This window comes from Peromyscus leucopus, chromosome 19 (assembly GCF_004664715.2).
Source record: "Peromyscus leucopus breed LL Stock chromosome 19, UCI_PerLeu_2.1, whole genome shotgun sequence".
NCBI lineage: Eukaryota > Metazoa > Chordata > Mammalia > Rodentia > Cricetidae > Peromyscus > Peromyscus leucopus.
This window is the reverse complement of record NC_051079.1, coordinates 81,837,196-81,981,374: the sequence shown is the minus strand read 5'-3', so window position 1 is coordinate 81,981,374 and position 144,179 is coordinate 81,837,196. Positions and strand designations below refer to the sequence as shown.

The following is a 144,179-nucleotide window of genomic DNA, read 5'->3' as shown; positions in this document are numbered from 1 at the left end:
AAGGTTGATATCTGCCTACACATAACACTGCTTCACCAACAATTACCAAAGCATCTAACTGGGTTGTTTTAACTCATTCTTGATGCTGTCACTGAAGCTGCATCCCACTTGTAAGAGTGGATTTTGATCCGTTTTTCAAAAGACACTTTTCTTAACAGTTTTTGTTACAAGATTATTTTCTTCATGATTCTCAGAACTCGTCATCAAAACCCGGAGAAGAATTTAATTGCTTTAAAACATAATTTCTCTCTTGTCAATAATAATTGTGACGCCTTGTCAACTACACAGTTTTGCTTGCAGCTTAGGAACATGGCAATCTTGGCAGAAATTCTACCAGAAAGCCAGGTCTCTGTGGTGTACGCACAGAGCTGTTTTCACTTTTCATGCAAGTCACAGAACACAGGCCCTGATCAAGGCAAAATGGCGGCAGAGAACTGGATGTCTCCGTAGGTGACCTGAGCTCTATCCCCTAGACCACATGGGGGATGGAGGGAGCAGACTCCACAAAGTTGTCCCCTGACCTCCACACATGTGTCACGGCTCACATGTGGCCACACATATACATATGTATGTGCATGCCCAAATAAGTAAGTAAAAATATGGGATGACTTTTAAAGGGATCACTTAGGCAGGTCCCTGCAGCCAGCTGCATGTGCCAGCTCAGCTCTGTTAAAGTCTTGCACTCATCTGAAACCTCTAACATCTGAAAGGCCAGGACCTGGTGTATGTGTCAGCCTCGGCCTTGTACAGTCTTGCCCTCATCTGAGACCACCAACAGACAACTGGAAGACCATGCCCAGATGTAGGGCTGAGATTCCAAGTTATAAAAGTTTGTGTAGGGCGTGTGCGCACGCTTTAATCCAGCACTCGGAGCAGAGCAGGCGGATCTCTGTGAGTTCGAGCCAGCCTGGCTACCAATGAGTTCCAGAAAGCGCAAGCTACACAGAGAAACCCTGTCTCGAAAAAAAAACCAAAAAAAAAAAAAAGTTTTGTGGGTCTGGAGAAAAACTCCAGACTTTTCCCCAAGTGTATCAGCTACTTTTGTGTTGCTGTGATAGAATACCGTGGCCAAAATCAACTTCTAGGAAGAAAGTCAGTTTCGGCTCAGGGTTCCAGAGTCCACCGTGGCAGGGAGAAGCATGGGATGCAGGCAGGGGCAGACAGCTGCTTGGCTACGTCTTCATCTCCACACTTCCTCCAGCAAGGCTGCACCCTCTAAAGGTTTCACAGCCTCCCCAAATAGTGCCACCAACTGGAGACTGAGAGTTCAAATGTATTTGGCGCTGGGGGTACATTTAGTATCCAAACCACCACACCGAGCTCATAAAGGTGGAGGAAGAGGACAAATTACATGAACTATATACATGTCCCATCCAAATTGCAGTCATTTCTACCCAAGCCAGCCATGTCGTGAGAATCCAGAGTTCATTACGGCGTTTCTCCTCCACCAAGGGCTGGGAGAAGGTGCAGCATGACATTGAGGCTTCTGATCAAAGTGTCTGCCAAGCACTTTTTGATGTATGTAGACCCCAAAGACACTAACCAACACCTGAAGACCATGTGATAGTTTCCAGAGAGCCTATCATATGGCTACAAAAAGAGGAAACTAGTTCCTGTATATTTGAACTATTTATATCCCTCGTGATACTATAAAAATTTTTCATATACAAAATATAAAAAAATGGGGAACTACAATTTATAAATTACCCTGTGATATGACATTGAAATATTGAAAGTTACCACAGTTATTAGGCCTTCAGAATTACAGTGTGTGTTATACTAGGTCTTATGGTAGCTCTCTGCCCATTTGCAAAAGTCACAGCTTCTCTGAAACGTATGTCTACCGTTCCGGCCATTTGGCTTGTCATACTTTATATGTTCTTGTATGTAAGTAATAGAGGATTTGTGAGGTGTTGGAGTTACCCTGTTGTAGATGTAAACGTTTATAAAAAAAAAATAAAAAAAAAAATCAAGTAGAGTAAAATCTACTTCTTGGTGTTTATTAGAGACTTTTTTTTTTTTTTTTTTTTTTTTTTTTGTTTGTATGTTTGTTTTTTTTTTTCTGCTGTTCTGCAAGAATTTGTTCTGTGCCCCCCCCCTCTCTATGCTTAATGCTCTAGCAACTTTATTTATTACATAAATCAAATACATTTGTAAATTAGATTACACATATGTATTTTCTTTGTATTTTTTTTTTTTTTCCATTCTAATACAAAAAAATATTTTTCATTGATAATATTACCTAAGTCCTTATATGGATGTGATTTGTCTGTTTCCACCATTCCATTAAATCTCCATCCCAGGGACAAATCTGGATTTCATTGACCACTCCCTTACTGATGGAAACTGGGGTTGTTCGGAGTCATAGAGTTTTCATGGTATAATTAACATTTTCTAGTACTTTTTATCCCACTGGTGTACACTAGTGAGGATAGTCCTCTGTGTGTCTTGTCTGTCTCTGCTTATTGTGTCAGTCTATGTCACATACACATGCTGTATATTGTTTGTCAAGTGATACACATATTGTGAATGTGCATATACAGGTCTTCTCACGTATTCATATCACTTTCATTCTTGATTGAGCTCACATATTAAAGGTCCTAAGTCCATGGTCTGTGAGAGGCTGACCGCATCTTCCCTACAAGTGCTGCCTTTACCTGCCTGATTCAGACTCACACAGTGTCTTCCTCTCCAGCAACACTGCTCCTTCAACTTCCTGGCTCTGAAGGGCAGGTTGCCCACCTCCCCTTCCAACTTGGGAACATTTGTTCATATCAGCGGTAAATCAGATTTATCTTCAGTATTTGATACCTTTTGTGGGCTTTGTTCAGAGTCAGTCATAGTGAGCAGAGTCCGTTTTCACCTCTATCAACATCGTTAATTTATTTTCAAAGACATCCACTCTTCATTTTTCTCTTGTTATTGGTTTACAGTTTAAGTCCCTTTCATCGTGGTGCCTTTGTTCTTCTTTACTTTTGACATGTCTGATTTTGATCCATGTTTCCTGAGATTAGTCAGTAGTCAAAGTGTTCTTCTACCAGGTATAGACTTCGTGGAGTTGTTCGTCTTTGGGGGGTATTTATTGCATGTTTCATTAAATTCTTGACTTGTTTTTATTTCTCGTGTTATTACTCTTTAACACTGCTTCACGGGTTTGTTTTCGGTCTTGTTTGAAGTCAATACTTGGCTCACTAACTTTTCTTCCAACTTTTCCTTGTGGTTTAGATGCTGAGTGTCTCCCCAGAGGCTCGTGTGTTGAAATCTGGTCCCAGATGGCAGCACGCCTGGGATGTCACTGGATGGGTGGAGCACTGACTAAAGCTCCCAATAGAGATGTCTTTAAAGGAGGCGGAAGGGCGTAGCACAAATTGTTAGAAGGTCTTATTAGTAAAAACAAACCTGGAGCCAGGTATTAGGGTGAACACTGAAAGATCAGAGAAGCAGAACAAGCCACAGCCACCTCACCTCGTCAGTTCCTCAGCTGATCTGTTTCCTCAGACTGGAAGCCTCTGAGTCCTCATTTGAATGGGTTTCAGCTGAACTGCTGTTCAAAAGCCTAAAAGCTTAACCAACTTTCATCACGCCTTATATACCTTTCTGCTTCCTGCGATCACTTCCTGGGATTAAAGGCATGGGTCACTATGCCTGGCTGTTTCCAGTGTGGCTTTGAACTCACAGAGATCCAGATGGATCTCTGCCTTAGAAATGCTAGGATTAAAGGTGTGTGTGTGCCACCATTTTCTGGCCTCGGTATCCAGTGGCTGCTCTGTTCTGTGACCCCAGATAAGTTTATTATGGTGCACAATATTTTGGGGAACACAATACCACCACAGAAGTGTTTCAGTATATAACATTCCTGTTGTGATTCAATTCCAAATCTCCTCAGTTTTATCATGATTTTTTTGGCCTATGAAGCATACCCAAACATTTGAAATAAGTCATCAATGCATGGCTAATTTTCCAAGTATTATTTACTCACAATGAGTTATTACATCAATGAGGACTGTAGAAGGTGCTTTGTACATATTTAGATGGCTTCCCAGTCTAGAAAATGACAATAAAAAATCACATCAATCTTCACAGACCTTGAAGTATGAAGACAACACTGGAGCTTTATAGCAGGTGAGTGGAGCTTTAACAGAAACAGTGATGTCAGAAGGCAGTCCAGACCAGCCACAGGCCCAAGGCCCTGGGACAGTCAGAAGAGGGGTGTCCTACAGATACTCAGTCTGCCACAGAGTTCTCCTGGACAAGGATTATCATGTTCAAATTGCCATTTTCAATAAGAAAGAACTAGAGAAAGCCTAGGAACATTTCCATTGTATGAAGCAGTATTGCTGCTACAGTTGCTATGCTATTACAGGTTGTTACTCTAGTCTCCATGCTGAGGTAGTGTGGTTACTGCAGCCACCATGCTGAGGTAGTGTGGTTACTGCAGCCACCATGCTGAGGTAGTGTGGTTACTACAGTCACCATGCTGAGGTAGTGTTACTACAGCCACCATGCTGAGGTAGTGTGGTTACTACAGTCACCATGCTGAGGTAGTGTGGTTACTACAGTCACCATGCTGAGGTAGTGTGGTTACTACAGTCACCATGCTGAGGTAGTGTGGTTACTACAGTCACCATGCTGAGGTAGAGTTACTACAGTCACCATGCTGAGGTAGTGTGGTTACTACAGCCACCATGCTGAGGTAGTGTTACTGCACCATGCTAGTAGTGTTACTACAGTCACCATGCTGAGGTAGTGTGGTTACTACAGTCACCATGCTGAGGTAGTGTTACTACAGCCACCATGCTGAGGTAGTGTTACTACAGTCACCATGCTGAGGTAGTGTGGTTACTACAGTCACCATGCTGAGGTAGTGTGTTACTACAGCCACCATGCTGAGGTAGTGTTACTACAGTCACCATGCTGAGGTAGTGTGGTTACTGCAGCCACCATGCTGAGGTAGTGTTTACACACCATGCTGAGGTAGTGTGGTTACTACAGTCACCATGCTGAGGTAGTGTGGTTACTACAGTCACCATGCTGAGGTAGTGTGGTTACTACAGTCACCATGCTGAGGTAGTGTGGTTACTACAGTCACCATGCTGAGGTAGTGTGGTTACTGCAGCCACCATGCAAATGCAAACCTCTATAACACATTCATCTCATTACTGCCACTTCATGCCTCAGACCACCGGCTCCCTCCTTCCTTCATCTCAGCTCTTGGTTACCAGTAATCCGCTCTTGGTAGCTGAATGACTTTATTTCTTCTTCCCTTTTTATGACCTGTCTGTCCACTTGATTATGTGCCCTTTATCACCCTGAGCCTGGCTTATTTTACACAGAACGTATCTTCAAGTCCTTTTTGCATGTCACTACAAGTGGACACATTTCCTTCTTTAAAGCTGAATAAATACTCCATTCTAATTTTTCCATTCATTCATTCATTTACCTGTTGGCAGTGATTACCAAATCCCAGCTCCATGACTAAGGCTAAAATGAGCACGGGGCAGAAGGACTTTTGTTTTCAGCTCTTTGGAATGAAAACAACCCCAGAAATGGAACTGTTGGTCATGGGCCTTTCCACTTCGTGTTTCAGGAGCCTCCACATAATGCCAGCATTACTTTACCTTCTTGTAACACTGGGTAATGATTCCTTTTCCTCCACACACTTACCAATGCTCATCTTTTATCTTTATGAGCAGCCATCTTTAATACTATAAAACACTCACAAAGCAGTTATAGATGACACATAGAAATGCAATGTTCTCATGCTCATGAGTTAGAAGAATTAGTACACGATTCAGTGTGATTCTTTTCAAACTCTGCTATCAAGTTCCTCTCTTATAAGATATGGAAATGTGGAAAATACAGAGAGGGAAATGTGTGATGATGGTGAAGGTAATAAATGTCAAAGCAAAAACAAAATCACCAACAGCTGAAGTCAAGGTAGGAAGTGGTGGGGAAAGATTCTCCCTCAGAGCTATCAGGACGAAATAACCCTCTGGTGCCCTGATATCACCCTTCTGACTCCAGAATTTTGAGAAAAATGTTATCTGAAGCCACTGTGTTCACTTGTTTGAGGGTCACTAGGAACCCGACTCACCTTCTTACTCATCCTGTACCGGGTACCACCTCATCATAGGCAGCATTCACACTGGGAGGACCTCACTTTCTCCACCATCCTCATCCTCCAGTATGATGCCACGTGTCTGACACATCCTGGGTTCTAGAGAACACACACGGATGGATGCTCCTATCACTGCCCTGGGCTCTGATGCAGCCTGCCTCCCCCTTACAGCTTCTGGACCACACAGTGGCCTCTGCTCTCTCTGCAAACTGACCTCTGCCTGGCACTTGAAGATAGTGAGCATTGCACAGAGTATGCTCATCAACTCTTCGAAGAAAAGAAGTCATGAGCTGGGTGCTCTGGCCAGAGTCCTTTAGTGACCTGGTGAGTCTGAATCACAACAACCCAACTCTGGAACATGTGGATTCCCTTACTCTAAATTAGAAGCGACAAAATTGGTGAGCTATGGCTGTCAACATGCTCAGTGGCACACTAATCTGCCACTTTGTTTTAGCTGAGCGGAAGGCAGCTAACTAGAACAAGGAGGCTCTGTGCTGTGTTAGCGGGACCCGGGGCGAGGGCCAGGGGGACTAGACTGGGGTTGGGGTTAATCCCTCTTGACAACTGAATGTGAGTGCTACCACATCTACAGCAATCTCTGACGTGTGACCCAAATGGCCATACATAAAAACTCACCCAATCATAGTTCACACCCCTGCATCCCAGAGCCCTGCTCGCCAGTCTTCTCATGGCCCTCCCGATGGAGCTACACACTCCTCTGCAGCCTTCCCCTGACTGTCAGAGGTCAGACTCTCCTCTCTGTGTACAAAGCTCAGACGACTAATGGAATCCATTGCCGCAGAATCAATACCTTCTTCAGTGTTTGCCCATCATTCGCAGGGAGGCAGGCACTAAGACAAAGCATTAGCCAATATTTTTTATTGGATGACAGCCAGAGTAGTAAGGAACCAGGTTTTAATTTCCCTTCTTTATGGGTTTCCAAGGAGACCAGTCTGATAATGAAGGACATGCTCTGTCAAGGATGTGCCCTCCCACACATCCGTCCTGTTTGCTCTTACATCCTCACTCACATGCGGTTTGTTGTCAGTATGGCCTGCAAGCACGCCTCCGTGGCGCAGCGTTAACTACCCACTCTCTGGATGCCCTGGGCTGCTTGCCTTGGCTTGGCAGCTACAACCACAGGACTCTGCAGGGACCAAGCAGAGCTGATGGGAAGGGTATCAGTCCTGTGCAGCTGTGAATTTCCAGGTCCTGCCAGGATGGTGGCCAACATCGACCACCTTTGATAAGTCTTTTGTGCAGAGTCCCCGAGGACAGCGATTACTCATCTCATGGAGAGAACCAGCACTGACCACGGACTGAAGGAACTGGATGTGTGGATGCACGATGGCTTCCTAGGCAGAGCTGGCACTGAGGAAATGGCAATGCCCACAGACTGTGCTGGCCCTGTGACTCTGATCATGCTCCACACCTGAACATCTAGGCTCTGTTCCAAACACCAGGGGCCTCTCGGGGCTGGCCCATTGGCCCTTCAAACACTTATTCCCAGGGCACATGGCCTCTAGGTTGGCTCAGAATTTCTCAGTGTCTCTTGAATGTAAATACCGGGCTACAACTCTCTTATCAGGAGAGGATGCTTTGAGCATTTCAACTTCCCACCCCCACCACCCAACCACACAGTGTCAGGCAACTGAGCCCTCCAAGCTTAGTTTTTCTGCCCATTATCAGCACTTGCTTTGCTTAAAGCAGCCTCTCCTTAACAAGGGTCCTTTGAGAACAGGGTACGGCAAAGGGAAGGCCTTACTGTTGCCTCCATGGAACCCGGTGCTTTTGTTCTGGTGACAATCGGCACAGCCTTTAACCCACCCTGACAAGGAAACAGAGTTAGACCCAAACACCGCTAATGAGGTTGCATTTCTCCACACTTCCTGCGAACCACAGCAGTCTCCAGCCCTCCTGATTCTTGTTTCTTACCTAACCGGTCTTCAGTCCAACAACTCAAATTCCAGGCTGTAAAAACGGCTCTGGGGCTAAGTGTGCTGATCTTCCAGGACAGGAGTTCAGTTCCAGCACTCACGTCAGGGGGTTCACAACTGTCCGCAACTACAGCTCCAGGGGACCCATCACCCTCTTCTGGTCCCTGTGACCACCTGCACCCAGGTAAAAAACAGCCACACCAATGCACATGTACACATGCACATGACTAAGACTAAAAATGACTTTTAAAAAGAGTCTCAGATTCTGGCTTAAAGAGGGGGGGGCATCTGTGGTGGTATGTAAAATGAATTAAAAAATTCTTAATAAAAAGAAGGGGTGCTGAGAGCACACTTCCTATGTCAGCTCCCGAATGTCTAATGTCACTTAAGGGAGTGGTCATCCCAGCACTCACTGCACCCACTGGTCAATGTGTGGCCTGTCTTCCCTTCACAGTGACTACTCGTTCCTCTAGGTCCACACACACATCCTTGAACAATGGCCTCAAAAGTCTCCGCCTTACTTGGGTAAATCACTCCTTGCAGCTCCTCTGCTGGCCATGGCCCTGTCGTCAGGGCCCCGTGTTGACACCATTACAAAGCTGCCACGCTACTTGGCCTGTCTGTCCTTTTCCCCACACTCATGGTCAGCCACTAGCATCCTCAAACAAGGTCTTCCGGAAACAGTTATTTCATTGGCCAAAGGAAGTGACCTGTGGTGGAAGGCCCTCAAAGACCAGACCCTGTTCAACCCTAGAGCATGGATTCTCTCCTGCCTCCCACCCCAACCTAAGCCGTAGCTGGGGGGGGGTCTCCCTCCCAGGGTCAATGGAAGCCTCGGCAACCTGACCTCCCCATGAGCAGTGAAGGAAACTTCCAGCGCCCTTTGTGTGTGGTGACTCCAGGATATGGAAGGTCATGGTGGTGGGGTCTTTTACTCTCTAATCAGATGCGGTTGGTATGAACAAAAGCCACAGATGCACATGAGAGCATGGATATTGGCAGTTATGAAATTCACCTCACCTCAGCTCTCAAAAGGAACCGTTTCTCCCTTCCTCCTGGATCTCTCTCTCTTCACCATTGTCTCATGGGTAACCCCCCTCCCCCCCCCCCAGGCATCTCAAAGCCCCCCCCCTCCACAGGCAGGCCCAGCTTATGAGAGGGCTGCCATGACTTAAGCTCAGCAAGCACCAGCCGCCATAGCAACAAGTGATTCATCCTTTCCTGGACCCTAAATCTTCAGATCCTTATACCACATCTAAAGCCACAGACATCAATTGTTGCAGCTCCATCTTTTCTTCATAACTTAAAATATCCGGTAATTCTGGACACAGATTTGCACTTGACGCTAATTGGCTGGAGTCAGGAGGGGAAGACCGAGGACTGAGTGGTTTCTGTGTCTCACTCTGAGTGGACTGGAGCCCTCTCCCTTCTATCTCTCCAGAGTGTATAGTTTACTACTATGGCCTAATTGTGTGTCTTGTATACAAGTGTCATGAGGAAATCTTTGTTCCAGTGTGGAGGCATTTGAAAGTAGGTCTGTGGAAAGCAGCCTATTCATTGGGTGGAGCCATCATGAATAGGACCAGTGTGTTTATAGAGAGAAGCCCAGTTTCCCTGTTCATCCTGAGGAAGACCTAATGAAAGTCAGCAGTCTGGAACTTTGAAGAGACTGATCGTGTGATCTTGTGTGTCCCATGCCCTGACCTCTATGACATGACTGCCTGCTGACTCTAAGGGTTCCTGTCCATGAGATTTTCTATCATGGCCCAAATAGATAGAGACAATGCCTGAACACCAGTTCACATGGGGCAGGGCATCCAGCAGCACAGGCCCTTAGGACTCTTACTTTACAGTTCTGAGGGACAGCATGGGCACAAGGTCCTAGGGGTCCTTGTGAGTCTAACTGCTACCAGAACGTAGCCCAGGAATGCGAGGTGTTCCTCCTTAACTTGTTAGGCATCTCCCTCTATTTCTCTGTCTCTCTGTCTCTGCTCCTCCCTCACCCCATGTGTAGCATGGAATGCTATCCTGAACGGTTTATTATATGTTGAGTTTTTACGTGCCTGGTGAGAAATGGTTGGAAAATGTACTCAATTTATAGCTAAGAGCTACAAATAGTAGCAGGGCCATTTACATCTCAATGATTGCACTAAAATGGTTAAAGTATGATGGTTAGGAGCTAAGCGTTTGAGGGGGAGAGGAATTCCTTGCACTCTGCTAACAGGACTGGAATTTAGCAAGGTGAAACACCAGAGAGCAGAGGTTCCCTTACAGGAACTAAAATAATCCAACCAGCCTACTTCCCACTGCATGACAGTGGCCAGACAGTGAGTGACAAGACAGAATACCGAAGTCATGGCAGGTCACAGCTGCATGGACTCTTCTACATGGCCAATCCCATTTACCCTGCATTGCCTAGAAGCCACTGATGCTAATTTTATCTCTTAGAAACATGCAAAGGAATAAAAATCTTGGAAGGTTAAATAATTTGCCTATGGTATCCCAAATAAGAAGGGACAGAGATGAAGCTGACTTTCCAAAGCCTGGGCTGAGGACACTGTACCTCCCCACAGCTCAGGAAGATGGGCAAAGCCTGTGCCCAAACTCTAGCCCAGCTGGCATCACTCTGTATGTCTACTAGCCAGGATCTCTCAACAAAGAAACAGACAGAAATCACAGGCCCAGCAGAGGGCAAACCGGTAGGGAGAAAAGCCAGCTCAGATAACAAGATAAGTCTTCCCCAATCTGTACCTAATGTCCAACTAATCAAATATCCATGCTTTGTTCTTAGCAGGTGAGGCCTCTGTGGAGGGCAGCTCATCCCTGTCACACTTGCTGCCACCGTCCTCGCAGGCTGCTGAAAGCAGGTGCCAAACAGATGGCTCGGATTGCTTGCTTTCAACACTATGGAGTTTTTCAGGCAACATCCAAGATGGGGCCCATGGCCATGGCATGCCACCTGCATGTGACTTGGCTGGTCCTAATGTTCCATCCACCACCTGCACACAGCCTTATGCCTCCGTCAAAAACCACTGTTCCATGTGGGGTGGCACATGGTGCCTCCCTCCGGTCTTGCCTTCAGTGAAGCAGTTATTCTACCTTTAGGGCTTCAAAAGATGTGTCAAGGAATGATGTCACTTGCAATAGAAGGTGTTACTTCAGCACATGGCTTAAAGCGCAGCACAGAGAAGTTTAGAGGACACAGTTCAGCTGCCCAAGACACCGTCTGGGTCTTTGCACAGCACTCACATCACGATATGCAAGAGAGTGTGATAGAGAGGAAATGAATGCAGACACAGCTTGGTGACCTATATATCCCTTGGTGACAATCCGGCAAAATAGACACTTGGAAATTTCCATCTTGCTAGTAGCAAGTGTGTCTTTGATTATTGGACTCAAGGTTGGCAGTGTTTGGCCCATGTCCAGGATCTTTCTGAGCAATGCACAATAGTGAAGGTGAGGGGATCCCAGATTGTGGAGCCCCAAGTGGGTGTGGGACTCCACCTGCTGGCCCTTGGTCTTCTCTCTCCATGTCTGAATATGTGCCTTCTGTAATGTCATGGATGCCATCTTCACAGAGAACCTTGACCTATCACTTGGCAAGGGAACAGGCTCCACAAGTTCATGTGAGATGTGGGTCCTTTGCAGCGTCTCTTCTGCTAATTTCAACAAGCAAGAATGCACTAATTCACAAAGGAGACCTGGTCTATAAGAAACTAGCACTTTGCCAGGCTGTGGTGGCACACACCTTTAATCCTAGCACTTGGGAGACAGAGGCAGGGGGATCTCTGTGATTTCGAAGCCAGCCTGGTCTGCAAAGTGAGTTTCAGGATAGGCTCCAAAGCTACACAAAGAAAACCTGTCTCAGAAAAACAGAGAGAGAGAGAGAGAGAGAGAGAGAGAGAGAGAGAGAGAGAGAGAGAGAAATAAAGAGAGAGAGGGAGAGAGAGAAAGAAAGAAAGAAAGAAAGAAAGAAAGAAAGAAAGAAAGAAAGAAAGAAAGAAAGAAAGAGAAGAAAGAAAAACTAGCACTTCATGAGAAACTTCACTCTCTCTCATGGCTCACTGCCCCCAGGTTTTCTCAACCTATGTCCATCATAGACCTCAACCACTATACTGTGTTTGATCACAGATCAACATATATAGGTTGGCCATAATTACTCTCCTACCAGGATTCAGCCACAGCCACGGTAATAGAAGAGTACCCATAATGCATCAGGAGAGGAGGGTTCTTCAGTGCTCTATAGCCTTCCTCCCCTCCATAGATCATATGAGGAGGAATGATACTTAGTCATTCTTCAGACACAGTTTGAAATGATCCACTAAATGCAACACCTGAAGAAACTGTGATGAGAGCCCTCCTTGCCATCAAATGTGAAGGTCTGTGGACCTAGTAAGGAGACTTGTTTATGATGATAGATGTGACCTGTCCTCTTGGGAAAAGGGGCCACCTGTACTAAATAAATCTTTGCTGAAGTTCAATCCTCAAATTGTATCTTAGGTGATGTAGGCTCAAATGATTCCATAAAAAAGACACATCTTATAATTTATACTTCTTAAAGTCCTATTTACTTCTACTGAAAAATCTGTGAACCATGTAGAAATATTGTGATCATCCTGCTTCTACCTGTCAAGGGTTGGGATCACCAGTATGTGCCACTATGGCCAGCTCTTGTTTTTATCCTAACTAAATTTGGGTTCTTTTCTAGTGTCCTATTTATTTCTTGTATCTGAACTTTGTGGTTAAATCCTGACTGTCTCCATCCTTTTGCTTCAGCCTGTGTTTATATACTCATGAAAGTACACACCCAGACACCCTGTTCTTCAGGGGTAGCTCCTGCTAGACAGTCACAATCGACATCTATCACAGTCTGGAAAGCATGCTATTTCCCAAGGTGATACACAATGAAACCAATTATTCTTAGTTATTTCTTTGCATTATTCCTTCCTTCAGTTCTCTAGTGTTTATTATGTGCTGAGCCATAGGTTCAGTGATGGCCATTTGCTACCTCATTATGTTGTGAACACCCCCAGCAACTTCAAAGTTTGATGCCAAGAGTCCATTTTCAAATGACAATGAAGTGTAAGTAGGAGATCTGCAGCAAGTCCCGTGCTCTGACTCCTTGCTGTGGTCCAAACTACAACGTGTATTGCCACATGCCCACGTGCATCAATGGCTCTACTCCCATGTGCCTAGACTGGGTTTCAGTGAGTTTAATGGACCCAAGTTAGCTGCACTCTACACCCCAGCTCAGACTGTCATCAGAATAGCAATTTCACTAAAGCCCATTAGATCACCAGGAGATTTTTGTCTTTTTTAATGCTAAGTCCCCTCAAGGTCCTAACATCTTATCATTAAAGGGACTGTCAGAAAACAGACGATGTGAGACCAGCAGCTTCATATCTGCCCTGTTAATCAGGTGTGCACTAAGGAAGAACCTCAGGCCATGGTCTCCATCGGTGCTGAGCATTGTTATATAATGTCAAGGGCAGAGATTAAGAATGGCCAAGAATACCAGAACAGGATACCAAGGCCGCTGGGAGGATGTTGACTTTTAAGCAAAAGACTTCAATACTGATTATAATGCTAGTGGGATTTTTTTTCTTTTTATTTTAGATACCCAAGAGGGAGTGGATAAAAGACATAAATGTTAGATCCCAGTCCTAATACACAAATCACATCTTAACAAAAAATCCCTCTCAGAAGTAAAATACATGTCATCAATGTATACATTAAGCTGTTGTTTTCTGTATGGTCCAGCATATGATCTCAGGAACCTAGCTGTGCTTCTTTCCAAGACTTGAGACCTGAATTCCACCTTGATCCAGTGTTTCTTTCTGCTGCTCATGGAGATTGGGTCAGTGATGCCTCACTCCAGGAGTGCCAACAGGAGTCAGCTTAGATTCTTTCTTGGAGTAACTTACTCCTGAATAGACGAGAGAATCCTAAAACCTAGTAGGTATCGACAGATAACATGAGTCTTCTGAGGCTTCTAAGGATTCAGTGTTCTGAATGACCAAAGGGACAAAAGATAGAAGAGCTGGAACATAAGTTAGCATCCAAGGTGTTGATGGAAGTTTCTCTCTTGCCTGCCTGTGCTGCAGAATAATGCTATTATACACTGTAAAGGTTTGTCACTCTAACTGGTTTAATAAGTCACTGATTGGTCAGTAACCAAGCAGGAAGTATTTATAGGCGAGGTGTCCAGACTAGGAGAGTACTGGGAAGAGGAAGGGTGGAGTCAGGAGTCACCAGCCAGAGGAAGCAAAATGAGAATGTTGTGCTGAGAAAAGGTACCATGCCACATGGCTAAGCACAGGTAAGAATTGTGGGTTAATTTAAGTGTAAGAGTTAGTTAGTAATAAGCCTGAGCTACCACCCAAACATTTATAAGTAATATAAGCCTCTGTATGGTAGTTTGGAAAGCAGCTTCTGGGTATTTGGGAACAGGCAAAAAGGAGAGAAACATCCACTTACATGTGGCACCCAAACATTTGGCAAGAATTTTCACATAAAACCTGAGAAAGCTTCAAAAAGGAATCTAAGCCCACAAAAACAGAGTCAAACTTGACTTTTTGGTAATTGCTTTTTCTCTGGTGGGCTCTATTTGCTGGTGGTGAGCAGAGGCAAGTCTCCTTTAAGAGACAGTTTCCTGACTCAGTGTTAGCAGTAAACACTGAATGGCTCTTTTAAGACTTATATGGTGTTTATGAGCAGCAGGCAGCAAGCTACTCAGTGGCCAGGCATGGATCTAAAACCTCCTCAGAGTTGGGGGCAATACAGATGGCTCCCATCAGTGCCCATACAGAGAGCTCACTGGAGAAAAAGCAGTTACCAAGAAACCAAGTTTGACTCTGTTTTTGTGGGCTTAGAATCCTTTTTTAAGTTTGCTCAGGTGGAAATTCTTGCTGGTCCCTCAGACTTATTACTAACTAGCTCTTACCCTTAAATTAACCCATAATTCTTTTCTGTGTTTAGCTATGTGGCTTGGTACCTTTTCTCAGTGCAATATTCTCATTTTGCTTCCTCTGTATCTGGCTGGTGACTCCTGACTCTGCCCTTCCTCTTCCCAGAATTATCCTAGTCTGGTCGCCTCACCTGTACTTCCTGCCTGGTTGGTTACTGGCCAATCAGTGTTTTATTAAACCAATTCGAGTGACAAATCTTTACAGTGTACAAGAGCGTTATCCTACAGCACCAAGGTTATGGTATCTGGGATTTATTTAGTAAACAGTGAAAAGTGTTTAAATCATGAAGTAACAAACATGAATCTGGTGATAGGGGAGGTTTATTAATAAGAAATTCTTACCATGTCATGTGTGAACACAAAATTTGAAAGCAATTAAGCCTCATCCTGAGCCTAGTGTCTGCACCATGGGAAGCATTTGGTAAAAGCACCATCATGACTCCTATGGTTAGTAATCTTCTGGAGGGCCAGAGGGTAGTGGCATTGACAAGAAGGCCTGCATTGTGGTGGGTGAACTTTAAATGTTGGCGGAATCTACATGAAGTCATTGAGAGATTAAGGTCATGATTTACAGAGCTTGGGGTGGGAAAGATACTGTGCCAGTGATGATTGTAGCCTTTAACTCGGAATTGCCTGGGAGACAGGCCTCTGGGCACACCTCTGGGAGATTATCTTGATTGAGTTAAATGGTATAGGAAGACCCATCCACGGTGGCGGGCACCATTCTCTGACTGGGATCCTGGGCAGTGTACGTGGAGACAGGGAGATGAGCCGCTGTGTATCCTTTCTCTTTGTATCCTGATGTGAAGGGGATAAGGCCGGTTGCTTCACACTCCTGCTGTGCTGGCTTCCCCATCATGATGGACGGTTTGCTTAAATTGTGAGCCCGAATAGGCCCCAGCTCCTTTAAGTTGATTTTAACAGAGTATTTTAGAACAGCGATAGGAAATGAAACTAAGATAGAAACTGCCTGGGAGGAGTTTGTGGTTGTGGCAACCTTGACCATTGGGGGTCTAAGGCTTTAGAGGCTCTTCCCAAATAGGACTACGAGGTGGAAGAATTTGAAGTTTGTTTGTTTGTTTTGCTTTTTTGTTTTGTTTTAGAAAAGCCCTTGAATGCTGTAAACAGAACTTAGTGGTATATTCTAATGGGAAACAGTAGTTCTCAGAGAAACACAGGAGAGACTCTCTCGGGAACTGGGCTACAGGCCATTTTGTGATATTTTGGCCAAGAAGCCGGCCTTCTTCTGCCCATGTCCTGAGAACCTGAGCTAAGTTTAATTAAAGAAAACTGGCTGATCTGTTCAGAAAAAGAAAGGTGAGTGTATGTGATTAAAGTGCATGCGACAAAGCAGCGAGGCGTCACTCTTAAGAGACTCGTGTCGCTGAAGAGAAATGTGTGTGGAAAAACTTAAAAATAATAAAAATGAAATAAAGAACATGACACAATAAAGAACACAGCCTAGGTGCTTTAGAAATGAAGAATAAAAAGAATGGTGGACTGTATCAAGAGAAGGACAATGGCTTCTCAAATGTCACAGGAAGGGCCAGCCCACAACAGCTGACGGGAAGCCACAGGTCTCCAGCTGAACTGGCCCAGGACCAAACCCAAAGGAGTATTTTGAAGTGCTTTCTTCTTCTATGAAGAGCAAAATTAAAACAAACATGTGTAACAATACAAAATGTTAACTAGATAATTGTCAGTCTCTGCACATTAGTCTAGGAAAAAGCTTGGATGCATTAGACATTCCTGAACCTGGCCAGAACGGGACCTTCACGAGGCTGAGGGAAGTTGTGCAATAGCACACGCTGGGTGCTCTGAGCCTTGGTGTCTGCAGATCTGTCCCTACAAAGTAAAAGTGGGGGTAGCATCTCTAAGATGGCCAGGCACAGAGAAGTCTTTATAAAATATTTCTCCCACAGACTCTGATTCTTTTCCCTGTGTAAGCATTTCTGTCTTGCTCATGGGACCACTAGTGAAGGACACAATAATTTAGCTCAAGTGAAAGAAAAGAAAAATCTATTCTTACTTCATGATCTCCTTTAAGGGCCATATTTAATGGGGATTAAACCAGAGGGGAAGATAACTTTGTGCAGTTCCTGTCTGTGCTCCTATTTATTCCCTGCTCTTCATTTAGCTCACAGCTGCTCTCGCATGTTTGATCACTCAATTGTGGAAGTAATAGAATATCAAGGTCGCCCTGTGCGATCGGCTTATAGAATACAAACCAGCATTTCCAAATTCTAGAATCCATCTACCCCACCTATCCATCACACACAGCCACTTCACTGGCTTTTCATCCCCACAAATGGTCCTTCCTTCTAGCTACATGTCATGTATCCATTCCAGGTTTTTGGGTAAAGTTCCAAGCTTGCATACCTCAGACACCTCAGACTGAATCCTAAGAAAAATGGTATTACTGGTTGAGGTCCCAACTCCCATAAATTTTATGAAAAATGCTACAAGTGTTGCTAAACATCTTGATTTCCTCATCCTGTCCTTCTGTGTTGTTTGAACAAGGAGCCATTGACAGAAACCAGCATCATCACAACCATGTGACCCAGGCAACCTCTGACCCTTCTCATCCAGGCTGACACTTCGCCTTTGACCTGCTCTCCTGACCTCTGGGCCTACAGGACAACCTGAAGGGTCTGAGCCCTCATTCTGAGATCCATTTGTAGCACAGAATCCAGCATGCTGGACATTTAAATGTTAGCAGTCTGAGACTGACTCTTACCCTGGTTCTTTGGGTGACTGATGCCTACTTTGGCTCTTACTTGGTCATTCTCCTGTCTCCACAACTACGATATCCTCAGATAGGGGTAAGATTAGCACATAGGCTGTATGGTTATCTGCATCTCACAAGGAAAATGTTCATATTTCAACCCCAAGCTCAGTCAGAATCTGGTACAGAGTCCAGCAGATATTATTTCTAAGAACTTTTTATAACTAAAAAATGAATGTATGTTTTTACAGAAGAAATTTAAGAGATCTGGTAAAATGCAAGAACTGCGTTCCAAACCCATGTTCTTCCTGAATCCAAAGAAAGTCCCTCACTAAGTCTGTTCAGTCTTCAGATGCCTGTATTTTATGTGCAGTTTGAAAGAACATGTCTGAACATCGGACACTGCGGGACTCACATTTCCACTCCCTATGAAGATCTTTTCCTTCAGCCAATAGCTAGCATCATTTAACAGCCAGCATAAGCTGCACTCGCCCTACCCTTGCCATGTCTATATTCAGTCTCCTCAGCAGCAGGATGGTGGCTGTGTGGCTCATGATGTCAGCACCACCGACAGCTCCTCCTCATTCAAACCTTTAACCAACCCAGTGTGGCTGCACATGGGGAAATGGAAGCCGAGTGGAAACTTGCCTGATGTGACACAGAAAAAAGACGTTAAACTGTCCTCCACTACCTTCTACTAAAAATGAGACACTGGACATCTTCTCGGCCAAATGTGTCTACACTTCTGTAATTCATTATCTAAATGGCAATTTGTGATTATGACTGCTGAGGTTTGAAGACTTCCAATGTACAATTTCCAAATCATTCTCCTTCCCAGTTTTTCATTTTACAGAGTTGTTAGGGATTTAAAAAAAAAAAAGATCCATTTATTCATTTATATTTATTCATCCCATTGTATTACAAATTCTATCACACATGGAAGTAAACCATTTTCAGATGAAATCCCACCCAGAGGCAGTGCCCAGCTCTTTCTCTCCTTGAGCCTCTCTGGGTGTGTCCAGATTGTTGCTAGCCATGCAGGATGCATTGTGAAACTCAGGTACTGTGCCCCCTGACACCAGAACCTGGAAATCTGGGCCTTTCCCCAAACTGTGTGCAACACACATTTGGAAGCTCTGCAGTCTTGCTCAAGGGCCTCACCTCAAGATTCAGTGGTGACTTTATTGGAGAGAGCTTCGTACCTCAGTTTCAGATACCCCAAAGGAAGATAGAAGCCAGGTCAATATGTAAACAGAGGCTAATTCTGTTTCTCTTCACAATGTACTGTAAAGGCATCTTTTCAACTGGCAGCCCCTGTCAGCTTTGGTCTGGAAGTTCCAACCCCCATTGAGGCTTCGGGGACTATCACATCTACAAGGTGGGGCCAAGAAAGGACCCTGAAGACCCGAGATCCGGATGTGCCGCCCTCTCTTGGTTCCCTGACCCTGGATGCTCGAGATAGACCAAACAGAGTTCTCCAGAGAACACTGCCAGACTGTGCTTCATCTTCCCCAGACCCTGTAAACTATCCCTTCATTTGTGAGTTACCCCACAAAATAAACCTCCCTTTTAACTACGTGGAGTGGCCTTAATAATTACACCAATAAGCCCCATCAGAAAATCCCAAGCACAATGCAGGCTGTGCTGAATGACATCAGTCTCCACATTAACATTCTCTCAAAGGCTGAGGCCGCCATCCAAAGTTCTCACTTCCAGGGGCGTTGCGCCAAGCTCAGGCATGGCATGCACTTGGTATCCACTTTGCTTTTTCTTCCCCGGGAAGGGGTGGGCACTACTGCACACAGATTATCTCCAGGTTAATTAACCTTTAGGTGAAAATGTGGGATCCCTGTGACACTTCCTTCTGGTTCATTATTCTCAGCCTGAAAAGCAGCGAGGGGCTGCAACAAATACATTAATTAGAAAGTGATTAAATGCACTTGCCTCCATTGCTTCGGTGGTTAATCATCTCTGCGAGATGCCTGAAAAGTCACCCTCACCAGGAGGCACAGGGCAGGATGAGGCAGCTGGAGAGTCCTACTCCCTCCCATCTCTCCAGAAGGCAAGAGGGAGCACTCACCAAGGAGTTGCCACAAATACACTGTGGAGTGCCCCGAAGGCAGCCCGCTCACCTGCTCCTTCTAGAAGATACTGGGCATCTATCGTTGCTGCCAGAGCAGAAAACACCAACTTTCTCATGCACAGGAAAGGCACTCAGTGTTTGTCAAGGGACTCATGATCCTGAGATAAAAGTGGCTGCCATAGAAACCAACATCCCTGTGAGGAGTCTGCATCCAGGAGACACGACCGAGCTACATACCATTCTACCACAGTGACTCTGACATCTTACTTCCACTCACCCTGGAACATTCTGGAAAACTGAGTTTGGCTTGGGCAGGGCATCAGCTGTGGGGAATGCTCCTTGCATGCTTTTCTGGTCTACCCCAGGGAACTTCCAGATGCTTTTCTTCTCCGGGTTTCTCTTCTAGGACGTGGACTGCTTCGGCCAGCCACACTTCCCAACACCCCCAGCCTCCCCTGGCAGCCTTGATCCTCTCTCCCATGTCCCAGAGAACCCACAGGGATACATTTGCCTGTGAACCAACATTTGCTCTTTGCATGCTGTTCACACCCACGTGCTCGGGAGTTGGGAAGGGCGTTCGGCACTCTGGGGGAAAACAGTGGGTTTTCACAGACAGCACCGTGGAAACATGGTGTACAGTGTCCTCTGAAAGACACGAGGGGAAAGATCAGCGTGCTACAGCTCTGACACAAGGGTCCAGGTGATTAAAAGACCCAGGGCCAGGGTTACCTGAGTCTAGGGTGTGTTACAGAAATAGGGAGACTCAAGGAAGCCAAGGTCACTCCGTAGAGAGGGTGAGGACGCTATAGGAGACAGCCCTGAGCACGGTGCCTCTCACCGACTTTTGCCCAGCTCTCTGCCAGGACCCATCTCTTCCTGAATGCTCCCTCTGACTTCCCACCAGTCCATAGGGGTTACTGAACAGTATAATTAAGTCTGACTACAGGCAAAGTGTATGCATCAAGGATTTTTGATGTTTTTTGGCTTTCTGTGGGGAAAACAATTACCCAAAATGGAAAAAAAAAATAATCCAAAGCAATTGAAAACCTCATTTTCCCAGTCTCCTTCAGTCCCTGCCATTGGCAAGATGGTTCTGTGCCCAAAGCCTTTCCTTCCAGCTGTCCCTCTGTCACCTGGGGCAGAGAAAGTCGAGAAAATAAACCGTGTTTCTCATGCGAGTCTGTGTGGAGAACCCCAGCTTCCCCGTTGCTGGCACTGAGACCCTCCTCCACTTCTCACGTGCTCTGTTGCCTGATTTGGAAACAACTAATGGTCCCAGCGTCCTTCCATGGCTCATTCAAAAATTGAGGTTCCTCCCCTCTCTGCTCCTCTACAGGACAGAATCCCTGCTGTCATAAAAGGGAAGTGAAGTCCTTTCTCTCTGCAGAGCCTAATGCAGCTGCATTATATTCTGGGCATCCTGCAACAGGACATGGTTGCCTGCTTATCTTGGGTGTTTTTATTCAGCAGATCCATATATGGAGGCCTTTCTTACCCTTGGTGCTTCAGACACAGCTCTGTGTGCGAAAGGGGTCCTTGCAGGTGTAATTGGACAGATTATGATGAGGTCATGCTGGAGCAGTATGAAGCAAATCGAGAAGGAGATGTGCAGACAGACACAGGGATACAGCAATGTCCAGGAAGTACTTTCGTTCACAAGCGATGCTGGTGAGGGACCATGTGCCATGCAAAGGTCAGAGAGAGGTCCAGAGCAGTCACGTTCTCGATCTCAGACAGAAGATTATTTCTTACAATTATTTTTATTGAAAATAGATTCTGATTACAGTTTCTCGTCCCCCATCTCCTTCCGGATCCTCCATATTCTTGAAGGCATCATGAGTCCAGAGATCATTATCTGTTCCTGGGAGACAGAATAACATTTTGTGTTTCATCACCATGACAGACACTCCAATACGCTGCTGTGGTCTCTCCTGAGAAGTTCTTACACTGGACTTTTCCTCTCAAACCTGTCGTAGGCAGGCTGTGTGGTGGAGAATTGCCCTTAGACACAGAGCCCCAGATAGAGCCCGGGTAACAAGGAAAGTCTTCAGATACAGTGGGAGTTCAGAAGCCTGATGTGGTGGTGTGAATCAGAATGGCCCCCATAAGCTCATATTTGAATTCTTGGTCCTCAGTTAGTGGAACTGTTTGGGAAAGATTAGGAGGCATGGCCTTGTTGGAGGAAATGTGTCACTGAGGGTAGGGTTTCAGGTTTCAAAAGCTCATACCAGGCCTAGTCTCTCTCTCTCTCTCTCTCTCTCTCTCTCTCTCTCTCTCTCTCTCTCTCTCTCTCCCCAGAACTCTGTCTGCTTGCCCATTACCATGCTCCCCAGCATGATGATCATGAACTAACCCTCTAAAACTGTATGCAAGCCCATAATTAAATGCTTTCTCTTATAAGCTGCCGTGATCATGGTGTCTCCTCACAGCAACAGAACAGTAATCTAGAGACCAGAGGAGCCTGGTTGGTCCTTGCCTCTCCCCATGCACACATCTAGTACAGAGTGCAGGGCACAGAGCTGGCTAAGAATGGTGAGTCCTGGGTCTCTGGCGTCAGTAATGAAGTGCAGTCTCATCCACCCTGACAGCTCAACTCTAGTGGTGGCCAGCTGGAGTTCGCATCTCTGCCCATCTCCGCTCAGCACAGACCTGCTAGCTCTAAGCTCTGACAGAGATCCAACACTGAGGCTAACAGGCATGCTGCAGGATCCTAGGACTCTTGCAGCCAGGGGCTCCAAAACCCAGCAGAAGCAACTCCCTTATAACAGCCGGAGGAGAGGAAGGTCACCTGGGCTACTGGCCTCAGCTGGACCATGTCATGGCACACCCAGCCCTAAAGAATAGGCTTCAGTAATATGCCTGTCTGGGGACTTGAGCAACAGTGGGGTGTCTCCCTAACTGTCAGGCTATCGGGCTGTCCTTACTCTCCACCGCAAGCTAGTTCTTTGTCCACCCACCACTTTGTCAACAGCACACTCTGCTCAGCCTCTCCCAGGATCTCTGGGACCGGATCATCATCAATGTGGGACTCTAGGACCATGTTGCCTAGGGATTAGGAGGTCCCAGTGTCGGGTTGAAACAGCAAGGGAGAGAGAGCCAAAATATGTGTGTGTGTGTGTGTGTGTGTGTGTGTGTGTGTGTGTGTGTGTGTGTGTGTGTGTGAGAGAGAGAGAGAGAGAGAGAGAGAGAGAGAGAGAGAGAGAGAGAGAGACTCTGCCTAGGCCTAACCTTAGTTTCCTGACTCAGAGTCAGAACCAAAATGAACCTCTGATACTGACCAACACTAAGACATCCTTGGGAGATATCCCCACCCTGGGACCCCTACCAACAGCACCCTTGCATGGCTAAGGAAGTAAAAATATTGCAGAGGAATGTACATAGGAATGAGCGCATAGGAGACCTGCAGCCTGGGAGTGGTCACGGGACACTCTAAGGAGCCTGCACTGAACCCCTGCAGCCTGCCCTGAGCCCCTATGCTGCTGATCAGGAACTCAGAAAAGCCAACAGACACCCTGAGCAGACTCCTCCTCCCCACTATGGATCCCTCTAGCTCCCTCTGCTGCCCCAGCCCAAGCAGGGCTTCCTGGAGCTGTGAGACATGGAAAGGATCTTCCTTTCCCCCATTTCATAGGGGACAGTGTCATTGAGGTGCTGTCCCAACATCCCCATCTTGAGGTGACCTTGACTCTGCACCACAGGCAGGAAAGTCGCTCTCCTTTCCGTCCCCCAGGAGGGAGCTGAGTGCCGCTGACTCACCCAGAGGAAGCATTTCTTCCTTCTCCCTGGTATTTACACCTATGAATTCTTAACATTCTAATGACTTCTAAATATGCAGAATCATTTCCGAGAGGCATTCCACACTTTATAATCGCTCCCATCAACCGACCCATTTAGGGAGCTCGCCCCTGGAAAGGGGCACAAGCGATCTGTAAATTTAATTTACTCTCACATCTGCTGTCATTACCTCTGGGCCTCCTGGGCTCCAGAACTGTCCGGGGCTCACATGTTCCAGCGCCTCGTTTTTGTTGTGGCTGTTTTTAATTATAAGCACTTCCACCAAAATGAATCACTGCTTAAAATTCCAGCCGGGAAGCGATATTTTTTTTTTCTACTCAGCTAAACTGAATTGAAGCCCATTTAGGCAAGAAATGCAAAGCGTCAGGAGGAATCTGCTGTTGGAGAGAGCTGTCTGCTCACAGCTGCTATCTCAGGTCTATCCTCAGGAGGGCAGGGGACTGGGATTTCACAGGCACAGCCACCTTGGTTCTTCCCAAATGGTCATGGACAGACTGCCACAGACTACAGCATGTGTGTGTCGGTTTCAGGGCAATAAGGGCAGAGTGCACGCGGCCTTTCATGCTTCTCTCTGAACTGCATGTGTTTTCTCAATGTGGCCCAATGCACACTGACCAGTACGTCTAACTGCCCACCCCTCTCGCCTGCTCCAGCTGCTGTCGGTGGATATGATACAGCAGTATCTCAGAAGCACACTCACGATGCTAGACTGTTGAGAAAAAATGTCACGGGTGAAGTCCCAAAACAGACACTGGAGGGGCAACCAAGATGAAAGAGAAGTATGAAGAAGGGGTGCAAATGGAGGCAGATGGTGGGGTGCTGAGGCAGAGTGCTCAGCAGAGAGTGAGAGGAAGGTCCATGCAAAGCCTCGCCTAAATTAGTATTGGGTGGCTATCTCTTTGAAGGAAGTTTCAGCTCAGGAAGTAATCAGCTCCAATAGCTGCAGGAAGCCCCTGAAACTGATGTAATTCCCTTGGCCCCTCACTCCCTGAGTGAACGGTGAGTGCTGCTGAGACACTCGCAGGTAAGCTGAACTGCTGAGAAGAAGCAGAAACTGCCAGCGCGCTACCTGGAAGACGCGCAGACAAACCGAGTCACCAGGAAAGGCAACTTTTCAACCCGCTGTGTTGTCTCTAGGCTGGGCAGTGCACTCCAGGTTTCTGACTGCTGTGGTCGGTTGTCGGCTTTGGTGATGCCCCTGGTTTCTGATCCCATAAGTTACCCCTCATCCACAGTCATTCATGTATGTAACCCCAACAGGGATCCAGGGAAACCTACCTGGATATTCATACCATTCCATGCCTCTATATCTACAATCTAACACCTTTGGGTTGAGAAAAGAGTGTTCCCAGGAGCTGTACAGAAAATGACAAGCTCCAAAGCCAGGAGGTCAGGATGACGTCAGCATGGGACAGCCAGAGGGACAAGGTCTCTGGCATAAAAGGGGGCTTAGGTGGACAAGGGACTTGAGATGTGGTAGGGTGGACATCAGTAGGGAAGGCCCTTCTGGAGGGGCAACAGGGAAGACAACTAAGAGAAAAGAGCAAAGGACCAGGAGAGGGGTGGGAGCAGCAGAGGAATATTTGATGGGGGTGTGTTATGGATGAGGGGAGACTGGGCAGACATGGGTCCTGGGTCCTAGTGTGAGGGATAGAGGCATGGCAGCTGTAGGTAAAGTCATGGGCAAGTCTGGTGGAGGTCAAAGAACTGCTGGGTTTCTGGGAGATGAGGGATGATAAACATTCTAGAAAAGAGACCCACAAGATCCAAAGCCTCAGAGACCCGTGTAATTTTAAACATACAGTCCTTAATTCGGTGATTTCTTTCTTGTAACCCAAGGAGAAGTAGGGCATGACTACCAATAAAGATTCATTAAAGGGATTTATGTACCTTAAGAAAACTATCACAGGGAAGTCAGCCTCCTATAGGGCCCAGGCAGGTGCTGACTCAGAGGTGTGGCTTCTCTTCCGCCATCACCTTAAATAAGGGCTGAACTCATTGACTCCATGCTAATGGCTAATGCATGGAAATCAGGCTTTGGAGGATGGGGCGTCTTCAGTGACCTCCTGCTCTGCCCTCTTTAGCAAAGTTTCTATTCCACAGATGAGTTTGGTGGTGGCTGAGGCCACATGGCCCTTTCACAGAACCCCATTGTAGCACTCCCATCGTTTCTTAGTGGTGCACACCTCTCGGATGTCTGTGTGAACCCACTGACATGCAGGGCCACACCCCTGGAGTTCACCTTCCTGAGCTAGGATTAAAAAATAAGTAAACACCAGTCAAAGCATAGAGGATCAGAAAGTCAGGCTTGGTCAGGCCCCCAGACATGGAACTCATCAAATAAGATGTCTTGGGCATGCAAAGAAATCCCGTCTCCTGGTGGATTGGCACAGTGTTATATCCTGTCACAGCCCACCACACAGATGTTACTACACTATAATAGAAGGCCTGGAACCATTGCTTGCTGCAGTCTATTACTGAAAACCATCACTCGCTTCTGTCTGTTTGCTGAGACTGGATTCAACTCTACAAATGCCAATGACCTTTTAATAGACAGCCTTAAAATGCCTCATCTATACTGAACTGAATCCCTTCCTTTCCCAGCCCACATCTCATCGGAGCATGTTAAATATCAACTCATGGAGGCAATGTTTCCCAGCTTGCTTTTCTCTGAGAAAAGAGATTCTGTCTCCCTGCCCGATAAAGAACACACTCAAAGACAGATTTAATTCGAGGTAATATACTGAAACTGTGGCCACGAGTGTTTGTCGGGGTAGAAGCTTGAGTGGGCACACTAACCCATGCCTGTTTTGAATGAAGTGACAACTAGCAAGTGAGACTTTCTAATACTATTTCTCCAACAAAGAGAGAACAAACCAATGATGTCTTGGGTTTGGTCATGTGCTCCCCTTTCCTAGGCTGTGATGGAGTCCACAAGAGGCATTGCCAGATGTCAGACCTTCAGGCCAAACAGCTCTAAGCATAGATGCAGCAGTCAAGGTTCTCTAGAGGAAAATAAGTATCCGTGTGCACGTGTGCATGTGCGTGCACGTGCGTGCGAGCGTGCGTGCGTGCATGTGTGTGTGTGTGTGTGTGTGTGTGTGTGTGTTTATGCACAAGTGTGTGTGTGTGATTAAAGAAAACTCACTATTCTGGCTTCCATCATAGGACAGGATAGTTAAAAAAAAAAAAAAAGCAAAGCAAAAAACACCCTGTCTGTACCCGAGAGAGGTATGAACCCAGTATCTGCTCAGTCAGTGAAGCCAGCTGCAGTCCCAGTCTTGTCCTGAAGGTCATTAAGATTCCTGGAGTCCATCTTCAGTCCATCTTTGAAAACCAGAGCAAGTGGAGTTAGATATCAGTGATGGAGAGCAGCTTCTTCAGAAGCAGGACAGATGCACGTCCAGCAAGAACAGCAGTAAAGCTAACAACACTGCTCTTTCTCCAACCTCTTTTGATTCGGGGGCCACCCTTGGAAGGTGCTGCCTGCTCTGAAAAGTCTCCCCCCACCCCGGCCCCAGTTAATTATTTTTGGGTGTGTCATCAACAGACCTGTCCATAAGGTGATCTCTGGGTTGAGTCCTGTCAAGACGACAGTCAAGACAATCAAGAGTAACCAATACCAGAGGAGAACGTGGGAGAGGTAAGTGATAGAATGGAAGGCAGCAACAGCTTCCATCCAGAACGGCTCAGCGGTGAAGAGCACCGGCTGCTCTTCCAGAGGATGCAGGTTTGACTCCCAGCACCCACACGGCAGCTCCCAACCATCTGCAACTCCGGGAAACCCTCTCCCTCTTCACACTTCTGTGGGTACCAGGCACACATGTAGTACACAGAAAAACACCCAGACACATAAAAGAAAAACATTTTTTTTTTGAAATTTAAGTGTTTGGCTACATTTTAAAGAGTCTGTTTTCTGTGCTTGCCTCTTCATAAAAGTCACCTCCGAGAGTTTGTAAATTGGGGAGTGTAGGCATCCCATGACAGACTCCGGTTCAATGTTTCAGCATCAAGCCGTCCCTTGTGAAATTGCAGCCACGGTTCCATATGTGGAGGGGCAGGGTCATGCTGGAGAGGCACCCTTGAGACCTTCATGCTATGGTGCCAATGCTTGTCCTCCTGAATGTCAGGCTGGAGGGAGGAAGAGTCTGCTGGGGGGGGGTGAGAGTCCTTGCTGCTTTGGCAGAGGATTGGCGTTCAATGACTGGCATTCATACGGTGGTTCCCAACCACCAGCAACTCCAGTTCCAGAGGATCTGATGTCCTTTCTGATCTCCATAGGCCCAGCACACACATGGTACACATACAAATACTCATACACATAAAATAAACAAATTTTAAGTCTGAGGCTGAGGTGGCTCCAACACTTCCTTCTGACCACCAGGCATGTATGTAGTGCACAGACATATATGCAGGCAAAACACTCATATACAAAAGATAAAATAAATAAATGTAAAACATAAAAAAGAGATACTGGGATCCTGTGACACTGCCCAGGCATCCTAGAAAATTGGGACAGAGGATGCAGTGATGAGCGAATGTTCCGGATGGAAAAGCAAACCAGAAAAGGAACTAGTTGTCCTCAAATGGCTGAAGTACCCTGTGCCGCCCCTTCGGCACTAGCAACAACCCATCCATCTTCATCCTCTTCTCCTAGGACTGTCCTCTGTGAAGCTGGCAGAATGGGATCCAGGAACCAGAGCCTGTTACCTGGGAACGGCTGATGAGTTCTAGCTATTTGGTCACCTTGGATTCATGCAAAAAATATTCAACACATTTTTCCTCTCCCCTAAGGGTTGAGGACACAGGATGCAAAACCCATCATCCCTGGGCTTCTCTATCTAGAGAGATGGTCACGGAACAGACCTCATACATGCATCTTCAGTATGGAAGGAAGAACTTCAGTAGCAGCCATGGTGGAGGAAAAGACAGCTTCTATTAACTGGTTCCGGGGGCCCTAAGTGAGGGAACCCCACAATTTCAGTATGAAGCTAAAGGTGTGGGGAATGAGGAACGGGGGGGGGGGTGGCAGACAAGAAGATCACACTGTTAAGTCTTCATTTATGTTTGTTACGTTTAGAGATGTAGCAGTGTAGTGCACATTATCATTCCAGATTTGTAGGGGGGTGGTGGTAAAAATTGTTTTTACAATTCTCTTCCCTTTGTCAACCAGGGCTTCAACATTTCTTGTCATCTCCATAGCCCAGCTCTGCAGCACTAAAGGTCTCACTCCAGAGGGGGCCTAGTCCAGCTCTCTCTTGTTTCACTCCTGACAGACATTATAATGAAGCTTTGTCCATTACGAAGGTTTCAGAAAACGAACAGAAAAATACAAATTACCTTTACACGAAATCAAAGCTGGTTACTGGTGTGCGCCAAGCCCTGCCTTAGCAACTTCAATCCTCACATCAGCTCTTTGAGACAGAGGGGTCAAGGACTTTGGTTCCAAACCTGGGCACTGCTCAGTCCAATGTGGGACAGGTTTCAGCATCTCACCAACAACATCCTACCAATAATACTTAAGAAGACATTTGCATAGCATAAATGTAATGTTTGAAGTAGAACCCAGTGATAGTAGTACATTCACAGTATTATGGAATCGTGTTTCATTATAATTCCAAATTACTACTATTGTTCCCAAGGAAAATCATCTAATCTTGCTGGTTCCTTCATCCTTGTCTCCGAGCCTTCCATGGTGTTTCTAAGGACTTCCATGGGCTGGGTCTTTCACAAAGAGAATCATTAACAGCATGAAAGCTTCTGCATTGTCTTTCTTCACCCTGCACTGTGCTTCCCAGGATCCCTTATGTTGTAGGACTGACCAGTCCATTGCAACGTTTTAAATCTGTAGATTATGCCATTAATGGACAGACCAATGTCCATCTGTCCCTTTGCTGGTGGATGTTTGGGATATGCCACCTCTTAGATATGGTACACATGCTTTGAGATATAAGCACATATTTGCTGAGTACATCCTTGCAATTATCTTGCAATTCCTAGGATGTATCTAGAAGCAGAACTATTGGCTTACATGTACTTCTATGTATAACTTTTTGAAGAACAACCACACTGATTCCCACAGAAACTGAGGAATTTGTATCTTCATGGCCAGTATAGAAGTGTTACAAATTTTCTACAATTGCACCAAAAGTAATTATTTACCTTTTAAAAATAAAATATAATCACCACTCCTGAGAATAGGAAGTGTTGTACCATTGAGAGTTTGTTTGCATTTCTATGGCAACTAGAAATGTTGACTATTTTTCACATGCCTGTCCAGGCACAGGCATATAGTTTTATATTCTGTGCAGGTTACATTCAGTACAGGTTATATTCTGTACAGGTTATATTCTGTGCAGGTTATATTCTGTATAGATTATATTCTGTGCAGGTTGTATTCAGTACAGGTTATATTCTGTACAGGTTATATTCTGTGCAGGTTATATTCTGTATAGATTATATTCTGTACAGGTTATATTCTGTACAGGTTATATTCTGTGCAGGTTATATTCTGTGCAGATTATATTCTGTGCAGGTTATGTTCTGTACAGGTTATGTTCTGTACAGGTTATATTCTGTACAGGTTATATTCTGTACACATTATGTTCTGTATAGGTTATATTCTGTATAAGTTATATTCTGTACAGGTTATGTTCTGTACAGGTTATATTCTGTACAGGTTATATTCTGTGCAGGTTATATTCTGTATAGATTATATTCTGTACAGGTTATATTCTGTGCAGGTTATATTCTGTGCAGTTTTCTGGCCAGTTTCTAAAGTGGGCTGTCTTTCTGTTGCTGAGCTTTTGGGTTTCTTCCTATATTTGGGGTCCTAGGCCATTAGCTGACTTTTGAAGTATGGCTTCCTGTTTTAAGGAAGTCTTAGCCATCTCATTTTCTATTGTTACTTATATTTTTTGTTTTATATAGAAGATTCTGGTGTCAAATCCTTGATCTTTAAGATTGACACTTATGTTTTCTTCTAAGACTTCTTTGTACTTTTGGATTTTTTTTTACTTAGATGATCAGTCCACTTTTATTTAGTCCTTATGCACAGTGTGGGTGAAGGTCCAATTTCATTCTTTTTCACTTAGTCCCAGCAACACTGCTGGAAAGACTCTTTCTTCTCTAGAGTATTCTTTAGCATTATCATGGGGCGGGGGGCGGCAATGTAGAAACCTAGTGGAGTGGAAACTCCCTGGAATCTATGAAGGTGACCCTAGTGAAGACTCATAGTAATAGAGGTTACAGAGCCTGAACCAGCCAGCTTCTGTAACCAGGCAAGACTCCCAGGGTGGGACCAGGACACCAGCCCTGTCACAAACCCTTCGACCTGTACCTTTCCTGCCTACAGATGTGCTGGGGTAATGGTGGTGCAGAACTTGTGGGAATGGCCAACCAATGACTGATCTGACTTGAGGCCCATGGCCTGAAAGGGAGCGCGTGCCCAACATTGCCTGGATAGCCAGTAACCAGAAGGCCAGAGACCTAGGATAGAACCAAACATACCTACAAAAAAGTGTCAGTGAAACGATTCCTGATGACATTCTGCTATACCCACAGATCTGTGCCTAGCCCAGTCATTATCAGAGAGACTTCACCCAGCAGCTGAAGGAAGTAGATGTAGAGACCCATAGCCAAACACTAGGGGGACCTCAGGGGAACCTCCAGGAAGACAGGATGAAGGATTGTAGGAGCCAGAGGGGCCAAAAACTCCAGGAGAACATGGCCCACAGAATCAACTAAGCAGGGCTCATGGGAACTCACAGAGACTGAAGCAACAATCACAGAGCCTACGTGGGTCTGAGCTAGGTCTTCTGCATGTATGTTCCGGATGTGTGGCTTGGTGTTCTTGTGGGATTCCTAACAGTGGGATTGGGGTATCTCTGACTCATCTGCCTGCTTTTAGGACCCTTTTCCTACTACTGGGTTGCCTTGTCCAGCCGTGATATAAAGGTTTGTGCCTGATCTTATTGTAAGTTGTTATGCCGTTCTTGGTTGATTTCCCTGGGAGGCCTGCTCTTTTCCGAAGGGAAACAGAGGAGGAGAGTAGATGTATGGGAGAGGGGAACTGGGAGGGGAGGGGAAACTGTGGTCAGGATGTATTGTATGAGAGAATAAATAAATAAATAGCATTTCACTGTAATGTGTGGCTTTGCCTCTAGACTGTCGAACTCTTCCTTTGATCCATATGCCTCCATGTGTGCCAACATCTCAGAGTTTTCAATGACTCTGTTAACTAATTTTTAAAAATTTACCTTGACACAATAAAAGGAATAATTTTTATGACTTAACCAATAAATCAAAATTTTGTGTTTATATTATCACTATTTCTTACCAGGCATATTGTCATAAGCACATTTATAGACCGATAAATGAGTTGATTTGTAAGTATTTGTCAAGAGAGCTTTCTAGAAATGGAGTCATTGGGTTTTAGAAAATGTAAAATCTCTTTGTGGTGCCATTGTCAAATATCCTTCCACACACAATCTAGTTTCCTCTCCTGACTAGAAAGCCTGTCTGATGACTGCACATTCTTTATGCCAAGTAGATCCCAAGGATATAAAAATTTGGATATCTAAGAATCACCTTTGTGGGACACCATCTGTTCTTCACAGTTTTAAAATTACTCACAAGTTGTGAAATGCAATACTCCTTTCTTCCTTAATTTATCTAAAGACTTAAAAGTCGGGTTCTTTGTAAAGACCAGAAGACACTGCCCCCACTGTCATCATCCACCGAAGACTGAGCTGCAGACTGTGTGTTCGCTCCACTGAGCATCCCTTACAGCGGTAAAATCTCTCAGTTATTACCTCAAGAACAAACACTGTGCACGAGTACAGAGTGGCGGATCTACTGTGAATAAAATTACCCATGCCCAAACCGAATGAGACTGCTAGGCCCTCCCTCTCAGGGCCACTGGCTAGGAACTATGCTGCCCTGAGGAACAGAGACTGAATTCTTTATTTGGCACGAGGGACAACCCTTCTCAGCATCCCAGAGCAGAAGTGGTGCGGGAAGCCCTTCACTGTGGGTACCACATCATCAAACTGCATGGTCTGTGGAGTTTCAATGGAGACAGCTCCTTTTGCCGAGGAACTCAGAGTGCTGAGCGCTGAACAGCACGCAGGGGAGAGAAAGGATGGCAGGGTTGCATGCAGCATAGGAAGACCGGCAATAAAATCCCCCAGCCTTGAGGGTCCCCGAGTCTGAGATGCGGGCTGCAGCTCGGGGCGCCAGCAGAGGCCCTCATCACGTTCTGTTCCCCGACAAGAGAACTTTAAATGTTTTGTTTGTTTGTTTGTTTGTTTTTAGCACCAAAGCAGAATTATAAAAAGTACCTGGAAACTAGCCAGGGAGTTGACTTCATGAATGATCCCAAAGAAGAAACCAGTAAGCGTCAGGCTGAGCACGGATTTCGGAACTCGGTGTGCTTCCCAACCTCCTCATCCAACCCCTGTGTAGACATCACCGAACTGCGGACATGTGCCTGTTTCTGGAACCAGTAGTTCAGTGGTTTCTGCTTTTCACACTGCGTTCCACGAAGCCCCGACTTTCTATGTGGTCTCCAGAGCAGTCCACTTGGTCCTGCCTCAGCCCACTACTGCCCTCTGCAGGTTAGGGAGGAACGGCTCTTTGCTTTCTCTGTTTCTCTCTTAGGCTTTCTCCAAGTAGAAATGTGGGGGTGGGCTGCCTGTGGGGGGTGGGCTGAGGTCGGGGGTAGGAGGGTCGGAGATAATAGACTAAGACACGGGCCATGCTGGTGTTTTTTTTTTTTTTTTTTCTTTTCAGCAGGATGACTCCTTTGGAGAAAGAAGTAGGAGAGAATTAATGGGACTTTTCTTTTTCTCTCTACAGAAGGACTGGATTCCCATCTTCTCATCAAACAGATACCTTTGCCCAAGAGGCATTGGATCTAGAAAAGTCATCGGCACTAGGGGCATTTAGTCGGAAGGATCAGGGTTTATTTGCATATACTCTATATTATGGGTCAACAGAACACAGGGAAAAAAATTTTTAAAAAAGGAAATGCAAAAGATTCTACAACTGGAGAGGATAAAGAAAGCATACAAGCCGGGCGGTGGTGGCGCACGCCTTTAATCCCAGCACTCGGGAGACAGAGCCAGGCGGATCTCTGTGAGTTCGAGGCCAGCCCCAGCTACCAAGTGAGTTCCAGGAGAGGCACAAAGCTACACAGAGAAACCCTGTCTCGAAAAAAACCAAAAAAAAAAAAAAAAAAAGAAAAGAAAAAAAGAAAAAAGAAAAGAAAGAAAGCATACAAGACTGACAGAGAAATTCTACGGTGAATAAATAAAAAGAGGCAGAGCCAAGCTTCGATTCACACTGTAAGACCACAAAGCTTGGAGAAGTGGGGCCAGCCCTGTAGTCTCCTGGAGGCCTTCCGCTGGCATCGGCTCCCTCTGATGAGGAAGACAGCAGCGAGTGTAGGGTAGCTGCTCCTCACCAGCGGATGAACGTGATCCAGATCCCCAAACTCCTGTTTGCTCACTGGCTGGGGCAGAAGATGCAAAAACAGAAGGAATAACATGCGGGGGAAAAACGTAGACAGAGAAGGCTGATAGAGTGTTTCAGAGTTGGTGTGAACTCTAAACATCTCTGAAGGAGGCATACTGTGTGGGAGAGTGAAGGGAAGCCTAGGTTGGGATGGGAGAACAGGGCATGTTTATCAAGTTAACAACACAGGCTCTGAGGAAGGGGTTGTCACTCGGAATGAGTTGGTTCAGAGTCCAGAAGTCAAAAGTCCAAAGGGAACAGAGAACTTAACAGGCAGTAGAGAAACGTTCAGACTAGCCACAGGAGGAACCCACACAGAGGGGAAGGGTATAGGCGTACCCTGGAAGATGAGCGTGAAAGACACAGCACAGAAAAAAAAAAAAAAACCTTGAGCAGGAGTGACTTCCACATCCAACATAGAGAGGGTGCAGCAGGTAAAGGATGGACAATGCTCTAGAAGAGAATGCAAGTTCGATTCCCATACTCCTCAGGGGTGGCTCCTGACCACCACCCTAGGGCCAGGAGGTCGGACACCCCTCTGCTGAAGTCTACAGACACCTGCAGGCACGTGTGCACATACCCACACATACACATGATTTAAAATTGTAAAGATAAATAAGACATGATACATTGGGTTAAAGCACTCTGTTCACACACCTCTATTTGCCTCTTTGACAGTGACTGCCCACAGGCGATTTGAAGGGGGACTTAACAGTTGGTAGATAGGTTTCCATGACTATCCAGTTAGAGATTAGCTGCTGCTTCTTGCATTGTTGTTTTAGGGCTCCTCATTCAGAAAGCATGGTGATTAGTTTTCCTTGGAGAGACGCTGGAACAGAATAGCTTTTAGTAGCCATTAATCCCCGTGACCTTATTCACTCCTCTCTTCAAAAAGGACACAAACCAGAAACAGATTCCAAATGAGAGCTTGTCTAATGAGCAGTGGCAGATGGGCAATTTTGAATGAGGAGCCCTGAGCCTGTAATCAGCCACTTACTGCTTAGAAAAGACAGTGTGGAGCCTAAACAAACATGTGTATTCCCTGGTAGATAACCCTTTCCTACCTGCAATGTCTTAGTGGTTTACATGTTCCCAGTCCCATAGAGCACCAGGCAGAGAGTTCTGGAAAATAATAAGCAGATCCCTTTCTGTCTGACTCAGGGCCCTCAGGCAGGGATGATTTTTGCCTCTCCAGAGGACATGGGCAATGTGTGCAGAGATTTTTTTTTCCTGCCTGGGAAGAACAGAGCGGTGTTATTAGTATGTAGCACATGAAGTCTGGACCTGTAGCTACCTTGCCATACACAGGAGAGCCTGAGGATAATTGCCTGGGCCAAAGTGTCAAATGAGTAGAAACTGAGGAGTCTTGATTAATGAGGGAATCGTGACTGCCCGGGCCACCCCTGAGGCAGGAATCAGTTACCACCTCAGGCCTGGGGTCCGTCTTCTTTCTCTGGTGTACAGGATTCCAACATTCAAAATGGTGCTGCTAAGTCAGCCAGCCATGATTACAGTGACGGGGTAGGAAGATGCTGGCAGAGAACGTCAGCAGAACGGACCCGCCAACTGTGGGGTGAGAATTCAGAAGGCGACATTGTGTCCTGTCTCACCTGCTGTGTGACTGGGTAGAAGCCGGTCACCTCTTGGCTAATTTCTGTGGAGACAGAATATGGTTAGAGAGAACACCCATAAAATTAAGGCTATTCTGCCATCTGGAAAGAGAATACACAGAAAGTGCATTTGGAAGAGTGAACTGTGTGTTTTTATTTTTATTATTATTTAAGAACTTCATACATGTAAACAAATCTTTATAATTATATCTGTCCCTCTTCCTCCGACCCCTCCCACATCCTTTTATTTATTGTTTGTTTTAGTTAGGTTTGTTATTTGACTGTGTTGTACCTGTATACACTGGATTCTGATTGCTTTTTGCCCATCCACTCTTATCTCTCTCCCATCCCTGGCAATATCTCCCCAGAGATCCCTTTCCAAGATTCTTGACTTTTTGCTTTGTTTGTAATACATTTAGTTTTAACCAGAGCCACCTGTGTGGTTACGACTGACCAGGGCCATCCGTGTGGTTACGATTGGATTAGGACTTTCCAGTGGAGCCTGATGGGGTCACCAGTGACCTGTGTATTTTTAAAAACATGTAGCAAAAAGCAAAAAGAAAAAGGTCTTTTAAAATAAACATACCGCAGTAACCAAGGAAACAACACAATATCCATCACGTGTGTGTGCATGTGTGTTTGTGGATGTACTTGTACCTGGGCATGTGTGCTTTAATATAATAAAGTGCTTGTGCATTCAACAGTATGGACAAACCTTGAAAACAGTATGCTGAGTGAGAGAAAACACACACACACACACACACACACACACACACACACACACACACCCCTCCAATTGGATTTGACTATATGGAATGTCCAGAAAAAGCTGATATACAGCAAAAAAATAAAATAAAAAAAAATAAAAAAATAGAAAAAAAAAGGTCATTACCAGGGGCTGCATGGCTGGCTTCTGCAACCAGAAAATGTTTGCATGACACTATGAATGTGTTAAAAAAATTCACTAACTGGTGTTCTTTAAAGTGGTTAAGATGGTTATGTTTTTACAACATGAATTTCATTTTAGACACAGAAATATTTTGGGAGCCTTCACCTGGGGAGACAATGGATGAGTTTTATTGAAGGAGTGGGAGAGAAGCTGCCTCCTCCTTACTCATAGTTAGCCTGCCGGGAGCTCATCTGTGCCCTTCACCCATCCTTAAGGAACCTTTATAAAGAGGTGTTAAAATTCCACTATGTCATCCTGTCCCTCTGTCCTTTTGCCCTTTCTAATGCCCCTTGCGCCCCTTTGCATTATGCCCCCTGAACCACTGTCAGGTCTAGGGGCACTTTCTGTAACTCCATTCCAGGCCTCTCCTTGCCTCCCTATACAGCTGCAGTGTTTGGCTTTAGCCTACATTTTCCTGCAGTATCCAGTAAGTGCACAGCATAGAGTTCCTCGGAATGTCAAAAGAGATTGCCTTGGAAACGAAGACACCGAGAACCTCCTGAGGTGAGCAGGCCTGAAAGGTGCCTCAAAGTAAATGAAAAATATTCCATTAAGTGTGAGGCTTAAGAGAGTGACAGCTACGCGTTCATACTCAGCTCTTAATGCAGGGTGTCTAGACACAGATAATACCCTGATCCACGTGCTGCGTTTATCCATGTGTGCAGCCTATATTTACGGCATCACATGATGAACACATCATAACTGAGGGTACCTATCCTCAGGGACAGGTGGTAAAGACCAGAAAACTTTAGGCAGTAGCCAAAACCATTCTGCCTTCTGACCTTGCAAACAAGAGGCTTGATATTATTATTGTCAATTTATTAATGGACCGATCACTGTAAGATGATGCGTTCATTTGTAATCTTTGTAAGGCCGCCTTCCTACTCCAACAGCAGTATCCGGGGGTTATGATGAAGCACCAGCACCCTGCATAGAGCAAGGCCCCACAAACCATGTGAGAGCAGAGATGGAGGAAGGGCCTTTCCCTCTTCTATGGGTCAAGGCACCTGAGCTTCAGGAAAATGCTAGGAGAACAACGAGAAAGTCTTCATAACATGTGATCTTCATCTTCTGATTTCTAACAAGCATCATGGCATTCTTTATATGGGCTTGGTTTGCTTTTGTGTCTGAAAGTGCTGTGTGACCATTGGCATATAGTATGCATGACAGACAAGGGACGCAGTGTGTGTTGATTACTTCCTGTTGCTGAGATAAAACACCATGACCAACGCAACTTATAGGAGGAAGAGTTTTGGAGGTTTACATTTCCATAGGTAGAGTCCCTATGGTGAGGGAGATTGGATAGTGCATGGCCAGAGCAGGAGTCTGAGAGACCACATCTTCATCCACACTCAGGAAGCAGGGATAGAACTGGAAGTGGGGTAAAGAGAGGCCATAGACTCTCACAGCCCATCCTCAGGGACATACGTCCTTTAGCAAAGCTCTACCTCTGTGGTAGTTTGAATGAGAATGGCTTCCATAGGCTCATATAGTTGGACGCCTGACCCTTAGTTGGTGGTGCTGTTTGGGAGAATTTAGGTGATATATGGCCTTACTGGAGGAAGCATGTCACCAGAGATAGGCTTTGAGCATTTAAAGACCATTATCCTTTGCAGTTTACTTTGCTTCATCCTTGAGGTTCAAGGTGTGACCCATCAGCTTCCTCCTCCTGCCCCCATAAGTGCCTGCTGCCATGTCTCCCCCTGTAATGGTGATGGACTCTTACCCCTCTGGAACATGAACCCAAATAAATCATCTTCCTATAAGTTGCTTAGGTAATGATGTTTAACCACAGTAACAGAAAAGCAATCAATACGATTTCCCAATGGTTCCACAATCTCTTCCCCCAAATAGCCCCCCTCGACCAGGAACCAAGTGTTCAATATGTAAGCCTATGAGGGACTTTTCTCACTCAAACCATGACATGATGTTGTTCATACAGAATCTGGAGCCTTCTTTTTCTGTAAGAGTTAGTCGGGTTCAGAATTTGAATAGAATTTTTGTTCATGGGGAATGAATCACACAGTAATAATTCAAGGCTATTTTCCTAAGAGTAGTTTTAATGTATCAAAATTATAGTTAAACATCATGGTGTCAATAGCACATTGTGCTTTTCTACTTTCTATGATTAAATATTTAGAACTAAGTGCTAAAACTTTAGCCTTTCAACCCCTGGCTACCACACGGCATGTGGCAGGGGCCAGCGATGTGGCATGCCAGTCTGGGCTCCAGAGAAGCTGTGTAGAACATTAGTGATCACCATCCCTGCATGGTGGCCGGGTCTACAGCTCTGACCAGCCCCCAGCAGACAGAATTCCTCTGAACACTGTGGCCATCAGCAATCTCCTCTCGAGGGTGACAGCTGGCTCCTTGCTTTCTTAGATGTAAATGGAAAGGAAGACTCAAACTTCTAAGGTTCCTCTCTACTTAAGATTTCATGACTCCAACACTGCACGAGCATCTTTCATACTACTTCAGAAACCATCGTGTTCTATAGCACACTTGAAATATCATCCATCGAGTACTTCTGATCACTTAGGAACACTATCAGGAGCAGGAGAGATGGCTCGGTGGTTTAGAGGTCTTGTTGAACAAGTGTAAGGACCTGGGTTCAAATCTCTATAACCCACAGAAGGGTCCTGCATGTTCCATGACCATCTATGACTCCAGCCTTGTAAAATACGGAGACAAGAGGGTCACTGGGTTTCACAAGCCACCAGCCTAGCTACAGCCTCAGTGAGAGTCCCCGTGTCCAGACAATAAGACAGAATGATAGACCAGGACACTTGGATCCTTCCTCCAGCCTCTGTGTATATCCATCCACACAGACAGGCATGCCTTCAATAACACGGCATAATAAATAAAGTATTAAAGTGATCGTGGACATTGGGATTTGAGAAACTCTTAGTCCTTGGAAGTAGGCTGTTGATGTTTCTAGACAAGAGCAAATCATTCTCTATATTAATTTTGTGGTTAGTTTTGTGTTGCTGTCACCAAACTGAATTGGAAGGAAGAAAGGTCTGCTTTGGCTTGTCGTTATGGGAAAGGCATGGTCATAGCAGCTTCTCTGGTGGTAGTGGAGTTTGATGAGGAGGCTTCTCACAGTTCGACGGTTCAGGAAGCAAAGACTATTCCAGAAGCAGGGCCTGGGTCACCTTCAGAGGTGCATCCCCAGTGAACCACTTCTTCCAGGTAACTCCATTTTCTAAAGATTCCCACACACACCCCTAAATAATTAAAACCAAGTTTCATCCTTCCAGCATAGCATAGCAAAGAGTGTGCATTCCCATTCAAAAGAGAGGAACCGGGGAGAGGATAGCAGGGGAAATCTGGGACAAAGAAAGTCCATAAACTCATATTGCATTCTGTAGTTCCATATCTCAGCTCCAGTGGATTTGAAGGGCACTGAGCAATGTATGGGCCTGATGTCTGCATAAAATTTGACCTGTTTCTGCATCTGCTTCCATCAGTTACTGGATGAAGGCTCTCTAATGACAATCTGGTTACAGAAGGAGGCCAGTCAGGCAGCCTCTCCACTATTGCTAGGAGTCTTAGCTGGGGATCATCCCTGTGGATTCCTGGGAGTTTCCCTGGCCCCGGGTTTCTGGACTGAGTTTTGGGGGTCCAGTTGAAGAGAGGGAGGAGGGATTGTATGAGCAAGAGGGGATCAAGATCGTAACAGAAGAACCCACAGAGACAGATGACCTGAGCTACTGGGAGCTCACAGACTCTGGACCAATAGCTAAGGAGCCTAATGGGACCTACCTAGGCACTCTGCATGTGGGTGACAGTTGTGTAGCTTGGTCTGTTTGTGGTGCCCGTAGCAGTGGGACCAGGACCTGTCTCTGGAGCATGAGCTGGCTTTTTAGAACCTATTCCCCATGGAGGGATGCCTTGGTCAGCCTTGATGCAGGAGGAGGAGCTTGGTCCTGCCTTAACTTGATATGTCATGCTTTACTGACTCCCATGGGAGGCCTTCCTCTTTCTGAGGAGTAGGTGGGGGCATAGACAGGAGGTAGGGGAATGGAACAGAAAGAGAGGAGGGAGGGGAAACTGTGTTTGGCATGTAAAATAAATGGAAAAACTAATTTAAAATATCCTGTTTTTGGGTCATATCCATAAAAGGTCTGCATCTTTCTATGGCAGGTGTCACACGCTTCTAGTACCTTCAACATCACTATAACTTAAGCTACACCCTGCCAACTTTGAGCACAGACATCCAGGGGTTCCAGGCATGGTACATGACCCTTCTGTCCATTGTCTCATCTCAGGGGCTTTTATCTGGAACCTTGGTGAAAGCCTTCATGATTTTACAACCGCTGCTTTCCTCAAATGCCCAAGATGTAGTTGCCTGCCCCAACTGGACCACACTGCAGTGGTCTCCGAGCGTCTGCTGTAGATAGGAAAGCTGTTTCCAGACAACCTTTTCCAGAGGGCATCTCTTTGGCTCTGCCTTTTTAAATGGAAGTCTTTCAAGTTTGTGTGCCTTTTGTCACTTCGGCATCTTCAGTGACAACAATTGTCTTAGTGCACACTGGCAGAGTGTCTTCACTAATGTGTCTCTTTAACAGTTATAGCGTATGTACTCGCTTTGTCCACATATTAAAATACATTCATGACCCCAAACTGCAGCCTTTTTGTGAGATTTTTTTTCTTTTAATAAAATAGATTTTTTTTTCTGACATAATATGTCCTGGTGACAGTTTCCTTTCCCTCTGCTCCACACAGGTTCACCCCATACTCCTCCTACCTGGATCCACTCCCTTTCTCTCTCTCACAGGAAACAAACGGGGTTCTAAGGGATAATGATGAAATATAACAAAATAAAATAAGATAAAAGAAAAAACTATCACATCAGAGTTGGACAAGACAACAGAAGGAAAAGAGCCCAAGAGAAGGCACAAGATCCACTCATTGCACACTCAGGGATCCGATAGAAACACTCAGCAGAGCCGCACACTCATTTGCACACTCAGGGATCCCATAGAAATACTCCGGCAGAGCCCGGCCCACTCATTGGCACACTCAGGGACCCCATAGAACACTCCGGCAGAGCCCGGCCCACTCATTGGCACACTCAGGGACCCCATGGAAACACTCAGCCAGAGCCCGACACACTCACTGGCACACTCAGGGACCCCATGGAAACACTCAGCCAGAGCCCGACACCTCACTGCACACTCAGGGATCCCATGGAAACACTCAGCCAGAGCCCGACCCACTCATTGGCACACTCAGGGATCCCATGGAAACACTAAGCCAGAGCCTGATCCACTCATTTTCACACTCAGGGACCCCATGGAAACACTCAGCCAGAGCCCGACCCACTCATTCGCACACTCAGGGATCCGATAAAAACACTCAGCCAGAGCCAGACACACTCATTGGCACACTCAGGGATCCCATGGAAACACTAAGCCAGAGCCTGATCCACTCATTTTCACACTCAGAGACCCCATGAAACACTCAGCTAGAGCCCGACCCACTCATTCGCACACTCAGGGATCCGATAGAAACACTCAGCCAGAGCCCGGCCCACTCACTGGCACACTCAGGGATCCCTTAGAAACACTCAGCCAGAGCCCGACCCACTCATTGGCACACTCAGGGATCCCTTAGAAACACTCAGCCAGAGCCCGACTACACATGCAGAGGACGAAGCACCTATTGTGCATGCCCAGTGCCCGCTGCTCCAGTCTCTGCAACCTGCACCCTTCTGCTGTTTGCTCTCGGTTTTCGCCGTAAGCACGGCTAAAAGCAGAACCTGTAACTAGGCCCCAGCCTAAATGTTATGGTTTCTTAAAATTTCCTCTGCCAAGGTAATCACTCCATTTCCTTTTAATTCAGTCTCACTTGAAATTTCAAAGCACAGGCAGCATATAGACATGTCTTCGCCAGAGTGGGCCTGTCGATCAATTTTCAACAGGAATGCTGTTCTCACATTCCGAAAGTTCACTGTCCCAGACTGTGCTCCACATTTTTAGCACCATTCTGCCTTTTAGGCTCCCATACTCTTTGACCATTAGTCCCTGTTTATAGCATTCTAGGGCTTTTCTAGTCCATTGTTCCACAAACCATTTCTAAAAGACCCACACGGTCAGCTTGAGCCTACATCTACACCCCCATTTGCGGTATTAATCTTCTGGATCAGCTACTTTCGCATCATTATAACAAAATACTTGATGTGAAAAAACGTAAGAGGGGAAGGATTCATTTTGGCTCATGGTTTTCGAGGGGCGTCAGTCCATAATGGAGGGACATGCAGTGGCAGGAGAAGATCCATCCATGGCCATGGAAGCATCAGGTGGAGGCGTCTGATGTTTTGACTGACCAGAAAGCAGAAAATGCACCAGAAAGAGGGGCTGGGTCACATCAAAGGCCCAACACTAGTGACCTGCATCTGCCAGCTGGGCCTTAATTCCTAAAGGTCTCACCAACTTATCAAGTAGTGCTACAGTATGGGAGCCAAACATTCCAAACATGATCCTTTAGGGAACATTTTAGGTTCAAACTAACAGACATTCTCCCCAGATCATAGTCTACAGTAAGTATAAGGTTTGGATGAAACCTTAATCTGCTTACAGATAAAATATTTATTCATGTATACTGAAGTGTGATGTATATGTTTATATAGAGGGGAGGGGGAGGAGAGGGAGGGAGAGGGGGGAGGGAGGGAGGGAGGGGGGGGGGGGGGGGGGGAGGGAGGGAGGGAGGGAGGGAGGAAGAGAGGATAACAAGGTATTGGTGGGGTGGCTTGGGGAGATCTGCAAAGTGGGTCAACAACATAGAGCTCAAACCAATATTGCTGTGTTGGGTCTGACCAGTATCTGGGTAGAATTCCTTGTTCCCAGCACTTCCCAGTCTTTCTCCTTAAATCCTTTGTTATATTTTCCTTATGAATCGTTCCCCATAGGCTCCTGTGTGTGAATGCTCGGTCCCCATGTGTGGCATCCCCATTTTAGGAGGTTGTGGATCCCGTAGAAATTGAGACCTAGCTGAAGGAAGTGGGTCACTGCAGGTGGGCTCAGCTCTGCTTCCATCCCAGTCCTCTGTACTTTATGACCATCAGTGTGCTACAGCCAGCCACTTAATGCTTCTGTTGCCATAGCTACAAGCTGCCCCTGCTCCCATGCCTTTCCCACCCTCAGACTGAATCTCCCAAACTCTGAACCAGAATAAAGGCTTCCCCCAGAAGGAGCCTCTGTCAGCCCTACTGTCACACAAAGGTCCCTAAGGTGACTTTCCCTTCACTGGATGAGTGTGGAGGGGAACCTGCTATGCTCGGCTTCATTTTGCTTGATTTTTGATAATGTCTTTTGACTTGGCAAACAAATTGCATGCAGTTATGCCCTAGGTACATAACAAGGAACGGCTGCATCATAGTAACCAGTGTCACTTGGGTAACTTCCCTTTCCATATGCGACTAACAATCGTCACTCGCGTGTGCAGTAGACTCCAAAACTGTGTTCTTACCTAATTGAACCTCTGGACTCTTTGACAGTATCTTCCCCTTTCCAGTCCCCGTGGTGCCCATTGGGCTTTACTTGTACCTGTTCAGCCTTTTCAGATCGCACATATAAGATTATGCAACATCTGTCTTTCTCTGGTTAGCATATTTCACTTAGTTTAATATCCTCCAAGTTCTTCTATGACCTTCTAAATAATGGAATTCTTTCTTTTTTAATGTCAAGTAGTTCTTCACTATATTCTATTCATTTTGCTTGTTTGTTTGTTTTTAGGAACCCACAACTCTTATGCATAATGAATCTACTTATTTACAGTTCCATCAACAGTATACAAGAAATCTCTTCATAGAGAGGTGTGGGTGAGCCAGCCCAGACATTGTGAGCATGGGAGAGCTGTCCCCATGAGTTGTCTGTCATGTGGTGACTTGGGGGAGGGAGAGATACCCCACCCCACCCCAGTCCAGCCCATCAACTCCTGAAGCAGATGAAAGAGCTGGCCCTGAGGTCATGAGAGCAGGAGAACTGTCTCTGTCCCTCATCAGCTGCAGCACTACAGAAAGCAGCCCCCGACACCTCCCATGGGCAGCACAGTAGAGCTGGCTTCACTGGGTGTGGAAGAGCCAAGCCTGAGGACATCAAAACAGGAGAAATGGCCCCACCCCCAACCCCTTGCTCATCACTGCCAGGGGTGAACTAGCCAAGGCAATGCTGGAGAGCTCACCCTGGTGACTAAGACAGGGAACAGCTGGAGGGTTGACCAGCCCTGCAATGATCCAGGCCCAGAACCAGCCTTAAGGGTTGGCCCACCCCAACATCCATCCCATCTGTTGCTGTGGATATCGCTCTATGTAAATAAACACTGATTGGACAGACAGGAAGTATAGGCGGACTAACAGGAGAATTGAGCAAGGAGAAAGGATATGGGAGACTGCCTCGAGAGGCCGCCAGGACAAGGAAGATGTAAAGTACTGGTAAGCCACGAGCCACATGGCAATGTAAAGATTAATAGAAATGGGCTAAATATAAGAGTAAGAACTAGACAATGATAGGCCTGAGCTAATGGCCAAGCAGTTTAGATAATGTAAGAGTCTGTGTGTTTATTTTATAAGTGGGCTCTGGGGCTGGCGGGACTTGGCGGCAGGAGCTGGAGAGAAATTCTCTAGCAACAATCTGTGATCCGCTAGAGCGTGGAGGGGATGGGGATGGAGGTTTAGTCCTGTGGACCCAGGGCTTCAGGATCTTCTTGACACAGGGCAGCAGGGGGATGTCCAGGAAGAGTCCCTGTGAGAGCCCAGGGTCAATGGTGCAGCAGAGAGCAGGGGCCTCCAACCAGACCAAACGATTCTTTGGGATGAAGGCCTGAATGTAGAAATCTGTGGCTAAAGGGGCTTACTGTGTGACTCACTGTATCATACCATGGCTTCCATGACAAGATCCTCCCTTTCTCACTTTTTCCCATGTTCTGCTCTTAAATTGTTTTTGGCGGGGGGGGGGTGGGGGGGGGGTGGGGGTGGGGATATATGGGTGAGATTGGGAATCATGAGAATAAATAAAAAGACAGTTTAAAAAAGAGAGAGATCTCTTTAATGTTTATCCTTACCAGCATGAGTCACCTTTCAAACTTTTGAGAATAGTTAATCTAATAGTTAATCTAATCTCTTATGAGCATACACTCAAACACACACACTGGGGCTACACTCTTAAAGAAAACTGACACACAGCAGCTATCAGTCATTGTTAGCTCTTCTGGTAGGGACGGGACTTTGTGACCATTTCCATTCTTGATGTTGGGCTTTTTGTCTGGCTTAAGCTTATGCAGGTCTTCTGCATGATGTCACAACTGTTGTGCATTCCTATGGCAGGTCTTCTGCATGATGTCACAACTATTGTGTATTCCTATGGGTATCTGCCCTGCTGTGTTCAGAAGACACTGTTGTAGTCATCCATGGCCTCTGGGTGTTACACTCTTTCTGCATCCTCTTCTGCAATGATCCCTGAGCCTTGGAAGGAGGGGATTCGGTATATACACTCCATTTAACGATGAGTATTATGGCTTATTCTCGACACCTTGGCCAGTTTTGTGTCTCTGTGTAGATCATCATCTACTGCAGACAGAAGCTTCTCTGATGAGGGATGAGAGATGCCTTAGTCTATGGGTTTAGCCATAGGTCACTGGGAGATGTTTTCAGACATATGAACTGATATTGGACAAAAAAAAACTAGATATGATAGCACAGCCAAGTTGATAGACTTATCCATTATGTGGAAAGAAAAGCAGAGGGAAATTTTATTCAGGTAGCTTACCTTAGCCCATCTTCAAGCAAAAGTGAATGAAAAAAATGAAAATAAAAGTGTATAAGATGTATTACTAGCTGACCTGCAAGTGAAAGTGTACTTGGTTTCTTCAGCTACTTGTCTCTCAGTAAAAATCAAAGCAGGGGGTGCTGGGCACTTTTTGACATGGGCACGGACACTCCGAACCTCAGCCGTGTCTTCCAGGAAAATCTTTCAAATGGCTCAGAACCGCAGGCTTCTAATCATCCACTCTGAGACCTCTCCTGGGCTCCCACACTGCCTTCCTGTATTATCTTCCGCAATCAAATTCATCTTCCTGCGCCATTTCCTAATCTATAAAGTAGGTGTGGAAACAGAAAAATGACAGAGTGGTGTGAGGGGGAGGAATCGGGCCTGTAAAGAAAAGTGCTTAATGGCCGAGTTGGGAATGGTGATCACTGTAAGGATGGCTTCAAGTCAGTGTCTGTCAGGTTTACTGTGACAAAGGGGCCTCTGTGGAGGACTCTGACAACCCTGTCACAATACAGGGCCACTTCCCAGGAGGCAAGACATGATGGCGATGGCCAGGTCTGTGGTAATTCTAAGGCAGGTGGGGACATGGGAAGAGCACCCAGGAAGAGCGTGGTGCTAGGGGACTGATGTCACAGGACTTCACGATAGAAAACACAAGTGAGGTGATGGGGAGATAGTGAAGAACAGCAGGGCAGTACTTGTGATGATAGCTGCCTCCCAGCATGACTGCAGCCTGAAGGGAGGGTGGTAACTGGAGATCTCAGCTGCTAGGCAAGGAAGCAGAGCACTCTTAGCCAGGGGTTTATCCAACTGATGTTAGGACAGTACTCCGCAGAGCACTCTCGTCAGACTAATTTCCCTCAGGGCCAATAGCCAGAAAACCACAAAAATGTTGATGTTGCTTAAATGTATTTAAAGCTGTCCAAAATAAAAACCCCAAGGTAGTAACTTTAAAAAAAGTTTTGAGAGAGCCAAGGTTTGAGAGAAAAATTAAATATAGACAGGAGAGTCTGCTACATGGCTTATTTTTCCTCTAGAACCCCTGTCTCCATCAGAAAGAAGCTACTGGGTAAGAATGAGCAAAGCCTTTGATGGAGTTCCAGAGGATCTGAGGGATAGGAGCTTCGAGTCAGTACAGAGTCCAGGTAGAGAGGGCAGCTGGGCAAGCACCCGGGCTTTGTATCGGAGCATCAAAGGGCTGTGCACTAGGAATCGGAGTAGTGTTGGGGTGGTAGACAGCTCAGCAGGTCAGAGCGTTTGCTGTGCACCCCTGAGGACCTGAGCTGGATTCTGGAGTCCAAAGGTCACCGTTACATATATTCTCCCTCCCTCCCTCCCTCCTTCTCTCTTTAAAGGCTTCCTAGACAGCTATTGCCCTGAGATAGCACCCTTCTCTTTCTGGCCTGGTCTTGTTACAAGCCCTGACCAAGACTGTGTCCATCCACCCTGCCACCCTACATGCTGTTCTCTGTGGTGTCAGTGTGTGCACCTCAGGGGACCACAAGACAGGAACGGTACCTTGCCTTCAGCAGTGTACATGTGAGACTATGCAGAAGTCCTTTCCATGAGGCCACATGATGTCTTTGTAAAAATTAACAAAAAAGAAAGAAAGGAAGGAAGGAAGAAAGAAAGAAGGAAGGAAGGAAGGAAGGAAGGAAGGAAGGAAGGAAGGAAGGAAGAAGGAGGAAGAAAGAAAGAAAGAAAGAAAGAAAGAAAGAAAGAAAGAAAGAAAGAAAGAAAGAAAGAAAGAAGAAAGAAAGAAAAACCAAACCCATCCCAAGCAAAACTAAGTCTCTCCAACCCGGCTGCAAATCGTTCCTCCATCCTAGAGCTCACAGCTTAAGTGAGAGAGGGGCACTGAAGACAGAATCAGCTTCATGAATGTCTGTCATGACCATCCGCATCTTCATCACCACAGTCTTGGCCACGGTTAGCGCCACGCCCTTGTCATATCACCACCAACGTGCCGACCATCGTTTCTTTATAATCACTGCAAGCATCAGCACCACCATCCCCCTCACTGTCCCCGTCACCATGGATCCCATCAACACCATTCTGGAAGTGGTAGATTGCTTCTACCTTTTTCTCTTTAAATTTCACTCCCCTCACCGGAAGGCTCCACCACAGACCTCTGGAACGGAAAGTACCTGAATCATACTCTCACTAATAACAAAGACACACACTGACAGCCAACTGTGTCCTCTACGAATCACACTCTCTCCAGACAAGGCTGGGCAAATGGTCATAAGCTCAGTGGACACAGAGCAGAAGGACAGAGGCCCAGGAGGAGGTCAGTCTAAATGGCTGAGTGTCAGGATGTTAAGAAACCTGATGCCTGTGATCTTAAAAGTGCCACTGGTTTGCAGCCGCAGGGAGCCTTTCTGAGACCCTTTGCCTTGATGTTCTGAATGAAGCTCATTGTGACCTGCTTGCCTGTTCCATTGATTGATGGCCATGAAGCCCAGGTGAGTTCTCTGGCAGCAGGGAACGCTGCTGTTTTTAATCAAAGCAAATGAAAATCCAATCTTTTATTGAAAAGATACACTCTCAAGGCCTTGGCAAATGCAGATGGACGCACCATCTCTCACACTCTTCTGAAAAGAGAAGAGCCTTGGGAAGAAGTCTGTATGCCCTAATTTCACAATAAAACACTTGAATGCTTCTGTCTTTTGAAGTCAGGAGGATTCGGGAGGGCAATGGCGATGCCTACTGTGATATATACAGCACCGGCACAAGCCTCCGGAAGAAGATGCTGGAACACTGACTCCCAGGACCCCCAAGCTCTGTGGCAGCTGTGATGGTTAGTGATGACTGTCACTTTGAAAGAAGTAGGAACCTGGGAGATGGGCTGCTGGTCCTATCTGGGGGATTATCTTGATTATGTTAACTGACATGGAAAGACACACCCATGGTTGATGGTGCCTTCCCTCGGCAGGGGATCCTGAGCTGCACAAGAGAAAGAAAACAAGCTGAGCACTAGCATGCTTGAATACACTGCTCTCTCCTGACTGCAGACCTGATGCGGCCATCTGCCTCAGGCTCCTTCTGCCTCGACTTCCCCATCGTGAAACCTTCCTTTCCTAAGTCACTTTTGTCGGGGTAATTTATCTCAGCAATGAAGAAACAGACAGACAGACAGACAGACAACAACTAAGATAGCAGCGAAGAGGTAAACCTGGCACGACAGCATGAGCAAGAGAAACCAAAACAACAGTGAAGAATGAGAACACAGAGGGGTGAAGAGAGCAGCAGTCCCAGGGGCTGAGGGTGTCAGAACAACAAGTTGACCTTCCTTCCGTCAGAGGATGTCTCCCCCACGTGCTAAGACTAAGTCACATGCCCCACAGTACATCCACACAAGAGCACTGAAAGCCAAGGGGAAAGGAGGATGCTTAAAACACAATAAGAGATACACGAACCCTAGCTGGAAAGACAAATACCCACAGAGAAACATCACTTCTCATACCACGCTGAGGAAAGAGATTATTCATTTGATTTTGCTAAAAACAAAAAACAAACAAACATTTTTGTATTCTTAGAATACCCAGGCATCACTTTATGATGTACAAAATATGTGTACTGTCACAGCATTTCCAGTAGGATTTCTGCACCTAGCTGCACTGAAAATAAATAAAAACTCCATATTTACCAGTTATGGATTGCTCCAATACAACTTTATTTTTATCCCTGTGTGAGTGCAGGTGTGGCTCTGTCATATTGCCGGGCATTTTCTTTATGGTTCTCAAGTCGTTCGTCGTATACAACCCACTCGCGGCTACGAAGAAGTCACTGGAGTTAGCAAAAAAGAGCCACGAGGGATGGCCAGCACAGCCAGCAGGTGGGCTGGACACAGTGAGCTCCAACAGTGTGGATCTTGGCCAAGAGTGCTCCCAATCTATCCTCAGCCTCAGGCTGGGACCTTGTGCCAGTGTAGGTAGGGGTTTGCAGACGCCATTAGTCATGATGTGGTTACCCTGGTTACCCCGGGTAGGGCTGAGTTCTAACCCCAAACAAACAAACCAATAAACACATGGAGAACTCATGGAGATGGAGGGAGCCTGGGGTGATGTGTCTATGAGTCAAGGAATGCCAAGAACAGCCATGAGCATCAAGAGCTGGGGAGACAACGTGGATTCTCCCTAGGAACTCCCAGGGAAGTGTGTTCCTGGTGACTTCTTGATTACAGACCTCTGAGCTCCAGAACTGGCAGAGTGTCTGTGTCTTCAAGTCATCTCTCTCGGCTCCATTATTGGATAAGTCCCAGAAACTACCACTGGCCCCTTCACTATCAAGGAATGGAGGCCAAGAGTCAGCCCCTTCAACAAGCCAAGTTGTGTCAGAGGCAGCCCGGGAGCTAGAAGGGGTAAGGCCTGGGCATATGGGCATCCGGCACCTGGGAGGGAAGAAATTAGTCCCTCAAGTGAAGCCCTCCACAGGCTCTGTCAGCCTTTTGTACTCAAGGAATTCTTAACTTTAGTCATGTGTTTCCTAAGGTCTGCATGGCTTTCAGGGATGGTGAATCTACAGTTGAGGTTCTGAGTCAGCTTTGACCAGCAGACCATCCTGCACATCCGGGGATCACTGTGCTGCGCCTCTCTCTCTTCCTTGGCCCTTTCATATAGCCATGAGTCTCCCGAAGCCACTTCATTTCACACGAAGCTTCCCTGACTCCGTGACCTCTATCATTCCCATCTTCTCCTTGCCATGTGTAGCCAAGTGTTCTCACCAGAGGCTGCTGGCACAAGGCTTCACAAGAGGAGCTACAGAATTCCCCGGGGTACATTCTCACTTCTCAACCAGAAAGTCTGAGCAAATGTCAGCAGGTCCCACAGACCCTGGGGAGCAGTCTTTTTACTCCCCCCTGAATCCTACGATTCCCTTGGATTGCCTTGATTGGCAGGGGCATTGTGCCAATACCTGTCTCCGTTTCCAAGTGGCTTTTCTGTGTCCCTCTCTTTGTGTCTCTCTCTTTCTAATGACACCAATCACTAAAAGAAGGTCACTCTAATGTAATAAGGCCCCATTATGACTGCAATAACCCATTTTCCAAACACAGTCACAGTCACAGCACTAGGAGCTAAGCTTTCAACATGCGTCACTGGTCAAAGTGCTGAGAAACAGAAACTGAGGGCTCAGCCCTCAAAGGGGCGTGGATCTCGGGCACTGCCCCCACCCCGACCTCACTGCCATCAAGACCTTGTGGAGGAGGGTGTGGGAAGAGTGTGAGCGCTGCAGGGTGGGGAGGAGTGCTGTGAAACACTGTCCTGTGGACTCGGCATGACCTCACAACAGCTGTGCTTCGTCTGCACACGAGGTCATCCCAGCCCTGATCAGGCACAGTCAGGCAGGTGCTTTCTGGGCCCCGTCCATTGCTGAGGCCATATTGGCAGCTGATGGCTTCTGGTGGAGGAACAACCATTGTTGTTTTACTGTGTGGCCACTAGTAGGTTTCCCAGGCTGCTGTGGATAGCCTTCCTACCACACACATGTGGACAGCACCAGCTGGACTAGGTAGGACATGTCAAAACACACAAAAAAAGTCCATGAACTTTGGAAGGGGCCTTGTTGGTGGGGATGGGGGGCAGGAAGTAGGAACAGGGTGCGTGTATGATCATGTTTTCATTGTATACATGTATGAAATTCTCAAGAGTGAATAAAAACTAATATTAGACAATTTTAATAACAAAATTGATATCAAGACCAATGACAGATTTGCTTCCAAAGAAGACAGATGGAGCAAGGGGTATCCATAGGTCAGTCAGCAGCAGTCATAGGTTCTCCAACAGGGCGGGGTGTTGGCCTGTGTCCTAACAAGATAACAGAAGTACCCATAGAGGGCTGAGGTGCCCACAGCCCACATCAGGGCTTCTGAAGTTTCTAGAGGGTAAACCCTCAACATGCCCTTCTGGGTCGTGAGTGAACATCAGCAGCAGGAGAATCAGGCACCTGTGTGCAGCAGTCTGGGGATGTGACTCAGTTCTCAATGACCAGCAAGTGAAGGTGGTGGGAGAAAATCCGAAAGTGTATTCCAATCCCCAGGACCTTTGCCATCACCTCGACTTATTCACAAAACATCTTTGAGCACCTGCTTTACCGGGGACCCTGGAACAGCGCTGCAGAACCAGTCTAGTTAACAGATGAGCAGTCTGCCCAAAGAAGGGAGAGGGGAGATAACAAAGGGCGGAACTAAAAACACAACACTGTGGTCTAAGACAGATGGAAGGATGTATGGCGGAGGGGAGAGGGAGCACAGGAGGACATCTCTGTGATGGAGAGGACCAGAGAAAGCTGAATTTGGGGCAATTCTGGTTGTGACCCTGGGAGAGGATTCTGGGTAATGTGGAGAACTGAGTCATGATCTTGACATCCAGATGGACGTTCAGGTTTGGGGCCAGTAGACTGGCCGGCTGGGAAAGTCCTGGGTTGGACGTCAGATAAGGCACAAGCTAGATGCTGAGGAGTGTGACAGCCCAACAGAAGACCCTCGGCTTTCGCCATAAGCAAGACAAGGAGCAGCAGGAGGTTGTACCAGAGGAAGGTGTGCTCTGGTGCGTTTGCAGCTCGCTGTGGCTGCTGGTCTGCAGCCCATTGAGTGGCAGGAATCCCCGAGGCTCCAGCTGCTAAGCTCAGATGAGAGGCGAGTTGGCTCAGCCCCAGTGTTAGCTTGGCTCTGGGGAGGACTAGCTGAGTTCAGGATGCATGGTAAGGGTACAGCTATAATGGCTGTCTGAGGAGCCAGGCTGAGGAAGAGAGAGAAAGCAGAGAGCAATCAGACCAGTCCTGAGCTGGGGCCTCCGGGTGGATGGCATCAACATGTACTCTAACCATGGCAAGTGGGGCAGGGGGGAAGGGGGTGCTGAGAGAGGCATAATATAACACAATAAATGAGAGACATTAGTTGTTCCAGATGCTGCTGTGACATGAGCAATAAAATCTGACTTCAGGAATTGATGTCCATGGCTGGAAACATGATGCTCAAACTAACAGTAAACACATGACGCTCAGAAGCAAGGGGCTGAGAGGCAGAGTTGGAGAATAGAAGCCAAAACATGTTGAAGTGTGGAGATGAGGATAAGATAGGAGGCTGCAGAGGTGAGAAGCGAATCCTTGAGGTGAGAGTATAACCAAACATGGTTCTAGAAGTGTCTGAAGGCACTTCAGGAAAGAGGTCAGAGAAGAGCAGCTGGTAGATGGAAGAGGAACGATCGCTCAGAAGCAAACCCTAGACTTGGCACTGGGGCCACCACCTGTGTCCGTCCCCAGAGACCACTGCAGTAGCAGAGACGAACTCCTGGTTCCAGCTGCTTCTAAAGCAAAACTAAGCCAAACAGATGCTAGAAGGGAGAGAAGAAAAAGAGGAAAATCCGGTTTCCTTTTCTTCTATTACTTCTTTGAGAATTCCGTACAATGCATTCTGATTATTCACTCTCCTCCCCCAGCGCCTCTGAGATGCATATGCCCCCTTCTGTTCTCACTGAACTTTATGTCCCTCATTTCTCAAATAAAGACCAATTTCTGCTACTCCATGTCCTTGGATATGTGGCCTTCCACTAAAATGTGGTCAACTTATTGGGGGGCTTCATTTTGAGAGAAAACTGACCCTTCCTGTCCCAGCAGTGAGGAATTGCCAAGAGCTTCTCAGGTAGGGGTAGAACTTGATGCCCAACTCCCCATCCATGCTGGGATTCGGTCTGGTTTAGACTTGCACAGGTTTCATCTATGGTGTCTCAACCATTCTGAGCTCATATGTACAGCTGTCCTCCTGTGTCCAGAAGACACTGCTTCCTTGTAGACATCCACCACCTCTGGCTGTTAGTCTTTCTGCCCCCAACCCACTCTTCTTTACTGATCCCTGAGCCTTGGGATGAGGGGGTATGGTATATATGTTCCCTTTAGGGATGGGTATTCTGTAGTCTCAGTCTCTTATTCTCTGTACCTTGAGCAGTTGTGGGCCTCTGTCTTGATCATCATCTATTGCAAAGAGAAGCTTCTCGGATGATGGGTGAGAGATGCCTTAATGGGTATAATGATGGGTTATTCTGAGTTGGTTTAATACTATTTACATTTAGCAGAATAATAGTAGTAGGCTCTCCCTTAGGGCCTATGACCTGTCTGGACATAGGTTCTTGATACAATATCAGTGCCAAGTATGGGATTTTATCTTGTAGAGTGGTCCTTAAGTTCAATCAGTAAGTGGTTGGTTACTCCCATGGCAGGTTTTAGATGTTAGAAACTAATTTGTTCTCTTCTTGATGAAAAGGACCCAGTAGGGAGTAAGAAACTCACCAAGATCAGGGAGCAGGTTGGAGAATCACCTGCACAATGCTCTTAACAGCCAGATGGGCTGGGAATCAGTAACAGGAGAGAGAACAGAGGGTGCAGGGTGGCTCAGTGAGCAGGGATGAAGGATGAGGCTAGGGTAATGTGATGAGCCTTTTCAAGTCATTCCATTTTCAAGTCATTCCATTTTCTCCATGAAACTAAAGCAAGAAATTCAAGTAAAACAGAAGATCAGGGGAGGGATTATAAGAGCCCCAGGGAATGGTATCAGGTGGTGGTCGTGGGTGTAGTGTAACAGCCAGGGGATGGCCAGGGCCTACTTCAGCCCAGCAGTCACAGATGCAGCAAGAGAAGAGTGGGGAGGCTGCATACCTTTCCAGCCTCACTCTACTGCACTTGCTGTAAGTAGGGAATGGTAGCAGTGGCCCAGAGCACTGGTCCTCCTGAGTAAGAGGAGCAAGGGGATGCGCCTCTGGTAGGAAGTACTAGTGTTTCTTCAAACAGAGAAAATGAGTTAATTTGCCTGATGTAACTGAACTGATGATGTAACTGAACTGATGATGTAACTGAACTGATGATGCAACTGAACTGATGATGCAACTGAACTGATGATGTAACTGAACTGATGATGTAACTGAACTGATGATGCAACTGAACTGATGATGTAACTGAACTGATGATGTAACTGAACTGATGATATAACTGAACTGATGAGCTGCTGACTTGAGCAGCAAACCAGCAGTGAAGTAGGAAGCCATCCATCTTTCCACGGCCTTGTCTTCTCCCTACCTGATGAAGGACTTGCATTGGATATATAGCCACTCCATCCATCTGCATTCAATTCCCTTTGCCAGTATGTCTTTCACATCACATTGACTTACGTTTCTGTTGTTCAATACCAGATCTTCACTTTCCTAAGTACTTCATGGAACCTTAACAAATAGTTTTAACCTGGCCAACATACAGGAAAACCAGAGCAGTCATGTCTAGTATGGGAGATATTGTGTACTGGTAGCAGTCTGCAGGCCCAGACTTGTGAATGGATGTCTTTGTTGATTTTGGAACATTCTCCATCATGGTAACCCTGGTCCAGTCCATACTTTTTCCTATCCTTGGAGTCACCAATTGTGTGAACGTTAGACCTTTACTTTTGCTAATGTCCCATTAATGCTTGCTCCGTTTCCCACCATTTATTCTTTCTAGACTTCATTTGGGATTTGTCTTCGCCTAGTTTCTCACCCTCCAGTGAGATTCTTGTTGACTTTTAGTTCTGGAACATGTCAACCACGGTTGTCTGATGTTCATGTCTGACACTGTCAACAGATTCTCTGTGCTTTTGTTTCTAGTTGGTCTCCAGGGTTTGGGCTTTCACACCTTTTTTATTAATTTTGAGACACAGTGTCACTATGTACCCTTCGTTAACCTGGAGTTCACTAAGTAGATAAGAGTGACCTAGAACGTGTGGCAATCATCCTGTTGCCTGTGAGTTCTGGGACTGTAGGCATGTCTGTAAGGACCTGGTGTGGTCAGAGGGACCACCTGAGGTCATGGCATCTGCTATCTTTCTTCAGGGAATTCTTGCTTTTTCTATGGCAGGGATGAGGAGCTGGGTAACCTGCATCCAGAAGATGACTATTGGTCTCTTGTTTTCCTGAAGTCTGACCTACTCATGATAGTCTCACCCTGCCTAGTTCCCAGAAGGGAGCCTGCTGAGATTTCTGTGTATTCTCAGACTTCAGTAACCTAATAAATCCCCTCAATGAAAATTCGAGGGGAAAATAGTACCTAACACCAAAGATGTGTGTAAGTGTGTGTGTGTGTGTGTGTGTGTGTGTGTGTGTGAGACATGTGTGCCTTGTGCCCCTGGGAGTCAGAAGAAGGCATCACATCCTATAGAACCAGTGTTATGGATAGTTTTGAGCTGCCATATGGATCTTGGAAACCAAACATAAATTTTCTTCAAAAGAAACAAATGATCTTCACCACTGAGGCATCTATTCAGGCCCATGTGGAGCACTTTTTGAAACTGCTGACTATAAGGGAAGGTTCAGGCCTCTGTGGGTCATATTCCTAGGTGGGTGGCCTGGGCCGTATAACGAAGCTTCCCCAGCAAGCTAGTGATGGTGTTTTCCATGGTTTCTGCATTTCTGCTCTGAGTTCCTGCCCTGACCTCGCTCAGTGATGGACTGTTACCTGGAATTTACTTTTGGTCATGGTGCTTATCACAACAATGAAAAGGAAACTAGACTATGAATTAACATAAATATAGAATTAAGTATGAATCAACACACATCTGGATTTCCTTCCTATTAGAAACTGAACATCAATAAAAGATGCCTCACAGCTGTTTTAGCCACCAACTAATCGGCATGTCCCAACCGCAGGCTGTGATCTATACACAGGTGTGCTAGCACACAGTGAGCTATAGTCTAAGCAGAGAAATGACACCCGAGGCTGATGTGACATGTGCCATTGCATAGCCACGGGGAAGAACATGATAGGGATTTGTAAATGATTGAATGAACACATGTTTAACTTTTAAATATTTAAAATTGAGAGGGGGCAGCATGAGTGCTCCACGGGGTCTACCTCTGTGGAGTGAGCCAAATACAGTTAAAGTCTCTGGGCTAAAATTCATCCGTATGGAACACGTACAGACTTTTCATACATGTCATTTCCATACATGTGATTTCCATTCTTCACACGCACATTCCACGGTGTTTGCATTGAGCTGTTCTATTACCCATGACCACGCAGGTCATTTCTCGTGTAATCCTCACACGGACGTAAACAAACCCTGCCTATACTACTTTTAAGATCCGCTTCCTGGAGCCTTTCTAGGACTTGGTCTAATGGGCCCTTGGTGGTAACTAATGCATTTCAAAAGTCATAGTTTTGACTTCAATTTCTGTTAATAAATCCCCAAAAACTAAACAAACAAAGGGAAGATGCTTCCTACAAATTAAACTCCAAAAGATGAGAATACAAGGCTGTTTCTTCTGCAATCATGGAAGAATTGATGGGGTCTGATGTTCAGACAAAAGCCTGAAACGATGCCTTTCCCACTGTGTTTTTCTGATGAAAAGGTCACATCCTCATGACACATTGGCTTTTGAGGGATTAGGTAAGCACCTTGGATTTATTTAGTCAGTAGTGATGGGAGTGACTCTCTGTGACCTCTAGAGTGAGGCCATAAGTGCCCTGCATTACTAACTGATCTCTAAGTGGAAGGTGGCTTCAGAATCCCCCTTCTCAGGGTATGGCTGTAGCTTAGTCTTAGTTGGTAAAGTCTTGCTATGCAAGTATAAGAATGTGCATTCCAATCCCCAGTGCATATGTGAGAACCTGGGCATGGCGGCACGTGCTTGTAATCCTGGTGCTGAGGAAACAGAGACAGGCAGATGGGCTTACTAGCCAGCCAGCCTAATCATGTCCTAGTGAGGGATCCTGTCTCAAAATTTCAGGCAGCTGGGTTGCCCGAGGAGGACTGAGAGCTGGGGATATGTTCTATTTCCACATGCTGGCATGTGTACATGCACCCTTGCACACACACACACACACACACACACACACACACACACACACACACACACACAATTACTCTTCTTAGATCCAAGTACCCTGTGGCCAGAAGCTCATATTGAATGGCCACGTACCAGTCAGCACATGTTCAACTGTCCTAACGCGTCCACCTTGAGGCCGGCCCAACCCCAAGGACCTGACGTCTAAGTGAAGCAACTTCTAGATGTTTCTATCTCCCTGTTTTTAGCTCTCAGCCCTGGTCACCTAGCTATTTCATTTTTCTCAGTGGGAGTCCACAGAACTTGTGAACAAAACACAAACCTGCTGTCTACAGCACTGAGGTCCTGGCCTGCAACTCTGTGGAACTTTAAGACCACGGGAGTTGAACATATCTAGGGTCTCCGTCTCAGCTCTTTTCAGCCCATAGTCCTTCAGCAAATGGCCCATCTCACTATTCCACCCCTTCGCGCTGATATCCACACACTGTCATGTACTTTCTCCCGTTCTTGAGGACGCTTGACTATTACAGGATCATTTGGGGATAATTATGAAGAATCCTATCCTGAATATCTCCGCGATTTTGTGCTTAGGTTTGGAATTCATTTCTCAGACAGGATTTTCAGGAGTTCAATTACCGGGCTAAGGAGGACTAATGACAGAAGACTCTCGAGGCATTCTGCCACATGCATTTCCAGAGAGTCAGAAGAACGCAAGTGACACCAGTAACAGATGAGTACGCCTGCTTCACTGCAGCCTCTCCAGCTAAATTTAGTTTGGTAATTAAGAAAACAATTAATTTGAAGCCTCAAATTCATAGTTCGAATTATCTCCCAAACATACATAGATGGGGGGTGACAGTGAGGGCAGCTAGAGCAATAGCCACATCACAGCCGGAACACAGGACCCAAAGGAGGAGTGATTTAACCGGAAAAGAAATCAGAGAGAATGACCGTCCAGCCTGGAGAGAGAGGAAGCGTGAGATGGGCAACAGGGAGATGGAACCATGGTTCAAAAGGAAAGCAGGGTCTGGCAGGATCCCCTTCAAGGTCAGGTGCATTCCTGGATCACCATGCTGAGGTGGGCGTTAGGCTGAGGCACTAAAGAGACCAGACAGGGTTACTGCATGCCAGGATGACGCTCTAACCAGGGTATCACCGCACCAGCGATGCCATCAGTTCACCACCCACGCTCCCCTCTGATGATGGCTGGAGACTGGAACACACACTTGAGATGAATAGCATCCAAAACCACAGAGAGACATGGACTGGATTGGCTCTTCGCTGAAAGAGCGACGCCATGTTTTCTAAAACACTCAGCATTCCCACGTACTTCTAAGGGACCGAGTCGTGGGTGGGGCACTGACACCAGCCCTTTCACATTTTCCTTGACATCTTTCCTCTGTACCACCTGCTACACTGTCCCGTTTCTCCAGATACTCAAGGCTTGCGGCACTCACGCCTCACTACATGCACTTTGGTGGGGCCGTGCCTGTTTGTGTAAATGCACACTTGCTTTAAAATGCAGCACGAGGCCTTCACAGATGCGATCCATGATCCTGGTTATATAAGGCAGGATAACCACCAACCTGGCTTTCAAAACAAGAGCCCAAAGCCAGCTCCCCGGGCTCCCTTCTGCATTGCCCCTAGTCACGTCCATGATTCAGGCTCTGGTAGCTGTGGGGCTCCTTGATGTGGGAGGAGCAGCCGAGAAGACTGGAGCCATAAAGTGAGTTCAGTGCTGGAGGCCCTGCTCGGAGCAGGTGGCCCTGAGAAGGTAGAGGGATTGGTCATGCTCAACATTGTGTCCCAGCTTGATGTGAGATTCCTGCGATGGGCAGACGTTCACCTTGGACATTACCTATGTGTAGAACTTGGCTTCTGTTCAAACACACACTCACCCATGAAGGTGGTCTGTCGTCACCCCATTTTCACAGGTGGGTAAAAGGACTTAAAAAGACTCGTGCTGGGTCTGTCTTGGATGGGGGTCAGGGGTGCACAGGTCTCTCAGGGGTCCAGCCCCAGCACATCCTGTTCCCAGTCCATAAAGTGAGCAAACAGGCAGGAGATCTGCAGAGGTTAATGGTGGCTCATTCTCTCAGATGGTTGAGTTAAAGGGAGTCCCAGTTTTCCTTCATTTCAGCGTTCATATGCAACACAGTAGTCCCTAAGTGTCAGCCGCTAGCCCTGCATTAATCTTCCTCTGTGGCATCTCCCATAAGTCTTATGTTCCATTTGAATCAAGAAAATGAGTGGACTGCACAATGCTTGCCGTTAAATTACCCCACAAGATTCCTAATAATGCAGAAGTGCCACCCTGATGAAGGTTTGTTGTTTTGGACGCTGGTGTATGTCTAACATTATGTGTAGTGCGCTGGCTTTATTGTCGTCCTGAGAAGTTACTCAATTTTATTGTTCTCTCTTCCGTTTGGCTGGCTGATGCTATAGGCCACTTCCCAATCTCAAGAAAACATAACTGTTGGTTGTAGGAACTGAGTCACACTTGAGTCCAACTGCCCTCACATCCCTCTACACTCCTCACCCACAGTACAAGGGTCACACATTTCAATCAGAGACGAAAGCAGCATTTCCCATAGAAAGTCAGTCGTCTGGGAGCACTTTAGAATTATTGGAGAAAGGGATGTTGGCTGCTGGTCTAGTTTGGACATGCTTTGTCTCCATCAGCTCATGTGCTGGAGGTTGATCCCAGCTGTGGTAATGTGGAGAGGGCGTGGAACTACGAAGAGACTGGACCAATGGGGATGTGGCTGGGTCCCTGGGGCACTTCTTTTGGGTGGGAATACTCACAGGTGCAAACTAGTTCCCCACAGTAGGACAGTAACTGTAAGGAGTGATCTTCTCCCCTGGGACTCCCGGGTCTTCTTTCTTGCCATAGTTATCCCATGGACACACAATCCCACCACGGTGAAGTCATCCACCATGAGACCTCACCAGAGACCAAACTGATTAGGCTGCCTGGTCTTGGACTCAAGGCTCTAAAACTGTGAAAAGTGCATGTCTTCTTTATAAAGTAACACAGCCTCAATTATTTTGTAACAGGAAAAACAAACAAACAAACAAAAAACCCTGAATCAATACAGCTCATGCTGTGAATGCTTGGTTCCCACTGTGCTTCCTGCTCTTCCATGGTGTGAACAGCCCCCGCCGAATGCTCCTGTTAGCATGAACTTAGCTCCTCTATAGGCCTGCTCTGCCGTGATGAACCAAAACCCCATGAGATCAGGAGTCAAAATAACTTTCAACAAGCCCTTCCATGTTTCAGTGAGGGGACGTCATAGCAACACAGAGGTGCGTGATTCAGAGAAGCGGAGCCTTGCTTAACCTACAGCAAACTGTAGTTCTTCTCTGGGGTGGTTTGTGGACTAGAGAAGCCAGTGATGTGCTGGGAGAAGAAAACATCAGCGATATGCCCGATGCCTGGCTTGGGGGTTCCAGACAGGAACAAGAACGCTATTGGGAACGGAACCAAGGCGATTTGGTTTAGGTTCTGGCCTGTGTCCTGAAAATTAGAGTGAGGCTGGGCAAGAAGTAAGTGAAAAAATCACAGTATTCATGCTGTGTCCTATGGTCAGCGGCTTTTAGTTGGGTTTACAAAGATGCAGAAAAAAAAAACTGCAGTTTGCCAGATGAGCCTGCTAAAAGCTGCAGGAAAAGGCCTGTGCTACAGACTAGTGTCTAATACAGAAAGCAAGCATGGAATTATTGTAGCACAGATAGATGGTATTTTACAGACTTGTGAGACTCCATATATCCCAGGTTCCAGGGAATAAAACCATAAACACATTTAAAACATTTTCCTCTGATGACAGTTTCTTCAGCCCCCCTGATTGCAGGAAGCCACTTAGGGACATGGTCTCCCATGTTTAGCCACCCAAATGCTCAGACGTTACTTCAGCCATGGTCCAAGCAGGGCAGCCTCTGCTCAAGCTAACCATGGTACTTCCCATGAAGTTCTAATTTTGCAAGCAAAGAGAATGCAAGAGTTAAAGCCTCATGAAGGTTTCTAGGGGAAAAAAAAAAACTTGAGGCCAGCGAATGTGTATCATGGTCAGATTCCCCAGAGCAATGCCTGAAAGGGGGGCTGGAGCAATGGCTCCGTGGTAAAGAGCACTTGCTGCTCTTGCAGAGGATCAGGCTCAGTTCTCAACATCCACAAGGCAGCTTAAGGTCTAAAGCTTTGTCTGGCTTCCATGGGCACTGCATGAACACAGACACACATGCAGGAAAACTCTCTCTCTGTGTGTCTCTGTCTCTGTCTCTGTCTCTCTCTCTGGAACTGTTTCTGTCTCTCTGTCTCTGTGTCTGTTTCTCTCTGTGTGTCTCTGTCTCTGTCTCAGAATTGTCTAAGAGGGCCATGCATAAAGCCGATAGGATGAGGCATAGATTTCAATGGAGACATCAGGATGTTGGAAAGGGCAGGAAAATGAGATACCTACAAAGGAAAGTTGCCTGTAATGAGTGAAGCCAAGACAAGGGAGCAGCTGTGTGGGTCCAAACGACAAGGCCATGGGTGTCAAGTGTCCTGCGTGCAGCCACCGGGCTACAGGGTGGAGGGTGTCCTCCCGGGCTGCAGTCCACCCGCTTCTCTGTTTCCACGCTTCCCTTTTGTATATAGTGTGTACTGTGTGACATCACACATTAGAAGTCTGTGACCTTCTGGTTCACAAGGCACAGCTGACAGACTGCTGGGAGTCTTAGTAGAGAGTCCAGATTTGGACTTTTGGATGATATTGAATGTTCTTGGAGTTGGACTAGATGCATTTTGTTGTAAAAAAAAAAAAAAATGATGAGTCTTTGGGGCTATAAGAATGTTGGAGCTTGAATCAGAAATGTTGGGGGACATTTTGAGTATTTGCTCCCCAGTAGCGTTTTGTGAGGGCATGGAAACCTTAGGAAGTGGACCTGGCTGGCGGATGTAGGCTACCGGAGGTGGCCAGAGCTCTCTGCTGCCTGTGTACACCGTGATGTGAGGAGGCTTTACCACACGCTCCTGCCACCACCTAAGGGACACCATTGCTGTCATGCCTTCCTTACCAGGATGGACACAAGACTCGGTGTGACTGTGAGTCAAAATAAATCCTTCCTTCCTTGTCTGTCAGGGACTATGGTCACGGTGACACAATCATAACTAATACAATAACTTGCTACCTCGTGTGGTTCTTGGGGAAAAGGCCTAGAGGAATAATTCACGGCACATCCTCGGGAGGGACCAAAGGAGATGGAGTTTGCGTGGGGATTCATGCATAATGAGGGCGCAGAAGCTGGGGTAGTGTCAGAACATGCAGAGCCTCCTAACTAAAGTCCAGGAAACAAGCTGAAGAGAAAGGTTGTCTTTTGGTTGCACTGGGGGCAGTGTGGTGTTTGTGCAAAAGATTGGGCAGAAGGAGTCTCCAACTATCCTAAAGACATCTGTTACTCAGTCAGTGCAAATCTGGACCTCTGGAGACGGCCCTCAGCCAACGTGGAGGGTCACCATACCAGGTGCGGGTGGGGCCCGGAAGAACGGAGCTTGGAGACCTGAGAAGCAAACGGTAGTGATCCACGCCACCAGCCCTGCCATCAAACCACAGCAATGAATATGCAAGAGACATATATGCCCAGCAGAACGCAGCCAAGGCTGAATGTGGCCAAAGGCTCCTCCTGGGTTGTTGTGTGAACGGATCATCCCGACCCCGCCCAGCACCTCTCACAGGAAGAACAGGAGTGGGGGCCAAGACGGGCACAAACATGGAGGGTGGGGGTTAATCTGCAGCTGGGGCCTGGGGCCTGACGTCCTTGGAGGGCACTGGGGAGGCCCCTGCCGCCTTCTCGCACTTGGCCCCCACCCTCAGCTTCTTACGGCACGGGTGGTACCGCCTCCCCGGCTGATGAGCAGTCCCGTCCACCCAGTTGTGCACGCAGAGCAGCTGCCCATCCACACGGCGCAGCGCGGGGGCTGCAGCTGGTACCAGGGGGAATTCTGTGCAGCACAGTGGTCCTGGGGAAGGAGGATGGGGGGCCTTCCAAGGGTTGGGTGGATTACCAAAGGGAACCTTTTGGCTACACATACAGAGTCAGGGGATTTTTGCAAAATCTGAGGGATGGGTCAGAGTGCGGAAGGGACCAGATGCCTCTGTGTGTCTACATGGCTTACACTTGGGATGTCAATGAATATATTTTTTTTTTTTTTAACTTGACGCAGGATAGAATCAACTGGGAAGTGAGAATTTCAATGGAGAAAATGTCTCCAGACTGACCTACAGGCATGCCTGTATGGGGCATTTTCTTGATTAATTGTTGATGTGGGAGGGCCCAGATCCCTATGGGCAGTGCCATCCCTGGCAAGGTGACTGTGGAATGTCTAAGAAAGCAGGCTCAACAAGCTATTGGGAGCAAGCCAGTAAGCAGCACTTCTCTGTGGTCTTTGCTTTAGCTCTTGTCTCCAGGTCCCTGCCTTGAGTTTCTTTCTTGACTTTCCTCAGGGATGCCTTGTGACTTAAGTTGCTGTTGGCCATGGTGTTTATCACAGCAATCAAGAGCAAACTAAGACAGCTGGGGTACAGTCATCCAGGGGTTGGATGAAGCCTTTGTATTCCAGGTCTGTCTAGGGCTTGTCATGGGTGAGGCATTAATCCGTAGCATGCCTGTGAGAGCCTGGCCTTCACCTGATTGCTGAGTTCACAGGAGAGCAATCAGCAATGTAATTGTCCTTGAGGACAAAGAGGCACCTTGTGATTAAAAAATCTCACAGACCCTGAGATGGAGTGGTTTCAGCTTAACAACCTTGTAGGCTTCCACTATTTTTCACTGAGGAAATAATGAACATACACATCATGAAGAATTATGTGGTGAAGACTGCAACACTCTGGTTTCAGAAGTCTAGATTCAGAAATATGAATGTCTTTGTCCTCAAATGTGCCAGCTGAGAGACATGCTCATCAATCACTTCAGGAATGTTTTTCTTCCATATAAATGACCTTTCACACTGGGCCACCTGTCTCCCTGAGCCTGGATGAGTAACTGGTGCAAAAGGGATCCAGCCACTGTGCTAGTTTAGGTCTTCCATAACTAGAGAGGGAGAGGTGGTCTGGATCTTGAGAACCATAACCCAAGACAGGTGATAGATCCAATCAGTAGATGGAGGGATGACAGACACACAGACAGACTGCAGTGTTCAGACTTCACATCTCTATGACTGAATATCTGGCAAAGGGGAAGGAAGGGTGGGTTTTTGAGGCACAGTTTCAGAGGGTTCAGCCCAGGCTCTGCTGGCTCCATGCACGGGGCCAGATCACCATGACAACAAAAGCACTCGGCAGGTGGTGTCCTCCCCTCACCCACTCTAAACCTCAGGTGGACAGGAGAGAGAGAGAGCAAGACAGGGGAGGGGAGGAAGTGGGAAACAGAGTTCTCAATTCCTAAACCCACATTCTTCTTATGGAGGCTGCTGGCGCACCTGAAATCTACAAGGATGGCTGTGTGGAAATTCAGGGGCAGTTGCTGGGGCCACACTTGGATCTGAGTACCCAGACTGCTGCATTCTATGGTGGAGGTGCTCTACAGAATGTAGAACATACACACACACACACACACACACACACACACACAGGCAGAGAGAGACAGATACAGAGAGACAGAGACAGACAGAGACAGAGACACACACACACACAATGGGGTGGGGGAACAGTGTCTCTTGCTTTACTCAGCTCTTGTACATTCACAAATGTCCACCATTCTGGGCTTCTCACTGCTTCCTGGAGAATCAGGTTTGGATTTATGTAACTGTGTCTTCAGCTGAAGGAAATTATTTTACTAATGCTTGGAGAGAAAGGACGAGGGGAAAATTGTCTTAACTTTTAATCTTTTGACCACATGCTCCCTTTGCCTTATTTAAATTAATCATTCTATTCCATGAGAACAGGATTCATATATAGTTGCCAGCCAGAGAGATCCCATGTCCCTCACGAGCACAGCTCACAAAACCCCAGCCAGGCATCGTAATCAGGACAGATGCAGGCAATGCAGGCAGAACCACCAGTGCCGGGGGCTCTCACGCGCTGTGTATCGCAAGACCTAGAGTCCCTTCCACTCATCTGTGACCACCTGCAAGCAATAGCACCTATGACCACTGGCAACCAATGATGCCTTTGCTTTTTATTTCTGAAGTCACATTTCACAGTAGAAAATACTAGAAGAATGGTTTGTCCTTACTCTTGAAGCCAATTTTTGCAGGATATGGAATTCCAGGTTGGTGGTTGTGTGTGTTTACAGGCACATGCCTTTTAAAGGTGACTATTCATAGTTTCTCGTGACTTCTATGTCTGCTGAGAACTCAGGGCTTCCCTGTGTTTGGTGTCTGCTCTTCTCTGGGTGCTCACTGTTTGCTGTTCGGTTCTGGTTTCCAGCAGGCACCCGTAGTGTGCCTGACAGCTTCGTCTGTGCTAGTTGGCATTCTCTGAGTGTTCTGAATCTGTGGATTGATGTCTTTCCCCAGTTTTATTCTCAGTGATATATCATCAAATATCTATCCATTCCCTTGTTCTTCTCCCCCGACATGTCAGACCCCATTGTACTGTATTCCATGATCTTCTCCATAAATCAAAGTGTTATTATTTACTATTGCCTTTTATTTTTCTTTATCATTTGTTTGTCTTTGTGTTTTGAGACTCTCTAGCTTAGATTAGCTTTGTTGTCTTGGCAATTCCTTGCCTCAGCCTCTCTAGAGCTGAGATTGCAGGTGGGAGTCACTATGCCTCCAAGTTTTGTTTCTTGCTTTCTACGATTTCTTTTTATTTCAGCTCTAACACTACCATGCTTAATTTTGACTGGTGACTTGATCAGGCTGATAAACGCCTAAGGCATTAATGAGACTCAACTTTGCATGTGTCTGTGAGGGTTTGTAAAGAGGGAATTAACCAAGGAGGGAAGACTTGCCTTGAAGGCGGTCCACATCATCCCATGGGTTGAGGGCCTGCAAGGGAAAAGGAGAAATACAGCTGAGAGCCAGCATCCCCCTTTCTCTGCTTTCTGATCCACACAGATGTGAGGAAGCAGCTTCATACTCCTGCCACGGCAGCCAAGGGCCACTCCCACCTCCAGGCTTCCCTGACACAATGGACTGTCTCCTTGAGCTGAGAGCCAAAATAAATCCTTCCTCCCTCAAGTTGCTCCTTGTCAGGTATTCACCAACAACATTGAGGAAGACAGCACAGATACTTATCAGCTGTCCCAGAGCACAGGGACTATTCTTCTGCACAGTCACTCTGTCCTCGAACCCATTAACTCCTCATTTCCAACAGTGTATGTCCCATTTCATGCAGGAACGACTAAGGCCTGACATATCCTCCACCATGCCGGAGGTTACTCACTAGGTCATTTCATCTAGCTCCGGTTACTGTAAGAGCCCTGCCATAGAACTCTAACCTGTGAGCCACAGCGGGTGTGCTTCTGTTAGCCATTTGCTGTCCTCTCCTTGAGACATTAGAAGGTGGTTATCGGAGGAAGTTTTACTTCGATTAAACTTGGTCTGTAGTCCAGCTGGCTCTGAGCTTTTGGACAAATATTTGCTTCTATTGAGAGTTACCTTCAGATACTTTGCAAGCTGGCTCAGAATCTCCCGCTTTGCAATGCTTGGATTATGAAGAATTACCAAATCTTCTTTGCATTATTGAAATCACCAGCTGCCAAGCCAGAACACATCTCACTTTGGTTTACAGCAGGACCGAGGAGCCGGAACTTTGGGCTTTCCTTCTGGGCCTTTGTGCAGATCTTGCTCTGTCTGTCCACCTGCAACTTTGTCAGCCAAGGCTTCTGCTCCTCAGAGAGAAGGCTCTCAGGTCTCCTGTTTGTGCTCAGAGTGCCAAGACTGTTTGACTGTTTGGAAGATCCCACAAAATTATAACCTGTGCTATAATTGCTTGCCAAAATTCACGACAACTCCCCCTTGCCCTTGCCCAGAGAAGACTCCTCCCTCTACCACACCTACAAGAGTGAGTGCAGCTCTGGGCCTCGGAAGAAGCTGCCCATTTTCTAGACTCGAGTTCACTTCCCTTTTTTTTTTTTTTTTTTTTTAAACCAAGCTCTAACATTCCTGTAAAAAGCATATGGTTGTGTGACCTATGTATCAAGTTTGCGTTATTGAAAGGAACAATCTCATTTTCTACAGTCTGCACACACACCAGACATCTTCCACTGTGTTTACCCCTCCTTTCTTTCACCGTGCATCCATGGACCGTGTCCTGGTTTGTTTGGGCTTTTCCCTCCCTCCCTCCCTCCCTCCCTCCCTCCCTCCCTCCTCCCCCCTCTTATGTGTGTGTATATATATGTGTGTGATTATTTTTTTACACTGCCTTTTGGCTTTATAATTTGAAGCATGTCTGTGTTTTTAGGAGGTTAATATGACCTTTGAAACTTCTTAAAAATTTCAGTCTCTCCTTCTGACATGCTCTCATCTCCAAGCACCTATTATCCTTTAAGCACACGGAGCTCCCTGCTTCTTTGTGTTCTAACCTGATGCATGAAGAACACACACTCACTCGACTGCGCACACAGCTGTTTCTGTTGGTGGTCTCACGGCCTTTTCTCTGGTTTCTTGTGTTTTAATATTTTGTAGGTGGGTGAAGCCATGTTCCTTGGAAGTTTGTCTATAAGAATCTTCCTTTTTCTTTTTCTTGTTGTGTGTGAATGGGGGGTGTCAAGGTCTCACATACCCCAGCCAGCCTTGAACTCCCAATATTTCCGCCCCCTCCAGTCTGAGCTTCAGGGTTACCAGCCTGTGCCACCACATGCAGCTCCTGCTGAGTCAAGGGTGCAGCTCAGTGAACAGCGCAGCACTTGTCCAGCCCCCCCAACCCCTTCCCAACCAGAGCGAACAGCTCCAGCACCCCATCTGCGCTGGGAGCTGTCCTGTCCTTTCTCACCTCTGAGAGCCTCGCTTCTGCCAGCTCACCTGAGCAGGGCACATTCACCATCTGCTACTCAGCATTGCGGGCAGAGTCCCTGTGGGAGTCCCTCCTCCCCTCCTCCCCTCCTCTGCCTCGCTCAGTCCTCTTGCCAACCACGATGCTCAGGCCGCTGCATGGCCACACATAGAACACTCATTCAGACTCTGGATAAGAGAAGAGGCCCATCCTGTCAGCTAAGGGACCTGGCCATCACCAAGTCTGCTATGCAGAGCACCAGAAGGGACAGGTTTGCACCATCGCCTAAGCGATTTCTCTGCAGCCTGTATTGCAGTATCTGTAAGGGATGGGTGGATGTAGATGATGGTTGATTTATGTACGTTTTTAGCAGTACTGAGATGGCCTTGTGAATGTCAGGGCAATCTCTATCAATGAGGCACATTTCTAGCAGAATAAGGCTGAATTTAAAAACGTATTATTTCTACAAAACAAAACAAAACAAAACAAAAAAAACTCTCTGCCCACATCTCACTTCAAATAATTTGAAAAATAAAAGTATCAACCTTCATTTCTAATTTGAAATTAATCACAGGGAAGAAATAATTATGTCCTAAAGTGACTAGACACCGTTAACTACTGTTTAGGAATCTTGTGAATAAATGTTTGATGGATTAAATCTGCGTAAGAATGAGTAATTTAAAAGCAAAGTGCTGGTCCGCCTCTGGAATTCTGCAAAGATGCCCTGAGATGTGGTGTGATCTATTTTAGGAAGAAGGCGTCCTCTGTCGGGGGGAAGGACACACCTCATGTTGGCACACACGACAGGGTCATGAGCAGGAGGCATGAGGAGAAGGCAGTTTCTATAAAGACAGAGAGGCCTTGTCTGTGTCCCCCTGCCTGTCACATGTCTAACTCATATGCTGCAGGGATGTTTCCATGGTGAAGTCACCTCGGCAGGCCTGTGTGAAGGACCATCGGGCATCGGGGGTTGCAGGCAAGCAAACTGGCAGCTCTTGCCTTTGTGGAACCAATCTGTCTCTCGAGGTTGGCCGAATCCTGCTTACCTGGTCGGGATCGACAGCATCTTTCTATTCCCAGGAGATGAGGCCGGACATGGCTACCAAGCGAGGCTGGCCTCCCCACACCCTTGTGTAGTTAACACGACATGCTTTGACGTTGACCCCAGAAACACATCTTACCGTTGGTGAACACCTTGGGGCTGTGAGTTCTCAAAGGCCGGCTCTGCAGCAAGTGCTTCTCGGGAGACTCTGCTGCCACCGGTGTCTGAGTCTAGTCAGCGCGTGCCTCGGGCTCTAGAAGCAGGTGTAGTACTGATGATAACAGTCTGCCCCGAGGAAGACAGAGGTGTAACATTCCCTGTTGAGAGGGTTTGTATTTTCTCTCCAGCAGAGAGGCTGTGGAGCTCACTGAACTGCAGCCCATAACCACTTTAACAGTAACCAAGAGTGTAAATCCTGGCTCACTTCCACTCACTGGTGCACAGACACAGAGGCAAAGTAAAACAAGGCAACAGACACCTCCCCCTTCCAGCAGCATGCTTGCCAGCTCTGGGAGTTAGCAGCCCTTGGACTGAAATGCCATGTCAGACTCTCCCTGTGCAACGGGACATCAGGACTATGCATTTTGTGTGGATGTTAAGACCCACACAGAGTCCTGAACAACACTTAGTAAGAGTCCTTGTGGCCGGGTGTGGTGGTTCATACCTACAGTCCACTCCAGAGGCTGAAGCGGGAGCAATGAGAGCAGGAGGCCAGTCTGGACTACACAGTGACTTCAAGGACAGCCTAGGCCATAGAGTAAGACTGCATCTCAAATTATCTGTGGTTCACACGACTGCTTCATCTTTGCTACACCATGGGTTGAGCTGAGCATCCGGAATGTCAGGGGTCAGCTGGAGTCAGAGGCCTTTCCCCACTCCTCCGCTACCTGGAGGCCTCCCCGTCGGTGAGAATTCCAGGCAAGCGGCACTGTAACCATTCTTAAGGGGGCACCTGGAGCCTCTGAGGTCCCTCCCTGGCTCTTTACAGGCCTGGCCATACTGGCTTTACCTCTGAGGAAATTCTTCACATCTGGGGCTGCAGCCATGGAGGAACCTTTCCTGATATGTGAGGGACCCTGGGTTTGATCCCTAACACAGCAAATGCGTACATAAAAATCAGGGTGGCATTTCTAAAGGAGGATGGAGTTGATTTCAAAGACCTTTTGTTTCTAAATGTGTCTGAGCTGCAGCCTCCCGACCAAGGTGCAGAGCACCCCCTGCTGGGAAGACAAGGTTGCCAAGGCCTTGTGGTTTCAGCAGATTTTCCACTAAAAAGGCTTGCATGGAACTAACAATAATTTAAAACGAAACAAAATAAAAGCCTTGGGCAGCCAGGTACAGGGATCTGTTTTGAGATTTCCATATTCATAACTCCTTTCTGTGTGCTAGCCTGGCCACAATGTAGAATTTGAATGAACATGGCATGATGTGCAACTTGTGAAAAGTGTGACCTGTCCCCAGAGGCACTGATTTTTTTCTTGAGTGCATTTAAATGGGGACGTGCATATGAAGAATGAGAGGAAACATGAAAGAGAGCTTGCCTTCTGGACTTACATCCTGCTTCATGTCCCATCCAATGCCCAGGTTCTTCTTTACGAGTGAGTTGCCCAATGAAGACTCGGTTTAGGGGTTGCATTGCAGACGCATCATTGGGGAACAGCTGTCTCGGTGGACTAAGACGCACTCAGCAGGAAGGACTCCATGCCTGACGTCGTAAAGCTAGCCAGCTGCCATGGCTGGAGAGACCATGAGCCTGGGAGTCACTGCTGCCACTTCCTAAGCCAACATGATGTCTGCTCTCTACCTGCACGAGTGCCTGATGTCCTCACCCTTCATTGGGGAAGTAACTGAGCCTATTAGAGGGGGACACACCAGTTCAGATACAGAGGATACGGCACTGTGTGTGTGTTGGGGGAGGGGTAAGGAGGGACAGGGAGGGGTGGAAGCGATGTATAAAATTCCCAGAAAATATCAGCTACACAAAATCGTATCAAAACTCAGAAAATTTATTTTCTCATTACCAAACAAGTTTCACAAACATCTCACATGCACTGGAAATACGACTCTGGATAATGGCCTGTGTGATAAGGGCTGAATTCCAGTCTCTGCCAATGCAAAGCAGAAAGGGCCAGGAAGGAGTGCTCTGGCCCTCTGTGCTCGGCGCAACTTCAGGTTTCCTTAGCAGGTTTCCCACATGCCTGGTACAGACATTCCGAACGCATACTGTTTGCTTAAGCCACACCTCACAGTGTCCATCGGGGGTGGATGCACAGTCATCACCACGTAGGCGGCCCTGCAGCAGGCAGCACACACTGGTTTCTTTGGCAAACTTGCCTCATAGCATCACCCAAGGAACACGTTTGCATTCTGAAGTCGTATTTGGTTTTCCTAAGGGATCCCTTGATGACCAGCCCACTGGGAGAGGTCCTGCTGCTCTCAACAGAACCAGCAGCTGCCACCACAGGACCCAATTCTGACTTCCCAGGAGGTGTTGGTTAATATTTTAAAAATTTAATTTGTAAGATAGTCACATGTATGAGAAACTGTGTGGTGTGAGTGTACACTGTACAATGTTTGGATAAGTCAGAGACACACCTTGCCACCCTCTGTTGTAAGCCACCTGCGGCCAGAACCTCTTCCTAGAATCCATCTGCTCACTAGAGGGCACTCTCCCTCCCTGCACTACCCCTAATCTCTGGTCACCATCGTTTTACTCTCAGCTTCTAGAAGAGCAACATTTCTACATCTCCAATACTTCATGGTGCTTTTTTTTTTTTTTTTCTGTGCCTAAGTTCACTTAACACAATATCCAGTTATCTCCAGTCACAGCAACACGATGCCTTCTTTGTGTGCATACATCATATTCTCTCACGTGCAGTTACAGTTTGATTGCACATCAGTCCATCAGCGGGAGGACACACGGGCTGTTTGTGGTCCTGGCTGTGGTGACTGGTGCTGCTGTGGACATGGGGGTGCAGATGTCTTTGCAACATGCTGACTCCATTGTCTTTGGCCATATGCCCCAGGAGTGCTTTGTGCTTCGGTTCAGGCCATCCTCACTGGAGCACTAGCTCTAAGTTCGTGTGGCAGGGTTCTCTCTTAGCCGCACTCGTTGGCCCCGTTACCCTGTTTCACTGGCAAAGGACACACTTATTGGGACCGAGAGACAGACAGCTTCCTATGACTTTCGACCTACATTTTTCTGGCGATTAGTAGTTAGCATTTTATCATGTATCTATCAGACATTCCCATGTCTTCTGAGAGACATTAGGCAGCTTGCCCATTTTTAATGGGTGTGATGATTAATCTTGATTGTCCATTTGATGGGATTCAGAATCACCATGGAAACAGATCTCTAGGCGTGTCTATGAGAGATCTAGATTAATGAGGTTAGCTGAGATGGAAAGACAGAGTCTAAATGCGGCTGGCACCGTTTCTACCAGCTGGGGGTTCACAAGTGTGAGCTGAGCTACGCACTGAGCACCCTTTGCTTCCTGTGGATGCAATATGACCAGCGACTTCACCCTCCTGACATCACGCCTCCCCCACCTCGATGGACTTGTCCCTTAGGACTGCTGCCAGCAGAAATACTCCCCTTCTCCCTTACGTTGCTTCTTGTCCAGCGTTTTTATCCTGGTGATGGGAAAAGAAACTAATCCCACTGTTCACTCATGTTCTACTCTTCACACTTCTTGTACGCACTCCACATTAGCCCGGGTTGATGTACACTCTGTAGGTGATGTCTTCCATTCTCTACGTTGCTTCTTCAGGCTGCTTCATCGCTAAGTAGCATTTCAGTTTGATGTGATTCCCATCACCCATTTTTCCTTCTTGTTTGCCTGTGCTTTTGAGATCTGGTAAAGAGAAAACAAAACACTAGCCCCCCAAGAGCCCCACCTCTTCCAGTACCCTGAAGCATTTGTTTCCTTGAATAGCTTGTCTTGTTTTATGGCTTCCAATTCTTTTTCTTTAAACTAGTGAAAGGTGGATATTCAATTCCCAGCACATTTTGCTGACTTTTTCCCATTGCATATTCTTTTATAACTGTGCTGATGTTCAGCTGATTTAGATGTGAGCTTATCTGGGGACTGTCTCATTGATCCGAGAGTCTGTTTTTACATCGGCACCATGATGTTTTAAGTAGCACAGCTTTGTAGTGTTCTAGGTTCAGCAGCACAATGCCTTCCTTGTACATTGTTCTTTATGCTCAGACTGCTTTCCTATTTGGAGGTCTCTATGGTTCTATGCAGAGTTCAGACTAGTGTTTGTACAGTTCTGTGAAGGCTGCCATTTGACCGAGATTGCAGTGGATTCCAGCGGTTTCTACAGTGGTGGTTCTTAGAGTCCATGAACAAGGGGCAACCTTCCAATCTGCATGTCCGTTTTGGTGGCTATTGTAAATAGCATTGCTGTCCTGATTTGTTTCAGAGATCTTGTAGTTGGCAAAGGCAACACTACTGAATTTTCAACGCTGTTTTCTTTGTTCTGAGATTTTGTGAATTCTTTAGTCCCAATACACTTTTGGAGGTCCTTACTTAAGGTCACATTATCTGCAGTGACAATGACCTTCCTCTTTTCCAGTCTCACTGCTTCTTCCTTCTTTTGTCAGTCTGATTCCTCTGCTAGGAATCCAGAACAACGCTGAATGGTGTTTCTGTCTTGTCCCAATGTGAGAGAGAAAACAGTCAGTCTTTTCTGATCCAGTTAACATCAGTCGCTGGCTCACGTTGACTGTCCTTCCTTCGTTGACACCGACATGTTCCTCTGCATTAGGTGGCTCAGTCTCCATCTGAAGTGAGGCTTCCACTGAACCTACTCAGACATCTTCACAGTCTTCGTCCCTCAGAGATCTAGGCTGCCGTGAGCTCCCAGCAAGAAATGGGGTGTGGCTGGGGCTCTCAGTACAGAGGTCGGCACCGGGATGAGACACCCAGGGGTGATCCTCGCTAAGCCTGCTGAAGACCTAACATCCTTCCACAGAACCCTCCTTGGCCAGTGACTCATATCTATCTTCATCTGCAATCTGAATTATTTACTAACAGTAAATAAACTGACCCCCAAGAGTGGTGGCCCAGCATACAAACATTAAGATGTCAATCTCTTGATATAAAAACATGTTAATATTTTGTTTGGCAGGCAGGACAGGGAGTGTCCAGGGTTCACAATCACACTCACCACAGTGTCAGACAGGTAGACGGAAGCAGAAAGGAAATGGCTTACACACTGGTTCCTCCCTGGCTCTAGAAAAATCAATCTCTAGAACCATCTCATTAAAATCGTTGCCTCTCTCTGCCTCGAGGAACCAAGTGGATAATTCACATTTATAGCCGCTATTCACATTCCAAATGCTTCCCACAGGAGTGCATGTCCAAGACTGATGAGAAGCCCTTGTCCTCTGGATGGCTCTGTGCTGCTCATGAGTCAGGCCAGAGTGCCACGTCTGCCCTGCCCACCCCGGTCACTGCCACAGCCGCTAACCCACCTGGACACGTTTGCTTTCACCCCAAAGCATTTTATTTTATGATTATTTTTAGAAATCACCAACGAGGATTTGACTGAACAGTTAAAATTATTTGTACCTGTTTCCTTGTCATCCACCCCCTTCACCTGCCACGTACTGTGGAAACAATGGCCCAGGCAGGCAAACTAGTCGCCTAGGAGTGGAAGGGGGCTTTCCTGATGGGCAGACTCCTAGTAACCCGCCTCTGCCTATGCGCTGGTCTGCGGCGCCCCCTGGTGGCCACAATTCAAAAACATTCCCCTGCCACAGTTGCATTTGATAAATTGCACAGCCACATTTTATTTTTATACAAATAATGAGGAAAAAACAAAACGACCACCTTCACTGGGCCAGTACAACAGCTTCAAGGACACATTGCACCATGACCTTGTTACTCCTGACAGGTCAGCTCCCGACCACAGAGGACCAGCAGTCATGCCCATGTGACTCGACCCAGCTCCACCTTTCAGTTCGGATGATAAAGCCTCAGCCTGCATTCTGCTGGGCACCAGCAATCAGTGTCAGCCTGAAGCTGCCTCACCCCAACAGAGCCATACAGCACGATGGGCGGCTTCTGTCCTTGTAGATGTGCCACGGATAGAAGAAGTACGGCAGCCCGAGCTGGAGCTGGTGCGACTAGACTGGAAAATGCCACTGTCCACAGAAACTTCCAGAGGTGCTCAACCACTGGACTCGCCCCCTTGGTCTTGCTCCCTGCTTGCTCTGTCTCAACAGGCCACCTCACCACTGACGCCTCACTTCCCATCTAGCACTTCCTTCTACTGTGCCTTCCTGGAGGACCTAGGGGAAGCTACCGTTCTCTCTAGAGGAGCAGAAAGAGATGGGACAAAGGGGAGGGGAAGGGAGATGGGGTGCTATGAATATAGATGAGTCAAGGAAGCACTTGCCTCCTTCAGCTACTGTTACCCCAAATCTCTGCCCTGACCTCTAATACAATTTTGCTTATAGAGGCTCCAGGCCACCAATGGTTGGACATCTTGTTCACCAGGCAAAGGGAAAGCATGCATCTGTGATCCCCCCCCCCCAACAAGCCTTTGCACTTATTCCTGGCCATTTAACCTAGTGGGGCTCAGTACCCTGGTCCTCACACACTTCCACAGCACGTTGTCCCTGCCTCTGGGTCAGGCTTGAGATCCATCTCCCTGACCACCTGCACGGCCACCCACAGTGCCTTGCACCTGTCCCCTGAGGCCCCGGGCTGTGAGGTCCTGGTCAGTCCGCTCTTGTCTGTACTTGCTGAGCCTCCTTTCCTAGAGCAGCCCCAGTCAACAGCCGCCATCACACCTTCGGAGCCCAGGATTCCACCAAGACCTGTAGTCCAGGCCTAGCTCTGGCGGCTGCTGTCAAGGAGGATCGCAGGGACAATCGCTTTCCGTTGGGACCAGGCACTTTCTGGCACTCAGCAGGGCTTCTCCGGCACCGGGAAGGATGCTACCTTTCCATCTTCTAGGCTGATGCCCTCCTTCTGGGTCCTCCACGTTCACCTCCTCAGCTGACCCACGTATCTCATGCTGACTTCTCTGCACTCACTTTACCCAGGCTGAGTGGGTGATGACTTAGATTTCTCTCAGTCACAGGTCAGAGAGCTGAGAATGTCTCCGCAGGCTTCTTGAGCACCCCACTCCAGCCCACAGCACAGTCAGGAGGCAGTAAAGAAGATCTTCCCAAGGAGCAACCGTTCATTCATGTTTGTGAAAGCTACTTAATGAACAGGGTGAGTCACCAGAGTCATTGTCAATGCGATTTTACAGGCATCAATTATAAAGGATCAGCGAAGCCTACAGAGAACCATTTGACTCCACAATCGGAGAGACATCTTCATCCCCACCAGACATGAGATACTGAGCATCGCACATAACTAATCAGAACAACAGTGTATATGGCTTGCTTTTATTTTTTATTATAAAAACACATACAAGAGTTTTAAGAAATGATGAATATAAGACAAATCGGAATCACAGTAAGTTATTAAACCCATATCTATATACACATACAAAAATTCCGGAAGTGGAATATCAGCCAATGTGAGACACATCATGGACAGTACTGTCTGGATGCACCCCCCGCCCCCCCCAGAGCTGCCCCTCTGTACACAGCCCACAGGGCTCCGCTGCCGCCTCAGCCTGGCCATCGCCTCAGCCTGGCCATCGGTGCACAGTCCACGTGAGAGCCTTGCACTGCCCTCTGCTGGATGCCTTTCTCCGCTGGACCTCAGATAGCTAAAGGCAGGTCAATCCTTCACAACGAGAGGTGTCAAGGCACTTCTCTGCACAGTGACCATGACCGTCAGGTGACCTTCTCATCTCGGGGGAGCTGAAGCCCAGCTCTTAGGGTGCAGAGTCTCCTGTGTTTGCGGAGCCAGCTGAGCGCTCAACACCCAGGGATTCAACTTCTTCCAGGCAGCTGACGATTGCAGATGGAATGGTGTTGGAAGTCTGTGTTCGCCAAGCTTCCAGGATCCTGGATATCTCTGCTGGATTGCTAGGACTCAAGTCACAAAGGGCATAAACAGCTGCAAGCTGTACACCCCATGGGATATCTGAAAAGAAATGTCAAATCAGGTATAACACAGCAACAAAGAAAACAGTTATTCAGAATCTCCATGTGGGACCTACAGGACTTACTAAGATAGGGATTATTTTCTGCCAGCAATGAAAATTCCAAAGAAAATGTCTCCCAATAAAAAAGTTCATTCAAGACCTGTCTCAAAGTGAAAAATAAAAGAGCTCCCTGTACATCTGAGCAATGGCTGATCTCAGGCCTTTGGAGCGCCTCTGCCCCATGAAGCTGTAAAAACACACGGATCCTGAAACAACCAACTAGCATAAAACTCAAACATCCTCCAGTGCTGTCTCTAAATGGACACAGACATGAAAACCATGACAAAATAGACTAAATAAAAGCCTATCCTGTGCCACGCTGACAGCAGATGAGACTGTGACTCGGCCAGTGTGGCTCCAGGCCAGTGTAACTCTAGGTTAGTGTGACTCCAGGGCCAGTGTGACTCCAAGTCAGTAGGAATCCAGACCACTATAACTCCAGGCCAGTAATGACTGTAAGGCCAATGTGACCCAAGGCCAGTGAGACTCTATGGTCAGTGTGCAGACCAGTAAAACTCCAGGCCAGGGTGATTCCAGGCCAGCGTGATCCTAAGGCCAATATGACTTCAATCTAATTTGATACTAGGCTAGTGTGACTCCATGCCAATGTGAATTCAAGTTCAGTGTGACTCTGAAGCCAGTGAAATGCCACAATGTAACTTCAAGCCAGTGTGACTCTACGGCCAGTGTGATTCTAAGGTCAGTGTGATTCTAAGGTCAGTGTGACTCTAAGGTCAGTGTGATTCTAAGGTCAGTGTGACTTAAGGCCAATGTGACTCCAAGACTGAAATTCCAAGGCCAATGTGACTACAAGCCAGTGTGACTCAAAGGCTAGTGTGACCCCAGGCCAGTATGACTCTTTTTTTTTTTTTCGAGACAAGGTTTCTTTGTGTAGCTTTGTGCCTTTCCTGGATTTCACTCTATAGTCCAGGCTGGCCTCGAACTCACAGAGATCCTCCTGCCTCTGCCTCTCGAGTGCTGGGATTAAAGGCATGCGCCACCGCCACCTGGCGTCAGTATGAGTCTTATGACAATCTGACTCCAGGCCAATGTGACTCCAATGCCACTGTGACTTCAGGCCTATGTGTCAGAGCTAGTTTAGTCATACAGCTATTATCCCTATCATGGCAAAAACTTAATTTTTAAAATATAGCTTATTAATTCATAATTTAGTTAATGTAATTCATTGAAATTTAAATCATTGAGGAGCAAAAGTTCATTATTAACCACACCCCTCTATCTTCTACGAGCAAGGCAGGGATAAAGAAGGTAAAGCACAATTTCAGGCTAAGCGTCCCTCATTCCAATGCACGTCCTCAGATCCAACCATGACTTTCATTTATGGCCCTGTATGCCTTCCATACACAGCAAAGGTAATTTAGCACAGCATTTTAATAATTTCATGTACTAAGCAGTTTCTTGGCATGGAATTTTATAGCTACAGTATTTTGTCAGTGCCCAGAAAATTTTAGATTTTGGAATAGGAGTGATGCTCACTCTCTTCCAAGGGCAGCTCTGGAAGGTTCCGCTCCTCAAGCAGGAGACAAACACCAGAGAAATCCATGTGTGTAAATGTTAGTTCAACTGTATAGGAGAACCGAAATTCTTTAAAAGGATTTCTCTCCTGATCTGAAGATTCAAGAAAAGCACAGACTACGGCTCCCTTTGGGGCCGGGGCTCAGGGAGATAGGAATGAAGTGTTCAGAACAGCCTTAACGATGCACCTGTGACCCTGTGCAGACTTCCCAGACCGCAGCACACAGGCCTGCAACAACAGACTCCTCTTCCCTCCGTGACTTAGAGTGAAACCAGGACAGTGCCGTTCGACCTCCACGGAGTCTAGGACACATGTAATGAGGTTGGGCAGTGTCCCGTGATACATGGCTTCTCGGTTACACCTGCAACCGCAACAGTCTAGGCTGCACGTGTTGGCAGACGACTCACCGGCTATGATTCTGACTACTCTCTGTATGTCAAGATGCACCAAAACTGTTGCCAAGAGCATTTTCTACGGAGCAGAGGACACTGCCTTAGGACCTGCAGTGTGTTTGCTCCGCCCATGACCTTGGGCTACAGGGCCTGAAGGAGGCGGTGCTCTTCTTGCCGGTGTACTTGACCTCTTAAAGGGAAGGGAGAGGGGTCATAGCCCCTTCTCCCTGCTGCCTGTTCCCGGTGTGGTTCAACTGCCAGGGGGATTGGCTCCCGGTCAGATCAGAGGACGACGTCAGCTGTCTACTCAGTTCTGTATTCCTGAGTGTGTTTCCTCAATTTGTCCTAGTAAATTTCCTTAGTGCTCCTCAAGCAGACTCCTGTGGATTTCTTGCTGTAGGTGCCTGGTCAGAGTGCCTCAGAGAAAGCATTTACAGGTTGTTGTTGTCCACAGGCCTGGCGCATCAGGCCTCTCACCAATGGCTGAAGACAAAGACCCGCCAGGCTAGGATCAGCCCAGTGCCAGGAGGCGTCTAAGCTGCCAGTCTGCATTATCTAGTGAGAAGCTGTTTAGCTACATTATCACGGACTGCTCAATATTCAAACAGAAACCAGACCCACTGTTCCAAGTGTTACTCTGAGTAAGCTTTTCCCACAAAAGAGTAAGACATTAACTCTCACACCATGAGATCCATGAATGGCCAGCACATGGGCCCACCCCACTGCAGGACACTCACCTCACGCTGTCCCGCTGCTTTCCCTGAGGACACAGCTGCAGCAGGCAGCCTCATGCGCATTTTCTCAATCGTGGTCCCCTCCTCTCAGATGACTTTAGCTTGTGCCAAGTTGACATAAAACTAACTAGCACGCTACCTACCTAAGAAAGCAGCAGGTGTTTTGTGCTTATGCATGGGTGAGAGGTGGTGAGCCATCCTCAAAATGCCTCCCGGATGGCAGGGTACCAGCCCCATGAGCAGAGCTCCCTCTTTCAAGGACGTACAGCTCAGTAGCGCAAACTGACCCTTGCAGAAACAATACACTATGAAAATCAAAACCACATGATCTTCAGTTTGGAGGGGCATTGGCTCATGTCCTCACGACATGCAGGAGAACAGCTTAAGAGACACGAAAGCCAGTCTTACCTTCGTCCTGAGCATGTTGTATGAACATACCAATAACCGAGCTGATATTCTTCACGGCAGTTGGAAATCCTTCCTTCAAACCCAACTGGCCTAATCGACCTGGAGAAACAAAATACAGTGTAAGGAGAATTCAGTAAATGCTGGATAATACTTCCTAGAAACTGTAAATTCATGTTTCCTTTCATTTAACACAGTATAGTTTAAGCGTGAAGATCCTGGACTGTAGCGGAAGCCAGCATTCAGTGGGACGCTGAGGCCGCAGAGCTCAAGCACGATGCACCAACTACGACAGAGGGCGATGCAGCAATGGAACTTAAATAGCAGTCACCACCGGCAAGACGAGAGAGAGATAACTTTACGAGGTTAACAGAGAAGGAAGGCTACGGCCGCACTGACAGACTGGGACGACAGAGCAGCAGCCACAGTCAAAAGGCCTGCCACTAACGCAAGAAGCTCTGAGTGCAAAGACAGTGGGTCCCACTGGACGAGGCGATTCTCCCCGGTTAGTGCTTATGCCAATCTCACGAAACATGTGCTTGAGGAGCAGGCACAGCTACCTGCATCCAACCTGGATCGTGGTGCACACGCAAGTGACGTGGGAGGTCACAGGAGCGCATGTAAAACACAGCACCCTGAGCACACAGGCTGCTGTGACGTGTGCCCAAAGGTGAGTTGTGAGCACAGCCAGGCATCCTGTCCTATGCCATGTTCACCAATAAGCCAGAGCCATTTGGTAAAGGGAGATGTGTTCTCAAATACAAATACAACTTGAAGAAGTCACCACCATGGGCAAGGGTGACATGGGAGCTTTGAGTCAAAGGCAGAACCGACAACTTCCACCAGCCACCTTAGCTTGGGAGCTTGACCAGACTAAGTTCCCCTCTAAACATGACCTTGTGTGTGTATTTTGGGTAGTGATGGCATCTGGAAGATGTGTTTAACCAACTGCTTCCAGGGGAACATTGCACATCACAACTGAAAGTGGGCAAATGGATTCTTTACCATGAAAGCTGGACTGGTGGATCTCAGGTTTCACAACTAACTTCAGGAACTTACTACGTCAACAGGAGCCACAAGACCCCATCTCAGGAAAAACCAAGAGGATATCCGGAAACACCTGAAATGGCCATTGAAGCACTCTTCCCGTTCCCCACTTTCGTCAGTGACATTTCTGTACAAATCATCTCCTTTTCGCTTTGTTTCTCCGTGCAGCCCCGGCTGTCCCGGCACTCAGGCACTGCTGGTATCTGCCTCCCAAGTGCTGGCCTTACAGGCATCACCACCACTACCCCACTAAGAGTCACCCCAGACAACACAGCACAGGATGAAGATCTAAGAAAAAGTGTAGTGGGTAGCCATTCCAGCTTTGGTCTGGAAGTTCCAACCCCCACTGAGGCTTCGGTAACTGTCACGCCTACAAGGTGGGGCCAAGGGAGGGCCCTGAAGACCCGAGATCGAATGCACTGTGCTCTCTTGCTGCTGGGAGCCCGGACGCTAGAGATGGACCAAGGAGAGTTCTCCGAGAACACCACCGGACTATGCTGGTCTTTCCCAGAACCCTCAACCTACCTATCCCTTCATTTGTAAGTTACTCCATTAAATAAATCTCCTCTTAACTACGTGGAGTGGCCTTAATAATTTCACCTCACCCGGCCCGGACACAGACAGGATTGACAGATTGATAGCTCTTTCTCGATTCCGTGGTGCCCAATGTGGGGCAAATTCCAAAGGCCTGGGTGACTCCCACCCTCAGCCTCCTCCCTGGCTGGCGAGTACCTAAACCCGCCTGCAAAGTTCCATATAACCAGGGAACACCTACACGGTTCCATTCCCAAAAAAGGGAGCAGCCAGTCCAGTCTCAGTTCCCTAGCTTAGCTGTGAGACCAGCGAAATTCCGCTGTGAGTGAGGCATTCCCCTCCTCCCTGAGTGCCTGCTCTCTGGCTCAGCCATCTCGACTCCTGACTCCTGCCTTCAGCTAGTCAGCCAAGGTCGCCAGCAGGCCCTGCTTTGGAGCTGTACCAACGCCACCTGCTGGCTGAAAAGTGCTACTACAACCCCCAAAATCACGAAAGGTAAACTAGGCAAACAAGCGTATTGTTTCAAGTAAAAGTACTTGATAATTTAAAACCTTAAAATTGACTAACAAATTTTGAGTAATTCTTGTAATATGGCCGACAACATTACCTCACAAGAATTTAAAAACCTTTTCGCCTGTATGATGAATGACATCTTCCTGGAAATATACGACCTTCCTAAGGCATATCTGGCCTGTACCATTTTGGCATTCATTGTAATAATTCACAGTGTTCAAACACTGGTTTAATAACAAGAACAAAGATGAGTCATTATTGGGACTGATACAGGCTTTAAAAGATAGCAATGAAGGCTTACATAAAAAGATTCTTTCTCTGGAATCTGCTAATCAGGATTTACAAAACAGGCTTGTACCCAAAATTGATTTTATTGATAATAAATATGAATACTTAGTGGATAGAACACTAACTCTCCAGAGTGAAGTTGTGGCTACTCAGACACTATATAAGAAAGATTATCGTTAATTGATAAGATAAGGTCAATGGAATCGTGTTTCAAAAGAACATAAAAACTTCCATGATTCCATGAGAAATCCTGAACCCCTTGAAAGAGAGGAGGTTCACTCCCTAGAACAGACCCTAGGTGCTCGTTTGCAAGCCCTGGAGGGAACTCTCAGTAAACATGACAAGGGAACTAATAAACAGAAGGACAAGACCATAGAGGTTGTAACATCTCCAAATGGCTCTCATACAATGGCTTATCCTATTATCGTCCATGAGAAGCCAGCAGATGACACACATCCTGAGCCATATATGACATATACATTACAACCAATTTCAACAAGGGACTTTAAAAATATAAAGAAAACAGTAGTTACGTATGGGATACACTCCACATACATAAAACAGATGTTAAATTCATGGTCTACCTCACATCAGTTAATTTAAGCCAGGCATGGTGACTCACGCCTTTAATTCCAGGAAGTAGAAAGGTATATAAGGTGTGAGGACCAGGAACTAGAGCTGGTCAAGTTTTTAGGCTTTTGAGCAGCAGTTCAGCTGAGATCCATTCAGATGAGGACACAGAGACTTTCCAGTTTGAGGAAACAAGATCAGGTGAGGAACTGGTGAGGTGAAGTTGGCTGTGGCTTGTTCTGCTTCTCTCATCTTCCAGCATTCATCCCAATAACTGGCACCGGATTTGTTTTTATTAATAAGACCTTCTAACAATTAGTGCTACAGACACTTGTCCTGGCTCTGCCACACTCAGTCAGTGGCTCTGTCCAAAGCTCAAGCTATGCGGGCATCAGCTCTAAGACATCTGCAAACCCCTGGCACATCAGGTCTTCCCCCACTTTCCTGGATGATCTCCAACACTACTGGTAAGGTGTGCTGGAGCAAATCCTACCTAAGAACTGAATATGGCTAACAGCCATGTTTATTGCTCAGTTCAGTATTACACAGTGTTGCACACGGACAGAAAGCTTGTTTTTCATTACAGAACATAATCTGGACTGAAGATGGCTATCCATTCTTCAAAGTACGTATTATGTATTTATGAATTATCATTATATGACATTGCCGGGTATGTATTAATAAATAACTCTTGTCCATAACAATTATAGTAACTATTATTTAAGATTACATTACTCTAAATCCCTTTCTCTTGAAAGCCAGAAGACTTAAGATTTTAAAAATAAACTCACCTTAATTTCACAAAAGAACAAATGGAGTTTTGTCCCTACAATTGATGGTATTCTGGCTCTGGGATAAAAATTCCAGCATGTTCTTCCTGACTTACTAGAGAACTAGCCTTTCCATGAGGCACCTTTAGTGCAAGTGCTTACATAATATGAGTAGCTGGTCTGAAAGCCTTTGGTGACATCAAACCCAAAGTGCCTGTTGTCCTGTTCGGAGCAACTGCGACACTTCCCCATCTTCCTCAAGACAAGCTTCCCTGCGAGGCTGTGCAGAACCAGCTGGAGAAGCAGCAGAGCCTGGCTCTCTATCTTAGGACAGGACAAGTTTCTTGGGCAGTTTGGAGCAGCCCCTCCTGTAAGAACCACAGAGGCACAAGGCCACCGACCACCAAAACCGCATCCACCTGACTGCCCCTCACTGCAGTAACAAGCACAGAACACAATCACTGTAACAAGAACATCAAAATCCCCATTTTCAATTGTGGCTCAGTGTGATCCCCAGAACTCACGGTTTGGGGTGCTGCAACCCTAGTGCTGGACTCCTGGATCTTGATAGTCAGGTAACCTAGATAATTTTGCAAATTTCAGTCCAGTGAGAGAAAATGTCTCAAAAACCCAGAATAAAATAAACAAAACCCACTAAGTAGATGACATCCCGACATGACACTGAGGTGTCCTCTGACCTCCACAAGCACACGTGCACACATAGTTACGCACTTGATGTGCACATGCACACACCAAGTGTGGCTTCATAAAGTCACCTTCCAGGGAAAATGCCACACACACACGCACACACCCGAGCTTTATGAATAACCACAACAGGAAAGACTATCCCTGCTGTCACTGTATCAGCAAGTGTGCTTCCTCCCGTGTGAACCACCCAGGTCAGCAGACACTGACAGGCTGAAAACAGCTTTCCTACTTCCGTCCTCTCACAAAGCTCCCCACTTTAGCACTCGGTCACAGCAGAGGGAGAGCACCACCCCTGGCACTGGCCCCCGGCACATGCCCACGTCTTGAGGGGACCTTTGCCAGCACAGGCCCTTTTCCTACCTTCTTCCTCCTGTCTAGGATACAACAGTCACAGCCAAGGAGCTCGGCAAAGCACGTCTGAGGCTGCCCAGAGGTGCAGGGGTCACCGTGCCTGTGCCTGGCCATCCTTTGATTTGACTCCCGTGACTCTCTAGTCTGGCTGTTATTGGTTTTCATCTTTCCTTATTAGGGAACATAATACCACACACACTTTTACTTACTTCCCATGAAGGCACGTTCCCACCCAGAGTCAAGTTTCTGTCTTAGATGTTTTATACATGTTCTAAGCACAGCAGGACTAACGACTGTGTGAGGTTCACAAGGAGGAAGAACCACATTTGTAGACAGTGACAATCAGCAGGGACATTGTATTTCTCACTATGTACTTATAAGGTTTGTTCACATAGCACATTCTCAAATGGTAACATTATTTTCAACAGTATTGCCTTTGAAGTTTAATTAGCCAAAAAACTAATTAGCCAAAGAGCTCTTTGAACAGACCAGGGTGGCTTTGGTTCGTGTCCCTCAGATAGGAGGACACCTACAGGTCAAACAAAGTATGAGGGCTGTTGATGGCCAGAAAGCATTACTGATGATCCATGGATGAGTGGACAGCAGGTTGCCACAGGTCAGGCAAAGAGGAGCAAATAAGGAAAACTAAAACCTTGAGGTTCCAGGGAGGAATCTAAGGGCCTGCTCTAGATTTTACAGTGAGGAGTCTGGGTCTCACAGCATTCTCAAACAGTGACTTTAGTTTCTACAATGATCTGAAGTGACTCTTGTTAGACATCTAATTGGGATTGCTTATAGGAAGGATCCAACTTTGTGGCCCCTGAGGACTGAATGGAAGTCCTCAAGCTTAGCAGCTGGTGCCTTTGCACACTACGTTATCTTGCAGGTCCACGATGATATTTTAGACACTGAACAAGACCACAATATACTTGGTAGCAATTTATAAACCTCTCTGTGTATGTGTCCACATCACCACTAGAATTATAAATCAAATACTCTACCATGCAGCATCTTAGTCTCTGACAGAGATGGCTAAAGGATTCGGTGTAACAAGAGGAACAGTAAGGAGAGTGGTGAGCACAAACCCACCAGTCTGACAGTGTGAACAGACACTGTGTGTTAGTATACTCTTAGTCCACAGTCTGACAGTGTGAACACAGACACTGTGTGTTAGTATACTCTTAGTCCACAGTCTGACAGTGTGAACAGACACTGTGTGTTTGTATACTCTTAGTCCACAGTCTGACAGTGTGAACACAGACACTGTGTGTTAGTATACTCTTAGTCCACAGTCTGACAGTGTGAACACAGACACTGTGTGTTAGTATACTCTTAGTCCACAGTCTGACAGTGTGAACAGACACTGTGTGTTCGTATACTCTTAGTGCACAGTCTGACAGTGTGAACAGACACTGTGTGTGTTCGTATACTCTTAGTCCCCATCAAGATCCTAGGCACAAGGGCGACTACAACCATCAAACACACTCACCGATCAGTCTCAGCACAGACGCTACGATGACATCAGGGGTGTATGCAATGTTCGAATGTCCTTTCCTGTACTTGATCCACTTGTCCATTACAGGCCACAGCTCCTTACTAGAAAACAACACGAAAAGATAGACACCTGCTGGTCACTGTGCAGAGTCCAGACAATGCCACAGGACTGTAATTCTGGCTTTTCTTTCCAGCCCCCAACCCCTTTCTGTTTCCAGATGACAGAGCAAGAGAACACAGTGACAAGCAGGAAGAACAGGATCTGCAGTCACTGAGAGGACAAGGACAGAGCATTCGGATAGGTGCCAGCTCTGGTCCCTCCTCTGTTCCTGGGAAAGAATGGCCCGCCTCCCTGAGCTCATCTATGATTCTACCTGGGCTCACGCATCCTCAGACAGGCCCTAGGCAGAACTCTGTCATTTCCTTATGTAGGACTGACTGTAACATGCTTCTCTGTGTACGCACAAGGACCTCCTCACAATCACCCTGATGTAGTGATCACTCTGAAAGTGGAAATGTGTCAGTTCTCACTGTGAGACTCATGTCTGTCTTTCCTGGGATCAGGACAGTGAAAACGAGATTCTCCTGCACAGACAGCTCCTTGTAAAGGTGACTCTCACAGAAACCAAGTATTTCAAAGACACAAGCCACCAGCTGTGTGGTGAGTGGTTTAACACCATATCTTCTCTTAAACCAGGCTTTCTTAGCTGGAGTTAAAAAAAAAAAATTTTTTTTTTCTTAATTTGGGGGACAATTTCTTCCTCTCTCAAGGGATAGAGCATGGTGAGAGCCAGAAACACAGACAAGCAAAGAAAGCTCAGCAAACTAAATTCAGGGGCTGTCTGGGAACCAGGATCCAGCCCCTCCTAGTGAGGAGCAGCTGACTCGTAATCTGAGCACTGATGTTCTTCTGGTTTGTTTTCTAGCCAAGTGTGGCAGCACTTCCTTATCTCTGAGGGGCCTGTGTCCGTGCCGTTCTGGAGAGGTGAGGGGACACAGGCCCTCGTGCTCCAGTCTCTTCTGGGGAGACATTACTGGAAGTAATGAGAAGTACTAGCAATATACAAGAAAAAAAACAGGGGGATTTAATGGTGACTCAGACATTTTAGGGGTATTTTTGTTAAGTCTTATACAAAGGTATTTGTATTTCAAGTGCCTTGTGTAAGAAAGAAACACAACTAAGTCACACTCCAGCATTAACAGGTTATCTTCCCTTAACCCAGCTTTACTTTAAATCAGCAAAGCTGCTCACCTTATGATGTTATCATGTGTCCAAATCCACCTCTGGTGGCAGCAGAGGAGATCAATGGCAAATATGTATTCCCAAATGTTTGCACTTAAGTCTTCACCAAACTCTTCACTGGACTGAAATTCTGTTTTGGGGCATAGCTGTATGGTCAAAAGCAGCTTAGAAACCACGATTCCAACATCTATAGGAGCATTCTGGCAAACAAAAATACACATATTAAAAAGCAACATCTTAGGATGTTAGCAATCTGAGACTGTAATGAGCATCCGCCACACTGCCATCTACCCTAAGGGGAACTGAAGCAGCCTGAGTCTGAACTAGAAAGTGGTAGTCACAACCAGAGCCGCTGGGGCGACCATCCCCAGCAGTCAGAGAGCTGAGCTGTAGTCCAGACAGAAGCACAGACTGCAGTCAGCACAACCGGGAAATTAAGGTTATAACACGCAGACTAACACTTCAAATTCCATAAAATCTGCTGCCTTCTGCGAAAGTTGATCAATCTGCCCTTTCCACAGCTACTGGATGATGACTGGATGATGACGGCCAGCTTCCTTCACCTTTGAGGACAGCATTCTCAGCTCTGTTCTCATCTGTGTGAGCAGCTCAAGGACTCCTCTTCCCGCTGAGTAATAAGTCACATGGACACACACTGACTGAGGGCATCATGTCTCTCCACGAAGGGCATACCAGATTGTACCTAGTTTTGTTTCTCTGAAACATACATCTTTTTGTGGTGAAAAGCTTCCTTTCCCTAAAAGGGCCGGGGTGGGACCGCAGGGAACTCCGTGGTAGGACTGCAGGGAACTCTGTGAACCATGCAACCTTAACAAGGCTGAACAGCTCAGTATCCCACCAGTACTGCAAGACAGTCCTGGGGGCAAACACAGGTTCAAATCAACACAGAACAAAGCCTGAGCTTGGATATCTGTTTGAGCTACTGACACTTCTCAGGTTTCCAAGTGTACATTTTCCTGGAGAAGTCTGTGACTTGGCAAGTGGAGAAGATGCAGAAACAAATTCAGATACATCTAGTCACATTGATCTAGTGCTAAGAGTCTGCAGCAGTATTGATTATGGAAAATGCTGGGATTCTCAGTCTAGGTTGTAGTTATGGTTAAAGTATCTGGTAACGGCATGATGAATTACAATGTCTAGAAGACAGACTCCATTATGAAAACAAACATTCACTGCAGTTCATATTCCATATTCTCAACTTGACTTTTTTTTAAATCAAGAATTTTTTTCATTCATCTTACACACCAAAGATTCCCCTCTTCCCTCCTCCCACCCCCCTCAGCCTTCGCCTCCCAACGCACCTCCCACTCTCCCCCACAAGAAGCCAAGGGCCTCCCATGTGGAGGCACATCCAGGAGAGGCAAGTCCAAGCCCGTCCCCCTGTCTCAAGGCTACACGAAGTGTCCCACCATAGGCACTGGGCTCCAGAAAGCCCGCTCATGCACCAGGGATCAACTTGACTTTTAACAAGATTCTACTTGTTAGAGCTGAAGGTCCAGTGTGAAGCTTCTGAGGAATATATCATTTATGATTACTTAAAATGTTGATAACTAAATGATTCAAGTTTATAAAGACTGCTTGTTTAGGAGATGTAATCTGTTGTATGTGCCTTAACACCACACTAATCAATAGTCAAAGTATGGTCACTTGTACTTTTTAAACTATTACCTGATTTATGAATAAAACAAGAATCACAAAGCTAAAAGCTTTAAAAATTGGTTGAACTTTAGGCCTCAAAACCATGTACTACCTTATACCAAGTCACTATTTTTCTACACAGAAGCTCTTTGAGGGTTTTGTCATCTCCATGGAATGGACATGAAGGTAGCGTGGCCACGACAGGCTGGAGAATCCTTCCTGGTGTGGCAGCTCAGACTGTGCAGCTCTGACAGGGATACCTTACATGGAAGTTCAGGTCCTCAAAAGTCTCAGACTCAGAGCATCACCGAGTTACAGATCAGGAGTATTCAATGTATAAAGTCCACACAAGGATTTCAAACTCGGGGAAAAAACAATTCTGAATCTCAAACACTTCTAGTCACATGCATCTTATATAAGGTACACTGCTTCAGGACGAGGGCAGAGGGGACGAGTGTGGTATCTTCTGGTTGCATCTGGAACTTTCTTTTCTTTTATCCCTGTCCCCCTTTTTATTTAGTTATTTGATGCTGGGATGGAACTTAAGCCATTGTGCAGGCCGGGCAAGTGCTGTGCCCTCTCCACTCTCAGGACCAATAACTTAGTAGAGTCCATGACACCAACTTACAAGCTGTGTGTGCATATGTGTATGTTTTGTTCACCTTGAGATGAGGTCTCTCTATGTAACCTGGCTTTTCTAGAACTGTTACATGGACCTGGCTGTCCTTGAACTTAAAGAGATTCACCTGCCTCTGCCTCATGAGTGCTGGAATTAAAGGTATGAGCCACACAGACCAGGGTTGTGCCTTGCTGTTTGTTAAAGAGGTGGTTACAGACTTGTGTTCCCTTCCTTTCACAGATATAAAGCCTCATACAGATTAGCTCAAAGAATAATAGGAAAGCACAATGACATGCATATAAACTATATGTGTATATAAACTATAGGGAATTTTCTAAAACATTAAACTATTGCATGCTCATAAAAACCAGAAAAGAACAAGGTAAAAATAAACCCTACACCAACTTCAGCATCTATTTTTATAGTTTATTATTGTCAACTAGATTCTCATTAGGTGAGATCTATGACTAAGCAAGTGTCAATCTGAAGATTACTTTAATGAACCAGTAATTAAAGAAAAAAATACAATAAAAGGTTAATGTAAAAAGAAAGCATTTAGAATAAAATCACGCCCCATCAACTGGAAATAATGATGTAGATGGTCAGGTTCACAGAAACTCCTAACAGGAGGAAGCTGAGGCTAGCAATCTTTCACTTAAGTACTTTTTGCAGAATCAAGTACTTTACAGTCCCTGTCTCAGCAGATTACAGACCCATGGGTTTCAGTCATAAATTAGTGTAATTTCATACATTTTGGAGGTCTGGAATTTTTCCAGGGAAGTCATGGATACTTAATGAATAAACTGCTTAAAATTAGGCTAACATGATGTTTTAAAGGCTCTACTGTGAAGAATAATATCTCTAAAATGCCCAAGAACAAGCTGGTAGGCACTTGTCACGGAGCCTCAGGAACTCAGACTGATTTCCAGAGCCAACGCAGCGGAAGAGAGAAGAGGTTCCTGCGGCTGACCTGACATCACACACACACACTGAGAACATACGCACAGACAGGATACACAAACGTAAGTACCTTTAAAATGCTGAACAACTTGAACAAAAGGAAACACAAACCTTCTCCAAGTACCACAGACAAGAGACAAAAAGCACACTGCACCTTTTCCCAGCTGAGGAATGCCCTCAAGCAGTTCAGCACCTCCCCTCGGGCCCGCTGCCGGGCGACCAGCTGCATGGCCTCGCTGACGGCCGACTGGGAGAGAAACACTTCACGCCACATGTTGGCAATGAACAGAGTCAACTTCTCAGATTCCGGAAAATCTGTAAGAAAGAGAGGGGTAAAAAGAGCCTTTATGTCTCACCTAGGAAACTGCTTTAACAACTAGGCATGGATTTTTACTTCCCAAGAGCCTGACAAGGCACCCGCAGCTACAGGCCTGAGTGGACAGCGATGACTCCGGTCTCCAATGTCTCCATCTTGGGTACTTCTTTAGGTTCTCTTCTGTTTTGAGACGGGTCTCATTCTGAAGTTCAGACTGGCCTCTAACTCCCAAGTGCTGGGATTATAAGCGTAAGCTGCCACATCTGGCTTGGCACACTGTTAGTTAGACTTTAAACCTAAACAAATGGCTAACGGCTGTGTGGAAACAAATTGTCTTGTAATATTGTGTATCAAATGGGAAAATTCTGACCCTGAAGACATTTAGAGGTAAGATGTTTTAACATCTCTCTCCTTTGATGGATCCCTTCCTCCTGGCCAATACCACCTTTTCATATTATATTTTATATTTTTGTACAAGGTTTAAAATATAACAAGGTTTCTAACATGGAACAGTTTTTTTTTTAAAGTATGTAATTATTTTGCTACAAATTCTTCCAATCTCCAGGCTTCTCTCTTTTTAAATAAACTTGACAAACAGTAACATAAAGAACACCTCCTTCCCAGATGGAGAACCCTGAGTCTGTTTACTATCACTACAAATCAGACAGACATGCTTTCATGTACCGTGTGCTCTCTCTGACACTCATTCTGGCTTCCACGCTCTACCTGTGATGCTGCAGGCATGAGGAGTCTGTTCACTTGCACAACTATGCCGTCTCCAGTTACTCAATAGTTGACAGTGTGCTGTCCTGTCCATTCACCTATGGACAGACATCTGCCTCCAACTACAGGCTACTGTGGTTAATAGTCTGTGTAAGGACGTCTCCATTCCTGTTGGATATGGACCTAGAAGTGGTACTTCTTACTATGTAATGAGTGTCTTAATTTTACAAACAACACCAGTTATCCAGTGCAATTAATGGGAGGAGTTTTGTCCTGTTTGTCATGAAGGTGTGCCTGAATCAAGTTTTCTCCTACCTTGTCTATTATTACTGAGTAGAGCATAAACTTGATGCACTACTTTGATGTGTTGCTTTGTACAGCTGTTCTTACCTTCCATGTGCCCCCTCCTAGGTCTGACCCATTCTTCACTAGACAGGGGATGCTTCCCTGAGTCCTGCCCCAGACTATCAAATCCACCTTCCAAAGTACAATCCAGTTACTCAACAAATGCCTAACGGCTGTAAACTGTGCACTGTTCTGGGGTGGGACAGAATTTGTCCTTTTAGACTAAACAATCTAATGGGAGAGAGACCTGTGTCCTACAAAGGGAAGGAAGGTTAGTGCCACAAAGACAACAGGAGGATATGGGACAGAAGGTTAAGGACACCTGAGAAATCACAGCACGAACGCTGACGGACAGACATTTGTAAGAACAAAGCCTGCGGTCTGAATGAGCCTGTGACAAAGAACAAGAAACCCACGGGACTTGCTGAACCACACACCTCTCCTCTCTGCTGCGTTATGTTCCTGTGCTACCATGGACGTCAGCCTTTGATGGCCACACGGCATGCCCCCCATGACGGATTACTGAACAAAACAGTATGGGCACACTGACATCGACTTCCTGGCACAAGACTACGCTGTGTTCCTATCTTTCCTTGTTGATGAGTACTAATGGTCTGCTGTCACAAAGGACTCCTAATGTGGATCCACAGAGGAGATGAGGAGGCTGCAGTGAAGGGGAGTCAAGTGAGGACAGTTCTGCTCCTCCACCTGCTCCTCATGACTAAGGCTCTTCTTTTCAGGAGGCCGCAGATCCCTCTCATAGTTACTGTCCTTTAGCCAGGACACAGCACTGTGGACAGTCATCATACAAGGATTCCCATTATTGTGCAACACAGGAATAAAGTGCCTATACAGTGGACCACGAAGAGACAACTGCACACAGACAGAAGTACATGTGCCAGTGTAGTAAGTCTAGGTACATTCAGTTGAGAACTGGCAGGGTCCAGTATATTAGAGTCACTTAAGCCCTCCAATGCACCAAGGCTTTTTTGAGACGGTATTTCTAGACCAGCCTAGCCTCACACTCAGAGATGAAAAACATTATTTTTAAAGATACAAGCAGCTGAAAAGACAGGAGCAAGTGTAAGGTGAGAGTGTAACAGCGGGTGTTCAATACACATGCTGCAGGCTGCACACACCTTCTTTCAGAAGGCTGTAACAGAACAAGCGAGCTCTTTCCAAGTCTCCAAGTTGCCGACAAATGCCCACATATACTCTGCACAGTGCATGGATGTAACTGTGGTCAAGAGATGTCTTCTGAACCTTTAGCTCTGAGAGAATAGAGCGAAGTAAGTATTCTCCTAAATGCTAGATTGGGAAAAAGATAAAAGAATTATGGTTAGTGATGAGAACCAATCCTAATTAGGTATCTATCAGACAAATAAAGCTTGCATAACACCAAAAGGGAGGCCACAATAACTGATAACAACTTGTCTAGTATGGTAACCAAGGGGATAGCCAGAGGTGAGAATTCCCCATGACTGACCTCTTGGAATCAGTCAGGTTACAGATACCACAGCAAATCTATAAATACGCCTCCTCGCCTGTGACGACATGGCTATCACTCAAATTATAATTTACTGTTTCTCTGGTAAGAATCCATGTAGGCTAATTCTACCCCATTTTCATTTATTCCACTATTTAGATTTTATGAGATTAGGTGTTATTTTTCCTTCCCTTGAAAGAGAATTTCATTAAAAATCTGATAGCCATTCATTCACACAGAAGACAGTCTCTCAAAGACACCCGAGCTCTTAGGCTCTCTGAACAGTAGCAAACAAAAACAACGTATTTAGTCCATGAGGGCATCTGCATGTGACAGTGGCCACTGAAGAGTGACCCAGCAGGCACTGGAGTCACCTGGACAGGGAGCCGAGGGATGCTCCTGAGGACAGCTAAGAAGCCCCCACAGTGCTGCCACTGTACGAGAGGAAAGACTGCAGATGATGTGGCTCGCTCGAGAAGGAAGGATCCTTCAGGCTAAATGCCAGCCCCATCTGGACATGTACGATTTTTGTTGACAGGTTTCTCTATAGCTGTATGTGTCAAGACTCACTGTCTTCTTGTATTTCTAAGCTATAGATGTAGGGGAGAGATAACCGGGCCTTCACGTTGAGGGGGTAGCCCTTCAGTGTCACCTGCACTAGCCGGTCCCTGCCGGACACTCATGCCTAACCACCCAGAGAAAGGCTGCCGCATACCTTGTTTGTGGTGCTAAATTCATAAACAACTTCTTTCTCTTGATCTCTCATGACAGGCTTTCTGGAGATGTTTCCCACGTACACGTGACTACGAATGACAGGTAGCAGGTCAAAGGAGGACTCGGCGATCTTCCTCAGAGCCCGAGTGATGGCCGTATTATAGGACTCTGCCATCTCCCGCGGGTTGACAAGCAGCTGTGACGCTGGGCTGCAGACCAGGGCAGCAGTGTGCTCTTCCTCAGCTGGGACAAGCTTGGCTGGTGTGGTTCCTCCGGGGGGATCCTCGGGGACGTCTTCTGCAGTGACCTGGCTGGTGCCCGGCTCCGGGGACGCACTGTCCAGCCGCAGTCTTTTAGCACTTCTCAGCATGGATGCTGCCAATGTTCTTTTCCTACCTGCATCCTGCCGTGCATCCAAGTCTTGTGACTTACCTTGGCTACTGTCACCACCGGAGCTGCCCCCCGTCAGGACGAAAGCAGTGGACGTGGAGGTGATGGCTTTGAGTCCCAGCAGGGCACTGACACGACCCGGCAACACCTTCCCATCCACGGAGGAGCCTCGGGACAGTTGCATGTTCCCTTTGAGGAGGCTGAGGGTCCGGGCCCTGGCAGATAACTCTGGGTACATCGTGTCGAGGATCTTAACGGAGTTTTCCTGTGGCCCACTCACAGCAGCATGGCCGGGCGCACAGGATGGGAGGCGGCCAGGCACGGGCAGCGCATGCTTTGGCGTAGCAGCACAGAACTGCAAAGGAGAAGACACCACCCTTCCGCTGGCTGCTGCAGCCGATGGGGACGGGGAGGGGTCCAGCAGGGAGGGCTGCTGGAGCTCCTCAGGCCATGGAGACAGCACAGGAGGCCCTGCAACTTCACGCAACGGGGAGACACGGCCAGCAGGTGAGGCTAGTGAGGACGGACTAGAACTCGGTATCAGAGGAGACAGTGGCCGTGATGCCCTCGGAGGGGTGGCTATCAGTGGGGGGAGCAAAGGAGGCAATGGAGGCCCCACTTCTTGCCGGATCTTGCTCAGAGTATCAGGGGAAGAGTTGGCAGGGGTGGGCATATCCGCACCTGCCATGGTGGACTGAGCTTGGCTTCCTGACATTTTCCTGTTTGTTCTTTCCCCTGACACTGGCTGAGGGACTTCATTCAGATGCACTTCCCCGCTGGTGAGTCCCGGGGTCTTTGCCGGTTTGCTTGATTGATCTTTGTTGGAAATCTTTGTTCGAGTCTTATTCTTACCAAGTGGTTCTAATTTCCAGTTATAATATGTGTGGTCAGATGCAACTTTCTCAGTCTCCAGCGTCTGGTCATATATCTGAGAACGAATCCAGATGCTAGGCTTCACAGGTCTGTTCCGAAGACGACTCTTATCAAAGTTGGCACTCTGGCCACTACTGGAAACATCCTCCTGGGCAGCAGAGAAACCGCCGCCACACGGAGACCCTTGAGGCAGAGGGCCGGCAGGACTGGCTTCAGGGGACTTCTCCACAGAGTCACTGTCTAGGCCTCCCAGGTCCTGAGGAGCAAAAGCTTCCAGAGTGTCACACAGAACGACTTGTTCCATACCAGGGGAGATGGCGACGCCACTGATGATAGTCCAGTTGTCCCCCTTCTCAATCACGAGGTCCTGATCCTTATTTATAAGTACACTTATAACTTCTGAGGTCACTGCAGAGATCTGATAGCGAAATGCCGTCTCTGTCACACAGTCTGAGCTCTGCTCTGTCCTTGGTGGAGGTGGAGAGTCAGAGCTCAGCGCCAGAAGCTCGCCAGGCTCTGCCAGGCCCTCCTCCCCAGTGCTGGGGCACCCCTCATTGTTGGTCCCATCCTCAGATGTGCTCGGAAGGTGCTCAGGGTCAGACCTGCCACTTAGGGGGGAGCTGCCTCCAGCATCCACAGCGGCTGGTGCAGGCAATTCTGCAGTGTGGGACACGGAGCTGGGTGTCTCCTCAGGCCGGGGGTTCTCTACCAGATCTTCAGCTGCCTGGCTGTGATGAGTCCTTAAGAGCAACACGTGCTCAGCATCTGTCCCACTGCAGTCCCCGGGGCTTGCCTCAAGTTCGTCTGTGGCCTTGGTGAGACTATCAGAGGGCATCTCCAGAGGACCCTGAGCATGCTGGCTTGAATTCCTGACGCGGCAGTTGTCTCCCCCTGACGCAACCCACTCTTCCGGGGAGGCTCTGAGCATTTCTTCACTGACTCTCCTCCCATGGTCCTCTCTGAAGACTTCGCCCTGCTTGAACTCTTTGTTCATTTCATCATTTAGGGTGCCTCTGCTAGAACCTTCTGAAACAGGGGCCCTCGAACTATAATCCCTTAACTGACAACTTTCAAGAAACATAACCACCTCTGACGTAGAAAGCTTGTCTATGTAAAGAAAGGTGCTTAGGTTACATTCCTGCAGTGCCGAGGTCAGATCACCTACATCTGAGGCACGACCAGCCACATCCACCCTGGCCTCTGGGTCTCCCAAATGTCTCTGTGAGTCTCCCGCTGCATCCTGCTGTTGGTGTCCCGTCACAGCTTCAGCCTCATGCTCTCCCTCACTATAGCTAAAGGCCTCGTCCTCTACCTCAGTGTCCTCTCGCTGCTCTCGGACGCCTGTGTAGCAGTAGGAAGCCCCAGGAAGACTGCTTTGGGAGGTATTCCGTGTTTCCTCATCTGCACTACCAAGATCTGAAGGACAGACAGGGCTGGTGGTGACCTGGGTTCTGAGAAGCGGCCTGCTTGGCACTGTGGGAGGTGTACTGGCGTTCTGTGGAATACTACGAGAATCTCTTGCAACTGCAGGGGCCTCAGTGTTTGCCTGGTGATGAGCTCCAGAGGGCATCTGTCCAGCAGAACAGTCTCTGGATGTTACCTCAGCTGGAAGCAGCTTCTCAGCCTCCAGACTACTGGCCCCCGACTGTGTAGTGTGGGGAGACTTCCTGAGCTCCGGCAGGGGTTCTTTCATGACACACTGGCTCTGGATGAGGCTGTCTTCAGAGGGAAAAGGTAACTTATCTGTAGAAGAACCCAAATTCTCTGCTGGTATGGAGTCACTTAGAGATACTTCTGGAGAAGGGCTTTCCTCACCAGCTGTCTCCTCAGTGCCCTGTGCTATGGGATCCTCATCTCCATCACACTCTGATAACGATGCATTTGTCTCCTCATCACTGTCTGTGGAAGGACTCGGTGCGCTCCCACGTCGCTGCCAGTGTTCCAGGTTGCTACTCTGCATCTTCTCGGGTCTTGCCTGCTTTGTTATGACTGACACTTGGTTTGGCAGCAAAGCAGCAGCTGCTTTGAGTCCCAGAGGGATGGAACTTTCTCCAGAAGGTCCAAGCACAGCTGTCAATCTGCTGCTCTGTAAGGGTGATGCTGCCTTCTCTGGCTGAAGCCTGGTCTTTTGCTGGTGTTCCGAGGTAGCTCGAGGGCTGCCCTCGCCACCTCTCCTCAGTATATCACTACGGTGCCATGATGTGCTATCAGCAGAACCAGGGCTCCTCCTGGAGAAGCCAGCCTGGGAATGTGCCAATGAGGTCCAGTCGGACTTAGGCAGTGTAATCCGGCCTTGACCTCCATACTGCCCACTTCTCGTTGGCTTCTGAAATACTGACTGGAAAACTGAGTGTGCCTTCCCTGTGCTGCTTTTAAAAATGTTTAAAGGTTCCGGGCCCCTGTTCTTCAGATCACTAAATGTAGATGCTCCTAATTTTGACTTGGTGCTCGAAGCAAACAAGCTGTTTTCCGGGTCATTTTCTTTTGGAAAACGTGCTGGTGGCTCAGACCACAGAAGAAATGTGTTTGAAGTTCTAGTTGGTGACTTCTGTTCAGAACGATGCAGGTCTGTGCAGGGTACTTCTGCTGGGGTACCTGCCTTACGGTTACTGCAGAGAGACACTGGTACCGAGGTAGAAGAGGAAGGAAGACTGGCTGAAGGGTCACGCCCTGCTGCAGCTGCACGAACACCTGATTCCACAATAGACTCCTGCGCATCTTTTTCCTTTCTCTGAAAACGGCCAGAACCCAACATGTGGTGTGACTTGGAAGCAAATTCACCAGTGAGTGTCCATTTAGTAAATTCCGACTGGGGTGAGCAAAATGCTTTTGATGACAGGGTTTTTCCTTCAGATCCTCTGAGTTCACTGAATGTCTTCTTGCCAAAGGGAGAAGAGCCAGCCTCCGACCCCCAGCTCTGGCTACCTTCTTTCTTGCCGAGCCTCTGGACGCCCTCTCCACCCACGTTCGCCTGTTGTGCTTAAGCAGCCCTTTCCCACCTCGAACAGGTTTGCCCATCTCCCGGGCCTCTACCTTTCCTTCTGCCTCTTCTACGATGTCTCTCCTGTCTCTCCTGTCCCTCACAAATTGAGGGGATGCTATCCAGTGCCTTCCCCGACTAGAGAAGATGTGGCCGAGGGTTCTCCCAGTGCTACTCTTCTGGTATCAAATCCAACAGGTGCCAGTTTGTTTATAGTTGGGGCAACTTCCTGTAACCTGGGCTGTTCCATGCATGTATCACTCCTTTTAAGTTTTTCAAGCAATGCCAAGTAACGCTGAGTCTCCGCTGTGTATTCTTCTAATGCTGATTCCACAGAGGTTCTAAGTGGGGCGGAGTCACTGTCGCTGGAATCTGTGAACTCTCCAAAGTAGGATTCCTTCAAGTGACAACAAAGTACAATGTCATACAGACACTCAGCAGACCTACCCTGTCACAACAACTAAACACATTTAAAAGAGTGGGTACTTCTTGAAGAAATTCTCAGAATTATACTGTGAAGGGTGGAGCAGGCTCCGATATGGCACTTGTTCTACCCAATCTTTAATGAAGCTGGATCCCACTCTTACTATTTCCTATAACCAATGCTCTCCTGAGTCCCAGTCTACATATCACCCAGGTTTTAAATGTTTGAAGATATACCCAAAGCTGAGACTCTCCTGGGCAAACGGTGAGGAATGTTAGACATGGAGATTTTCTGTCTCTGGAAACAGTCCATGTCTGCAAGAATATACTTCATTTTCTCCATGTCTATCATGTACTACACACTAACAATACAAAAATAAACACTATCTTCCTACATAAAATGCATAATTAAAGACAAATAAAATGCAACCACAATACAGAGTAAAGAAAATCACACCACATATGTTGATGCAAAGGGTCTTGGCACAGCCTTTTATTTTCTGATGTTACTTCATAGTAAAACTGGCTAAAATGAACAGTTTTGCCTAAGTACACTAATACCTTTGAAATACCTTGGACATAGTACAAACATATCCACATGGAATTAAATTCAGTAAGCCAACTCACAGGTGCCAGGGAGGAAGATAGGTGTGGTGATGTCATCGGAGGGGGCGAGGGCACTGGAGACAGAAGAGGAGGGGGGAGTTTGAAGAAGTCAATTGCAGCTTGCAGATCATCGTCAAAAAAGTGTTCATGGTCACAGATGTTGGTCCTGCTGACGTCACTGTTGCCATCACCAGGCCTCTGCACCGAGACTTCAGGATGACTCTCTTCATGAGGAGCATGCTCAGTGCTAGGGCTCGCTCCACTGGGCTGCTCTTCTTCTGCACTTTCAGAGGAAGTAAAGTCACCCTCCATCTCCATAGACAACTTGGTGAAGAAAGAACGCATATCAGAGGTCCTGGCAGGACTGCCTTGCACTGGGAGCAACTCATCTTCCCCAGAAGTTCTGGATACACTGTTTTCTTTGGCAGGTTTTTCTGAGCAGGAGAGAAGCAGGTATCACATATTTAATGCCAAGAAAACTTACAAATCGCATCCTGATAGCAGATCAAACTGCTAGCAAAGTTAGGCTGAAATGAGTAGAAAGCTTTAAAAATGTCACCAGTCAACTTGTAATGTTATCTCATGGACTGGGACAGGGATGTGGACGGAGAGTGATCCACTGAGGCACCACAATCCAGCTTGAAGCACAGAGGCAGGGACAGAGGCCTTACTGCCTTACCACACACTGGGAGATGCTTTCTGGTCAACAACAGTCTCATGCACCTTGGACAGAATGCCTATGGGTAGGTTTGACATTGGTTGGCTTGAGATTCCTTTTGGAAGATGAAACTGTCTCAGCTTGTACGCACCGATCTATTTCTCTGTCACCTACTAGCTCCCTCAAATACTGCTACCATAGTGTGACAAAGAGGCAACCATACCATATTTGGGGGAGAGGGGGTTTTGAGTTTCATGAACTTCAGCTGATAATGATTATTTAGCCAAGAAATATGGATCCCATGGCATCATGGCAACCACCATCTGTTGCATTTAAGCTGTGAAAGTGTTTTACACAAGAGCCAGACCTCTTCAGGGAAGTGGGATTATGCTAGTGGTACAGAAACTCAAGGTGAGACTGGAACAGAGGAGTGATCTAAGCAGGACAAGTATGTCTGAGGCACACAGGAGCTGCTCGGAGCAGCTTCTGTGTGATACTGCAATGCACTGGGAAGTGTCAGAGAAGAGCATGGGACTGCAGTGCACTGGGAAGTGTCAGAGAGGAGCATGGGACTGCAGTGCACTGGGAAGTGTCAGAGAGGAGCATGGGACTGCAATGCACTGGGAAGTGTCAGAGAGGAGCATGGGACTTGCAATTGCACTGGGAAGTGTCAGAGAGGAGCATGGGAGTGCAATGCACTGGGAAGTGTCAGAGAGGAGCATGGGACTGCAAATGCACTGGGAAGTGTCAGAGAGGAGCATGGGACTGCAGTGCACTGGGAAGTGTGAAGAGAGAGGAGCATGGGACTTCAACACACTGGGAAGTGTCAGAGAGAGGAGCATGGGACTGTAGTGCACTGGGAAGTGTCAGAGAGGAGCATGGGACTGTAGTGCAGTGGGAAGTGTCAGAGAGAGGAGCATGGGACTGTAGTGCACTGGGAAGTGTCAGAGAGGAGCATGGGAGCTGCAGTGCACTGGGAAGTGTCAGAGAGGAGCATGGGACTGCAATGCACTGGGAAGTGTCAGAGAGGAGCATGGGACTGCAATGCACTGGGAAGTGTCAGAGAGAGGAGCATGGGACTGCAGTGCACTGGGAAGTGTCAGAGAGGAGCATGGGACTGCAGTGCACTGGGAAGTGTCAGAGAGGAGCATGGGACTGCAGTGCACTGGGAAGTGTCAGAGAGGAGCATGGGAGTACAATGCACTGGGAAGTGTCAGAGAGGAGCATGGGAGTACAATGCACTAGGAAGTGTCAGAGAGGAGCATGGGACTGCAGTGCACTGGGAAGCAGTTGAGCTACACTGATTTGAAACAGACCAGAAAGTCATTAGTGGAGAGGGGCAGCCTTTTTTATGCAAGAATTCCAGTAACTAAATGCAGAAGGAATGAGATTTAAAAAAAAAAAATCTTCACTGGGAAAACTGGAAGCAAGGGAGATCTACCACGGATTCAACCCTTAGTGGGTCACAGTGTAACATATATCCTGTTACCAGTCCCCAGCACAGAGTCCTGAGCAGAACTGGGAAATGGAGTCTGAGACTGGATTCTGTATAAGTGGGAAAATGTGCAATTCCCATCAACCCCATAGTTAACAGGGCTGGGAAAGAGTTCTAAGGGAGCTCTCCCATTGTTTAACATTCTTGTGTGAAAATAAAAGTAACTTCAAAGAAGCTACTTTGTAGCACAGGAGAACTCCTTGGCCTTCCACACACAAGGCCAAAGATGCCTAAGCCTCCCCTCCCAGCCTCTTTGAGAGCTGCTATAGAAAGCAGACTGAATCTGCTGGGATTCGAGTAATACTGCTTCACAGTTTCAAGTGGCAAACGCTGTCACGCTCATGCGTGAGGAGCCAATGTGGGGTCTCTCACCTGGGATGCGCCTGCCGCTCTCCCCAGACAGCCTGTGAGCCGCATTCACACAGAGCCACAGCTCTTTCAGGAGAACTTTCACCTTCCCTGGGAACAGCAAAGCACCGAGATCAGTCACAGTTCTGTGGAGCCAGGACTCCTCATCTACTCAGGAAGCAGCACCCAACCTTGCCACTACAATCACACGCACATCAGCTCATTGTCAACAAAAGTCAGGCAATGCTTTGGTAAAAACTGAAGACTGGCCACAGGTTTGCTTGCTTTTTCTTCTAGGGCAGTGGTTTTCAACCTTCATAATGCTGCCACCCTGGATTAAAGATTTTACTTTAAGTGAGGGCTTAATTTAAGAACTTAGCTTGTTTGGCTTCAAAACTGCTTCATATTGAAATTTAATTACCATAGGTTATATTTATTTTAATCCATGCTTCACCTCAAGCCCTTTGTGTTTATATTTTCTGCCTGGTTGGTATTTTGGAATCTGTGTATTTAATGAGTCACAGGCACTTTATCCCGACACTGTACTATCCTAGGCTTCCCATCAGCCCTTCACATCCCCGGCCTCTCAGCTTGAGTCGGTGCTTCTGTAGCTGTTTCCCGCCCTGTGAAAGCCTGTCCTCCCCTGCGGCTGTGGGTATCCTCTACAGGCACTCCTGCCCTGTGTCCCCCGACCCTACCCAACCTCAGTCCTCTGGGTGGTGCTGCAAGGTTATCTGGTGATGTACTCATGTAACTGTGGGATGCTTTGCTACTGTTGTACCCATCTCACAGCATGATGGAACAACGGCACACACGAATAGAGAAAAGCCCTAAATGCCTTCAATAACAAACGGGCTGGGTCTTCTGAGTCCTTCCCTTAGAACAGTGGTTCTCAACCTGTGCCCAACTCCTTTGGGGCAGTTGAACAGCCCTTTCACGGGGGTGAGTGTGGGGGTCACCTAAGACCATCGGAAAACACAGATATTTACATGACTTCCTAACAGTAGCAAGATTACAGTTATGAAATAGCAAGGAAAATAATTTTATGGCTGGGGTCACCACAGAATGAAGTCACACCCACTCTTCTGAATGTACTTAGTTGTCGTGACAGAGTAGGTCTACTGACAATGTGCTTTGTGTCACTTGAAGGAATCCTACTTTGGAGAGTTCACAGATTCCAGCGACAGTGACTCCGCCCCACTTAGAACCTCTGTGGAATCAGCATTAGAAGAATACACAGCGGAGACTCAGCGTTACTTGGCATTGCTTGAAAAACTTAAAAGGAGTGATACATGCATGGAACAGCCCAGGTTACAGGAAGTTGCCCCAACTATAAACAAACTGGCACCTGTTGGATTTGATACCAGAAGAGTAGCACTGGGAGAACCCTCGGCCACATCTTCTCTAGCTCGGGGAAGGCACTGGATAGCATCCCCTCAATTTGTGAGGGACAGGAGAGACAGGAGAGACATCATAGAAGAGGCAGAAGGAAAGGTAGAGGCCCAGGAGATGGGTAAACCTGTTCGAGGTGGGAAAGGGCTGCTTAAGCCTAACAGGAGACTGTGGGTGGAGAGGGCGTCCAGAACAGCTGCTGGCCCCACCTTTGGCCTCCTTTCCTATTCCAAGTGAACCCAGTTATCATTGGAGGCTCCAGAAGTCTGAGTTCCAATCCCTACGGCTGAGAAGCTTATCTGAATTATGATTAACCTACCCCAGAGCCTGCTTCCAAACACTGTCCTCCCCTTTGTTTACATGATCTAACCGGATCTCTGCTCAGTACACATACCCAAAGCAGCAAACAAGGACCCCTAAAAACAAAGAAAACAAGATCCTTTTCCATCCTCCTGGAGGACAGTCAGAAAACCATGGAGCACACATGCCTTCTCATGGATGTCCCCAGGCTAGCCTTCCCAACAAGCAGAGAAAACTCTTCAGTGTAGCTGGATGACTTAGTTGTGACTTTGCATGTATGTTGAATCTCTGAAGTATTTCTTCTTTTACCACAATCTAAGGTGCTCACAACTGTTTCTGACTTCTGCACTCCTCTGCACTCTCGGGATCAAGAGCATCTTCTCAAGTCATGATGAGCGAGCCAAGTGTGGCTAGAACAAGGTCCAGCTCAGTTCTCCTTAAAGGAGTTTACTGTCCGGACAGCTTTCACTTTTCAATACCTGCTGAGCTGAAGCAACACTAGTTAGAAATGATTAGGGATGTTCCACTGCTGTGGGATGTTCTGTATGTCCTGTGGGAGCCCATTCTCAGGTTCCTCGTGGCTTTACCCAACAGGTCTGCATAGAGGATGATTAGGACCATGGGCCTGAGTGCAGGTGTCTGAGATGGTCTGCACTTGGCTGTATTGGGGGATGGTCTGTATGTCAAGTTGCTCTGATTGGTCAATAAATAAAACCTGATTGGTCAGTGGCCAGGCAGGAAGTATAGGCGGGACTAACAGAGAGGAGAAATAAAAGAACAGGAAGGCAGGAGAGACACTGCCAGCCGCAGCCATGACCAGCAGCATGTGAAGACGCTGGTAAGCCACCAGCCACATGGCAAGGTATAGATGTATGGAAATGGATTAATTTAAGCTATAAGAACAGTTAGCAAGAAGCCTGCCACGGCCATACAGTTTGTAAGCAATATAAGTCTCTGTGTTTACTTGGTTGGGTCTGAGCTGCTGTGGGACTGGCGGGTGACAGAGATTTGTCCTGACTGTGGGCAAGGCCGGAAAACTCCGGCTACATTCCACCCTTGTTCTCCTAGGGATGCTGTGTATTGCCTTAGGTCTTTCTCTAGACACCGGAGGGTTCACCTGCCATTTGAAAAAGGGCAGCTCTTATTCTGTTCTTCTTCAGCTGGGTCAATGAAGTACACTGCAGGTCTGCATGATATTTGACACAACTTCACACTCGGATCAGTTCTAAACCCATTTCCAAGTGAGACTTCTGGAGATCCTGGGGCCAGAAAAATGATGTCCTGGAAATCGATCTGTCCTCTACTTCCCACAGCTGAACAACACTGGAGACTGGACTCTGCTGTGGCCGCGGAGGAGCCTACAACAGCACAGGCTCTCCCGTCCTTAACCCTGTTCACAGTGTGGTTGCTGTTTTCACCACCAAGAGCCAGTTCCAAAGGCCCAACATCGTAACCAGCATGGTTTTTCTGCTTTACTGACTTAGGGAGAGAACTTTTATCAACACCACATTTACATTTTTAGTTGTACTAGCCAACCTTTACGAAGTTTTGAACAATGGTCTAAAGAACTCTGAGTATATGGTGTACATAAATGGTCATTCTGGCAGGTGTTTCTCCAGCCCCTCACACCCCTTCTTTCAAAGACAAACATGTAAGTCCCCATGAAGACTGTCTCATTTCCTCAGGAATCCCCACGAGGTTTGTCTGGCACAGTTCCATGTTCTTGGGTACACAGCAGCAGTACTTTCTTAATGGTCAGTACCTTTAATCCACATGGAATTGTTCTGAAGACTGGACTTACTATTGGCCTTACCACTTTCACACAGGCACTGCTGAGCCTATCTTAAGTCAGTCCCACATAATCAACTCTCTGCTTCATTTGATCTGAGGCACGTGTCATATCAGCCTAAGAGTCCTGCTTTACCCTTGTGGGGTCAACAGACAGACACAGACACACACACAACCTGTGCTTTCTGCTCAGGGACTTTCCTTTTCTTCCTTATAACTCCCTCCTGACTATGAAACGTTCTAACAGATGAATGCCGAGGCTTCAGGGCATTTGTTTCTCTGCCATCTTTGACTACATTCTCAGAGACCCTACACTTCATCTCCTGGGTCAGGAAATGAACCCATTAGTCCAGCCCATACTCGTCGATGTGGCTGGTGTTTTAGTTCTCAGGGGCTCCACACCACACGTGACGCCAGTGGACATGTTCAGGAATACGAGCAGGTCTGAACATTTTTCTTATTACGAGTTTATACTGTTCTTCAATCTTCTAGAATCTGAGGGCTTTTTCTTGCCAATTCTAGTTTTCAAAGGTTTAGTGAAAGGTTTAGGCAAACACTGATGGCAGACAAAGTCTGCTTCCTTCCCCTACACTCCGAGTCTACTACCTGTCAATCACTGTAGGTTGTCCTTTCAAAACCCCAGGGAAGGGCTGGTGAGTGGGCCCGTTTATGAGAGTTCATAGAGCATGTATAAGCATCTTATGGGAGCAGGAGGAAGGGGACAGCACTCAAAGCAGCCATTAACTACCCAATTATTCCATCTCTAACAATTCTCATTCATAGGTCATACTTTAATAAACTACACTTGGAACAGTATCTGGAAAAAAAAAAAAAACTCAAGCAATGACTTCTATAACTAGAAGGCTGGTCTATTGTTCCCTTCAATCAGTAATTGCAGAACATTAGAGCTCTGCCCCGTGATTTGGAGAAAAGTGAGTGCTGAGACCCTGCTCTCCTCTGCTATGGTCACCATCAGCTTCCCATCCTCCACACTCACTCTTCTCTACCGATGCTAAACATCTAGGGCAGTGGGTCTCAGCCTTCCTAATGCTCTGACCCTTAGTACAGTTCCTCATGGTGTGGTGACCCCCAACCATAACATTTCATTGCTAGTGCACAACCTTAATTTTCCTACTGTTATGACTTCATAATGTAAATATCTGTGTTTCCCGATGGTCTTAGGCGACCCCTGTGAAAGGGTCCCAAGAGTTGAGAACCACTGACCTAAAGTGTCCAGGAGAGCTGCTTCTAGTTTTGGAGACAGTGTATCACTATGTAGCCAAGGTGGCTTCAGATTCAAGATGCTCTCTCCAGAACATTCCACGTGATGAATTACAGCATCAGCTGGGCTCAGGTACACAGTTACTTGTTTCCATTTAAATCAAGTCTTTGTTTACTGGAACTTAGTAGGAAGAAAAAGCAGCCTTGGTCAGCCTTTTGTAAAGGAAATCCAATGTAGCACTCTTCAGTGACCAACTGGTCAATTTCTTCCCAAAGCCAAGCATGAACAGGGAAAATCCCTGAGGGATCCGTTAAGAACTATGACGTCAGTGCAACCACGCGCACAGCTGACTTTATTGACTTGAAAAAGAAAAATGTACAACAGACAGCATTCCTGTCCTCATCAACAAGGAAGATTAAAACACAACATAAAATGACTTGGGGCAGTAACGAGCTCTTTGGTGTTAAAACTCTTCAGGACATAATGACAGAGAACATGACAGGAGGGTGTGGGGTTGTTTTCAGCAGGAAGGCTGCATAGACTGCAGAAGGAAAGACAACCTCCACGGTGGACCACCGACTGGAAGGTGAGCCAGTAAGACCTCAGCAACACCTGCTAAGGCCCCACTTTTCACACAAGGTAGGAAAAGACTGCCCAAGCATGAGTACTCCATGGACCGTCCACATCAGTACCTGACAGCCAAACTCAAGATCACCCACATTGGGGGGTGGGGGACTACCCACCACCCCCACATCTCCCTAGAGTGCTCCTGAGTAAGAGCAGCAGGAAACATTAGAGAGAAGGACTTAGAGTGTGGAGATAAACAGATAGAAAATACAGGATAGCCTTGAGAGGGCCTGGAACCTATTCCAACGGGCCCAGACTGTCTCTAACCTAGGGCATTTAAAGAAATGCCAAAAGGTGGAGCAAAAGACACGCCCCCCCCCCCTCAGCACAGCCAAGTGCAGAGCATCTCAGACACCTGCACTCAGGCTCGTGGTCCAATCATCCTCGCTATGAAGATCTGCTAGGTAAAGCCATTAGGAAACCTGAAAATGGGCTCCTATACCACATCAGCACCCGAAAGCCAAATCTAAGACCATCCACATCAGCAACTGCCAGCCAAACCCTAAGCTAGGAGAAATCTGAACTTATTTTCCGAATTAAACAAGCAAACACAAGGAGAAAGTGGGAACTTATTGAGATACTATGTACCTGGAGTCACTTCTCAGTTTTGACTTTGACTAAAGTCAAGTCTTTGTGAAACTAAAATACCTTTATCTGCTACCATAGCATTTCATTTAAAAAAAGCCTTCCAAGATTAAACAGAAATTCAAAGTCCTATCTCCACTTTTAAAACAGACCAGAAGAGGAGGAAAGCAGCAAAGGTCCACACAATCCACAAAGTATCTCGATGCCAAATCCTATCCCTCACCTGCGGCCCGGCCTCCCATGCCCGCTGTCGGAAGCACGCACGCCACACTGGCCTTGCCTGTGCTCTGTAACCAGCAGTGTTTGGCTTCTCAGACATGGGCTCCTCCTCGTCCTATCTCTAGAAAACACACTGCAGAGACCTGACTACAGTTCTGCCTCTCACTGCTCTGGCAGCCAGGACGCTTCATGAATTAACCTGATAGGCTGTAGTCTAGACAGAAACCTATCGTTACTTGATGAAAAATGTGGGGTTTATACATACTTTTCCTTTCCCAATTAATGTCTTCTTTGATTCTTCCATTCATATATTTTACAAAAATAGTTGTCTTTATGCACATCGATAAGTAAATGTGGATATATGCGAATTAACTAACAGCTGTCCAAAATAACAAAATTTGTTCCAACAAAGTATCTACAAAGCAGTATTTTTGCAGTTAGGTTAAGAGGTACATATGCCGACTAACCACAGTAAACAATGCATAAAACCAAGCACACTGTTAGGATACTCACTTTTATCTATGCTTCCATGAGAGTCACTTGAGATCTGTGTTCCAATGTGTCTCAACTCTAAAAACACATAAGGAGAAGAGTTTAAAATAAACACTGCACATTAAAACTGGCTCTCCAAGTAAGATTAACTGAATACTCACCTTCTCATTTTTCTGTTTGGAAAATTCATCAAACCTTTCCTGTGTTGGGGGAGAGAAATACCAAGAGTGCTTATGCCGTACGAAGCAAACACTGTGGAACAAAGGTCAGACGGGTGCAAGGCAACAGACAGTGACTGCAGCCACAGCCTGGATGCCACAGAAGCCCTAAGTCAGGAAGTCAAGTGTGTGCATCTTTTACCCAGTACCTGTGTCCACAGAGGCCATGGGTCAGGGATGTAATGTGTGTGCATTTTACCCAGTACCTGTGTCCACAGAGGCCATGGGTCAGGGATGTAATGTGTGTGCATCATTTCACCCAGTACCTGTGTCCACAGAGGCCATGGGTCAGGGATGTAATGTGTGTGCATCATTTCACCCAGTACCTGTGTCCACAGAGGCCATGGGTCAGGGATGTAATGTGTGTGCATCATTTCACCCAGTACCTGTGTCTTCTTAAACTCCCTTTCAAGTATTTTCTTTTCACTTCTCAATTGCTTGAAGTCCTGAGTGTGTTTGACAGCAGCCTCTGTGTGTAACAGGGACAGCAAAGCGACAGAAAAGGGAGTCAGAGCCCCGGTCCTGTGTGATCCATGCCAGCTTTTCCCTCTCCCAAAACTCCACACGTCACAGACAGTTACTGCCTTCTCATCAAGCTACAGAACTGACCTAAGGCTATGAAGATCCTTCCCACCCCTGATACAGCAACTCCAAGTCCTCCCATGCAACACTCTGGCTAGGACAGTGTGCAGACCCTAGACTGTGAGCAAATCATTCATTCCTTTTTGGTTCAAAAGCCAAACGATGCACACACCAGCAAGAATCTAGCCAAAACTGACATCACAAAGACATGTGCACACACAGATACAAAGGAAAGCAAAGTCCTACAAGACACCAGCAACACTTCTGAGTTTGTGCTCAACACTTTTATTATGTCCTATCAATTTCTAGGGAAAATTACTTTTCTTACAATAAAAATAAAGACCACATTTGACTCCACAGGTCTCTTCTCGAAGTTGCACACAGCCTCTTAGGCATTCCACTTATCCCACATACGAGAGGACAAGCTGAGAGCAAAACCACGTGCTTAGTGCCTGTCACATTCATGAGATGATATCATCCAACCATCTGCAGAACTGATATCTAAACTAAGAACTCATCATTCATCCTTGTTCTAAATGTCCCCGGCTCCTAAGTTCATGCCTTCCATGGAGACACCTCCTTCAGAAGCAGAGCACAAACACCGGGATGTTGAAGTCCACACAGGCAGAGCATGACAGCACAGCCACTGCCTCTACCTGATTCCATCCCTGAGTAACTGCAAACAAAACGGACATTCCATTCCTAGCCAACTTTTCAAAGCACAATTAGCTAAGATGTAAGGACATAACAGATTCCAGTGCTTATGTCCTTCTGTATTCTGGTTACTTGGAAACAAGAAGCACTTAACTCAAGTGGGATGTGAGGGAGGGCCAGGGTGGGGCACTTCATAGAAATATGTGCGTGCGTGTGTGCGTGTGTGTGTGTGTGTGTGTATTTGCGCCATCAACTTGGCACAGGCTAGAGTCATTTGAAATGAGGGAATTTCAACTGAAGAAATGCCACCATAGTTCAGGCTATAGGCAAACCTGTAAGGCATTTTTTTAATTAGTGATTGAGCAGGAGGGCCAGCCCATTGTGAGCGGTGACACCCCTGGGCTGGTGGTCCTGGGTTCTATAAGAGAGCAGGCTGGACAAGCCACAATGAGGAAGGCAGTAAGCTGCACCCTCCATGGCCTCTGCATCAGCTCCTGCCTCCAGGTTCCTGTCTTGGCTTCTCACAATGGATTCTGATATACAAGTCAAACCACCCTTCCCTGCTCAAGACGCTTTGGCCCCCTTGCTCATCATAGCAATGGAAACCCGACTAAGACAACACACGAAGTGGCACCTTTTCTAGTAACTACCAACTTCACTGGGAATGAAAAACAAAAATAGCTACAAGATCCAACTTTCAAAACTAAGTCACTGCATTTCCTTCCACGCTGCCTGTTTACAGCAAAGGGTCACAGAGAAGGGGATTAACTTGAGCAGCAGCACAGAACTCCGTTCCTGGCACACCCCGCTGACACTCACAGCCGCACACTTACCAGGGTTTGTACAATGACAGGGCTCTGCTGGCCACACACAACAGCTGCACTTACCTTCCAGCTTCTTCACCTTAGCTTCCAGCTTCTTCTTCCTGATAATAAAACCTTGTCAGTTAGACGCAGAAGAAATGACAATTCAGCACACACTGGTGTATATAAGAGACTTTTTCACTCATTATTAGTATCACATGTCAACTAAATTACCAGCAACTGAGCTATGATAGAAGAAGCCCAAGAAAGAACACTAATCCGTCTACTGTACAGTATTCCTAAAATAGGTTTTTTAGAGACCTGACATTTGTTTGAGAAACACAAAGAGAGTCTTTTGAGTCTCTGCCACAACACATGTGAGGTCTCTCCTTCAGGACAGTAAGTGTCATCTCTGGGTGTGTCCAAATGACCTCCCTGCTTCATGCATCTAACTCACCAGGCACTCTTCAGGAGCATGCACAGTGAGCAAGGGAAGCATCGGGGAGGGGCGGGGGAAGGGGCAGCGGCGCTTCGCCTGCTGAGATGGATTTTCCAGAGTAGAGAAGGTAGGAAGCTCAGAAAAGTCTCCAGATGCTGCTGCTGTCACAGCCAACAAGTGGTGGCTCCCACAGCTCCACAAGTGACCTCTCGGGGCTGGGGCTGAGGTACCAAGCTTCAACGTAACTAGCAAGAGGCTCAGCCCACTTCACTGCTGGTAACACAGGCCTTTCCCTCTACGGTGAGATACTACAATGATGATGCCTGTGAAAGGCTGGCAGAGACAGGAGGCCCTGACTGTCTGGACACACAGGTACAGCTCACCCGTGATAAAGCAAGCGTGCACAATACCTCTCTGTGAAGCCCTTCAGCACCAGATCCCCCTAGTCACAACAGTGCTGACCCGCGTGACAGTGGTGAACACTGTGGCGGAGAGACTGGCCCAAGTTTGCACAGCTAATTAATTACAACCAGTGAATAGAAACAAAAGAAAACACTCATTTACAAACATCTAGTCTCAAAGATGAAAGCCCCGTATCAACAGTAAGCCACTTACTGGGCATCACTTTTCAAGCATTCTTCTTTCACACGAGCATATTCCTGGTGAGTGTTCTGATACAGCTTCAGGGAACTCTAACAAGGAAACAGGAAACGTAAGTATCTCCCCAAGAGCCATTGATCATGGTACTCATTTGTTTCATCGTAAGCTAAATTCTCATCTGGTAGCACAAGACTAACCAAGTACACAGCCAGACTTGTCTGCAAGGCCCAGGAGTTACTGAGCATCTCCAGGAGTAGGCTAGATTCCCAGAAGACAGAGCTCACAGTACAGACAAGCAAACGGACACAACCCCAATCTGCACAGTACACCACTGGTTGAAACACCAAACAGCTAAAATGTTCCCCTCAGCAATTATAGTAACAGAGTCCAAGCTGACATCAGGCTCGGTAAGTGTTACATTATTACTTTCAGGAAAAGGAAAACAAGTTAGCAATCCAAATTAACTGGGAAAATGTATGAACATAGACTCATCCTCCATGATGACCCTATAGGCTGGAAAGACACTGTGTCCATGTTGTGGTCTGTACATGGCATTTCTCTAACCTTAAAAGCTCTGAGAGATGAGCTTCATCAAGCCCTCTTCACAAAGGATTTGACAGGGTGGCATATTCCTGCAAGACATGTCACCCAGTGACTAAGAGGGTCTACCACTGAGGTCTGACTCCAAGGTTCACACTTCCTTGAGGGCATACTATGGACATCATATAACCAAGAGTACAGAGGACTGAACACCGTGGTTGGCTGTTCCGCTTTCACTGTAGTTAAACCATAGAGAATCCCTGGAGAAACAGGAAGGCTGACATGTACAAGCACACAGTGCATGAAAACCCAGACAACTGCACATCACTAAAACCACAACAAAGGCAGGTGGATAATGGATAATAGCACTCTTCTCTGAAAAGAGCCAGAAAGAACACTGGATAATAACCCAGACAGCTCCACCTCCTTTCAGGCCAGCCACCTAGCTAGAGGCTTCACATGCTTCCACTTATAAACTCCATGGACTGGGCGTGCTCCTAGGATTCCTATAAGGGACATGCAAACTTTACACAGAAAAGCATTCACAGCACTTTGAGCGGATTGCTTCAAGGCTTGACTCTGAAGAAGAGAGCCCATGAGAGGTCAAAGTATCAGTTTCCTATCTGAAGCATCTTTTCCCAAGGCTCCCTTGAGTAAAGGAAATGACCGCTCACCTCTAAGAACTTGAGACATGTGAATGAAAGTGTCTCTCTGTGGACCTCACGGCCCTGAGAAACCGCAGGGTTACCCAAACCCCAAACCAATCTGTCAAGACCATTCATTCATGTTAACTGCTCAAGATTCAACAGAGGTCCTCCAAGGACGTTTGAACTCTACCAGAGCAGAGGCCCTGAGTGCTGAGCTGAGGCTAGACCTGTACTACTAAAGAAAGCCAGTTCCCCAACCCACAGTCACACAATGATTCTCCTACCACTAATTCTGGATGTCTACATGTTATTTCCCACTTAAGTCAAGAAAATTTTTTAAATGGAAAAAAAAACCAACCAGATAATTACTACAGGGTATATAAAACCACCAGAGTTTACACGTAACCCTTTTTACGCTTGTGCAGAGTCCCGGGAACACTGTGAAGCCACACGTCAGTCAGAGCAGGGCGCTCCACAGGAGACACAGAAGGGTTTCCTCGAGCACTCACATCCTTCACTAACATGTAAACGTCCCTGAATCCCAGGCAGCAAGTGCAGGAGTCAATCCTAAAAGACAATGACCCTCTACAGGAAAGTGGCTCTGGGCACCTTTTTCTCCTCCAGCTCTGCTTTCAAGGTGTCCAGCTCCTCTTGGCATTTCTGCAGAGGGGAGATTTTCTGAAGCATCTGCTCCACTTGGTGATGCAGCATGCTGTTCTCTCTGAAAATGGACAAGGCATCGGCATCACTGAGCAGACCAGCTGGAGTGCGTTATTCAACACTAACTTCAATGATTCTTCCTGCTCATCCTAACAATCAGACTGCTTTTGATCTTTTAGGCATAACCAACTTCTTAATGAGACTGTACCAAAAAGTAACATCAGAAACCAGTCCAACAGACTTCAATACACCAGAGAAGCTGTCTGAGGACAGTCTGCCAAACATCTGGCACATCCAATCTTCATCTTTCCCCATTTGTTCCAATTAAGTGATACACGAATGCTCTATCTGATGTATAAACTCATGCTGACTTTTAAGTGAGCACTGTAATCTAAATACAATTGTAATGTAAACTGTAATATAAATGCAATCTGATTTATAACCTCATGTTGATTTCTAAGTGATAATTGTAGTCAGAGCATAAAACATCATTACAATTTTAGTGGCTTTATTTTGTTATAAACAACACAAGATAAATGGCGTTGAGCAGTGTAATTGTGTGAGCAAAAGTAATAGAACTTCAGTTTCAGCTCACAATGTGGTCACAGTTTCTGAAGCAAACCATGAGGGTTCAATTTGAAACCTGCGTAACAAATACATTTGTGGGACTTGATAGGACAGGGCAAAGCTGCTTGTAAGGGGAGCACCCAAAGCAGGTGAATTCGTGTCAGGTCTCCCAGGCTCTGGCTTGCTATATATCCACCCCTACCCAAGAATTCACAGGTGCAATCAGCAGTTACGGAAGCCAGGCAGCTCACCTTCTTGCAAACTGCAGTTGTAAAACTTGTTAAAGAAAACTTGAACCTTCATCTTCTGATATTTGTCTGAAGATAAACTCTGTCTTACAGTAATCATGCACACCTAGGCTGGACCATAATGCTACACACAATATGCACACACCCATCTCTAACAGTGGTGAGTCGACATTGTCCCTACTTACCAATGTATGAATCTGTGGTGGTTTGAACAAGAATGGCCCCCATAGGCTCATGTATTTGAATGCTTAGTCACCAGGGAGTGGCACTACTTGAGAATTAGAATGATTAGGAGGTGTGGCCTTGCTGGATATGGTTTTGTGGAGGAAGTGTGTCACTAGGGGTGAGCTTGGCTGTTTAAAGCTCACACTAGGCCCAGCATCCCTTCCCCTGACTCCTCTCTGCTGACAGATTAGGATGTAGCTCTCAGCTACTGCTCCAGCACCTGCCTGCATGCCACCATGCTCCCTACCATGATGATAATAGAGACTAAGACAGAACCCAAGTCAAAACATCATCTATTTCTCTACTAATCAACTGAAGGAAAATACTTTAATTTACAACAGAACCTCCAAACTTTCCATTTCTCAGTCTGGCAGACCAAAGTTAGGCATCCACAAAGCCACTCGGGACTACACTTCTTCTTAAGATCAAGAAGTGCACATTCGCTCTCCTCAGTCCCACAATGGTGGCAGTGACCTATGTGGACATGCTCCAGTCTTTCAGAAGAGGTACTACAAGTAATTCAATTAGGAAGAAGCTACATTAGGCCTGGACACTGGCATCCTATTGGTAGGACAGTTACAGTTCTGAGTTGTAACAAATATATACTTGAGGATAATGCCAAGAGTGTTTTTAAAATTAGTTTCTGTAGCTGAAGCCAAATCTCTGTATCTCAAAATATAACTGCAAGTTTTATCTACTTAAGGAGATTCTCTAGGGTTGGAGATGTGGCTCAGTGGCTCAGAGTAAGCACACTGCTCTTCCAGAGCTCCTAGTTCAGATCCCAGCACCTACAGCAGGTGGCCAGCATGGGTGCTGCACTCATGTGCACATACTGTTAACATTTAGGCATCTGTACTGGCCTGCCCTTAGGGTCCTGAAAGGACTTCAGGACCCATCCTCAGTTGTAGCCACTAAGAGCAGGCCAGTATTTTGTGTTTTAAAAATGGCGGGAAGGAGTCCCACCATATAACAGGGCTCACGAGGGAGGTTTATGGAGGGGAGGGGAGGGGAAGGGAGGGGAGGAGAGAGAAGGAGCAGAGAAGGGGGCAGAGACTGGTCCCTGGAGATGACAGCGAAAGAAGAGAAAGAGAAAGTGATGGGAGGTCACTTATAAAAGCCTGCCTTTTATAAGGAAACACAGCAAATGTGCACAGGAGGCACTCTTAGTGGCTGCAGATGAGGTCTATCCTGTCAGGACCCTAAGGGCAGGCCAGTACAGATGCCTGAATGCTAACACATACTCACAAACAGACATAAAATTAATAATTTTTAAGAAAAAGAATTATTTAAATTTTGATAGGAAACTTTTAGAAAATCAGACCACTTATCTATCATGAGAATACAAATGTAATTATCAAAAAGTTTCCATCATTTCTCTGAAGTGCTGGGAGATCACTGCTCTCATACTGAGCCCACCATCTGTTACTATTTCACTATCAACAGCTGGGACAACTATTTCTGGAAAGCATCTATATTCAATGGAAGATACTACTCCTAAAGTCCTGTTGTATTTTGCATTTCAGCAGATAAATCAACTGTGGGAATTTCCAGTGACTTTTATTTCAATGTGAAATCTAGGCTCTAAAGTCACTCTGATACAGATTTTACAACAGAAGCTCAAATAACCTGTGATCCCACAAGCTCAGGTGCCACAACTAAATGGCCTCAGTACTGCAGACCATGGACCCAACCTCTGCAAGAACAGAATCTGCCCCAGGACTGAAAGAGCCCAGCTCTTTGCCAATCTCTACAGGTCTATGCATGCTTATTTTTTGGGTGGTGGTGGGGGGAATGCTATATCCTTTTGAGAGATTTAACCCATGGTGGGTGTTACTAAAAGATGTGGCAGAACCAGCTTTTTCTTACTGCTGAAAACATCTAACTGCGTTAACTACACTAAGGTGCTCGCTCAACCCTTGCTTAGCCAATAATCAGTCTAAACTAAGCACTGTCTTACAACCATAAATTTCCATTACTTGTCTGATTCATGGATGCAAATATTACTGCTCTACAATAAGAGCAAGATCAATTTCCAAACCATTTCAATGATCTCGGTTATTTTTTGTATATTTAAAGATACCAATCAGCAAGCAATACTGCATCCACAATAATGCACCCACTCACTTGATGTTACACCCCCTGTACAGGAGGAAAACCCACTCATTAAAAGCTGAAGACCATAATAGAATCAGAACAAGCAACAGAAATGAAAGATGCTAGGCTGCCTCACTTTAGGACCCCCACCACACACCCATTGCTACAGCACTAAAAGGCCTGTTGTTGTCTGTGTTTGTGAAGGGCTCCCTTAAGTCAACAGACACTGCCTTTTGAAAGAAAATTATTAAGAAGGAGAGCCCTATCTTTTGAGTTATTACACATAAGTCGGTGCTGACATCCAAAGGGAAAAACAAGTGAAGGATATCGTCGCATTTCTTCTGATATTCCGTCAGCAGGTTACTGCAACAGAGGAAAGAGAGGTTAGACTTCTGCGTCACTGGACAAGCACACCACAGAAAGCTGTGGCTCACAGCGCTCTAGATGGCCTTTCTCCTTTGGTCCCAAAACCAAAAGCATGTTAGGCTGACATCACCTTGATTCCTAAACAACCCACAAGTATTAAGAGCTTTTAGTCTGAAACATGATACTATCAAAGAATATTGAAAAGAATTAAATCTTGTAATGTAGCATAAAAAATGTGAGGAAATCTGACACCAGCATAGAGAACAGTTTGAGAGAGAAAGCAGCTTCTAAAATCTAACTTAGCACAGATGATTTTCTACTAAAGCCTGTGTGAGCCCCTAAGCAAGGGGTTCAATGTTTCCGAACCCACTGGGTCCACTGCGGGGTTCCAAAATACCACCCACTTCAACCAGTTGGACAGACAGACTGGCAAAAGTCTTCCGACATGCAGGTATACTTACTCTGTATTAATAATTTTCTGTTTCAAGGCAATTAATGCTTCAACATATTCATTTAAGTTCTGAAAGAAAAAGAGTTACAGTCAGCTATTTATGTTTCTATGGCATTTCATTACCTGTCCTACAACATATAAATATAAGCAGGTGGTTCACAGTGCTCCATAAACAGAAACAGGCAACTCTCCTCGTGTGCTGCAGGACTCCTCTGCAGCCACGGCCCTTGCAGGGCTGCCTTTAAATTTCCTGACTACTGATGAACAAATGATAACTGCTAAGATACATTTGATGATGAAAGCTGCTAGATTAAACCAACCTATGCATTCAAAAAAAACCTTGACTTCGAAATTTAAGTCAAACGATATGCTACTTTGGGAAAGAGGTTCTGTTCTTATTTCCACAGGAAATGAGAGGCTCTGGATTCATTCTGGGGTAAGAAAAATCAGGTTTGATTGAGGAAAACCCCCTGAAAAATCTCCAATGGGAACAGATAGCTCAGATGATCCAACATTTCAGAGTGCCTTTGCTGCAGTTTCCTGGGTTCTGCATCCAGAAAGGCTTCAAAGCTGCTGGCTGAGATGACCCAGCCTCCCAGACTACTCCAGCTAAGATTTAACCATTATCCTAAATCTTCTCTGGGTCTTCCAAAGATTACCAGTGCCCCCAATCAGTCTACAGAACTACACCCACATTCCCAAAAAAAATAGATTATGGATGTTTATCTTTGCTTAAGGGGCTAGTTACAAATTGTTATTGGTCATAGTCAAAAAAAGGCTAAACAAAAGAGTTAAGTTCAGAGACCTCTTTCTAAAAGGAGGGAATATGATATAGAAATGATAGAGGAAGGAGGTAGGTTTTTGAATCTACTTTAATCCAAAAAAACAACTGTTGACCTCAAAATATTTTACATTGGTATGGATATTATTGATACAAATTTCAAATTAGTGTTGTTATACTATATGTATATTTCTACTCTTGTTTAAGATATTATGCTTATGTAGCTCATTTAAAAATGTAATGTGTAATTTAAGAAATACAGATTAATAGTTATTCATCCATAATAGTCAAACTTAAGTCATGTTAAGCATGTTTTCAAGGTCATACACAGATACATTTAGATAGATGGTCTTTAAACACTGCAAAGACCTAAGAATATGACATTTAACATGTTTAATAACCTAAAAGGTTTTTCATGACAATGAGATACATCTATTCCTGGCAGCACCGATCTATTTCAGAGAAGATGATGAGCACTGAAGAACCTCCATATGGAGGTTGCTTTCTTTATGGCAAAAGCTAGCCATGTGGACAAATAAACTGCCCTTTCCTCAATTGTTAACAGTTACTATCCAAACTGGACCAATAGGATATAAAAAAAAGGGACTACCAAACTTTGCCAAGACAAGGTAGGACAGTCCTTCAAATTTTCCCGCTTCTGAGAAAAGTCTGTCAGATATTCCAGGCTTGTAGGTCAAAGATGGATGCCCCAATGTTACAGAGGAACCTTGGGTGACTGTCCAGGCAGTGAGATATCCCTGTTATTAGGTAACATTTCACCCTTCTAGGTCTTTGACGGAGTTGAAGACTAGACAGTCATAGTTTTGCTTAGTGATGATAAAAGATAAAAAGATACAAAACTTTAGACTCACCAAGATAAGATAGATAATTAAGTATTTACTCTAATTTTGCCAAATGCAAATGGACTGGATATTGTTTCTGTAATTCTTAGTAACTATTTTTGTTGTATATAGTTTTACTATATTAAGGTTAAAACCTTCCTTTTTAATTAGACAAAAAGGTGGAAATGCTGTGGAACAATCCTTTTCTACACTATGAATATGTATTACTAACTGGTTAATAAAAAGCTGACAGGCCAGTAGCTGGGCAGGAAGTTAGGTGGGAAAGCCAAATTGAGAATGCTGAGAAGAATAAGGGTGGAGTGAGGAGAGATGTAAGCCAGCCACCCAGGAAGCAAGACATGCTAGATGACAGGTAAAGCCACGAGCCACATGGCAATACACAGATTTATAGAAATGGGTTAATTTAAGTTGTAAGAGCTAGTTAGTAACAAGCCTGAGCTATCAGCCGAGCATTTATAATTAATATAAGCCTCTGTGTAGTAATTCGGGAAGTGGCTGCTGAATATTTGTAACAGGCATTAGGGACAGGAAATGTTGGGACAGGAAACGTCTATTTACACTTGCCATCTGCGAGAACTGCAATGTCCCTCCACACCAAGGTCAGAGGACAGTAACAAGTTACTGACTGATTACTACTTAGCAGAAACATAGAAACTGCCTGAAAAATACATCAAAATAACAAAAATTGAGATAACATGACAGAGAACAAATAGTGGGATCAAGACTAAGTTAAAAAGCCATTTTGTGAGGAACTGTATTACACTACAGGGACCAATCCCAAGCTGGTTCCAAATCTTGTTAGGAAACTGAAGATTATTAGTTTCACTGTTCAGATGTTCCCAAGAACTAAAACACAGATTTTTTTTCTTTTCTTTATTTGACTTAAATGTCAATTTTCCAATCAGTAAAATATTCAAGAGTAACAGCAGTCTTAAATACACTACAGTAGCTTTCCAGCATTTATACAGACAAGTTCACACCAGGAACTATGCCCAGCCCTCCTATCTCAAGAGTCAGACTCTAACCAATCCAGAGGACTTGGAGAGGAACAGTAATGTTTCCACTCAGAATGTCTATATCTTTTTTGGCAGCTACATGTACATACCCAGGCTATGATTAAAAATGCAGGTCCTCTGCAATCTCCACACAATTTAGATTGTTATAACCTATCCCAGGGGGCTCAATGTCCCAGTACTCTTCTGAAGGACACTTGGTCCTGCTCAGTCATTCCTAACAGCAAGCAATGGATCCCCTTGCTTCGCCACAACTGTGATCTTGGATAGTCTTAAAGATATTTCCATTAGCATTTATTTGTGGGTTTGTGCATGTATGTGTGTGGAGGTCAGAGGACAGCTTTGTGGAGTTGGCTCAATGGATTGAGTCCAGGCTTGTGTAGAAAGCACCACAGCCAGCAGAGCCATCTCCCAAGCCCTTCCCCACACCTCATCAATGACGAGAGGTCTTCTCAGTCACTTCTGGGCATTTCTTTTTCCTTAACAGCCTGACACTTGCTTAGTGCTGCTGATACATTGTGAGCTACAGTATTTGATAGGTAGTAGCCTCTCATCACATATGCACATACATATGTATGCCTGCTAAATAACCATTCAAGGACACTCATGCAGCAACCAGAACTGTCTAAATACTGACACAACTGAGTATGTCTGAGTACATGCTAAGGCTCTGTTTCCAGAAACAAATTTAGCAGGGTCCTTCTCATATGAAAATGAGAATTATTTTATGCTACCTAGCACTTACATACTTTTTTCATATTTATGTCTATAACTCTGGAGCACAAATCTTAAGAGGTCTTATTAATAAAAATCAAACCCAGAGCCAGGTATTGGAGTGAATGCTGAATGATCAAAGAAACAGAACAAGCCACAGCCACCTCACCTTGCCAGTTCCTCAGCTGATCCTGTTTCCTCAGACTGGAAGCCTCTGAGTCCTCACCCACCGGATCTCAGCTGAGGTGCTACTAGAAGCCTAAAAGCTTAACCAGCTCTAGTTCCTGGCTTTCATGACTTATATATCTTTCTGCTTCCTGCCATCACTTCCTGGGATTTCAGGCGTGTCTCTCCATGCCTGTTTCCAGTGTGGCTTTGAACTCACAGCAATCCGGATGGATCTCTGCCTTCATAATGCCAGGATTAAAGGTGTGTGTGCCACCATTTTCTGGCCTCTGTATCTAGTGGCTGTTCTGTTCTCTGACCCCAGATAAATTTATTAGGGTACACAATATTTTGGGGAACACAATAATTCTCCTAGGATTTATTCTTACACATGCAGCCTCCCAAAATTTAAGTCAAAAGGGAGAAGATGAACTCTTCAGCAACAGCAGCACATTCAGCTGCCTTAAAGACTTAAACCTTTCATTATACACTACCTAATTTCTACATGGGCTACAGTTGTACGTAGTGGCTTACCACTATCAAGGTGACCCCTGAACACTGTCAAAGCACAAGAAAGCACACAAAGCTTGATGCATCCACAGAACTGACATTTCACATTTCTACAGGCACTAACCACCACGTGTTGAGCACCAACACAATAACCTTGATACAGTAGGAACACATAAGAAGTCAAAGAAGCTCTAACATAAGCAAACCTGGCTTACCAACTCCACGCAGGCACGTGCATTATCAGGAGGGCATTAGCTCAGATGAGGAGTATGGACCACCTTCGTAGCATTAGGAGAATGCCATTTAAGATGGCAAAGACTAACCTCTCCCCTCCACTCCAAACTCAAATAGATGTACCGCAGGGATATAAGGGGCATGTTTCCATCTCTAACCTTAGCTGGCTACCTCTATGTAAGAGGCCTTCTTAGATGCTTTCTTAAACCCAAGTCATTTTCTATCACCTGCATGGATGCCATTTTTGCTGTGTCTCTTGCATTTCTCAAGCGGGTCTTAGATGTGTGAAGGAATGTAACCAATTTGTATTTGTTGACTGCAACAACTTGTTCATTTCACAATGTCACTTACGAATAGATGCAAAAGTTTGCACAACAGAATGCTACAAAGTACACTCAATAGTGTCCGTAGACAGTCTGTGTGCCTGACTGCACCATCAGAGGCCCCATGCTGCTGTCCTTCTGCTACTGTGCTTGTTTCCTTTGCCCTGGTCTTCCTGAAGAGATGTTTTACAACAGGCATGGTCACAGTCATGCACTGAGACTTCTATCCATACTAAAAGTGCCCCTCGTGAGATACACTTAGCATTTATTTAAGTATTCCCTAGTTACCTGTAGTGGATTTCAACAATACTTCTACTGCTGAAGCAGCCTTAATTCCAGAGATTGCAACACCACATTTGGTTCAAACCCCTATCCCATCTTAGCTGCCATCACTCTACTGAGTGTTACTGTTTTCTGCTCTATGTCCAGTATTCCTAACAACGTTAGAAATTACTCCAAAACCTGTCACTCTTTTCCATTAGACCCACGTGAGCTGTGAAGAGCAGTCTGCTTAGTGTCAATGGCTGAGCATTGTCCTCTCCTCGACAGTATGCTCAAGTTCTCTAGGCTAACCTCCCCACCACTATCCTACCACAGAATAAACTTGCCTAGAAAGCTCTCTGCAGATGTGATCAGGTTAAAATAGATCAGAAACATTAGTGAGCTCTAACTCAGACTAACTGGGTCAGGAAGGAGGAACAGCTGGTGTTTGCACTGCTTTGTTGAAAGCACCTAAAATCACACAGGAACCACTGTCTGCACACAACCATGTGGGAACCATGTCTGTCTGCACACAACCATGTAGGAACCATGTCTGTCTGCACACAACCATGTGGGAACCATGTCTGTCTGCACACAACCATGTGGGAACCATGTCTGTCTGCACACAACCATGTGGGAACCATGTCTGTCTGCACACAACCATGCGGGAACCATGTCTGTCTGTCTGCACACAACCATGTGGAACATGTCTGTCTGCACACAACCATGTGGGAACCATGTCTGTCTGCACACAACCATGTGGGAACCATGTCTGTCTGCACACAACCATGTGGGAACCATGTCTGTCTGCACACAACCATGTGGGAACCATGTCTGTCTGCACAACATGTGGAACATGTCTGCACACACCATGTGGGAACCATGTCTGTCTGCACACAACCATGTGGGAACCATGTCTGTCTGCACACAACCATGTGGGAACCATGTCTGTCTGCACACAACCATGTGGGAACCATGTCTGTCTGCACACAACCATGTGGGAACCATGTCTGTCTGCACACAACCATGTGGGAACCATGTCTGTCTGCACACAACATGTGAAAAAGAACCATGTCTGCAACAACATGTGGAACCAGTCTGTCTGCACACAACATGTGGGAACCATGTCTGTCTGCACACAACCATGTGGGAACCATGTCTGTCTGCACACAACCATGTGGAACCAGTCTGTCTGCACACAACCATGTGGGAACCATGTCTGTCTGCACACAACCATGTGGGAACCATGTCTGCACACAACCATGTGGGAACCATGTCTGTCTGCACACAACCATGTGGGAACCATGTCTGTCTGCACACAACCATGTGGGAACCTGTCTCACACCATGTCATGTCTGTCTGCACACAACCATGTGGGAACCATGTCTGTCTGCACACAACCATGTGGGAACCATGTCTGTCTGCACACAACCATGTGAGAACCATGTCTGCACACAACCATGTGGGAACCATGTCTGTCTGCACACAACCATGTGGGAACCATGTCTGTCTGCACACAACCATGTGGGAACCATGTCTGCACACAACCATGTGGGAACCATGTCTGTCTGCACACAACCATGTGAGAACCATGTCTACACACAACACAACCACTGTCTCTACACAGAGCACAAACCAACTGGGTTGAAACATAAACCGAAACAAGAAGACAGAATGCAAGCTGCGTGTCAGCTCAGAGTCAGAGAGAGACAAGCCAGCAGCTGGTCCAGGCACACTGCAGTCTAGCAGGCTGCTCTGTGCTGTTTCTTCTGGAGGTGAAGGAGAATGCAGCTCAAGCAGGAAGCAGCCGCAAGCTTTCTGTCAAGCCTTGGGGGCCAGCCCCAGCTTCCCACTCTGTGAGGGAAGTGCTCCTCTGCCATCTAGCAAAAAGTCTGTCTTCCCAAGGTGTCTACTCGACACACACACATGCTCCAGTGCTGACCATGATGACCTGATGGGAAGATGGCCATGTGTCGCCCAGTCCTCTATCTTCCAGGGAGGACAGAGGTGATCCAAGTGCTGGTGCCGGCCATTCCTCCATCAGTAAAGGACTCAGCCATACTGCCACACACCAGTCTCTCCACCCTCAGACTCTTCATGAACCACCAGAGTCCCAAACCTACGCTACAATGAATGGAAAGAGAGAAACCAGAGCCAGACCTGAAGTAAACACAAGTGGACAAGAAAACCTCAACAGCACTAGCACAGTGCCATAACCGATGGCACACTGGAGAAGCCATGTGGCAGTTACAGGGACACCGAGAGCACTCGTAGCGTCAGGCACTGGGACACCTAAAACAGAAAGGAGAGCCAGTGCTGCTGAGGATGTAGGATACTGGCCCCCAATCACTCTCGGGTGATGGATGGGACATTAAGCAGTTGCCACAGGACTAAGCATCACACTCTCGGGCACACACTCGGGCAGAAAACATATGCCATGGCAAGTTCATAATAACACTGAGAGCAGCGCTGCTCACACTACAAACAGAAACATAAGCTTCAGGCCCATTACAGGATGGATGGTTGAGCCACCCAGTACTGACCATGAACAACCATCGGTGATACAACTACCACATGAACCTTAGAACGCCGTGTGAGCTGCAACACCCACAGCAGACGCTGTGTACTAACTCCAGTCATGTACATTGTCCATACCAAGCAAACCCGTAGCTGAGGACTTGGCAGGCAAACAGGGAGGGGGCTGGGATGACTGCTGGCTGGGAAAGGCTTCCTTGAGGGCAGGCGGGAATGTTTCAGGAGGCGGCTGTGGGTAATCACTCAACTGCTCGATGTCATTGACTAATTATACACATCAAAAGATTACATTTTACACTAGTTAAGTTATAGCTAAATTATAACCAGGAGAACATAATTACAGACTCAAAAGTTCTGACCACAGAATTCAACAAAAGGTCCCAGAAAAGAAAGCAGATACAGAGATGGGAGAGAGAAACAGACACCAAATATTGGTGTCAGAGGAAACAGTCCCACTGGCCCAGTGACAAATGCTCTGGACAAAGCACATGGAAAGACAGACAGACGTGGGAGACAGTGCTCCATTATGTAAGGGAAAGTGCTCCTCCAACATCCAGCAGGACGCCACCCCTGGAACAGAGTTACGATTTTAGAGTGGTGGAGACAGGGAAAAGACCTTCTAAGCACCTGAAGCAGGAAGGGCTTCACTAGACACCAGGGCCCTACACAGGGACACTTCCCATCTTGGAAAGAAAATTCAAACTTCTGTATAAGAGATATTTTCAAATTTGCCAAGTCTCTGCAAACTTCTGTCCTAGGACATCCTTGCTCAGAGAGGTACCAAAAGATGTGAGCAGGTCTGCCAAGAGCATGAACCCCAGAGTGAGGATGATGGAGAACACAAGTGTAGGCAGAAACAAGCCCTGGACCAACAGGAGGGGCGGTGGTAGGCTCTGGAGGAACGAAAGCATTAAAGGTTGGCTTCTCAGACAGTAAGTACATCACCTACAGCCCGGGCGAAGTCCGGAAGCTGTAGCTCCTCCTACCTTGGACTTGGGGGGGGGGCCTGCAGGTATGTGCCACTATGCCAGGCTGCAAGGGGCATTAGGCAAAGCTGGCAACAGGAAACTGGCATTCATCATCACTCCACAACAGAAATGCTTCTCTTTTTCTCATTTTCCTTCTAGTTCTTTGCTACTCCATCTGGAATCTTTCCTGCCTTGCTTCCAGGTGCCACACTGTGATGTCAGGTACTATACCAGAGACAGCAAGCAAACCTTAGCTCCACACTCATGTGCATCTGCACCACTGATCCTAACCCCTCTCTTACTGAGTGATGATGGGGCAAAGCTTCTTGCCGTCCACCTGCTCAGCTCTATGCTTCAGGCAGGGAAACTGAAAAGCCTCAGTTAACAGGAGACAAGGCAGCAGGGTCAGCCACTGCAATCTCCAACATACAGTAAGCATCACATTTGGGATGAAAGGAGAAAATACTGTTATTCATCTTCAAGGTCAACTTGATTCGATTTGGATTAGCTGGGAGACACACTACAGAGTGTCTGTGAGGGCGTTCCAGGGTGGTTTTTAACCAAGGGCGGAAGGCCTGTTCTGAATGTAAGCAGCACCGCCCCAGGGGCTAAGGCCCCACATGGAATGACAAGGATCAAGCTGGCTGAGCACTAGCACTCACCGCCAGCTTCCTCCCTGCTAAGGTGGTGTACGCCTCATACTCCTGTTGCCATGGTTCCCCATGGACTGTATCCCCTCCAACCATGACCAAACAAATGCTCCTTAGACTGGTTTGCTAAGTGTTTTGTCATAACAACAAGAAAAACTAAAACTAAAGCCCAATCACTAAACAGGGCATGTGGTCAAAGAACCTTTTCACAGGAGTCACCTAAGACAGAAAACACAGATACATTACCATTCCTAACAGTAGCAAAATTATAGTTATAAAGTAGCAGTAAAATAATTTATGGTGGGGGGGTCAGCACAGCATGAGGACAAGGGTCACAGCATTAGGAAGGTTGAGAGCCACTGTCCAAGAGGGAAAGGAGAACCTTCCAAATTATCTGTTTCAACCCCTTCTGCACTACTCCCAAGGCCTGTGGGCATGTCACTGTGAAGAGTCAGACATCCAGACACCACCCACCAGTTTATATTGCAATGTTCCTAACTGAACATTTTTTTTTCTCCTTGTCAAATCTGGGTTCATTTATGTTGTTTGGAACTGAACTCTCTGAATAGTAAGATTAACAGAGTATGATGGGTTCAGGGCCCTTTGGGTCCTTCTGACCCACAAGTCCTGTGTGCAGGTGGGATCCACTGCTCAAGGTAGGGGTGCTCTTTGCAAAGGGAGGAGGATGCTCTTTGCAGGTTTCCCTGATAGATCTCTCCAAATTCATGTTTTCTGCTCCTGGAGCTTCCACATGTGGAGGATCCTGTAGTGAAATACTTCTGACCAGTTTCCTGCTCTGGGAGTATCTGTAGCTTTTATAAGTAGACCAATTCTAACGCAAAAGTGCAGAGTCTCAAATGCTCAAGGTAGGGGGCGGGGGTCAGGATGGGTGGTAACTTCCAACAATCAATTAACTTAAAACTATGCAATGCAGGGCCTGCCTAATTTACACAGTATCATCAGATTCTGGCCCCACACACGTAGATGCTGGGCTACAGATCAGTAACAAACTCCTACAATCCAAAGGTCAAGAGTCACCTATGAAGCTATCAGGAGATACTTACGATGTCAGGAAGCATGGCTGCCTTTGGATACATTTCTGAGGGAGCAGATTAAAAAGGCAACTGTTTCTTCCATTCTAAAGGAAACAAGGCCAAACAGACATGAAGATGTTCTGCAAGCAAGGGCTGTTCAGTTCAGAACAGGAACCTGCTACCATAAGGCTCCAAGTCAGACTGAAGGACCTAGCACTGCAGTTGGTGCCACTGTGAGAAGACTATGTGGACCTCTTCCATAGGATACAGTGGTTTAAAACTATTAAGGCTTCTCTCTTGCACAAGTTTAAGCTACATACAGCAAGCAATGTCCAGTCATCTCTCTCCTCCTAACAGGCCAGTGACCCACTTCCTGTTTAAGTCTCCGTATCTCTTTCCACCCCTCCCCATTCCATGCTTTCTTCTTCAGGAGCCCAGCCCCAGCAGCCAGATTCTCTTAAGATACTAGTGGTTTTCAAAGCTTAAGTGACTCAAAGGACTACCTAACCCCTTCCCATGAAAAAGATTCTTACTATGACCTGAGCACCCATAGAAACCCAGGAACTGGCTTCCACTTCCTTAGAAGTGCGTTAGGACATTTCAGACACTTTGCAAACGTCTGAAAATGGCTAAAACTCCCCAGTCTAATGTCATTTCAAAGCTGTAGCCCCACATTTCCAACAGCCTTTCTTTCCTCAGCTGGCTTCCTTTCTTCTTTCCATCACGGTTCACAGTTATTCAAAGACTGAAATCTTAGTACCTTTCACTTCCGGACACAAGACCCAACCTAACAGGCTTCACCCTATCTTGCTTCTCACACTCACGAGCCTTTTCTTGTTATCATTTCCTAGAGCTTCGATGAACTCTGTGCTGTAATACTCTCACTAGGTCACATTATTGAGATAATTTACCCTTAGCCAAACCCAGCTTCTATTCATCAACTCATCCATCCTCTGCCCTCCACGTGCACTACACACTTCCATCCTGGTCAACACACTTTGTCTTGGTGGTGTCAATAGACAAAGCTTCCATCTCTCAACACATACAGGAAATGAGCATAGAGCCTCGCTGCAATGCTCTATGTCCGCTGGAGAACCCATCTTCCCTGACTCACTTTGGAAATTAAGTAAGTGTTCCAGAGACAGAACTCACAGCAGTCTCTGGAACACTATTGCCCTGAAAAAGCCTTTTCAAAAGCTACATTCCTATCCTTAGGAGCACAGCCATGGATTCTTTTACTCTTGTCTATGGCTGCTTTCACACCTCAATGGCAACTGAGAAGGTGTGAACAAGTCCCAAAAGTCCAATAATTTACGATCTTGCCCCTTAAGGAAAAAAGTTTACAGACCAGGCCTATAGAGATCTAAGGGAACCCCTCCTCTAATTGCTGTTATGGAAACCAAGAGTGGAAGTGTGTCTTAGAAAGGGGAAAGGGGGAGCCCTTGGGCAGGGGAAACAGTAGCTTCTAGGCCATAGATTAGAATGCTTCCTACAGTAAGGATGGTAAGATTAAGACTTGAGAATCAAGAGAACCAGTAAATGGATGCAGGCTGTCAGAGAAGGAAGGCACCAGGTTGGTCTTAAGCAACCTGAAGGTCTCAATGCCTCTGCTGATTCAACAGGACAGAGACTCCTGGTGGGCAGTGTGTGGAGGCTGCTCTCAGGAGGGCAGAGAAGCACAGTTCACACAGCTGTTTTGTGCAAAAACCTCCAGTGACTCAAAGAAGCCCAAGCCCATACAGTGGTGTGTGAGGCTCTTGCCTTCTTGCTGACATGACCCTGCAAACCCTGAACCCTCAGTCTCACTGGCTTTCAGGCTTAGTTTGGGTTTTTATTGCTCTGAAGAAACACCAGGACCATGGCAGCTCTTATAAAGAAAACATTTAATTGAGGGGGCTCAATTACAGTTTCAGAGGTTCAGTCCTTATTCATCATGACAGGGAGCATGGCAGCGTGCAGGCAGACATGGTGCTGGAGCTGAGACGGCTACATCTTGCAGGCAACAGGAAGTCAACTGACCACCACACCGAGGGAAGCTTGAGCAAAAGACTTCAAAGCCCGCCCCCACAGTGACACACTTCCAACAGAAGGTGTGGCCAAATTGAAGGTGTGCCCTCCAGCCTCAAAATCTGGCCACGCCTCCTAATAGTGCCACTATGAGCTTATGGTGGCCAAATACACTCAAACTACCACACTTGCTCTTCCTAAGTACACTGGGAAAGCACCTACTCCAGGCCTCGAGGCATCCACCAAGATGTCTGTCTCCAAAGAAATCAACAGAACTCATTTTCTTGTTCAAATATGATTTTCCCAGAGACCACAAATCCCAGCAACTACCATCTTGGTCCTTGCATACTCTTCCCTCCTATTTTTAACTCTATTTGTATCTACATATTAATTCTAATATAATTTTCCTCTGCTTCTTACATTGCAATAAAACAGCAGGGGATGCAAAAAAAATTCTTTGAGTGAATGAACAGGCTCGAAAAACAAATATGGTCTATTAAAGATACAGGAGCAAGCCATTGAGAATCTTGAGATGGGAGCAGAGGGCTCTAAGATGCCCTCACAATGTGGGCTAGCTACAGAATGGCTTGATTCATTCATTTTCTTTATACCAGAGTGCCAGCATATGCCCCCATCTCCTATTCCCAGAACAACTGGAATATATAAATCTGCGCTAGGACACTGCACTTTACAATAAAAGCAGGCTTCTATGGATGGCTACGTAGTCTGCATCTCTTCTGACCTCGTCTCACCAACCACGAGGCTTCCACAGGCTTTGCTCATCAAACATGCACAGCTCTTTCTCATCACAGAAACCGTCCCACCTGTTAAAACCGATCTCCAAAGCTGCTTTTTCAACACCCACATCTGCCACGACCTCAAAAACACCAACTCGGACATCCTGACATCGTCCATTATTTTCTTCCCAACATCTAAAATCCTGTCAAGTGGTACTTGCCTACGTTCACCTTACTCGTGTCCACCTGGTTCACCAGAATGTGAACGGTGTCTAGAACACGAGGCAGAAAGGGGATTAGGTGAACTGGGACAATTTCCACTACATCAGTGAACCCCACAACTCATCTGCGGCCGTTATTGAGAACAGAGCATGCCACTGTAACAAACTACCACGACGTACACATCTTAATGGAATATTTTAATCAGACAACTAACAACGTTATTTAACCCAAGCTACGCTGGATGGTACTTTGATAGATAGGTGTAAAATGAAATGCAGCTCCCGAATCGTGAAGTCTCGTGACCCGGGCACGCAACATAAAACATAAAAGCCTGGCCTTCAAGTAACAAATGACTAGGAATGCGAGAAGGCCTTCACCCCAGAAAGGAAGGATGATTCCCTCTGCACTTAGGGTCGCCCACCCACCCACCCAGCTCGGCCCTGCAAACCCCGAATCCGGGCAGAGGAGGAAGGGGCCCTGCAGGGCGCATTCATTCGCCTGCCACCAGCATCGCACCCGGTGAACCCGCTCTGGAGCCCGTGACTAAACAAAGCACAGGGCACCCGCTCCCAGGGCAGCGCCCAGGGGGTGGGCCGGGGATCGTCGTTACCTGCTGCAGGGAGGCGCAACCCTGACACCGCGCGAGGTCGGCCGGCCCGGGCGCCGCCGGGTGCGTTTCGCCGGGCATCATGGTGCTGCGGCCGGGCCTGCAGGGCGCGCGCTCACGGGCCCGCTGCCTCGGCCCTGCCCCGCCGCCCCGGCCACCTCCAGCCTGGCCGCTTCCCGCCGGGCGCGGGCAGGTCCATGCGTGCTCAGAGGTCCCCGTGGAGGCGGCCTAGGGCTCCGACCAGCGTAGCAGCCCGGAGCGCTGGGGAGCGGCGTAGCCCGGAGGGGCCCAGGCGCGACGACAGCACACCAGGTCCCCGCCCCACCCGGGCCCGCCCCTTCCCTGGGCTGTCCGAGGCGCCGCCTGAGCAGAAAGTCGGCGCGGGGCGTGGGGGGTGGGTGGGTGGGTGGGCGCCAAGGACAAAGCCCTAGGGCGGCGCGTCCTTGGGAGCGCGGAGCAAGAGCTAGGTCCTGCCTCGGAGGCTTGTCAGTCCTCTCCAGCCCGCCCGCCGCATTGCAGGCTCTGCGTAGACACCTACGTCCCTTCCGCCTCTAAGGGGCGGGGTCTGTGATGCCATTAGGACGCAGCCTTCGGTAGGAGGACCCTAGCCTAGGGCAGGAAAGTGCAACAGTTACCTCCAGAGCCGCAATGCTCTCCCGCTGGGCTTGCACCGGGGGCGTGCGGGGGACGGAGGAAGGGCTGCAATTCCCGGAGAGTCTCGCGGCCGGCGGGAACGGAGAGCCTCCTGATCTAACCTCCAAGCCCCGAGCTCCCAGGTCATGAGCCCTGCATCTGGTCTGTGGGTCCTGTCTGCGCCCAGCCAACCCCCGCAACCTCTCTGAGCGGTTTCCCCAGACACCGTCGTGCTAATGCTGGAGAGGTGGAAAGGGAAAAATTCTCATTAGGCTTTAAAGGCGGCTTGAACTCAGGGTTGGAACTCTCGCTGACCTCCGAACGTTGTATCCACCGCCCTCAGAAGCGTTCTTTGTTGCCATTAAGTATCTCCTTGGAGGAGTCTGGCCGCTCCTCATCGACTGGTTACAAAGTCGCAATTTCTGAGATTTCCGCAGTAGTGTTGCAGCTATTAAGTGGGCACCCAGATCCCGCTGTCCTCTCTTAACTCTCGAGATGGAAAGTGCCATCGATAACACTCAAGCCTCTCACACCCTGTCCCTTTTTCAAGCCACTTTCTTTGACGTTGAAGGATCAGATGGATACCCAGAATTGTTTGCACCCAAGCAAGACAGGCCCATGATCTGACACACTGTGCACAGTCTGTATAGAAGCTCCAGGTCTCCTCAGAGGCTGCTGAACAGAGTACATAAGAGGAACGCAGTTTTTAATGGTCAGAGCCAGTCCCCGGTAACTAACAAGCTAGGCTTGGCCACCCATCCACCACATGTCAAATTAAAGGACACAATAGTGAAAGGCAGAAAAAGATGTACCCAGCGTGGTTACATTAGGAAGAAAAAGAGATCCACTAACTACCCCCAACCGTCATTTTCAGAATCATGGCATGGGTTTAGGTTTAAGTAGAAAGCATGAGGTACCGCATACCCAGGCAGCTCTGGTCAGGGTGTGGTCCTGCCTAACATATCATCATCACGTTGGTTCCAGCTTCTGATGCAAGGTGATCTGACAAGCTGTCAAAGTTGAGGAAATTTCTTTCTCTAGATATAGGCTCCCCTTCTGGTCCGACCTCAGCTTTAGCCATTTTCTTCTTCCATCACGGGATTCCTGTGAACGGTCTGACACTGGAGATGAGGCTGGGGACACTGGTGCCTCTCGAGAATACGATCTTTTTGGGGCCGTTAGAGCCGGAGGAGTGAGTCGATGCAGGAGGGAGCAGTGTGCCTTGTGAAGCACACCATTTCATCCATTAGAGACTAGGAAAATGGATATGGACCCTGACAACCATCTAGTTCTCACTCCTGATGCATGCAGATTTCTCTTCACCATAATTTTATTTCCCAACTGGGTGGGTTTGTTTTTATTTATTTTATTGCAAATTGCCTTAGCAGAGAAGATATCAGCATCCTCTCGCTCTATTGCATTCTGGGAAAACAGCACACCATGAGTGGCTCTGTCCTGAGAAGCCAAATGCCTCCTGCCACAGCTCATTTCCTGTGCTTGCCTTTTTCCTGAAACACTCTGCTGTCTAACTAGGTGTGTGGAGGTCCCACTTGGCCTTCCAGGCTCCCCGTTGTATTTCTTTGGTCCTAAGTTAACACCCGTTTCCCTGCTTGCTTCTTAGTTTCAAAAAGTTTTTCAAAGACCAAATTTTGAATTGTGTTGTGATTTTTTTTTTTTTTAACCACAGGATTCACTATGTAGAAACCAAGTATTTGTCATTCACTGGTCGCTCTATCCATCTTGGAAGACAGAAAAATACATTTTGCTATAGTTTGTCCAGTCCCAAACACGTGCTGTTGTTTAATTCCCTCGGCATGCTATTAAGAGAATAGGAATTTACACCACTAGGTGAGCGTTTAGAGGTAGAAACTCGGAGAGACCAGTAGAATTGGAGAGGAGCCCCTTGATGGGGTACCATAGCTTTAGAAGAAGAGGGGATGACCAGAGAAAAGACACAGGTGTTCCATACCTTACAAGGCCCTGCCTCAGGGCGTCCCCAGGCTTAAGGCTGGCCAGGTGTTCTCCCTTAGCTGCTGAGTCAGTGAAACCAAATCAATCCTTTAAGTCACCCAGTGTGTGGCCTCTCACTAGCAACCACAAACAGACCTGGAATGCGTTCCTACCAAGTTCGGAGGGGATTTCTGGTAGCAAGTACCTGACAATGTAGGAGTGACTTTACAATTGAGTGATAGCTTGAGACTGAAAGGAATTTGGAGGAACAGACCCTAGTAAGTTTTAAGCTCAACCTTCCTAATGCAGTGAACTTTTAATACAGTTGTTTCTCATGTTGTGTGACACCCAAGCATAAATTTATTTTTGTTGCTACTTCAAAACTGTTATAAATTATAATGTAAAAATCTGATATGCAGGATATCCGATATGCGACCCCTGTGAAAGCATCCTTCAACCTCCCCCCAAGGGGGTTGTGACCCACATGTTGAGAACTGCTATTCTAAAGGGTCTGCAAGAAGATGAGAAGAGGAAACTACTCTCAGGTAAAAAGGATTCCTACTGGGAATCGGAGGAAAGGTCGTCCTCACCCTTGTTACATCACCCTTGTTACAACATCACAACAAAGTAACTTGGTGATAGGACCTACATCCTGAGGCTTGTGGAAGGCTGGACTGGAAAGTGATTCGCTAGGTTATTTGCCCGATATTTCAAAACAAAGCATTCAAGCTGGGCCGTGGGTCATATTGGCTACTGTTAGTTAGAGTCAACGTGAGATTGTTGGGCAAAAGTCATGACAAAATAGGAAAGTGTTGACCCACTGGAATACCTGCAGCCTGGCAGGAAAGGAAGGAGTGAAAGGTTACAAGCTGAGGGTGTACACGTGGTCGAAGAGGCCAGCAACCACAGGGAGTGGTCAGGCTGAGGAGCTGCTGTGGCCCGAGACAGAGCCTCGGGCACTCTTGGCATCTTGGATTCATCTTCCTGCATTCAGCAGCAAAGCAACTCACAGAAGCTGCAACCAGGGTTAAGACTTCGGTGTTTAGATTAAGAGACTTGACGACGTGCCTAAGAATAGATATGGCCACCAGAGTGGAGCCCCTGAGATGACCATTTGTGGCTTTAGAAGGAGACAGACACTTGCTTCCTCTCTGTGATACCAACACACTGACACCCTTGAGACTGCAAGAAGGCCTTCACCTGGCCTTAGATTTACAGAACCATTAACATGGCAAACCTCTTTATAAATCTTACCCAGGTGTGGATATATGGTATTAGTAACATAAAACAGCCCAAGACATATCTCAGCCTACTCATAAGAAACGACAACACTTCATAAGGCATATCTCGTAAGCTGGGTACATGGTGTGAGTTCTGATACCCAATGTGGTAGTTTGAATGTATTTGGACACCATAAGCTCATAGGGAGTGTCACTATTAGGAGGTGTGGTCTTGTTGGAGGAGGCTGAATGACACAGGCCTTTAGTCCAGAACTTGAAGCTGGAGGGCACACCTTCAATTTGGCCACACCTTCTGTTGGAAGTGTGCCACTATGGGGGCGGGCTTTGAAGACTTTTGCTCAAGCTTCACTCGGTGTGGTGGTCAGTTGATTTCCTGTTGCCTGCAAGATGTAGCAGTCTCAGCTCCAGCACCATCTCTGCCTGCATGCTGGCATGCTCCCTGCCATGATGAGATAATTGACTGAACCTCTGAACTGTAATTGAGCCCCTCGATTAAATGTTTTCTTTATAAGAGCTGCCATGATCGTGGTGTCTCTTCACAGCAATAGTAACCCCTGACTAAGACACCCTGTGTCCAGATGATAAGTAAGACGCAGCATTCACTGGCACAGAAGAGACTAAAGGGTTCCTTGGCATGCTGGCAGTTAAGCTAGTGGATACAGAAACTCCAGGTCCCATGGGTGACTCAGAGGTGAAGCTGGAGAGAACTGGAGGAAGAGACCTAAACTCTGTCCTTAACACATGGGTACTGACACACTTGCATGTGTACCCCCTCACACACAGGTACATAGACACATGCATACATGTGGTTGCATGCACACACTCATTCCCGGGGAGGGGAGGGGAGGAGAGAAGAGAAGAGAGCTAGCATATTTCCTGTCAGACTTTCAAGAACTATGTTTTTCTCATGGAGTGTCCTCGGCCCTGGTGGAACTCATACCTGAATTCCAGCCATGGCTCTAGGAGATTCCCTGTACTGTCAAGTCCCACCATCCACTAGGAGAATCTACCTAAAGGCCTGCATTCTCACCTCACGCCTTCTCTTCCTCCAGACATATGCAGCTTCTAGGAAGCAAAGCTTTGGAGGTTGGTAGGATTAGTAGGCTGCCTGACTGATTGACATGTCTTAGCTGGAGTAGCTGACAGATTAGGTTCAGAAACCAAGGAAAACTCCCCATGGGAAGCTACTTGTTATTTGAAATTATGTTTTGCTTTATGAGAAGATATATTGTGGGCTGAAAGAACTCAGTCGTCAACGTGCTTGCTGCACAATGCACAGACAGGAGGAGAGGACCCGAGTGTGATCCCCAGAACCCACATTTAAAAAACAAACAAACAAATCAGGCAGGCATGCTTGTAAACTCAGCACTGGGGAAGCAGAGACAGGCAGATCCTGGAGGCTTTCTAGCCGTGCGAGTGGAGTGCATGATTTCTAGGTCAGCAAGAGGCTCTGTCTCCAAAAACAACATGGATGGCCCCGGAAGGATGAATGAGACGTAAGGATGTCCTCAGCTTCCACAGGCATGCTCACATAGGTGTGTTTTCACCCGGACACATACACACAAGGAGAGGAGAGTCTTTCATTTGATCAACTACCCAAAGGCGGGCTGAATTTTGTTATGAATTTTAAATCCACCAACCACCCCTAAGAGCCTGCAATTCTGGCAGGTCTTCTGATGGTGTGACCTTCTCGTTTTATGATGTAATGTTAGTATCTGGCCGCCAGGTGGCGATCTTTCCCTGTGAGTGTTTTAGAAAGAGCCTCTTTCCAACAGCCTTTAGGAGCTCCTTAGGGAGGGGAAGATGGCTCTTGAGACCTTCTACAGAAGCGGGTTCTGTAGCAGTGATCTAGCCCCCCACCGCCAGTCCACTCTGCCTGGTCCTAAAGGCCTTTCTCCAGTTTCTGGACAGTGGGCAGCAGCAGGTGTCCCTAAGGAGGAGCGGAGTGTTCCGAGCCTCAGCTCTACCCTTCAGGAGGAGTAAAGCCAGAGGACAAGCACAGTTCTGGGAACAATTCCTGTGCTTGCTCAAAGGACAGCAAGGCCTCCTCTGTTTTAAATCAGTCATGGCCTAGACAGAAGGCAAAACAGGCAGACGCGGAAGCAGAAATGAGACAGTTTCCCATGCTGCCATACTCTGAAACAGACAGGACCTCTGTGCTCGCGTGTGCGTACACGGTGATTGTCATGACCTGTCTCATAGGGGGAAGTAAGGCCTGCAGGGGACATAGGCTAACATGGGGGCCCTCTAGATGAGGACATGAAAGGAGGGAAGTGTTTCTCTTTATCTGGGGCCAGTGAGGACCACCAAATGATGCACTTAGAGCTGAATCTGTTCCCTGGACTGGTTTCCAGGAAGCTGTGGGTTACTTATGGGACCTTGATCAGAGGTACCCGTGCTTATGGAAAACAGGTGCACACATGTAATGAGCTATATTTTCACAACACTGGGGTGAGGAGGGCAGCGTTCGGTGTGCTATGATAGACCACACAGTGGCTTAGACCCAAGAGAACAGCAAGAGGGTAGGAATGGGGCCAGCAGGTGTTCGGTAGCAGTCAGGGCCAAGGCAGGGTTGGCTTCAGAGGGGAGCTGGGAGTTAAACTGCTCCTGTATGCCCTATCCCCTGAACCACAGCTCTCCGGAGCTCTGACCTTCTGTGATCCCAGGGCACCAGCAGCAGTCTATGATGCCATCAGCTTACTAAAACTTGTTCCTGTTCGTCCTGGACATCAAGACAAATTCCAGGCCCCTTGTATCTGTCATTTAGTTCTCCGGGCAGCCCATTAGTGGAAGATCCTCCTTTGCCCTTTGACGCCTTCTACTAACTGGGGAAACGTGACTCTGGGGCTCTGAACTGCAAGCTGAACTGACCTCTCAGTCCCAACCCTTTCCTTGTATTGTCTGATTTGGGGATGCAGGATGTGTGCCTTGCAACAACATGTCACAAAGTGACTGAGTTCACGCCTCTTGCTCCAGTTTGCTTCATCGCTGTGCCGAATCCTTGCTTTTGCACCTTGGCAGTGATGGTTCCTCATGCAGCAACGTCTGTATTGCTCATGCAGTGTCTCTTCCAGGACCAGTTCCATGGGAGCATACCCCCCAGTGCAGAGACCACGGCAGCAGCACCTCAAGTCAAAGCCTCTGTCTCCCAGGTCCTACCCAGCTGTGATGCCTATGAACCACAGCAACAACCAGCACAGTGTGACAACACTGAGGAAGCAGCAGCGGCATGTATACCTTGGCTGTAACCAAGAGCTCGCTAATTGGACTTATGGCTTTCTCACCAAGAGGGAAATCATGCCTGGTACTGGAACTCTAGTCAACTACTCAGGGTTAGTGAACTCATCGATCTTGGAGGAGAACCTAAAACTACCACTTTACTAAACAACATCCATCCCTAACAATTATCTAAACATTTGTCCTTAAACCCACAGATGAATCTAATCTTCACCCTCCATCCAGGGAGTTTCTCTTTGCAACGGACAGAGACCTCTGCTGAAAACCACAACCAACCGAAATGCAAAGTTGTGGAGCCCAGTCCTAACTGATGCATCTATAAAGCAGTTCTCTTACCCAAGGCTCCTAGCAGAAGGGGTGGGGTGGGGGAACCTGTAAGAGCTGGAGGAAGAAGTTTGCCATGAGGTTGTCAGAGAAATGTCAGAACAGCAACACCCATGAAGTCTTAACGATACGGCTGCCTAAACACGACCCGAATAAACGTGACACCAACACACATGCTAACGTGGGCTGCGGAGAGCTCTTGAGGACTCAGCCTACACAGCGAGGCACAGGTGACTAAGGAGTGCCGAGCGTGGGGGAAGTCGTCTCCCCGGAGGAGAGCACAGCTAGCCAAAACCAAATGCAACCCTGAAAACAAATGTACAAGTAACATTATACAGACTGAGCAGGTTACACTTAGACACACACACACACACACACACACACACACACACACACACACACACCACATAACAACAATTAATGAAACAAGAGGCCATGAATTTGAAAGAGAGCAAGGAGGAGTGTATAGGAATGCTTGGACTGAGGAAAGGGAAGGTAGAAATCATGTCATTGTATTACAATTTCAAAAAATAAAAAAGCCTTTTTAAAATATCAAAGCCCAATCCTGAGGGCTCCTCCTTCAAGCTGCTTAGCTTTGGCCTTCCTCTCCTCCTCCTCCTCCTCCTCCTCCTCCTCCTCCTCCTCCTCCTTCCTTTGAGGTTCCTGCAATGGCCCTATGTGAGACGTCTTTATGGTCCTGTCTTGCTTTATCTGTGGTCAATCATGGGGTGCTTTGGGGCTCTTGGCTGACCTTGATGGAGGTCCGTGCAGGAGAGAGCCACATGGCAGAGTTGCAGGATCTTCAGAGTCTCACAGCCCATGTGGGGCCATGAGAGGAAGGATACTATGGCCTTGGATTAGTTTACAACACCTCACAGATGCGTGTGACAGCTGAATGAGTCCTGCATGGGAGATGTTTCCACTGGTTCAGCTTCTCCCTGTCCAGTCCTGGAGGGATACCAGCCAGCTGGGGAATACTGGATCCTCCTGGAGTAGAGGTTAGCCCACCTGCTCTACCCCCATCCCAGCTAGACCCACAGCAGCCCATTGGAATTCCCAGGCTGGGAGAAGTTTTAACTGGAAGATAAGAGAGACAAAGAGCTTGGAGAAGTTTTAACTGGAAGATAAGAGAGGCAGGTCTGACCAGCACACTGAAAGGGACTTTGTGTTTTCTCAAAGGGGCCATAAAGGCCAAGGTCCATGCTGAGATGGCAGCTAAGAGAGACCCCAGTGAAATCCCATGGCAGTGATTACACATCCCCAATGAATACACTGGCTTTGAGTTTGCACCCCTTCCCCTGTCCCACCCTCCCTGGTTAAGACAAGTGTCATGTGTGTCCACCTCTCACATGACTCTTGGAGGACACCAGGCCTATGGTCTCCAGGTCTTATCCTGCCCCACTCTAGGTGGTCACTCGGAAGGACTGCCTGGGGCATGCAGGAGGCACACCTCCCTGTCTCAGGAGGAAATCCTCCCAGCATTCCAAGGTCCAATTAATATACTTCATCCAGGAGGTCTCTTGGAGCTGGTTCACCTTCTCTGATTGTTTCCATGCAATGCTGTGCTGGATCTTTCTGGATCCTTCTCTTTGCACCTCCACCCTCCCTGTACCCATGCATCTCTGAGTCCTGTGGTGCTGTTTCCACAACTAGCCGTGTCTCCCTCCACAGCCACCCCTGTCACCTCCACACTCCCCTCCCAGGCTCCCAGCTTTCCCCTGGATTCCTGGAGGGAGCACTACCATGTCCTTCCCGCTTGCACCCCCCTTACTCACTGTCCTATACCTCCCAGCTGTGAGCATCGCCTGACACACAGAGCCTGGACAGGTTCCAGATTCTTCTGCAGCAAACGCAAAACCAAATTTCCTTCTGGTGGATCTGCTCCAAGTCAGACTTTCTGTGTACGGTCCCTATCATGCTCCAAATCTTGTATGGCTGCCTACCCTCAGCCCAGATGTAACCAGCTCAGGTCCTCCAAGCCTGCACCCCCCCCCCCCCCCGGTATCTCCCTCACAGTCTCTGGATAACATTACCTGAAATAATTATAAAATATTCAAAGTCGGTGAGCATGAGAGCTTAGGAACTCACAGTCATGTTCCTCACCATGCAGGGACAGGGTGTCTGTTGAATGAATAGATGAGTCTGCTTGTCTTCGCAACTCTAACAGGGACTGTGATGATTTACGGTTCATACTCGGGGGCCGGCGTCATCAAGCGGCTGGTCCTGTGTGACAGCCCCCCCCCTGTACAATCTTAAGCACAAGTGGGGCGTTTCCCCTCCTACACTTTTGTCTGCATCTCCCCACCCCCACCCCAGTTCTTCCAGGTCTGTGTGAGAAAGCCTGTCTCCCACACTTGCATGGGATGTTACCATCTCTCTAAAGCTTTGCAGGCTCTCTCTCACCACCACCCTTCTGCTGTGGGATGTTCTGTATGGCAAATGTGTTGCTCTGATTGGTCAATAAATAAAACTCTGATTGGCCTGTGGCTAGGCAGGAAGTACAGGCAGGACTAACAGAGAGGAGAAAAGAAAGAACAGGAAGGCAGAAGGAGTCACTGCCAGTCGCCCGCCAGGACAAGCCGCATGTGAAGACGCCGGTAAGCCACGAGCTATGTGGCAAGGTATAGATTTATGGAAATGGATTAATTTAAGCTATAAGAACAGTCAGCAAGAAGCCTGCCACGGCCATACAGTGTGTAAGCAATATAAGTCTCTGTGTTTACTTGGTTGGGTCTGAGCGGCTGTGGGACTGGCGGGTGACAGAGATTTGTCCTGACTGTGGGCAAGGCAGGAAAACTCTAGCTACACCCTTCCTGTTTCCACTTGCCTATCCCCATATGCACCTGAGACCCAGCCTTCTGGAATCTCTGGCACTTGCCCACAATGCCGTCATGGTATTTCAGTGAGGTTGTGCTGCCCAGAGCACCTGTCTTCCCTGGACCCAGGTCCACACTTTGTTCCTCTCTCCTTGCTTGGCACCCCAACACTCTAGCATTTTACTGAATGGAAACTGTGTGCTGGACACTGTCAGCATGTGAGAAGCTGAGTGAGCAGGAGAGAGGGGTAAGGAATCTCTCCAACAGGGTGAGTTCCCCAGGTCTCTACCCATAACTCCTCGTCTCGTCAGCTTCTTGCAGCCTCTTTGACAGCCGGGCTTACTTCTCCTGCCTCAAAATACCCATGCCACCAGCATTTCCCTGGTTCCTTCAGGCACCAGGGCCAGTTGTGCAACCTGTGAGGTGTGCTGCAAATGAAACCAGAGGCTCTTCCCTCTAAATTCATCAGGGATGGTTCAAGACCCTTCAAGTCACATGCAAGCCCTTAGGAGTGTGGGTTGCTGTTATGTCAGACAGCTTGCAAAGCAAACGGCCTTGCCAGGTGCTTCTGTATGACCATACCAGTGCTCCTCATGTGCACAGTGTCGTCATCCCCCACACCAGAGTCACAGACGTCCACCGCCACCCTCAAACGTGCTCAAATCGATCTTTAACCCCGTGTCCAGTTCTATCTCTCTTCATAGGAGGCCAAGGGCATTGCTGGCTGATTGATTTCTTGCACTAGCCAAGTCATGTCCAGGTCTTGCCTCTCTTTCCCATCTGTCTGCCTACCCAGGTCATCTGTGTTCCCTGCAAAGCAGCCATCATGCACATTACTCCTGCCATAAACCATATATGGATGCAGGACAAAAATTTATCAGACCCTTAAGATAACCACAAGCTGCCACTGGGAATATTCCAAGGAAACAAAGAGATACTCCCACAGGGAGGCCCCCTGTTTGTGATCCCTGTGTCTCATTATGTCAGGAGAACATCTTTGCTGACTCAATCAGAACATCTCTAAGTTGACCTTGCTGTGAGACAGATCCCACATCACCATTCTGTGGTCACTAAAACAAGGGCTGATGGATTCCATTCAATG

At 46.9% G+C, this 144,179-nt stretch overlaps 1 protein-coding gene across 1 annotated transcript; it reads right to left on the bottom strand.

Annotated features, from left to right (window-relative positions):
• Positions 1-72,221: 72,221 nt before the first annotated feature.
• On the bottom strand, positions 72,222-133,193 carry Ice1 (interactor of little elongation complex ELL subunit 1). Its single transcript, XM_028873677.2, is given in 21 exon segments — positions 72,222-78,291; positions 81,424-81,522; positions 87,691-87,797; positions 88,948-89,138; positions 92,331-92,491; positions 94,700-94,868; positions 95,762-99,933; positions 99,936-100,142; positions 100,145-100,400; positions 101,054-101,466; positions 103,558-103,644; positions 110,180-110,237; positions 110,320-110,358; positions 110,763-110,845; positions 112,500-112,537; positions 113,470-113,546; positions 115,251-115,362; positions 116,120-116,138; positions 118,764-118,798; positions 119,263-119,321; positions 132,880-133,193. Coding segments are annotated over 21 exon segments (6,675 nt in total). The 5' UTR covers positions 132,961-133,193; the 3' UTR covers positions 72,222-78,079.
• Positions 133,194-144,179: the final 10,986 nt, after the last annotated feature.